At 38.4% G+C, this 111216-nt stretch overlaps 5 protein-coding genes across 7 annotated transcripts; 1 reads left to right on the top strand and 4 right to left on the bottom strand.

The window, feature by feature from the left end:
* Window positions 1–11456: 11456 nt before the first annotated feature.
* Window positions 11457–70097, bottom strand: LOC109423813 (protein wech). Of its 2 annotated transcripts, XM_029879549.2 has the most exons (6): window positions 69383–70097; window positions 57809–57838; window positions 20248–20451; window positions 18284–20183; window positions 14834–14986; window positions 11457–14769 (listed from the first exon to the last, which is right to left on the bottom strand). In XM_029879549.2, the coding sequence occupies exons 2-6, from the start codon at window positions 57829–57831 to the stop codon at window positions 14599–14601; spliced, it is 2451 nt and encodes an 816-aa protein (XP_029735409.2). In that variant the 5' UTR covers window positions 57832–57838; window positions 69383–70097; the 3' UTR covers window positions 11457–14598. The 2 variants fall into 2 exon arrangements, with proteins under 2 accessions (XP_029735409.2, XP_062708128.1); XM_062852144.1 differs by lacking the exon at window positions 57809–57838 and having other exon boundaries at window positions 69383–70096.
* A 4608-nt stretch (window positions 70098–74705) lies between these two features.
* LOC109430641 (zinc finger protein 37) lies at window positions 74706–76198 on the bottom strand. Its single transcript, XM_019706736.3, has 2 exons — window positions 76081–76198; window positions 74706–76017 (listed from the first exon to the last, which is right to left on the bottom strand). The coding sequence occupies exons 1-2, from the start codon at window positions 76101–76103 to the stop codon at window positions 74766–74768; spliced, it is 1275 nt and encodes a 424-aa protein (XP_019562281.3). The 5' UTR covers window positions 76104–76198; the 3' UTR covers window positions 74706–74765.
* An 11728-nt stretch (window positions 76199–87926) lies between these two features.
* Window positions 87927–89440, bottom strand: LOC109423810 (zinc finger protein ZFP2-like). Its single transcript, XM_019698844.3, has 2 exons — window positions 89280–89440; window positions 87927–89216 (listed from the first exon to the last, which is right to left on the bottom strand). The coding sequence occupies exons 1-2, from the start codon at window positions 89300–89302 to the stop codon at window positions 88010–88012; spliced, it is 1230 nt and encodes a 409-aa protein (XP_019554389.3). The 5' UTR covers window positions 89303–89440; the 3' UTR covers window positions 87927–88009.
* A 2465-nt stretch (window positions 89441–91905) lies between these two features.
* Window positions 91906–93782, top strand: LOC115269752 (zinc finger protein 551). 2 transcript variants are annotated; one of them, XM_029878562.2, is made up of 2 exons: window positions 91906–92232; window positions 92317–93782. In XM_029878562.2, the coding sequence occupies exon 2, from the start codon at window positions 92320–92322 to the stop codon at window positions 92872–92874; it is 555 nt and encodes a 184-aa protein (XP_029734422.1). In that variant the 5' UTR covers window positions 91906–92232; window positions 92317–92319; the 3' UTR covers window positions 92875–93782. The 2 variants fall into 2 exon arrangements, with proteins under 2 accessions (XP_029734422.1, XP_062704802.1); XM_062848818.1 differs by having other exon boundaries at window positions 91907–92232; window positions 92287–93782.
* Window positions 93783–100958: 7176 nt separating this feature from the next.
* On the bottom strand, window positions 100959–102065 carry LOC109423707 (zinc finger protein 878). Its single transcript, XM_029878563.2, has 2 exons — window positions 101446–102065; window positions 100959–101389 (listed from the first exon to the last, which is right to left on the bottom strand). Exons 1-2 carry the CDS (start codon window positions 101764–101766, stop codon window positions 101183–101185), a joined length of 528 nt encoding a protein of 175 aa, XP_029734423.2. The 5' UTR covers window positions 101767–102065; the 3' UTR covers window positions 100959–101182.
* Between the last annotated feature and the right edge of the window lie 9151 nt (window positions 102066–111216).

Genomic DNA, 111216 nt, shown 5'->3' with positions numbered 1-111216 from the left:
AATTGTTTCCTTTCTTTTTGTTATCATGTATGCTCACTTCTAACAAAAAATACAAAAAAAAAACAAAACAAATAACGCTTATTAGCTTCGTTTTTGATAGGATGAAAATAGGAGCACTTTGCTTAAGATGGGCTCCGTTCCCCTATGAATGATATAGAAAGCAGCAAGCCGAAGCAAGCATCACAAAGAATGACTGGCTCGAAGAGAAAGCAAATGGGTTTCAAGACAAATAATGCAGCACCTTCTGGAATGATAGAGCTTGGCTGGTCACAGACTGTAAAACGATACGAAAAGAAACATTCCCATATATTTTATCCATCGGAATAAGAACCATTTGGGGAAATAGGGTGGGTAATCATGAATTGAACCAAATTGCGGCTTTCTGAAGCAGCGGCACTTTTGATCGATTGTTTCATCCACATGGAAATAATTTGCTACGGTAAGGTCTCACGTATATGAAAGCCACGGGTATAAGCTTTCCGTAAAGTGGCAAAAAATTAACATTTACACCAAATTTCATTGAGCAATTCAATTATTTGTCAATAGTGATTTTAATCTTAATTTGAACCATCGTAATCATATTTTGAACCAATTTTAATCTAGATTTGAACTAGTGGCGGCAGCAGCTCGAGCGATTCCCGCAACAGCTATGTTCATGCTAAATAACTAAAAATCACATGGATCTGTTAATTCTCATAACTCTTTTTCATTAGGCAGTGGAATTTCAGCTCAGAATGTTCGGAATCCTTCAGGAATTCGAAAACTAAATTTGGAATTTTCCATCGCCCAAGAGTAAACAAAGCAACCACTAGCGCAGTCTGCAGGCCAACACTGGAAGCTCGCCCCCATTCACTAGTTCAAATCTAGATTTCAAATGGTTCAATTCAAGATAAGATTCTCCAAGTAAGAATTACTTAAATTTGATAATTTTATGACAAATAATGCGGAATATTATTTGGTTGGTCGATTCTACGATAAATAAGCTTTCATTTGACGTGTTCACTTATTGCGTGTGATACAATGCATGAGCTGTACGAGTGCACCGAAAATGTACTTTCTCTGGGGGGAAATGGGTGGAATCTCAGTGATTTTTCAATTGCCTGTTTTCCATGACAAAAACGCATTTTTAAATGCTTTTAAAGTCCATGTTATCAGGTTATATTACGGAAAGATGTTTACCATCTTTTTCGGGACAATATTTGCCTAAAAAATACGTCGTTTTAATGAATTTCGAAATGGTTCAAATTAAGATTACAATTTGACTAGTTCAAAGTTTGATTTCTTACCCTAAATCGGAGAGTAGAGCAATGAAACGTTCTCAATGTACAAAGAAGTTCTACCAGAATTGCATTGCTTCACAAAACAACAATAGATAATACCCAAACCGGATTTTTGTTTAGCTAAGACAAAAAGACATTTCTTTCTTTTTAAATTTATTTAATTTCCTTAAGAATACTTGTTGTGGTTTATTTATTTACTTTTTTCTTACAACGTATAACTGCCAGTACTGAAAATGTCATTTGGACATATCTAGTTTCAATCACTTACAGTTCATTTCGAAAGCTGAACCTGAAAGTATAGAATATGAAAAACTTATGCGGCTAGACCAGTTCTACAAGAAAGTCACCGATAAACTTCTCTAATCTTACTATTCAAGGTCAATGTCATCGACTATCTTCGAAAAATATCAATTGATATTCATGATGAATATCAATTGGCCTTTTTCTGAAGAAGTTGATGGCATAGACCTTAAATGAGCGATTCCAAGCAACAGCATCAAAATTAAGGAAAATTTTTAATTCATGATTTTCTATTGAACTGAAACTTTGCACAGTTTTTCAGTTCCATCTAAATCGCCATTTTTCGATATCAAATTTTTATTTAGAGCCACGACTAACTTTTCAAAAGGGTGTATGTGAAAATGGTTCAAAAATATTCAAAAATATGCACAGCAAAAACGGATTATTCGATTGTTATGAATTTTTCAACAAAGTTAGATAGCTAAATGATGATTTCTAAGAAAATATACACTGTGAAAAAAAATCTATTTTATCATTGAAAAACATCATTTTTGTCACAAAAACTCAAATATCTCAAAACCCTATCTTTTTACCAACTTGAATTTTTTAGGGAAAACGGTCCATTGTATTAGCAATCTACCATAAAAATTTGGTGATGGTAAACTAATAAACAAAAAAGTTATAACATTTCAAAAATTTCACAATTTTTACATTTAGTAAAAAAAATTTTTCTGTGTAAATTATTTCGGCCGGGAATCGCGATTTGATGCTGATTTTATTGTTCAGCAAAGTTAGATAACTAAATGGCGATTCCTAAGAAAATATACACTGTGAAAAAAATCTTTTTAACATTAAAAAATATCATTTTTGTCACAAAAACTCAAATATCTCAAAACCCTATCTTTTTACCAACGTCATTTTTTAGAGAAAACGGTCCATTGTATTAGCAATCTGCCATGAAAATAAACAAAAAAGTTATGACAATTCAAACATTTCACAATTTTCACATTTAGTAATAATTTTTTTAGTGTAAATTATTTCGGCCGGAAATTGAAGTTTGATGCTGATTTTATTGTTAATGGCCTTGCGTGAGTAAAACAAGTTGTTTTTATTATATATTATATATACATATAATATACTATGTACAGTAATGTTCCGATTTTATCACGCCCTCCGCGCATTAGTCGTTTATTCATTAATTTGCTGTTACATTTGAGGACAAGTGTTTTCCCTCTTCTTCAAGATGAATGTTGAAAGCGTGTTTTGCAACGTTAAAAATATTGAAATGGGTATAGATGTTGAAGAATATTACAGGGCATTTTTGAAAAGGGGCGTAATTAAATTGTTTAAACAGATGTCGCTGATGGCAATTTCTCAGTTGTTGTCGTTTTCGAACTTCCTGCGCCCTGCTTTACCGATGATATACAGATGGCTCGTTTGTCAAATTCTAGACGGCAGGACGTGCAATTGCGTAATTTTGTACACAATGTGGACATTTGGGCATAACCAGTCTCTTTCAGTTTATCTATGGTGCTTTCGGTGAGATTTCGTAACTCTTTTGAACATTTTTTTTCATCAAACGGTCTACAAGAGAGCGTTGAGTTGAAGACCTTTGAGAAAGCGACTGTTCATCTTGTTCGTTAGATTATAATAAACAAAATCACTTATTAATTTTAACTTACTTGTTTGGTGTTGGTGGCTGAAGAAAAAAAATTACTATACAATTTTTAATATTCATAGCGGTAGTATTTTTTTGTTTTTTTCGGGAGCATTGTCAGGTATGTATACAGACAAACAAACGTAACACTGGCGAAATTTTCATTGACCACGCCTTCAACGATCATTTTGAATCTTGGTTGTGGCTTTCATAACAAGAAGAGCGCCCATCGTTTTTCTTTGCGTTTGACGTTTCACACTAGCGCCTTCTGATGACGATATTGCACAACGCAGTGTTTCGTGAAACATTTCCACCAGCTGGTGATAGTGTGAACTGGGCGATGAATTTTCACTAAAATTGTTCTAGGCGTTTCGTCTGTTTGTCTGTGGTATGTACCTCTTATGCATTTGTTGTTGTTGAAGTTACTCGCATTCTTCCGATCATAAAGTCTGTTCTCTACACACTTAATTTTGATTACCGAGTTCGGTAATTTTTTGACGAGATTAAAACTGCTGAGCACCGAACTCGTTCAGCAAAAATGCATTGTTTACCTTTTCCATACGATTTTGACAGTTGTTTTACTGAGCCTCAAAAAAATCGATTACCGAAACTACCGAGATCGTACTGCTGTTATAATCTCGTCGAAAAAGTACCGAACAGGCAATTTAGAAATAAGTGTGTAAGAGGGATTTTTTTTGCGGATAAACTAGACGTATACGCGTATATAAAACTTTTATTATACAGCTTTTGTCTCAAAAATAAATTCAATTCCATTTTTCTTATAATCAACAGCTTTTCAACACTATCAAGGGATTTTTTCACCAGTCACGTACAATAAAAAGTATGACAATCTCAATATTTTTGATCACAACACTGGATCGCGTCTAAGTTTCAAATAGATACTATAGTAATTACGAATAATCAAACTAAAGTATCATGAAAACAACTTGTTTAATTCAGGCGGTAGCCTTTACAATAAAATCAGCATCAAAATATAATTCTCGAAATAATTTACACAGAAAAAAATTTTTTTTTGTTACTAAATGTAAAAATTGTGAAATGTTTGAAATGTCATAACTTTTTTGTTTATCAGTTTACCATCACCAAAATTTTATGGTAGATAGCTGATATAATGGGCCATTTCCCCTAAAAAATTGAAGTTGGTAAAAAGATAGGGTTTTGAGATATTTGAGTTTTTGTGACAAAGATCATATTTTTTCAAAGTAGAAAAAGAAATTTTTTACAGTGTATATTTTCTAAGGAATCATCATTTAGTTATCTAACTTTGCTGAAAAATTTATATCAATCGAACAATCCGTTTTTGCTGTACAGCTTTTAGAATATTTTAGAACTATTTTCGCATACACCCTTTTGAAAAGTTAGTCGTGAGTGAATATGAAGGTTTAATATCAAAAAATGGCGATTTATATGAAATTAAAAAACTGTGCAAAGTTTCAGATATTTTTGAAATGGTCGCTCAGGATCGACTGACATGACACCGTGGAATTCCTCAAATAGTAACCCTCTAACACCCAAACTTTTGAATTTGATCTAAATATCATTTTTCGTCATCTAAAATCGATTCAAACATGTTTTGAAAGATATTTTTTATATCTCGTATTTTATGAATTTCGGTTTTTATTTTTTCCAATTTTTGTTTTTGAACATCCCCATACTTTTATATTCTTCCTGGAAACCTTTTTGGAATACGGAATTTATGAGACGAAAACATTTTGAGATTTTATGATGATTGTTGAAATATTATTATTTTATTTTTTTCATGGACAATTTTAATTTCGTGTAATTTTAGGGAAAATAATTTTAGAATTTTTTTTTTTATATCTGTATTAACGAGATTTTTAGCCCTAGGCTAGTTCATCTCGGGACCCACGCTTTCCTTCCCTTCCGAAGGAAGAACTCGCATTTTGCGAGTATGTCGGGAGTGGGATTCGATCCCATGTCCTCGGTGCAATAGTCAAATGTTCTAACCATCACACCAGGTCCGCTCCACAATTTTAGAATGTGTTTGACTCCCTCAAAATATTTTATTATGATAGAATAATTTGGGAAAAATTTCAAATACGGTAATTGTAGCGAATCAATACAAAATAAACAATGAATTTTGAAAGGTGACTAAAACATCAATGTTTCAATGATTTAAAAAAAATGTTAAATGCTTTAAAAGACAACAAAAACAATTTTAAGATATACAGAACAGTCGTAAATGTCAGACAAAAATATAAAAATTTAGATTGTCCACGAAACAAAAATAACAAAAATGCTCAAACTATACCCCATCTAAAGGCGGGGTTGGGTATTAGAGGGTTGAGATTAGAACATTTTTTCCGTGACTTTCTTGTAGAATTAGCCGCATAAGTGTTTCATGTTCCATATTTTCAGGTTCAGCTTCTAAAATGAGGTGATTGAAACTATATATGTCGAAATAACATTTTCAGCACTGATCAGCACTGCTTCGTCAGTTTTGAAAGTGTACCGTTTTCATTTGGGACTTCCATCGAGACCATCTTGACGGACGATCGTGTGGTACTTGAAAGGTGGAAGAAGCAGTACGACTAACACCTCATACATCTGATACATGAAGTATTTTCAACTAGTTTGTTTTGTGAATGACAAAAGTATCAGAAGGCCGGCTCCAGAGACACGTTTTCCTCCATTTCGGACATTTGTGCCATTCAAAAAAATATCCAAAATAACCGAATAACCAACAAAAGATTAAATCACGGTCATTGTTTCATCAACAAAGAAGAGAAATCTATATGTTACATCATTTTATTGAAGTGCATGCATACGACATTGAAGCCAGTTCACAGGGTTAATTGCAGGAGTTCAGGCAATCTTCCTGCACTGTGACAATGACGGCTTCGCCGGTGGGCGACAAGATCTGTTACAGCTGATTGAGTAATGATCATCTTCTCCAGTTGATGTGATGTATGGCCGCGCAATTACATTTAGAGATGGTATGGTGGTGCATATTAACGTAGTGTCTTTAACTATGGGAATTTCAACACCCAAAGAAGTATACAAGATCTAATAGAACAATGACACTGTCTTATGGGTGCTTGATGGTTGATAATCATTCAAATGAACTACATACCATCAAATTAGAGACAGCGCATAATTATCAAGGTGTCCCACTACTAAGAGAAAGGGCCGATTTTAATTTAATGTTAAAAAAAACTCTTTAGTTTCACCCTATATGTGGCCTAATTATCAATTCATACGGTTAATAAATTTGGAAAAATGTGAATACTGGTAAGGTAAATGCATGGTGTATTTGTCAAATGTGGGCTTGGAACGGCAACATGCGAATGTTTTGCCAAACAAGTCACTTAAAATAAAGATTAAAATATTGCATTCTTCCAATGATGAAAGGCACTTCTAGTGTTCCAGTGCTAATCGAAAGAAACATGGCCTTTTAATTATCACCACTGTGTCTGTAACTGGCAGTTATTAATTAGAGTCCAGCAGATCCATTTTAAATCGATACGAGTTCATGAAATATACACAATGGAAGGATATCGCAGCGGAAATGTTTGCAAGGTCTGTCCGAGGATTCCTTTAATATGCTGACACCTGACATTGGCCCCGGAGTGATCAAATATTCAACGCAACGGGAACATCCACCTATAAACTCTTTGACATGTGGTTTTCACTTCAAAGAGGCAAAAACAAGTTTCTCACAGCTGGAACGCTTTGCACTGTTGCACGGGCTGGTCATTGCCCGAGCAGGAGAAAATAGCTGTAATAATCAAAACTCAGGTATGCAAAATCTAATACTTACAACCCAATTCAGACTATTGGAAAGCCCCACATAAGAGGTGATTTTTTTTTAAATATACCTTGCATGTATATCACCGGGTATTGCATTACCTTAATATTGACAAATCTTTTCATTTTGGGTACAAAAAGTAATTTATCAATATCAAATAATACCTCAATCAAACCCTTCTGTTAAACTGATAACTTGTTAAAAATTTGTTGAAGCAAAATCTTGTTTTGATATACATAAGTGACCCGATTTTGTCAGCCCTTTTCGGAACATATTTTTTGCTCTCTTCAAAAACTTAAACAGTTTTTCAAACTTTTTATCCCTCTATGTTCTGCATCTCAGCTGTAGTTTGATGATAAATATTTTTTAATAGATTAAAAACCGTAAGATAATGAGAGCAAAAAGTTTGTCGCAAAATGGGGCTGACAAAATCGGGTCCTTACTGTAATACCATGTAATAATGATGCGACAGTTATTCAAACCTGCTCGGGTAGGAGCCTCTAGGCGTGAAATGTCCTTTCAGATTGATACTGCGATTGATCTATGATGAGGGGGTTACGATGTGTGACGCAAGGTTTGAGGCTTGATACTACCAATGAACTAGATTCAATCGGAGGAGGACCTCTATGTATAGCAATGTTTCATTTAACGTTATGAATGACATATTCCTCTAAATATCGAAGCAGGTATCCTTGGATGGCAAAGGCGTTCCTTTGAGATCAGCTTTTGTGATACCGTCGTGCGGGGCTTCTTTATACACTTTTTCATGGTTTTTCAACTTTATGACATTATAACTCCCAGAGTAGTGAATGGATTTCCAAAATTTTTAGACATAATAATCGTGAGTATGTATGTAGGATGTATGCAAAATTTGAACTAAATCCATCAATAAACAAAAAAGTTGTTCATACACCAATCGGACACATGTCATATAGAACCGGATGGGGGCTACTTTGGACATTGTTATCTATTGCTATTGCGTTATATTGCTATATAGATAGCCTGAAAATAGGGATCATCAATCCTTTATTTAGGTGAAACGGTCATTTACAATGTATAACGATACAAATATTCGATTGTATATGCTACGTTGATACATTTTGAATGAATTTATCAACCCTTTGAAATTTATGAACTGTAGAAACAATGCTTACAGACCAAATGTTCTGATACGTTATGTATATTTTATTGGTTTATTCGATGTTTTTTTGCGTCCTGACAAGCAATAAACGGTCTGTTTGAAAAATAATATCAACCAAATGAAGCGAAAACTATTGCTTCACAATAGTCCCAAAGACATCAAACAGATTTGAACCATATTTTTAATTCAAAAAATCCATATTCAAAAGTGTCCAAAGTAGCCCCGCATTTCAAAAGTAGCCCCGCACGACGGTATACCTTTTGCCAATGAATTAGGTATTAGAGTCCAAGGTGATGTTTCCTCTTCATTCTCTATATAAATTCTCTTTAAAATTTTGTATAAAAGCATGCTGTAACCAATGAAAACTGAAGAGATATGATACAAAATGTGCTTAGTCTAAAGCTGAAACCTCAGTCATTTTTCTTCTTCTTCTTGCAGTAACGTCCAAGTAGAATACAAAGCATGCTTCCTAGCGTAGTGTTCTTTGAGCACTTCCACAGTTATTGACTAAGAGCTTCCTCTGCCATTGACCATTTTGTAACCATGTGTATATCGTGTGGCAGGCACGAAGTTACTTTATGTTCAAGGAAGTCAATGAAATTTTCATTACGAAAAGTTCCTGAGCCGACCGGAAATCGAACCCGTCACCCTTAGCATGGTCATGCTGAATACACATGCCTCTCCGAATAAAAAATACAGTAAGAAAACTGAACGTTGTATTGTAACAGTACTATTTAGAACCATATTTTTACAATGGACACCACTGTATATAAAAAATACAAAAACAATAAGATGTAATGTAGACACCATACCGTGAATTGTAAATAAGATTTTTACAATATATTATACAGATTGTTAAGTATCGTGAAAATATAAAAAAAATATTTTTCTCTATATATATATTTTTGCAAAACCATACATTTTATTGTTAATGAGTTGTTCTAAATACTGATACGTGGGTTTAAATATACCGTATATTGTATGGTACATGAATGGTTTCAAACAATAAAATGCACCGTAAATAAATTGTTTTTAATTGTATTTTCACTACTGATTATACATTTAATCAAATGGTTTTGGAATGGTTCTTTTTTGCTATGTCATCATATATAGGATCGCCCACGTCTAAGTCTGAGTAGTCTCTGATTGCATTAACAGTTGAAGCTTAGGCTCCCATGCCCCACCAGCCAGATAAACCGGGTTTTACAAACTAAGCATTATTTGTGGCAACACTTTGAGTGGCATGATGGAACTATGCCGAGTGCGCTAAGTGTTATTAGACCACTAATGTAGTTGCATGAAGTGGGTGACGAGGTACATAAGTATCATTACAGCGTGCTTAACCGTTATTGCAATATTAAGGCACCAGTTTGACTAAAGTTTGAAATACATAGCAACTCATGAGAAAACTGTCAAGTTCGGTTCAAATTATTAGTGGAGCCTCGTAGCCGTGCGGTTAGGGTCACCAAGCTTCTAATCGCACCATGCTAAGGGGTGAGGGTTCGATTCCCGCTCCGGACGATGAAACTTTTCGTGAGAATAGTTTCTTCTCCGTATCCACTGGTGCATGCTCCGTGTGTCCCTTGTCTAGTGTTTAAGAAGTTTCATTCAGTCTGTACAGCCTCTGGCTGAAGACGGTGTCCGCGTCTTTTTTTTTTTTTTTTTTTTTTTTTTAAAAAATATAAGTTAGGTAAAACAGCGAACCCGCAGACGAACCTATATTAGGGGCTGTCCATAAACCACGTGGTCATGGGGGGGGGGGGGGGGGTTCGGCCAATGACCATTTTGTATGGACAAATAAAAAATTTTGTATGAACAAATGACCACGCGGGGGGGGGGGGGGGGGTTTGAAAAGTCCCAAAAAATGACCACGTGGTTTATGGACAGCCCCTTAGAAGTCATTTCAGTGTTCAGTTCAGCCCATATATTAAAGATGGCTCTACGTCAAAGATAAAGTTTGTCAATCGCATTTGATTCGATTGTGGTCGAAGGCAAGTTCACATGAGAGAAGAAGAGACAACTCCCCTAAATGCAAATACAAAAAAAAAAAGCGTTGAACTCATCCACTGATTTACGGTAATCTGACGTGCGTCTTTTGGGGTTGACGTACAACATTCGTATTTCTCTCATCGCACTCTACATCTAGAACGCCATATCTCTTGCATCTGCAGTTCGTAGGACATCTGGTTTATCACTGATTTAAACCTTTTATTAACTTTAAATTAAAGTTTCAACTTATTCACTTTTTTCTCTTTCCTTTCCTTTGCATCACAAAAGTCACAAACATCAACAAAACAAAGCACGGAAAAAATCTAAAACTGAATAAATAATTAAAAATACACGGAAAAATGTTTCGGAAAAGTGAATGCTTTAAACGTAAGAAAAACAATATAATATATTGATACATAAAAATCAAATGTAAATGTATAGTAGCTACAATGTGCAAAGCTTTTAGCGAACCATTTCATTACAATACACTTTATTGTAGTTGGTACACTGTATGGTGCAGGAATGGTTTTCACCAAACACCCTTTGGTTAGTTTTTATCCGGGTCTACAGCTGTGGCTATAGGAGTGGGCCTTCAATCATATTTCCAATATTAGGAGACTACTTTTGTTTTTAAAGCACGTGGCTCCCTCCCATTTTCATCATACGAAAAATAAAGAAATGAAGCGCTGTTTGTTTTGTTTCTTTTTTTTTTGTATTTTTTGTTAGAAGTGAACACGCATGATAACCAAAAGAACGGAATCAATCGGTGCCGCAATCGCTTGTTTTCGAAAAGGATGAATATGGGAGCATGAGATAACTGATGACATTCATATCCTATTTTGATTTGTTTTGCCGTGAGGTGCCGGGTATTGACGCGGGTGCCCAAGTAGTTTGAAACCCTATTCCCACCACCATCGTATCGCGTACCCTATTTACGGTTTTAAGACATAAGCAACTTCAACTGTGTCCCCAAAATACATTCTAGTTAAACACAATATTCTTATGATTCAGTTTTTGAGTTGGTGTACCTACCTGCCTCCGACATACTTTGCTCTTTTGTGTCAACACGGTTTAAATTTTCCTTGTAAAAAGTGTGATTTCAAACACTAGGTGTTGTGACCAACAGCATTGAATATTTATCAATTTCTGTCTCCGGAGATGACATTCTCTTCTCTGGTTTGGATGAACATTTTAATATGAAATTGTATCAGTTGTCAATAGTTTCAATTTTTATTTCAAAATTCATCTTACAGGGTGCGATAACATTGAAAAGATTTTGAATCAATGATGATCAAAAACAAATTGCTTAAATAGGTGGAGAGAGATATCTGGATTTTCTTTAGCAATAAAAGAAGACTCTGCCGGCTATAGACTATTTATTATGATAAAGAATAATATTTGCGGGTGTTGTATATAGTGCGTTTCTGTGTTTTTCGCCAGAAATTGCTATTTTATTGGTTGTTGTACATTTTTAAAATAGAGTTTCATAGAATTCATTTCTTCTCCTATGGTAACTATTTGCAATTATTCAGAATAATTTTGCTTTCAATATTTTTCTATGTATATTTTGCGATAGCCTTTCTTGTATAGAGTCAGCGATATTAAAGAGAATGTTGTACTTTCGTGTCGTATTCATTATACATATAATTTAGCATCATACAATTTATAGTGTGTATATTTGATCTAAAATTTAGTCAGTGTTTATGTTTACTACATCTCTCGTCTCGAACACATTTTGGCGATTCTGAAGTGAAGCCGATCTTACACTCTATAAAATGAAAAAAGAAATTCTAAAAAGAAAAAATAAAATAAATCATTTTGCTATGTGCTTATTAGAAGTAGCACAATTTATACTCATGAGTTATAAGTTTCAATTACTTTTTATCCAAGCAGGAACTTGCATGTAGGTCAAACCAAATTTAGCAGTTGTTTCGAGTATAGTAATAGACTATGGTGGGGAATATGATGTCTTTTTCAATGCTTTCTTTGGGTGTGTTTGTTTCGTTGAGGATTCGGAATTTTCTATGCGGTTGATGAATGATCTTTCTGTTGATGTGATGATGTACAGAGTGTTGACTTTTGGATACAGTTGTAACCTATGCTTCAAAGTCTCATTAACCTTAGTATTGCTCCTTGCGCGCGGCTTATGTTGCATTATATCCAATAATCAAGTCTCACTCTTCAGCAAAATCCAATTACTTGTCAATATTGGGTCGAACGTGGTAAATTTTATGCTAGAAAATTTGGACAATTTACCATTATCTTTGTATCTTCCGTTTTCATCCTCAGTCGAACTTCTCAGTCTTACTGGTTTCGATCAGTCAGCTTAAAACTAGTGTTTCGTGTTGTTGTTTTGTTATTTCGTTTTGGTTAACTTTTGTATTTTCGCTTCAACTGCTTCCATCCGAACGGGGCCAGAATATATGCTATGTTAGCGTTACTACAAACTAAATTGCATTACTGTTGCATTTCGAGTTACTTTCAATGTCCAAATCCATTAATTAATTTTAAAAGCAAATTTCGTATCTAATTAATAGAAAACCATTCTTAGCACACACTATAATTACGAGTTTTAGTTTACTTTCCAAACTGGCTTCGAGTTATTTTAACTTATGCATACTCATTTGGAATTTGAATAAAGTACATCAAAGCACGGGAACACATACGATTAAGCTTCTTGAAGTGTGATTATTCAGTGATAGACATAGCAATTATAAATTATATTATAAAGGTTTTATATTATTTTAAAAATAATAATCAGGAAAGTGCAAATCGCAGATCATCTGGGCTTCCCAGATATTTTGTCGTTTGATTTAATTTGATTAAATATGATCATACATTTCTTAAACGCAACGTTACTTTTAGCTAGGATGTCCTCTCGTGTGTTTCTTCTGTTCTACGGTTACCTTTTCGCTTCTGCACTGCATAGCTGAACTGATCTTGGTTTTAATTGATACATTATCAAATCAGGTTTTAAATTGATTTTTCTTTGTCTTTGAGATTATTTATGGCAACATTTGCATGTTTGATTTATTTCTGTTTTTAAAGCGAATTGGATTCCTCTATATTTTCTTCGCATGCCCTGAAATCGATTAATAATCGAATCACTGTCCTTCCTTTAAAAGAAATGCGTTTTTTTTTCTTTTATTCCATTCTACTGGCACTAGCTCTATTGCCAACTTCGCTTTTCGTTACACGAGTGATTTGGGTTTTATCTGCTTGCTCACTTTGTTTCGCGTACAAAATCACAAGTCCAGTGGCTTTTTCAAAAACGCCGCAACTCACTCCTTGGAAAGAGTTTCTGTTTGGTTTTATTATCTTCTCAGTTTCTACTGGTAAAGGTAGTTAACATAAATTTCTTTGCTTTTCAAGTAGTATTTGTGATGCTTTCCGCAGATAAGAAGACATTTACATAAATGTATAATTGTTAGGTCAGGGTGGAGTTCATCTTGAAGTAGATGATTCAGACTAATAGTCTCTGAAAGTTTTAGATCAATCTTAGTCATTTTGAATGCTCTGGAAAGTAGCTTCCTTATTTTTTTTTTCAATTTTGACTGGGACATGTTCGTACATGCATGCTTCTATGCTTTTACTAAGTAAAACACTTTCTTAAACTAAACTAAATCACTAAACCGCTTGGCATAATACTCAAAATAATGACATTTAGCTCACTAGCTGCCAAAACCTATATCAAATGAACAGAGTTTTGTTCATAATCTATAATAAAATCTGCTTAACTATGTAAAATTAGAGTTAAATGCGCAAACTCATTATTTTCTCGGAAAACGTTCATCATTGTGATTAAAATAACATTATATTAACTGTATATAAATTGTGTCGCAGTCGTCAGGTAATTACTTCAAAAAAAAAAGGAAAATTTAGCACATAAACAATTAAACAAAACAAACTGGGTTACACCATAAAATAAAGTCTTCTACAGAATACAATAATTGCATTTGAGTAAAATAGTATCTGTAGTGAATTGGCTAGTAATCCTTTTCAGTCTTTTGTGCAAAGTCTTCTCCACTGAAAACTTTCTAGCACTCTGCGTATATTCCTTCATCTCAGCATTGCTGCTCACTCTCCAATCCCGAACTGCCAGTACGATCCAACTGGATGACTCTCGTCCGTTTGTCCAACCGGTCCTGTCTTCTCCCTTCGATTCAATTAACGCGTTATACACTAACTTGTACTACGATTTACTCAACCATGTTCGTGTCCTTGTACTATTGAGATTTCCTACGTAAATTGCTTCTTTGTCTAGTGATAAAATGTATATAAAAAGTGGATGCTTGCTCGATCGTATCACTACTACACATATAAAACGTTCAACGGAAATAATTTACGCTTTTATGCAAGAGGTAGCAACGTTAATCTTCCGTGTAAAATTTGTCTAGTAGATGAAAAAACAGTTAGCTATCGAAAACAACTTCGTTGAAAACGAACATCAGAAAAAAATTAAATAAAGAAAAAGAGGTAAATTAAACAACTATAACTTTTCCTAGTAAATTTGGATGAAGGTCTTCTGGGGACTGCACTGGTCGCGAGCGTCTGGCGAGGTTTCCACCATCACCACTAGGCGGCCGTCGGGCAACAAAGCAACATCACTGGGACGATCCTTCTCGTCCATGCCCATTGTGAGCAGATTGTTGGACGATGGACGTATCTCGACCTAGAATGGGAGAAAGTATATTACGATAAATTTTAAGCTTTCAGTTGAACAATTACACACTTACCGCCCAAAGAAACTCTAGCTGTGGTGAAAATATTAGCACTCTTTGATTCTTCGAGTCAGCCACAATAACGCGACCATCGTCATCGCAGCATATTCCAGACGGACGGCTGAACTCATGTACGGCTGTACCCTCGTGGCCTTTGGCGGCAAGTACCTGTTTGAAGTACAAGTAGCATAAAATAGGATAAAGATGTGTTGATGTCCTTCAAGAAACTATTCCAGCAATTCATCGCGAATCTCTGAGGGAGTCTGTTCAGGAGAGTAATTGAAAATCCAATTATGATGCCCTGAAGATTTTTTCTGAAAGTTTTCAAAGGAATTCAGGTAAAATACTACAGTTAACATGATGCTCAACGGCCTACGACTTATCGATTTCTCCAACTCCAAGAACATGGCCATTGTTTGGACCAATCGTAATACCTTCTTCCAAAACAGCCTCCCTTGCCGTTACACCTGGAGATCCCCACAGCAGACGGAGTCCCAAATCGACCAGATTCTGATCGATGTACGGCACTTCTTCGATAGTATCGACGTCAGGACCTATCGTGGCGCTATTATCGACTCTGACCTGACTAGTACATTGTATGATACCGATTGCCGCCGAGGCCTAGGGCACATGACACGCGGACTGCTGTGAAAGAAACCATCAAAGCTATAACCGAGAGCACCGTCGGGTAGGGGAACTGTGGCCATAACGCCCATAAGGGGCAAGTTGCGCCACCCTTGTTTTAGGCAAACCGCGTTATTTTCAGTACTTTTTTCAATTGCAATCACTAAAATAAGAATAAAAATGCTTCTTTACATTTGAGTTTACATATTTTTACTAAAAAAATGTACAAAAACTTCGAAAAATGATTTTGGTTACTTTTGATGTAATTTTAGCCTGTAAAATGTTTGCACTTTTTTACATCATTTAAAAGAATTTTTTTCTCGCTATCCCCACAAACTGTTTTGCACACTCCCATTATTTGTGTACCAAGCGGAAAAAGTATCGAATTTGACCCTTACAACTTTTTTACAAGGGTCCAAACTTCTGAGGCATGTGTGGGGTAAAATGCCCACCCCTAGTTATTTACATTAAAATAGTCAATTAGATCCAAGTTCTTGCACAAATTTTGTAGAACACAAGTTGAAACCAAGCAACAGCACATTTTTACTAAAAATAAATTCATCAATCACACAGCCATGCGTTATTTTGTAGTAATTTTTGATAAAACAGCTCACTATGACGTTTACATGGAATTGACCCATAATTACAGGTGATCCATAATTATGTAATGACTGTATACCATTCACGAACAATAACAGTTGACAATAAACCAGGCGCGCAAGTATATGTGCACAAATTGGCATCCCGGCGTTAGCTGTGGCTAGTGGCGCGTTTTACCCCGCAATAAAATTAAAATTCTGAAAATCAAACTTTTTTTCAAATTTGAATTTTTCAGTAGTAAAACATAAAATTGGTTCATGGTTTCTTCCATTTGGAAGGAAACATGTTGGTGCTTCATATTAGTGCCAAAAAATGTATATTATAAAGTGTTTCGTGGTTAAATTTGGACTCTTCCTTAACGTGGGCGTCTTACCCCCAGCTCCCCTACATGGCAACGGAGTCGAAGGAACGATTGGTTCGACGGGGAGTGTAGAGATTTTAAACGAAAAAAACGCAGCCCTGCGACAGCATGGGACCACGGAACGAAAGCGGAAGTAACAGATGCGCCTTATTCGGGAGAGAAACGCGACTTGGAAGAAGCGGAGTGCATGAAAAGGAATTGCTGTGCCATTCTTAAGAATCACGGACAACAGCACTTCGAAGAGCACCTGAATGCATGCAGTGAATGCATACACTGAGAATCAAGGCAGCGAATGAAGCGACTTACGACAGCATGGCAGCTGATGGGAACCAACAACTCCCTCGCTGAGTGAAGTCAAGGATGCCATAACATAACAGCTCACGGACAATAAAGCAGCTGGTAACGATGGTATAGCATCTGAGCTCATCAAGATGGGCCTGGAAAAGTTGTCCATTTCTCTGCAACGGCTGACTGTTAAGATCTAAGAAACGGAACAGCTACCAGAGGAGTGGAAGGAAGTGTTAGAGCTTGAAAAGTTTGGAGAGTTCACCTACAAATTGCTGCTACCGTCTACCCCCGTTTGTTTGACCTCATCTAATCTGAACACTTTTTAATTTGACCCCCTCTAATCTGCACATCGTTCAAACTAAAAATGGTTCAAGCGTCATTCTGCTCATGGAACGGGGTGAAACGGAACGCAGAATCAAAACAAAACCGAAAAAAAGGGTTACCTTCAGTGTGTTTTTCGATGCCCACAGGGTTACTAGAAGTTCACATTAAAAAATGACCCCCGTTGGTTTGCATGAGGTGTCGTTCAAACCAACGGTGGTAGACGGTACACGTCGTTTATCACCTATAACGAATGAGTTTGTGGGAAGTTATCAAACAGGTCTCCACGAAGACCACGGTCGACAACGAACTCGATCTTCATCGTACGGCAAATCCTTCAGAAATACCATGAATAGCAGATCCCCATACTCTTCACCGATTTCTGGCCGGTATATCACAGTATTGTCATATATGAGCTAGAACGGCTTTCCCGGGAAACTTAATATTATCTATTATAGTAATGAAGGACGGCGTGCAAAACTGCATGAAAATTTCTGACGGGCACTCTACTTCAGATGGGCTTTCGTGCCTGCTAGAGGATGTCATGAAGAGAGTCGGATATAGTAGCCCGAGTGTGACCTTCAACAGATCCGGCCAATTTTTTTGTTTCGCTCATGGTACACACTAAATTGTGAATACAGAGTATAGTAAATTTTTGACGAAGATACAACAGCTAAACACAGCAAAAATTGATTGTTGACCTTTTGCTCACGTTTTGACAGTTGGTATACTGAGCCTCAGTAAAATCAATTACTGAAGCTACCGAAATAGGTCTGCTGTGCTATTTTTGTCAAAAAACACCGAATTTAGGATTGAGTGTGTGTACGGATATAATCGGTAGAAAATTTGGAGCGGTGGCAGAGCTGTCAAGCTACATTTTTTTTGCTTTCAAGTGATTATTAGAGCCGTCATAAACCAAAATGATTTACTTTTGCTGTATTATGGTGTTTATAACCCCTCTGAATCTACTTGTCTCAAGAATGTAACTAGTGCCGAACATCTGCCTTGAAGACGAAGCAGTGAAAGTCGGACTGGTGATGAATGCGTCAAACAGACTGCATACTGGTATGTGAAGCTGAATTTTCAGATAAAGTAACGAGGATTCATGTCACGTTAACTTAATATTAGTCATAGAAGCTTCGAAGAGAATCAGCACCAAACCGAAATGGTAGCGTAGAATAACTGACTTATTCTTATTTGTGCGAAAATGTTGTGCTAGATAAATGAATTCTAGGAGAATTTGAATTTATAAAAATATGTTTCCGGGATACCTTAGATAGTGTAGAGTCAATCAGCAGCAAGCGATGGTTTTCAAAATCCGATATAATCACGTCTCCTTGTGGTGTAAAGCAAGCTCCACGAGGGGTCGTCAATCCTTTCAGGTACCGGCTATGGTTCGCTCCATCGAAGCTGAAGCGAGATATGAACTGACCCTCCGAGTTGAACAGCTGAATGCGATGATTGCGAGAATCCGTCACCAAAATCTCGCCTTTGATATTGACTGCCACATCCCAAGGATACTGGAACTGTCCGCAGTCTTTGCCATAACTTCCAAACTTCAGCAGAAACAGTCCGTTAGCGGAGAAGACCTGAACACGGTGGTTGTCCTTATCGACTACTATAATGCGATTTTGACCGTCAGTGCAGATTCCGGCCGGTAGATCGAACTGGCCGTTTGCCGTCCCCTTGGATCCAAATTTCAGCTTGAAAGTACCATCCGGATAGAATACCTGAACTCGGTTGTTGCGTCGATCAGCCACCAACACATGTCCGTCTTTATCGACAGCAATTCCCCATGGTCGGGATACTTGACCATCCTCGTGTCCATCGAAGCCGAAGGTTGTACTAGGTCCAACAGCTGGCTTTGCCGAAACATGCGAAGTACACCCGGGAATGCACTGTCCTAGTACTGGCATCCCCGGGATTGGGCCGATGCCGATCGATGAAGGGGAACTCCCCAGTACTACAGTTTTTGAAGAAGGAATTTGATCCCATGAGGACGATGACGAGGTACTTAGCCGCTGGCCAGGGGTTGAACTACGAACTATAGGACGGCGAGTCAGTATGTTGCCACTTGGTGGTTGGATGCACACATTTGAGCCATTCGAAAACGAGTTGCTCCGTTGGCCAACAAGAAGTACGTCACCCTGCATACGGATGTCTTGCAAGAGTTCAAAGTTAGGCGCTACAAACGTAATAAACTCCTCTTTGGGCTGTAGGTTTTTGTACATGGCAGCAAACTGCTCCATTTGGCTCTCCCCGGCTGTCAATGTTTTAGCAATGTCCATGTTGTTCATAGTTGCTACTGAGTCTTGAGCTTTCGTAAGCATATCCGAGGTTTGAGAGAGTCCAGCCAAAGCTGCTCGCAATCCTGCCATTTGATCGGAGAGCGACGTAAGTTTCTGCTGCCGAAATTTGTCAACACGTTCCAGCAGAGTACGTTCACGATCTTCAGCGGCAAGGATGAAGTGACGCATTGCCTTACGGATCCTTGCCGAAGCCTCCATGGCATCTCGTTCGACTGCTTGGGAATATGTCACAGCACGATCGATGCTTGCCTTAATGTATTTGGTTCCAAGTTTGCCGCTCTCTATGATAGATTGCATTTTCTCTGTTGCTCCATGCGCCATATTAGCTATCGGAATATAGGTGTGATCCTTGTGATCCCACAGGGTACATTCCTGACAAACGATTTTCTTGCACGACTCGCACATATAGCGTAGAACCTCTCCGTGAACATTACAATGAGGTTGATTGGCTTCCGGAATGCATTGTGCTCCTGCAGTCGTTCCAATAGGCGAGATCGTGTGTATTGCGATGACACAGTGGTCTTTTGTGAAACTATTCTTACGGTGCCCATGGGTACAGTCCTCGCACATGACGTCGTTGCAGTCTAAGCAACGACTGATGGCATGTATGTCGCAGTGACCGCAAACAGCTCCCAATGATGATACACAGTGCGAACTTCCATTCGAAGAGTTCGTCTGTGGCGAAGTACTCGGCGTTATATGAGTACCTATTGCACCTAGAATATCATTGTTGATCGGAGCACATCCACTGGTTGTTCCTATTGCACCTAGTACGTTGGAAAATAATACGTCATCGGTGAGGTTTACACTGTCTCTATCCAGAGGTGCTGGATTGTTGAAACTGGCTGCGCCACCACTGCCACTAAAAGTAAAGACAGTTGTTACTACTAATCACAGCTCGCGAACCTATCGTCCTAAATACTTACCTCTGTGGCACAGATACTGGTCCAGAGTTCACTTTTCCTGCTGCATCCCACCGAGGCAGCGCATTGAACAAATTCGAGAAGAAAATGTGATCATTTGAGTTGAAATCCACATTGCCATCTTTGTTGCTGTTCTGCTTGGAGTTTCCGGATTGTGGTGTTATTTGCATTGATGAAGCACCATTGGATAAAAGTGCCATAGCGGTTCTGGAATAAGAGAAAATGATTCTATTTATTCATAATGTTAAGTGTAATGTCATTCTCATGGCCGAACAGTCAAATGATTAATTGCCTTTTTTAACAATCTAAACTCCAGCGACCTGTTTTAACATTATTTCTCAGCGTCACTCTGTTTCCCAGGCCCTATTTAGTGATCGATATTGTTTTGGGCACAAAAATTGGTTTTAGAGGATTAGTGTCTTTGAAGAAGTTTTTGAGTATATCAGAGCCCAAGTCACTAATGTGACTAATCCACATACCTAGAAGTGAGATAAAAATATGTTTTTTTTTTTCATAATTGAAAATACAGGTACTCTTCGATATAACGTACCAAAAAGTTTTCTCTTTGTACGTTATATCGAAGTGTACGTTATATCGAAGCAGAGAAAAATTTAATATTTTTTATGCTAATATCGATGATTTCGACGTGAAATTAACCCGCTGTTGGGGGTGAGTATGGCAGCATAATCGATCGTGTTCGCTATTGTCTCGAGTGAAAATCGAAACAATAGATGCGCGGGTGTTTAGTGTTCAGTATTGTGTTGTTCTTTGCTGAGTATTGTGTTGTTCTTTGCTGTGCATGCATCGCTCCTGTTGGGGGTGAGTATGGCAGCATATTCGATCGTGTTCGCTATTGTCTCGAGTGAAAATTAAAACAATAGATGACACATTCCAGCGTAACGGGACACCGCGAGGAACTAACTTTCGTGAACAAATGACGTCTGCAATCAATTATAATGTTCATGATCATATGGTTTAACAGGTTTTATAACAAGCTTATTAGATGTACTTGCTGATGCAATACTTGTTCTATGGGGTTTTGGTTCCAATTTACTTTATATAACATGTTACATTTCGTAACGGGACACCATCGCAGAAATCTTCTTTTTAAAATTTTCATTCTGAAATGCGTATATTAGCTCTGTTATGAAGTTTTGAATAATAGAGTCTTCTAGACATTTCTTCTTTGGATTAATGTGAACAAGATTGCCGAAGTGAGTTTTACTGAGAAATGTATAGATTTGGAAATATTCTTGATTTAGTTTTGGGAGCGCAGCGTTACGCTCGCGTGAAAACAGTGTTTTGCAAATGGTGTCCCGTTACGGCTAAAGTCATCTAGTTGTAGATTGAACGCTTTGCTAAATAGAATATTGGTGTCTTCGGCAATATTTTTCAGACAGATAGTAGCTGTCCGGCAGGACACCAATAGTCCTTCAAACCCACTCTGGCCCTATGGTGGCCATCGGAATGGGCCCTGGGGAACCTGTTTCGAGTTTTATTTAACCTTCACGTATCCGACCCTCTACAACTCATTTTCAAAATGCTGGCATTTCACCAATTTTCATCCGTTTTTTTTTTTGAAGTCGCCCTCAATTGATCATAAATTGGAGCTAGTTCATTATACACAAGTGGCCATGCAATATTCGGAACCATTCCGGAGATATTCCGGATTGTGCTAGGGTCAGGGGGTTGTCAAAATGGCTCAAAGTGATTATTTCGTATGTTGTTGTGTTTGAACCATCGATTTTCAACGAAATTTTTGTTGCGAATAGTGAAACACAACTGCTATAACAAGATTTGAATCAGTTGGGCCAACCGGAATCCCGTAACAGGTTCCGCGGGGCCTCATTGGGGACACTTCTGGCTTTCAACCTAAACATGCCGTGCGACATATCAATCTTCATGATTTCAAATAACTGAGTCAGAAACGATAGACCACAGACAAACAGACGTAACACTGGCGAAATTTCTATCGACCATGCTTTTAACGATCATTTTATATCTTCATAGTTGTCGCTTTCACAACCAAAGGCGGGCACATTGTTTTTATTTGCTTTTGACGTTCAACACTAGCGCCTTCTGTTGACGATATTGCACAACGCAGTGTTTCGTGAAACATTTCCACCAGGTGATGGTAGTGTGAACTGGGCAATGATTTTCACGAAAATTGTTCTAGGTGTTACGTCTGTTTGTCTGTGGATAGACTTAAGTATGTATCAACTAAATGGCCACCTCGGAACATTTAGCACAGGTTCCACGGGGGTGTCATCGGGAACATTTCTGGTTTGTAACCAAAACATGCCGAGCGACGTATCAATCTTCATTTCGAAAGAATGGGATAGAAAAAATTGACTTAAGTATGTATCAACTGATATGGCCAATGATATCTATAGCACATTCTTCCAACACAGTCTTTTCAAGCATATGTCGCATGTTGCTTTAATCCTTTATTGGAAAGCTCATGCGCCTTGGGAATAAAAGAACCAATTTTCGTTGAAATAAATTTTACATTTTAAAGGGGATTTTTCTTTTATTCTATGTTAGTTTTGGGGAACTGTTGAACTTGTCGTTTGGTCGAGGTTAGAGAGAACACAGTTTTTTTTTGGAGGGGATGAGATTATGGGGGCTTTCCGTTGATATTTAGCTAAGGACAACCAGTAACGATACAAACAACGGATTTCGAGAAGAAAAAAAAGTTGTCAACCAAAACGACAAGAGGGAGGTCGCTAGACTTTCAATCAACGGTTACTAAATTATGTTATCACAAAAAGTATTTTCGTGATGCATTTTACACTTTTTTTTTAATAAGAACATAAGCTTCACAATATGTTTGTCGTCATAAAAGTAAATTATACGGTGATGAATGGGGTAAAGAAGGAATGCCAACCATCACTTCGGGATCTTCAAGTTTTGAACGCTTTGTGATTCTATAAACCATTTTATACATCATGGTGGTAATTCATAGGACACGTTAAAAAGTTTATAGCTTTTAAAGAGTATGCTATCATCACAAAACTTAATAAAACACCACTTTTTATACTGATCCACCAGAATACCTGCCCTTTGTTTACGTAGTTTCCGTGGAGAGCTGAGAAGTGGGCTTTGTTTCAGTAGGGGCGTTACACCAAGAAGGATAATGAAAATATATACACCCTATAATATCATTTCATCACGGTTACAGATTTTTGGTTAAATATTTGATCAAACCACACTTATTTATCCACTTATGAATGTCTTTAAAATTTTCGTAACGGGACACCAAATCTACGCACCCATAGTAACGCCTAAGATAACGCGTCGATCAAGGTAACCCAATATGTTGGAAGAAAGGTCTCCACGAGTACTAAGAGAATCCTGAAAATCATTTTTCTAAAGCTAGTGATAAATTCGCTATTACAACAAATATACTATTTTCGTAACGGGACACCATTAAATTGCGGCTATTGCAAAAAGTGCTTAAAACATATCAAAACCTATTTTTATGAAAAGTGTCCTTTGGGTGTATAAAATATACGTTATTATACTACATTAATAAAAAAATAGTTTAAATGTTTTCGAACATTACCGTGCCAGCAGGCATATTTGAAAATTATCAATGAAAAATTTCATTTTTATTACATAAAATGCTATTACTTCACCTAGCTATTTAAATACGTAACCAGTCAAATTTTAAGTGAAACAAATGGTTTTCCTAAGATTGAATCTACCCTTTTTCATATGCTGGAAAGCTTGGGGCGAAACAATCACTTTGATATTTCACACCCTTGGCGTAGAGGTGCGTGGAATGTGTCAGATGCGCGGGTCTTTAGTATTCAATATTGTGTTGTTCTTTGCTGTGCATGCATCGCTCCTGTTAGGGGTGAGTATGGCAGCATAATCGATCGTGTTCGCTATTGTCTCGAGTGAAAATCGAAACAATAGATGCGCGGGTGTTTAGTGTTCAGTATTGTGTTGTTCTTTGCTGTGCATGCATCGCTCCTGTTAGGGGTGAGTATGGCAGCATAATCGATCGTGTTCGCTATTGTCTCGAGTGAAAAATAAAACAATAGATGCGCGGGTGTTTAGTGTTCAGTATTGTGTTGTTCTTTGCTGTGCATGCATCGCTCCTGTTGGGGGTGAGTATGGCAGCATAATCGATCGCGTTCGCTATTGTCTCGAGTGAAAATCAAAACAATAGATGCGCGGGTGTTTAGTGTTCAGTATTGTGTTGTTCTTTGCTGAGTATTGTGTTGTTCTTTACAGAGAAGAACATTAATCAAAACAATTAGATGATCGGCATTGAACCACAAAACCCCCACAACAATTGGTGAGATCTTTCCAATATTATTTATTTATAAATAATTCTATTTCAGTATATTTAACTGCATATAAGTTGAAAATTCGCTATTTTCAACATCCTTTCATCTATTGGAAGATGCTTCAGTTCTGGGCTCTTTCTAAGTTGATGAAGGGATTTATAAATGCTTGCAAGGACTTGGCCAGGTGTGTGGAGCTGAGTGAATCTATGACATTGAAGATAGTAGCGACATCAGCAATGTCAATGGAAATATTCAACTTTGCAACTCCATCCAAGATTTGTGCAAGTATTCATGCTATGCTATGCTATGCTGCTATGCTATATCGATGATTTCGACGTGAAATTAACCCCAAATAATGATTTCGGTGAAATTTACATAACTAATATTGAAAAACAGGAGTTTTCACAAAAAAGTAATTTCATTTTTTGTGCTTCGATATAACGTACATTTTGCTTCGATATGACGTACACTAAATTTTTTCCCCAACTAGCGCTAATTCTAGGTAACAAGGTTAATACTGCAAGAAAACATTAATTTGAGTGGTTTCGCAGCTTATCTGAGAGTTATTCCTGGGAAAAATTAAAATTTGCAATGTTGTACGTTATATCGAAGCAAAATGTACACTGAGGATACTGTTCGTATGTTTTTCATAGTTTACATCTTATGAATCAGTTATTTTTATTGTTTTCATCATTTCATAGTTCTCGTATGCTTTTCATACATTAAAGAGCGAAATCCATAAGACTTGTCGTATGAAAAATCTAATAAGAAGCATCGTATGAAAATCATAAGATGTGTTATGAAACACCATTGCTAAAAAACAACAAAACCTTTTATTGGCTTCCAACCACTTCAACTTCCGAAGCGTCGATGGGCGAATGAGTAAAGCACGCACTCGCTAACCTTGATGTTCCTGGTTCGATTCCAGGTTGCGATTTTTTGAAATTTGTGCAAAATATTTCATAAACATATGTATGGTAGTCATAAGACAAAGTTTCAGTTTTTATACGTTATCGGTATGATTTTCATACGTGAGAGTTATGAAATTTATACAGTAACAGTATGACAATAATAGTTGGTGCTTTGAATCCAAAATCATAGTTCGTAACTATGATTTTCACAAGAAATTCTTGTGGCAAAAAATCATAGTTGATTCGTATGATTTTCGGAATTGCAGTATCCTCAGTGTAGATAACATCAAGTTAACCCGTTTGACCCCAGGTAAAAAATAAAAATTCAAAAAATCGCACCAATACTTGAACATCTGTGGGCTTTGTGGCCGTGCGGTTAGCGACGTCAGTCGTCTAAGCGTTTCGTAAGCCTCGGAGTGCGGGTTCGATTCCCGTTCCAGTCGGAGAAAACTTTTCGTCAAACGGAAAATTCTCCATTGGCCCCACTGGGTGTTAAGTGTGTTGTCCGTTGTCTCGTGTATGTAATGTTCAGTCTGTGCAGCCTCTAGCTGAAGACGGTGTAGTGTCTTTCTTTTAAAAATGTTTGTTATATCAACGAGCAGTAGAAATTTTAGACGATCTGATTGAAGTCATGCCTTGACTACAGATAACCTATTTGCATGCGGCAAACAATGATTTCCTCCAGAAACCAATACTACATCGGACAGGAGTAGGAGAAGTCAAGGCAAAAGTGAATTGAGTCATGAGCGAATGAGTTTATCAAATTTTCCTAGAAATAGTTTTGAGAGACCTACTCATGGACACATGGTGGAATATGAGTTTATGAAGTGCACAGAGATTTCACACAGGTAAAGCATTTCATCTACAGCTCATAGAACTCAAGGCCTGAGTTTTGCCAGGCCATCCCGTGTATTCAGAAATCTAGTCGAGGAATTTACTTATTCCTGTTCGATGTAGTATTGGTTTCTGGAGCTAACCATTGTTTTCCGCGTGCAAATAACTCTCATTGTTGTCCGTCTATGGTTCTCTGTAGTCAAGGTATGACTTAGCTTAGGCCATCAAATTTTTCTGGGAATAGTGGTGCGAGGATTGTATGTCATTCCCCAGAAACCCATTCCCCAGAACGATATTCCCCAGAATGAAATTCTCCAGAATGACCCAATCCCCAGAAATCCATTCCCCAGAATGGGACATTTCCCAGAAAATTATTCCCCAGAATGGGACATTCCCCAGAAAAATATGAGAATCAGTAGTTCCATGGGAATTCAGGTGAATTGTTAGTTTTTAGAGCTCTAGGTGATTTGACCGAACTCCAGCGGAAGATTAAAACACTTCAGCGTGGTTCAAATCACCCTTACGCCCTGCAAAATTTAAAATCGTTGAATGAGATAACTTTCAAATGTACATGGTTTTCATATAATGATGCCTTCTTCAGTGTATCTCAAATGAATATTGAGTTAAGAACAAAAATGCGGCAACCATACTTGAAGAAGGTTGTATTTCTATAAGAATGGTAACTAATGTCAGACATTTTATCATTCAACTTTAAATAAAATCCAATTAAAAGAAAATCTCAATTCCAAAAAAATCCCAAAAGAACAGCCTGTTAATTAAAAAAGGCAAATTTCAGATGAAAAAAGTAGCCATTCTATTGGACACACCTCGGAATGACTGTTTCAGCAGTACGTTAAGTTGTAGAGTTCCATATTTTTGCATGAAGTTGAATATGCAAATATCAGTGTTATGAAAAATGAAAAAAAAGATGGTGGCTCATTAGGACAAACATTCCATAAACTGAAAAATAATATGGCCGAAAGCACACTAGGCTGCAAAAATGTTGTTTGGGCCTCAGTTTAGGGTTTTACTTGTTACAGTTTGTGCTCATGTAAATTGGAATATACTACATAACAGCAAAGGTGGTTAGATGGAAATGATGAACGACATGTTCCATTGTTCGATAACACGAATAGGTTTGTAAAAATAGTTCTACTTCAAATAATATGAATGTGATTACTTTTGTGTAAATCAAGCTATCAAATACCTTAGTGAAGGTTTTCGGATGCCAGACACTGGATTTTATCCTTGTGTGTTCCCTTCAAAATTTCTTAGAAGGATGAAACCAAACATGTAACTATTCCAATGTGCATTCAAAAATATTTAATGGAAGTTTATATACTGTTCATTCTACTTATACATGCCATAAATCTGATACATTAGAATAACTTTGTCAGCATTAGAAAGGCATTTACAAAAAAAAGTTGTATTGGGTTTACTCGACGCAATTTCGTGTTACCAGCAAAATGGTACTCACTAGCCTGAACCCAGCAAAAAGAATGTTTTTTGCGCTTCTCGCTCAACACTGGCGGTAGTGTAGAATGCACAGTGTGTCACCGAGTACGAAAAAAAACTACACAGATAAAAATAATGAGATTTACACGTCATGTAAACTTCAGTTTAGTCATGTAAACTTACTATGATGATGGTTTACATGATATGTCATGTAAGCTTCTGTGATATCCCCCGCTCCAATCATGTGCATCATATGTCACATAATTTTACACTCTTTTTTCGATCTGTGTAGAGTCAGTCATTTTTTTCCTTCTAACCATGTTTGATAATAGTGCAACTAGAAAGAACTGTCTTTGACGATAAGAACGAACAATCTCTTATATGAAGGTAAGTAGTTTGGCCGCCAAAGAGCTCTCCAACAAACCAACTAGAAAGAACAGCCAATTTGAAAAAGGAGGGATAATCTCAGATGAAGTCAGCAGCTACTATTACAAGCCACCAATCAATTATGTAATGGTATATGTAGACAAACACTAGTGCAACTACAAGCATAGTGCTGCTCAACCTAACGTATCAGGGTTACTAAAATTTTATCCCGAAACCAATTTGAAAATGAAAATAGAAAAGATTCTAGGGAATGTCCTATTCTGGGGAATGGCTTTCTGGGGAATGGGTCATTCTGGGGAAAGGCTTTCTGGGAAATGTCCCATTCTGGGGAATGGGATTCTGGGGAATGGCATTCTGGGAAACGGCTTTCGGGGGAATGGAATTCTGGGAAATGACCTACAACCGGTGCGAGACCTTTTTTGACACATGATAGAATATGAGTTTATGTAGTGCACAGAGGTTCCACATAGGTAAAACATGTGATTACAGTTTATCTACAGCTCAATAAACTCAATGCCTGACTTCTGCCAGGCCATCCCGGGTACTCAGGAATCTGGTTGAGGCTTTTACTTACTCCTGTTCGATGTAGTTTTGGTTTCTGGAGCTCACCGTTGTTTCCCGCATGCAAATAGGTCTAATTGTAGTCCATCTACGGTTCTCTGTAGTCAAGGCATGACTTCAATCAGATCGTCCAAAATTTCTTCTGCTCGTTGATATAACAAACAACAGATGTTCAAGTATTGGTGCAAATAAAAGCGATAAAAATAATTTGAAAATAATCCTTGGAGATTATTTCGAGTGTTCATGTTTTGTAAGGACGGATTCGGACAATCCATCGAGATATTCAGGAAATATTATTAGTACTACAAGGGCAACACATGCTCAAAAGATGTCTCCGATGACCTATGGGTTCAATAAGAGAATAATGCCTAGTGTTTAATTTTATTTGAAAACAACAAACGCAAATGAAGACTTGGATGGTTTAGAAATGTTGAATATCTCAAGAACTCAAAGAAACCTATCGGAAAATTTCAAATTCGAACCTGTAGTAACATCAACTATCGTTGGGCAACGGAATGTGCAAACTCCCATTGAAAAACTTCGTTAAGAAGGAAGTTATGGGGGTGCAAATCGTACTTGGCCTTATTTATGCCCGACTTGACCCAGTGACCCACCGGCCTTACTCCGTCCAGAAGTCCAAGAAAATGTTGATCCCGTATATTTCCAAAACTATAGTGTTGTGCCAGTTTGTGTTCAAATTTTGGTTGAATTCTGTTGAGAAATGGGCTGTTGGCGGTTTTTTGAACTTTTTTTTTTATCTGGAATCAAACGGGTTAACCCGCTGTTACATCTTACCCCACCCGTTTCAACTTGCCCCGGTGTACCTTTTATGTTAAACTCAAAATCGACAAAATGATCACTTACATCCCTTTCCATCTGGCCCTCTCAATTATTACTAAATATTATTGTGGATTTACCGGCTATTCGTATTCCACCGGTCACTTAAATGGCTGTTCCAAAGTAGCCGTTGTCAAATTAAAGTCAACCTAATTGTCAAAAAATGAATGTCATTGATTAGTTGGTGGCAACGAGTAATCGCGTATTTACTAAAACTGTTTAAGTCCATGTTTATGTCCCTCTTTTTATAAAACGGCTACTTTGCAGGCCCACTGAAGTGACCACTGGAATACAAGTAGCCGGTAAATCCACATAACTAGCTGTTCCGGCAAACTTTATCTTGGTAATTTGTGGTAAGTTGACCTCTGTAGAGGTCATTCTAGCATCGCACTTTAGATTGGTTTTATATCCTGTTCATAAAAAATCATTACATCATAAACTTGATGTTGAATTATCATATCATTTCATATATGATCATATCATAAACATTACACATTTTATATGATTTTTGTAACTTTGAATTGTAACCGTGCAGACCTCAAGCTCATCGGTTCATCCGTTCGTGAGTTTTATTGCCTCAGAGCGAATTCAAACTCATTTTTATATTCTATAGAGTAAGTGTTCCAATTATGGGTGTATATAAGTGACCCGATTTTCTCAGCCCCTTTTCGGAACACATTTTTTGCTCTCTTAAAAAACTTAAACAGTTTTTCAAACTTTTTATTCCTATATGTTCTGCGTCTCAGCTGTAGTTTGATGATAAATTATAATAAATTGCTTAAAATGTGACCGTAAGATAATGAGAGCAAAAAATTTGTCGCAAAATGGGGCTGACAAAATCGGGTCCTTACTGTAGTACCAATTATTCGCCATAGTTGATTTTTACCCTTTAACGATGTAAATCAACAAGAAAAATTTTGTGAACAATAGATCACATCACATTCACAAAAGATGGTTTCACTCATTTAAACTCCACATTTTGCTCAAATTATGGTAGAAACAAAATTTCGGCTTCGTTGCGCCCTTTTCGCCATAGTGTAGCAGTTATGGCTAATCCCATAAGGAATGCATGCAAATAGTGCGAAAAGAAATCGAAGTTCAAAAATGTACCTAACCATAACTGGTACAGAGTTCTTATCATTGGCACACGCTGTAATAAATACTAAAAGTAGTTTTGGATCCAATTCTATATTTTTCCTATAAAGTATGGAAACTTGTCGAATTCGTTTTTGAACCTGGGTTGGAACTGGATTGGCGGAAAATGTGCAAACAAACAAACTCAAACAAACTTTAGTACAAGCGAAACCGAAGTCGGGTTGGGGTTGAAACTGTGATCTCATCCAGTTCCAACCCAGGTTGGAACTGAATCAAAAACGAATTCGACATAAGCTATCATTTAACATATTGAAGATATTCGTTGGTCTTCTCGTTATTTTTGTACAAATAGTTTTCCTTAGGTAGCCATAAGGTCTAGGGTACAGGCACCCTAGAGATTAGACAAAATTTCAATAGAAACTCCCAAAGTTTTCGAAACTTTGGTTCGAATGATTTTCAAACTTTTAAGTTATGTGGTTTCATGTGAAACTAGTAATTCCTCGTATAACTTCCTTTGGTTACAAGAAATGTTCAAAAACATCTAAAAATAACAAACAAAAGACGACCAAGTAGCAAGTAAACATGTTTCGAATACAAAACAGAGGAAACGCTTATTCATTGCAACGATTGCACACCGCACACATAGGGTCTTGTACCATTTGGGCAGGTGTACCTATTTTGGGCATTTGCCGTTATAACTAAGTCAATTTCAAAGCGATTGATTTGGGATTTTGTATAGAGTTAGATACTGTGCGTGCCTAACTGTATACAAAAATTCAAATCAATCCGTGTGAAATTGACTTAGTTATAGCGGCAAGTGCCCAAAATAGGTACACCTGCCCAAATGGTACAAGACCCTATATGCAGTAATCTTCTGCATGCCCCAGTCCCTCGGTTCTCGTCGCATACTTTGTATCCCTTTATTCGGTTATGCTTTTCACCAAGTTAATTCAATAAAAATAATAACAACACCAAAAACAGTGCTATATAATAGTGGTGTAGCAGCGTGTATCATGATAGTCCGCAGCATTGGGTGCCATGCCGTGCCCAGGCACATGCAACCCAAAACCGAGAGATGCGAGCTCTATAGGAGGGCATAGCACATTTACAGCAACAACGGAGCATAAGCGAACATACAAGCAATACCAAGAGATAGAAGAGGAACCAAAATAATGCAGGGACTGCCTCAACATTTTTATTTACGTTTTGGACTTTTCTTCTTCAGTACGCTTCTTCCACCCTCATTTTTTACGTTCTTTTCACGATCATGTCTCTGTGTTCGTACCATTCATCTGCACACGACGACTGCATGGGACGGTGGTATGTAGGTACATACAGCATACTCACTTGCACCGAAAGCATAGGCAGGAAAACACCACCGCCGCATCGTGATCTTCCCCGATACCCATGACGAGTGAGTGGGTAGTGTCGGCGAACCCATCCAACGATGAAACGACTTCCGCAAACCACACTCACTATACTAGAGCCAAGCGCTTATTGCTGTATGCAACTTTAACAATAGCGTAATGCAACCATTTTCAGCCGATCATCATGGAAGATAAAAATGTCGAATTTTGTTCAACCATGATTAGAGTCGCGATTCGTTATCATCACTTTCCTTAAGCAGCTACCTTACTTCGACTACTAACACCACCAGATGGAATTCAATGGAATCGAGATATCTTGAATCTCTACACTTATCATGTTGATTCACACGCCGGAGAAACGCGTGAGTGGTACATACAGGATGCACCGCAATATAATTGGAGGAATGGAGCTTGTTTGGTTTTCGTATGCTACTTATACGACATAAATACACAAATATTGGAAACTTATTTTTCATTACTTTTCAACAGTTGATGACAGTAGAACTTTGACGCAGAATTTGTTTTCAAATTACTAAAAAAAACACTAGCAATTCAATTCGCTGCTTCTAGAGCACGAACGAATAACTGCCATATAACTACAGCATACCAAAGTCAGGTATCATACAAAACCCAGGTATTAAAAGGATACCCTGATATTGAAAACAGCTTATTTTGGAATTGTGCAGGTATTAAATTACTGACAGGACATATCTTAACGAGTTACTTTAGGATTAAGCAGTTCTTGTTCAATTATTGAAAATCACTATTTGAATGGGGCTTCAAAACGGTGAGTCGAAAAGGAGAGCGTCCAACATAGTTCTGGTCCTCACGTCCTCACAAGTTCCTACCTCATGTTTCCACGAGTCAAGCGATGACAAAGACCGCCAGCTAAGAGTTGTGCGCTTAGCTGGTAGTTCAGCCTGGGCACTGTTCTGACTTCAGCTAGATTGAGGAGGTACGACCCGAGCGTCTGTTCACCAAGGAGGTGCGGCCCAAACGGCGTCTGTTCTGGCATCCAGCAGCTGAGTATAAAATGTTCTTCCACCGGAAGCTATACCGAAGGTGGCAGCCCCACCACGGTGGATAGAGGACCTTAGGCCAACAACCTACTGTCTCCGAAACCCAAAAAAAAAAACGTTACTGAAGATAACGAATTGATTCAACGGCAACGACTTTTAACGCGAAACAACGGACACGAATTGGAACTTGGAATGTATTAACGCTAGCCCAGCAGGATAAACTGGCACAACTAGCCAATGAGGCATGCCGTATGAAGCTTGAGATCCTAGGACTGAGCGAAGTCCGTTGGCTGAACTTTGGAGAACACAGATTGGCGTCGGGTCAAATTCTGCTACACTCTGGCTTACAAGGTGAACACGCTCCTCGCCACCGTGGAGTTGGTTTCCTGTTCAGCGCTCACGCCAACGCTGTGCTCATGAAGTGGGAATCTATTAATGAGAGGATAATATCGTAATATTGTTTCAGTTCTTCTACCTCTAATATCATTCAAATCAATTTCACATTTTGATCCTCAGTACTTGACCTCTACCTGGGAATTGATAAAACAATCTCATTTTTTTCATAAGAAAGTTCTTTAAAAATCTCGGAGTTCCTCCAAAAAAATGATGGGCTTCCTGGCAATAACCAATGATTTTTTTTCAATAAACTCTCAAAGAGATCCTGGGAATAATAGTTTAACGAATCTTTAGAGAAGCTGGAGTCCGTGGCGTGCACATTCGCTCCATAAGCGGATGGTCTGGTCAAGCCCCAGCATTTGGATGTATTCATTCAGTTGGTCGTTATTCCGAGAGCGGCTAATACCCCTACTGAGCTCATGGCTCTATCTGACGACGTATGCGTCGCATAAACGCGCGGGAATTCAACAAAACCATGCTGAGGGTGACAGATTTGATTCGTGGTCGATCCAGGAACTTTTCGCAATGATAATTTCTTTGACTTTCTTGGGCATAGAGTATCGTACCTGCCACACGATATACTCATGCAAAATGCTCATTTGCAGAGGAAGCTCTCAGTTATAAGGGGAAGCGCTCATAGAACCACTAAGCTGAGAAGCAGGCTTTGTTCCAATGAGGACGTTACGCCAAAAAAAAGAAGAAGTCATACACGATAAGCCCTTCCAACAGCATCGACAAAAATCATATAATCGGGCTTAAAAGCGCAGGATTAACTAACATACAGTTTGCATTCAGCATTAGTGTTTTATACCCATTTAGTTAATAAGGTTTACAAAATCTATGAACATTTGAAAAGTTTGTAGAGTACTTGTTGGTCGCAGGATGTATGGCCATTTTTGACAGGGGGAAAATTTGGACACTTTTAGCTAAAACTCAGTAAATTTACACAAATGGATTGACACGTACTAATTTGTGTACGGAAGAATAAATCAATTCATATGAAATTGATTGAATTTTAGTGGAACCCATAGTAGAATCCCTTTTCCAAACACTCTATCATAAATCCTGGAATTATTACAAGCCAATTTTGTTTACGCATCTCATAAGAAACAGTGCATACATAAACTTAGTGAATATTTGTGCTTAGTTTTATCATATCGTAGCAGCTTTCACCCGCTGGTTGAACAAATCAATTTACTGATCAGTCAGTGCCATTGCCACCATCGCACCCGCCCATCCATACCATCGCTCTCAACAAGAAGGAGGAATTTCGTGGCCCCCGAGAGATGACATGAAAGCGGCATCGGCACGGTGCGAAAAAAGTAGAAATCGATTCATACCTTTTTCGCTCAAAAATATACAGCTTCCTTTATAGCTCCAGCAACGCAATATCATCTTCGGCGCCGCCACAACAAGACTCAGGCACTGCGCGCTGATGCTGAGGTGGTTGTAGACTATGAACGAGCGTTCAAGATTGCCACGGTGCAACTTTCGATCACGTTTCGGAGCATGGGAAAGCCGTATGATATCAGTCACTCGAACCGAACCATTACTCGCGGCTGTTGATAATTGAACTTTGTTTGGGTATTTTCGACCGCTACTGAAGAAAACTAACCACCCTTTAACGTTTTATTTGTTTACCCATTTCGCAAAACGCAACGTGAGCTCATAGCCCATACCACAACGGGGTTAAAGCATCCTCAATATTCAAGAAATCACCCAAGCAAAACCTACGTTTGAGCGAGTACTTTCTTGAAAACGTATACAACTTTGTGTAAAAGAGTTACTGTGGACATCCCAAATTGGGAGGTATGTGAGTTCACATGAATAGGCATGTCAGCCAGACGAACATCACAGATGTGACAATGCACCTCAAGCAATTTAGAAAGAACGAGGTAACCAGATAAATCTGAAACTCATTCCATCTTTACACAACGCGCGCACCCTTTCGGGATAAAACTGTGGAGTAATTTCACGCCATGAAAATACCCCATAGAAAACTACAAGAGTTCAATACATGTTTGAAATACTCAAATCCCTCTGGAGAAAATAGGACAAAACCTCATTTCCTCCTGGAGATTTGAATTAAGCAGAGCTTTATAGGGCCCACTAAGTCGATTATCTAGGTATAATTCGCAAGCGGATGCCAGAGATTTGTAACTATACAAAATAATGGTTTATCCGAAGATATATTGAACTTGAACAGATCAGAGTTCCATTCAGGAATATCTCTGGAAGACTCGCACAGACCGCAGAGGACAAGCTTCTTTCAAAGCAATAGTTATGGTATACCACAATGTAGGGCGTTGTAGGAACAAAACCACAATGAAACTCTCTTGGAGTAGCAATGGAAGCGAGTTATCCACAAAATGTGGTCGCAACCAATTAGTACAAGTTCCCTAGTTTGTTGAGCAGGGACGCCTGAATACGCAAATTTTGCGAAGGAACACTCAAAAGTGCAAAGAAGGTCAAATGGAGACTCCTCATCTGACATATGCCAATCAGTCAACTCATGACAAATTCTGCTCATGCAGAGTTGGATTAGATGCAATTCTATGTAAAGTTATCCATGAACTACATTTCCTAAGTAATCCATCAAACTGAAGCATCTAAAATCAATGTTTGAGCTACTTCAGATGATGTAATCATCGTAGCAATACTGCCAAATATCAGCGAAAATATGCTGAACACAAGCACGGTCAGAAAATTCACTCATTTTCGAGCTAAAGTGGGACAACTCAAAATTGAGTAAATTTTTTTTCCAGCGATAGCGCTGGCCCAAGTGCGAAAATCTCATCAGTTTAAGCCGTATAATATTCTTGAGGATGCGAAGAATATTATACGGCTTAAACCAGTTGGATTTTTGCACTTGGGCCAGTGCTATCGCTGGAAATGCAATTTACTCATTTTTTGAGCTGTTCCAGTTTAGCTCAGTTTTGTGTGAATCTTACTCATTTTAGAGTAACATTTTCTTAGCGTGAGAGCTTGCTTGAAGGCATCCATAAGGAAAGGTTGAAAAATACTGTTAACGTTATTCTAATGTCGAATTCGTTTATTTGCACCGCCTGCACCGCTTTGCCACCGGGTGTAGCAAACTTGCACCGAAACCGTTCGTTTATTCGCAGGTACTGTTCTGTTTTGACACCCGATTGGCACCGGTGCAAGAAAATGCTACACCCAGTTTGAGCGCGGTGTAGCAGGTACAAAGCTAGTTTTACCAATACATGCATATCGCTGAACTTGTATCGTGGTTTTGTTTTGGTAGGAATGATGATTTTCTCTTCAGCATTAGGTAAACAGTTTTCTTGGATATTCGTATATTTTGAGATGTTTTAATTTCAAAATAGCAAACCTGTGCGTTTAAAAATTATTTGAACTAGATCGATGATTATCACGTCTTTCAACTTCTGAGGAATCTTCAAAATTTATCGGTAACATGAAATTTCAAAGAGTTTATTTAACGTATGTTTTTCCCATCACTATTTTTTTTTTTGATTATCGCAAATATGTGGATTACTTTTAATGATTTCAATCATTAGAATTTTCTGTCGCATGGTGATCTATGATATATGAAAAAATGCCGTAATAAAGTTTTGATAAGCCGAGAATAGAATAAAAATCTATTAATTCAAATTGTACTGAAATATTACTGAAGTAACATTTTGTAGGTACAGTTTCAAAAATTGTAAATTCTATTTTTTTTTCTTGCAACAAATATTGAACTTTTTAATTACATTGAAAGTCAAACAAGTGTCGCTAAAGGATGATTAAAGCGATTTTAATATGAGTTGCGTTTCAATAACGTTATGTTTTAAAAAGCATTTATTTACTTTCCTTTTTACGTTGTAGCTAAACGTTTTCTAATGAACTGCCTTTAACATTTTTTGTGTTAAATTTGTGCACGAAGATCGTTTACAATTGTATGTAAAATTCTAAAAAGTTGCTTTTAATTGAAAAAATATGATATTATCCGTTGCAAGAAAATAGAGAGCGAAAATGGTGCAAAATCGCTAATAGACTTCCGCTCGTACGTTTAATCGTTATGGTGTCTTTTACAATAAGTGCGCGAATGGGCCAAAGAATACTGCGCCGAAAACACCAACACGATTTACCGTACTGGCGGAGGTATACGAGCACTCGCGCTCAAAAATTTTTGCGCAACGCATAATATTACAAGAATTTGAAGAAGATATTATGTTTCCAGTTCAAAACCGAATTAGCGACATTTTTTCTTTGACTTCCGCTGCTTTTGCCTTGCGTTGGACACAATGTCGGAAGTGGGGCGCTGTATAGAACACCCGGTGTACAATACAGCGCCCTACTTCCGACATTGTGTTTAACGCAGGGCAAAGGCAACGGAAGTCAAAGAAAAAATGTCGCTAATTCGGTTTTGAACTGGAAACATAATAAATAATGTAGAAGTGGTAAAACATTGGATAACAATTTTCAAGTAACATTTATCATTACAAGTTTATCATGTACAAGTGGATTACTGAAAACTTTTAAAATTGTTAAATTGTATATAGAAAGTAAAAAATAAAAATAAATAAAAATAATTTTGTTCATCGCGGAAATCATGAAAACATTGATTATGTATGGTCCACTGCACGAATTTATGCTGGCCTGCTTACTCTCACGCGAAATTTGACGTTTGAGCGGTGTCGGCACCGCTCAAACGTCAAACTTCGCGTGAGAGTAAGCAGGCCAGCATAAATTCGTGCAGTGGACCATATCTTTGATATCCTTTATTGTTTTCATTGACGCTTTCACGCGCTCTTACTAATACCATCATAAGCTGTCAACAAATTGCACCGAAACCGTTCGTTTTTCCGGTGTCAATTGCTACACCGGTGCAGTGCACCGTCAGGAATAAACGAATTCGACATAAGATATAGCATGCTCGAGGCACGACACTTCATTTATAATAAAAGAAGCAAAACTGAGTTCACAAGGTGCAACCTATACAGAAATTACCCTACAAAAATGAACTTTTTGAAGTAGAGCCACTTGGGCGACACACGCTTTTTACGCTGAAAATTGATCTGAGGTTTCCTAGCCGTAGCCACTACCCAAACTAGGCAGGATTACACTCTTCACAATCACAGCACAAAAAGGAAACATCAACGACAAACCAAATCGGTGTCAACTGAAAAAACGCCAATGGCGAAAACGCATTAAGCGAACCAATCTAGGTAGTAATGTAAGCTTATTTACAACATTTGAATAATCCCGCCCTTATTTAACCTCAAATTTGAGACTTATGAAGGGCAACTGATTATCTCGGAAAAACGCAAGGTCCACTGCACTATTGCTCCGGTTAGCGCAGTAAGGGCGTAATACTGTGCAGGACGCCCTCATTCTCCACAGGCTCCGTTTGTGGTTAGGTTTTTATTATAGTCATTCTTTGGCACGGTAAGCATAAAGCCGCATAACACCATGAATTAGGGGTCACCTGTTTAGTGGACGCTTATACCTGGATCAGGCGATCCGTAGTGTTATTCTTAGCCAATTGACACAACCGCTACCGACACTACACAGCTATCTAGGCTGATTGGGAAAAGAAGTCAACTTCCAAACGAGCCCGAATAGCCGGAAAACTCTTTGTACATATAAACACAGCCACCATGAATACGAATTGAACCATGCAAGAGTCATGCCGATTGGTTCGTCCGTTCGTGAGTTTCGTTTGACATTAGTTATAGAACACCATACGATTACTCACATATTTTTCCTAGTAAAATTTTTGACCATACAAATGAATGTTTCAATGGTAGCGAAATAGAGAAAAAGCAATGCCGTTCAGTTTTTTAAGGCTAGTGTCCAGTTGACGCCGTGTTTTCATGAGTGGTAATTCTTATAGTATGCCTTTATATCCAACACACATTTTAAGCGAATTTGGATATTGAAAATTAATTTTTATACGTTTTGGGGATTTCTCAAAGTAGAAAGTGAAGATGAATTCCTTAACACCCCTTGGGTTCTTATCACCCCATTTTACGGTAATTCTATGGGACGGTAATTCTATAATAGAAATAATTATCTAAGAAATCGTAGATAATCATACGAATTGAAATAAAATTATGAAACCTGCCAATACGATTACTTCAAAAACCACACAGTCCTCTACATGTAACCTTATTTTGATAAATATTTCGCTCCCGGCAGCCGCCAGTGTCACCCTCCCAGAATTATCGAGTACAGTCAACTTTCGGTCGTTGGGCTACGTTTAGGTGGGCTACGTTTTAACTGGGCGCCCGTTAGGTGGGCTATAGCCCAGTTAAAACGAAGTCAAACGTCACTTTTTGACGTGAAACACGATTTGTCAATGTTGGTAGCCCTGAATCTCTATTGTTAAAGATTATTTGACAGCTCAAAACTCAGCCCACCTAGTGAAAGTCTTTCACTAACTGGGCTAAGAGCTTAGTGCAACGAGCGAAAGTTGACTGTAGTGGAAAATTTTTGGCCAAAATCGTAGCGGCCATTTGGGGGGGAATACCGCCGCGCCGCATCCTGAAGGAGTAAATTTTACGTTCTAGGTCGAAGATGGGTGGGCTGCGGCGTACGCTTCCGTACCGTCGTACATGCTTTCGGATACGAGCCAAGGCGCGAGAAGCGGGACACAAGGCTGGGAGAAGGTGCGACGCATGCGCTTATTACCAGTCCGGGGTTCTTGAACTCTCCGAAATAGCGACAGATTCAGGATTCATTGACCCCGATTCCTTGGTATGGCAGTTGTTTGAATTTTTGTGTAAGTTTCATCATTGCTGCTGCCGTTGTTTCGTGTTCCCCTCGGTTGGCTTGCAAGGTGATGAAATGTCCTTCTTTCCCCTTTCTGTGTGTGCCAGAAAGATATCGTTTCAGGTTTACTTTAACTGTTCGCCCGTTCCCATACCTGCCTTACTAGGCGATTTAAAGAAATATATGTTCAACGCACTTTGATGATAATTAGATTTTTTACGACCTTACTGCATGCATTACTTTAAATTGTAAAAAACGGTATGATTTCCAAAGTTAGCATTAACTCACGAAATTAATCTATTATTTAATCAAGTAATATTATTTGAAACAAGCTGTCCAATAAGATAATTTGTAGCATTAGTCTTCATAGAAATGTTAATAGAACTACAAATTGTATTTGCTTTTTCTAAGGGGTTTATTTATCTAGATCTCGTTTCCCGTTTTCAGAGTGTCCTCATTTCCCACTTAAAGCGAAGGATCTAGAAACGAAACAGTATTTTGGTTTGTTTATTTTCTGGTATTCTGTATTTGTATTTTGTTAAGTTTTGCAACGCATGAAAACAAAACAATATAAATAAATTGGTGCTGAAATCATATGTTTTCGAAGATGGGATAGATTAAGAGCAAACGTTTTGCGGAAGCGTCTCCAGGAACACACTAAAAAGGTGAGGGCCAACTCAGCCCCGGTTTGATGTGACACAATTAAAAACAAAAAATAACAAAAGTAAAAGAAGTGCCCCAAACTAACTCGTCCACCTCGGGCGAAACAACAGCGATGTAAGTAAACACAAAAAATGATAAAAAGTTGCGCGGCCAGTTTATCTCCAAAATGCAGCAGCAGATGGTGGTCCTACAGCTTTGTTGTAAGTTATAAGCAGACGCAGCAAAGAGAGGCCACTCTTTTCGTTTTCTTTTGGGACGACCCTTCGTTGCACGTTTAGAATGCAGACATGCATCCTATATCCTGTTTTTGTGCGTTTCAAACAATTGACGAACAGTTGAAACGGTTTTGGGTCCTTTCCTTAGAATGTAAAATTGCAGGGTAAATAAATAACTTTTATCTGCTTATTACGGATCCATATTTCTGAAATTTGTTAAATTTCATTAAAAAAGTTTACAAAAGCGAACTTAATGTCAAATACCGTGCAACATTTATGAATTCTAACAAATTATTTGTCGTACTTTCTAATTTCTTTGGCAGATTCTTTACAGTTCTGAATAAATTTACAGATATTTCCCAAGGATTTTTAATCAACTCCAACAACATTAATTTTTAATTTTAATTTATTGAGCAAAACAGGGAATTTATGGAGCAAAATTTGGTCAAAAATGATAATTTGTCGGTTGTTTTTTGTCAATCATAAACTCATTTTGTCAATACTCATAAACGAGTAGAGATATTGCAATTCCAAGCACATTGTTGGTCCTTTGGGATTCTAAAACCAATTGGTTTTAGTAAAATAGCGTATTTTTTCGTCGGAAAAAAAAATCATGTTATTTTTCAGTCCCATACAATTGTTGACAACTTTAGGCCCCTTGAGGGACCACTTAGCCTTGAGATACGCACTCCAAATTTTGACATGATCATTTTCCAACATCGAACTTACAACATTTCCAAATTTTGCAAAATAAGGGACGGTCTATTGGGGGGCGTCCATAAATGACGTAGCTTTTTAGGGGGGAGGGGGGTGTTTGTGATTTTGTGACGAAGTGTGACGATAGGGGGGGGAGGGGTTTATAATATGCTACGTAGCTTTCTATTAAGCCTATTGAAAAAGTATTTCGTACTTAATAATTTTTTTACTTGCATTAAATATCATTATCCAGTAATTCAATATATTGCATGAATTATGTTTTTTTCATTCACATCAATGTAAATAACCAATAATAAAGATTAAAGGCAACCTCATTTCATAAGACATGCAGCTATCGGACGCAACAACTGTATCTGAGAAAATGGTTTTGAAATCATGCGTAAATAATAATGTTTTGTGTTTGCAGACAAAAATCAATTTCTCTCATGCTTCTCACGACCAATAGTTTGTTGCTTGCTATACAGCACTGCATGCCGCTAAGGTTGCAAAGGATTTTTTTTTAAGTTTTTGGCATTATAGCATTATTCTAGGAGCTCTTTTCTACAGGACTTCCTCGAAGAATTCCTTCAACAAATTCTTAAGGAGCTCCTCTAGCAGCTTTGTAAGGAATTTCTCATGGTGTTCTTTATAGGTTTCCCCAACAGGAAAAGGATAACATGTCCACAGTAAATCCTACTGGGTATCCCAAAAAAAAAGACTTCTGAAAACATTCCAAAAGGATCTGGAGGAATCTCAGAAGAACCTTCCAGAAGAATTACAGAAGGAACTCCTGGAGGAATTTGGAAAGGAAATCATAGCGAAATTTCAAAAGAAACTCCGTGAGGAGTTCTTTGAGCAGTTCTAGATGGAACATTCGGAGAAATCTTGAATAAACTCCTGGAAGAGTCTCAGAAGGAAATATTTTTAATTGATTGATTGATTTGTCTTTATTAAAGAGGATTAGATTTCTCAGAAGGAACTCCTGGATCAACTTCTGAAGAATACACGGAAGAAATTTTTGAAAGAATCCCAGAAGGAATCTCTGAAGGAATCTCGAATGTAACTTTTAGGGAATCCCGGAAGATTATCTGGACATAACTCCTGTTGAAATCTGAGTAAGAAAATCCTGGAGGAATTCCAGAAGGAACAATGGGAGGAATCCGTGAAGGAATTCCTCGTGGAATTCTAAGAGAATGGAGGGATGGCGGAAAAAGTTCCTGGAGGAGTCCCGGGAAAAAATCCTGGATAAATCGTAGAAGGAAGTGCTCGAGGAATTCCAGAAGAATCCAGGAAGGAATACCTGATCCTTAATCTTAGAAAGAAGTTCTCGGGAAATTCCTGAAAGAATCCGAAAAAGAACTCCTGGAGGAATCCCAGAAGCAATTCCTGGGAAGGCTTTTAAAGACCGGTGGGGTTTCCTGCCGAGATTTCGGAATGAATATCATAATGAATTACTGAAGAATATCAAGAAGGAACTCCTGGAGGAATCCCGAAAGGAGCTTCTTTGGGAAACACAAAAAGAAGTTCTGATGGTATCTCAAAAAAAAAAAAATACGGTTAAAATCCATGAAGAGATGTCCGAAGAAACTGCTGGTGAAAGAGAGGAGAAGAAAACCTTGAAAGAACTCTTGAAGGAAACCATCGGTAAACTTTTAGAAAAACATTAGAAAATAAACTGCTGGTGCAATCTCAGAAGGAACGTTTGGAGGAATGTAAGAAGGAACTCCGGAAGAGAATATTGGAGGGATCTCTGAAAAAACCCCTGAAGGAATACAATAAGGAGGAATTTTCAAATATGGAATCCCAAAGGCAATTCTTGGAGAAATCCCAGAAGGAAATCCTGAAGGAATTAAAAAGGGAGAAATTCTCAAAACGGGATTCCCAAAAAAAGAACTCCTTGAGGAATTACAAAATGAACTGCTGTAAGAGTTTTAGAAGAAACTCCTGCAATGTCCTTCAAATGTCGTGGTGAATTTTATTCAAATGAAACCAATGTGATATTTTGAAGAGAATTATTAGTGAGCAAACTAATATCTTCGGAAGAGCTCAGGCTAATACGATATTGGGAGCATCAATTTCCTGTTCTTCGGCATCAAGCAGAACGATGGGTGGTTTATTGAGACATTCGCTTTGGTGATAATCTCCACTGGTTGCACCTATGGTCTTGATGTCGGCGATCTGATCCTGGCAGTCGGTAATGTTATTTTGCTATTGTTGTTTTTTCATAATATTCTATAAACACGAAATCAGAGCTAAATTTGATTTTTTTTTGTTTGTTTTTTGACATGAATTTTTTTAGGGGGGGGGGGATGTTCAAAAAGCTACGTCATTTATAGAGGGGGGTATCTGAATATGTGACGAAATGCTACGAGGGGGGAGGGGGGTATTAAAAATCGCTTTAAAAAAGCTACGTCATTTATGGACGACCCCTTGCTAAGTTTCCGGTGAAGTCCTTTTGAAGACATAATTCAACTTAAATTCCAAATACAACTACTGACAAAATGTTTATGTAGCAATACAGACAGAAGCGGAAGCGAAAAAACGCTAGAGTGTCGAGTGCAATGGAATGAAACCAATATGCCGTTCTCAACAAACGCGAAAGCTTCATCAGAATCTCAAAATAACCTGGAAAGACTTCTTTCCTAGAGATGAATTTGACAAGGACAAGCAGAACACTTCGAGAAGTACCTAACCACTGCGTTTTTCGTGGTAGTGGAAATCAAAGCAACAGAGCAGGTGACGACTACCTCGTGACATTCGTAAAGCATAAACATTGATCGGTGTCGCGTTTATTACTTTCCAAAAATAAAAGGTGATGCTTGCACAGCAGTGCCTTTACGATACATGCGAGCACAGTCCGAACCACACTTCATTTTCAAAATGACTGTTAAATAGTGCGATGATTGCGATTGTGTGGACCATATCGCCACGCTACGTATCATTCTGGAACAAATCAACGAATTCCAAAAGTATCTCTATCTGGTGATCATTGATTACGAAAAAGCTTTCGACTGTCTCAATCACGAAACCATGTGGGAAGCACACAGGCGCAAGGGTGTCCCTGAGAAAATCATCGGCATTTTCGTGCAGAGCACTGCACAATGGTGTTTTGTCCGATCCTATCCGGGTCTTTGCTGGAGTGAGGCAAGGATGTATACTCATCGTAATCGACGAGATCCTGGTTGGTGTGATTGACCGTGAACCAAATCGTGGATTGCTTTGGCAACCCATTACCATGGAGCACCTAAATGACTTCGAACTGGCTGATGACGTTGCTCTCCTAGCTCACGGTGTGTCTGGTGGAGAACATTAATTAAAAAAAATCGGTATCGCTAAGACACCCACTAAGCGAAAGCTAAGGGTCCCCCCTTTCATTTGAGACTTAAAGGAGAAAGTTCTATCGGCGGGTCTAGAACATTTTTTTTTTTTGAAAAAATATGATATTTTTTAATTTTTTTCGAAGAACACATTTATGACAAATCACGGATTTTCCATTGCATGCATGATTTCCTGACGATATATTTTTTATATTATGTTTATTATTCTAAGCACAATAGTCCCATGTGAATGGGAAATCCATCAGATGACAGTTTTGTGTTTATGGACAGTGTGGTGAAAGCAGTGTCGCGAAGCATCAGCGTACAAGTCACAAAAAAGCTGATAAACATCAAACTTGTATCACCCTGTCTCTGTGGTTTCTAATTCGCTCTCTCTACCAGTGCTGGGAAAAATCACGAAGTTCATTCGCGGAGTCAAAACTATTCAAATCACAGCTACCCTTGGTATCGAATGCAAAACCGTTCGCTACGGTAGCCTAGTTTGTTGAATTTCATTAGAAACCCTATGTTGCTACGGTAGTTCGCTACAGTAGATCGCTATGTCGCTAACGGGATTTTTGGGAATAAGGCTTTGGGATGATTTGGTTTCAGGTTAGATAAACCTTCACTGAATGAATCGGTCGGGCTCCTGGGGCGGTACGATTTTAGAACCGTTACCATGACCATGATGCCAAGGTTTTTCACTGGCCAAAGTCGGATGGGAAATCGGGCGGACCTCTTGAAAAACAGCACTGTACGTAGTTGTAACCAGCGTGCATCGGCTTGTGACTTCTCATATAATTACAAAGCTAAATGTTTCCTAATGATTCAATTAGATTAATGAGAACAACAGGATGATTAGTATAATGTGCTAATTCAGATTTTTTATTTCTCTTTTCTGAGAAGAGCGGTACGCCGATTGGCGTGGGGTTTTCACGCCGCCTACACACCGGTACTTTCTGGAACTGCGTCTTACATCATTACTAAAAACTGAGTCCACCACCAGATTCATCATGGATGCAATATACTTTCTTCTGGAGAACTTGGGGAGCCGCAAGCCGATTTGCGTCGATTTCACACTGAAATGAGAGATGGTTTAGATAATCTGCTCCTGCTGAATCACGGATGAGACCTACGAGGACTAATGCTGGTGTAACGGAAAGGTTTCTGCTGGCAGGCATAGACGAGCTTTTCGGGAACGCGTCCACGGGGAGTGCGGTGCGGTGATTCGGGTATGATGGACGATGATCCTAATGAAGTGCGCCAGTACGACAAATGAATTTCAATGAAACTCATTTGGAGCTCCCGCGTTGTTGCTGCTACTGTAGCAATTTTTTGGATCACCTACTATACTGATTCAACAAAATTGCTCCTGGATATGAAGAGCCAGCGATTCAATCATCAAATTCAAGCAAACTACTGTTACCATTCCCAGCACTGCTCTCTACAATCGCTAACACCAGAAAAGACAGAATCCCATCATAGTCACCCGGTCGCCCTTGTTTTGCTACAATCATCCTGACTTGGATACGGCTCATGTGAGTGTCATGACTCTCTCCGTCGCCTCAAGCAGATGTACGCGCAACAGCAAGCAAAACTATGCATGTGTATGGTCCACTGCACGAATTTCTGCTGGCCTGCTTACTCTCACAGAAAATTTGACGTTTGAGAAGTGTCGACACCGCTCAAACGTCAAATTTCATGTGGGAGTAAGCAGGCCAGAATAAATTCGTGCAGTGGACCATTATCACAAGCACGATACTACGTCATAAATCCTATTCGTTTTGCATAGCTCAGTTGAAACGCACACATTGAGCGCACCACGCAGTTCGCCCTGGCTACGGCAAACGCTCTCACTTCGCCCGTTATGCATCGTTGCTCAGAGAGATTGATTCTCTAGCAACCCGCCTGAAGCATACTCAGCAACTGCTATCGCTGCAAAGCTGCGAAGGGTGGAACCCACAACATGTTTGTCATTCCAGGCATGACATGCTGTATGGTTCGTATCACCTTGGGAAGGGTGACTCCAGGAAGCGGTTCAAGTGATTGTCTCGTGATGGTCGCGATTATTCGCAAGACTGGGTGAAAGTACTAGAACAGCGAGTATAAAATCGAGTCATATGCTGTTCCTTTGAATTCCAATCTAGATTCCAATAATGTGTTTGCATCCTATGACAGATGCGTATACGTCTTTAGGGTCTCGTATTAGACTGGCACCAGCAGGTCACCAATCGACCACCTTTACAGCATATACCGTCATTTGGTTCTTCAGATTTGTGCTCTTGATATTTCGGGATGTGACTTCGTCATATATTCTTCTCAAACAGCTTCTCAACTTCAATGCGCGTCTGGAACTCAAGACACATGTTTTCTTTCACCTTCTTCTTCTTCTTTTTCTTGGCGAAACGTCCCTACAGGGACAAAGCATGCTTCTTAGCTTGTTCTATGAGCACTGTAGGAGATGTAATAAGAATAAATGAAATTGTTTGAGTTGTTTGAAATTTTCTTATTTTATCTCCTACAAGCACTTTCACAGTTTTTAACTAAAAACTTATTTTGCCAATTACTATTTTGCATGTGTATAGCGTGTGACTTGCACGAAAATACTGCATGCTCATTTAAGTCGAGGAAATTTCCTTCACGAAAAGGTCCTGGACTGACCAGGAATCGAACCTGTCATCCTCAGCATGGTTGTGCTGGGTACTCACGCCTTTGCAGCTGTGGCTTTATGGGCACTTTTCGTTATCAAAAACAAATCATCGGTGAACAAAATCGGTTTACTGTTCTGGTCACTCGTTGATGCCGGTTTCCATCTGGATGGTAGTTCATGAATATTTGAGAGCTTCATCTGATCAGCCTGATCTCTGGGTTTTGCCCGCAAATATTCAGCAACCTCAGCAACTTTATGAGAAGTCTGAATGATGTTCAACAAGTTTCAATGTACTTCAGCTTTAGTGCAAACAAGCTGCTTGCCTTTGATCATATTCCTGTAGCATCTAGAACACAACTGCAACGAGCAATTTCTTTCTGCGTCATCGGTAGTAGCGCTAGATCTGCCACGTTTGCCCTTTATGAGAAGTTGTAGTTCTTGCAGAACTACAAATTTCACAAACAAGGGTCGCAACTCCATGTGGAAGGTTTCAAATAATATGTAAGCTCATAGAGAGTAAATCTAATGGGTATATGGTGGCGAATGAAATAAATGAAATGAGCAAGTCCGAACTTTTTTGTGGGGTAGTACTAACTGCTATCTCTGATATCTTTCAGAAAAAAGTCTTCATAATATCAATAACCTGCAAGTAGAAACAAGTACAAGTTAAGACATTTTCAATCCGTTCTGATTAATATGTATGTGCTCAGACATATGTACTTTAATGTAAAACATGTGTATATGTCAATAAAGCTGTAGAATTGACTGAAAAGTTGCTAACTCGTCTACAATGCCATGATGCTAGCAGAAGATGTTTCTCGACAAACTCGCAAAATGTGAGTTCTTCCTTCGGAAGGGAAATGAAGCTTGGGTCGCGAGATGAACTAGCCAAGGGCTAAAAATCTCGTTAATACAGATTAAAAAAAATAGCAAAAGATCAAACTATTGATAACCGACAGATTAGCACATTGTTCTTACTACATATACCGTTTGACATGTAGCATTAATTATTCTGTTTTTGTCAGTTGAGTAAGGCTACCTGTTCACAAAGATATACTGTTACTAATATTTTTTATGTCTAATTACCCGTTATCAGACAATTTTACTAAACAAATTTAAACAATGAATATTAAATGCTTTCGATGATAATTGTGGCGGAAAAACACTTCTTCAAGCACAAAACGTACTCTTTGGTTTGGTTTTCCTCGTCACTTAGGGGGTTCTTGTCGTATTTGTTTATTTAAAAGTAAGGAGCTATACCTAACTGCAATAGTCTAAATTAACTAAAAATGTTTAAGTCTTAGGTACCATAGAGGTGCACAAATTGAACAAATACTGGCATGTGATAATACTATCCGAGCCACGGCATACAAGGATATAAGACAGACCATCACATTGATAAAATTGGTGTGGAGTTCTAGATCGTGTTATTCATGATTTTGAACGATTTAATTTGCATCATCAAAAAACTTTCAGTTTTCCGAAATGGATTACCTTCCAAATGTTGTGCCCCGTTATCCGAGCTACTTTGATGTATGTTCTATTTTTGTTGACATTACTCGGCCTACTTTGATCGGAAAACTGTTGAATCATAAGACACTGTCAATAAAAAATAAGAAAATTGCAGCCGCAATAACTACTTCCACATAAAAGTCAAAGTTTATTTGTATATACGCCCAGATACTGCTGAAATTCTATTCAACTGCCTTAATTATTTTTTTTTGCATTTTATGTCTAAGCAATATTTTGTAAGGATTTTTTTTTTATTTTTGATTTGACCCGTTTACTCTTTTAAAAGCACACGTTACTAATGGGCGACCTCATACAAGCCCTACACTCAAGGTTGAAAAAAGAGAAAACACAAGTCTCAAAGATAGTAATATTTGAAAAAAAAATGTTCTAGACCCGCCGATAGAACTTTCTCCTTTTAGTCTCAAATGAAAGAGGGGACCTTCAGCTTTCGTTTGGTGGGTGTTTTAGCGATACCGATTTTTTTAAATTAATTTTGTTCTACCAGACACACCGTGAGCTCAACGGCGCTCTAATATGCAGAGCAAGGTCGATGATCTTGCCAATCGCTCCTCAGCGGTAGGTCTTACCATTAACGTCAACAAGACCAAGTCGTTAGATGTAAACACGGTCAACCGTTCCAGCATTGCGGTAGCTGGGCAATCAATGGAGAATGTTGAAAGCTTCCAATATCTTGGTGGCCAAATGGTGGCCGATGGCGGCACCAAGATCAACATAGGTGCACGGATCAAGAAGGCGAGGGCTGCTTTTGCGAGTTTAAGAAATGTATGGAAAAACAACCAGATCAGTCGACGCACCAAAAGCCGAATTTTTAACTCGAACGTGAAATCTGTGCTGCTATACGCCAGTGAAACCTGGTGTGTATCAGTGGAGAACACTGACGGCTGCAGGTCTTCATCAATAGATGCCTGCGGTATATAATTCGTGCATGGTGGCCTCACAATTGGATCTCCAACATGGAGCTCCATCGTCGATGTCATCAAAAGCCGATAGTTCGAGAGCGAAAGTGGAGGTGGGTCGGACACACTCTACGCAGGGGCGGAAACGAAGTCTGCAAGCAAGCGTTAGATTGGAACCCAGCAGAACATCACAGCAGAGGCAAACCCAGAGGCTCATGGCGGCGCAGCCTCAACAACGAAATCAAGCAAGTCGACAGAAATTTGACCTGGTCACAGGTCAAGGCGATGGCTGGCAATCGCCCAGGGTGGCAATCTTTCAACTCGGTCCTCTGCACCACCGTGGGTACCCAGGACTGAAAGTAAGTAAGTGTGCGGCTCTGTGGTCGTGCGGCTAGTGTCACCAAGCTCTTAGTCCCATCGTGCTGAGGAGCGCGGGTTCGATTACCGCCGCATCTGTCAGAAAAAGTTTTCAGCTGTACCACTGGTCGTTGCATGCTAGTCCGTTTTCTAGTGTCGTGCTTCCTTCAAAGAGCGAAAAAGCTCACTGGCAGCATTGAACGTATTCGTGTCTTTAAAAAAGTAAGTCTAAGTTAATTAACTGTGAAAAGGCTCATAGAACACTGAGCTGTGGAGCAGGATCTGTCCCAGTTGGAGCGTTACACCAAGATGGAAGGAGGGATCTGTTTTTTTCAAACTGCAGTTGTTATGATTGTGTCAAAATGCATAACAAATATTCTGGTCAGGAGTCCAGCCCAAGTAACACAGAAAACATCTTTGAAAATGATATTTGAAAAAGATGTTGTAGTACAGTACTATAATCGTATCCGTACACATCTTATGTTGCAATCAGGTTTTAAATATGTTAGATAAAAACAAATTACTGAAAAATCTTTTCAACCAGACCACAAGTTAAAGTAACGTAAATTTAACTTTGATTACACAAGTAATTTATATCATTGTCTTCTTTCCATGAAAGACGGTATGAAAAAACATCAGCAGTACATAGTTATAACATATGACTCAAGCATGTTGGAAATACGTTATTTTTACGTATTAAATATGTTGGTGTATAAGTTTATCAGTCATTCACTTGAATATTATTTATGAAACATTCTACTTAAAAGTTTCCAGCTAATTGAACACCATCCATTACTCATATTGTATGCTTAACGATTGACGATGAACTTGACAATTGGTTGTCGTTGTCCAGATTATAGGTGAATTAATCAAATATACCCTAATATGCTTGACGACTGTGGAAGTCATTTCAGGCTTAATATGCCGATAGAAGAAAACCTCCATTGAACTCTACTTAATCGTCAGGCCTCCTGTCTACGCAATATCACTTTGGGTACTTACGTGCCGGCTTAATCTCACAGAGAAACACTATTTTTGATTCAATTTGTTTCAGAATTTGATTTTAATGATCAGAAATCCTTTTTCTGATTGGTACCAGTGGAACTGCAGTGGAACTTTGTTATTGTTTTACTTATGTTCAAAACAGGTATCAAAAACAAACAACCACATCGTTTTATGCTATTTGAAAAAGGATGTTGCAAATAAGTTATTGCGACGTTATTTCAATGTATTTAAACCGATTCAAGTAGAAGTCGACAAACATGTCATTGCGATGTATAACCAATGTTATTTAAACGTAATACTTGTATTCTGAATTCCTTCCCATCAGGTCAGATAAATTACAGTGCCTGCTAAAAAGTTTCAAACTATCACTTGTATATGTAGCCGTTTGTTCATCTGCACATTGCTTTCCCAATAGTTATTTACTTGGGGCAGTGCAAATATTTAATAAAAGAGTATAATTTGCTTATTGAAAACGAATACGCATTCTACATTCGAAAAGCATATCGTTAGCATGTACAACATAATTGAAAATAGCATGCCAAAACTTCCTGACTGTGCTGTCTTAAGAAGCTACCATGTAGAATGCCTGAAAATTTATTGAAAATTCTCACAAAAACTAGAGAGATGACAAACTTTTCCTTCTTGTTTTCAACTTGATGGAAAGCGAATGAATTAATGAAGGGTGAATGTGTTTATTTCACCATAAATTTTGAATGGCACATGAAATTAAGTAATAGTGACCAAATATCGAGATCGTAAATTACAAATGGAATGAAAGGCTTGAGCATTATTTTTAGCCATTACCAAAAAGCACATAATAATAGTCACATTTATTTGCACAGCGTTCCTTTGATAAATCATGTTTTTTTTTCTGTTGTTCTGACGATGTTACAGAAAACATAATCGACACTTAATATTATGTTACAATAATGTATTGAAAAACATCTTTAGTAATATGGAAGATGTTTTATAAGCCGCCATTTTTTGCGCTTTTTCGGTGATATAAGTGTATGAAAATAAGTTTTTCATGTGTCAAACAAAACATCGACTTTTGTTTGAACTATGTATTATATACACTATTGTAACAAATTGTGTTACTTGGGAGTGACTGCCACCAAAAGAGGAGGCTCAGTGCAATACAATTTTGTTTGTGTTGCAGCTCAGTAATGAATCCGAAATTTGACCCAGAAGTTCGATAGGGGCCGTTCATAAACCACGTAGACTTTTTGGGGGGAGGGGTGTCTGGCTAAAGTCTACGCTCCATACAAATTTTAAAATTTTTGTATGGATAAAAGTCTACGAGGGGGGAGGGGAGTCTTAGATGACTAAATTTTGGTCTACGTGGTTTATGAACAGCCCCATACCAGAATGCCTGGCTTAGGGCCAATGAAATCAGCCATTTCATTTCCAGCGAAGGTGAATAGCGTTTACTGAATCAATCTACTCGATTTGATTTCGACAAGTGATACCTAACTTCGACCTAGAGTTGACCGAAGCAAGTGCTTTAACCCTCCTTGTGCATTAGGGTAATTTTTTACCCAAACCTTTCTCACGCCAGTGAGCTGTTCCCAACCCAATGCGATGCATTAGGAAGGTTAATATCAACCTGCCCATTGAGTGCTGCTGAGAGCTGAAGTGCTGATTACACTCCGCACATAACATCAAAAATTTCGGCCAGGAAAAAATGCAGTGACTACCAAGTGAGTTAGACTGTTGTACCCTTAGCTCACGAGAGTAGACACCAGCACCAGTTCGACCTTCGAGAAAGGAGCCTTCAACGTAACATACGAAGCCGTCTGTGATACTTATTCTCAGATAATCAAATATCCAGTCCTCTCTTCCGGAGAAAAGAAATTCGTAAAAAAAAATCCCATATGGAAAATTACGTCTAAAAGAAAATTACATCCAAGTACAGTGTAGGGGTTGGTTTACTTCGAATCGTTACTAACATAACGGCTTATCGAATACCGTTTGAGAACATTTTTTTTTTTGCTCATGGCTTTTGTAGTTCCAAGAAGCCCCCACATTTTCTCAGGTCCGCAACCCCACAATTCTTGATTCTGTCCTGCATATGATATACACCCGATTCTTTTTTTTTTGCGCGGGACGATTTTTTGCTATTACTCCATCAATTTTGGACCAATTTACGTAAATATTTGAATACAGAGAGACACGGTTAGGACTATCCGTGTACAAAAAAATAAGTCAATAGATTCAAAATTAACTAAGTTATAGCAAAAAAACAAGCCGTGCAAAAACTACATCATTGGTAAATAATGATGACGCTATGTCAAATAATGAATAGCACTGCTAGCTGGGACGTTACTAAAATATTTTCAAGGCATATGTTTATTCAAAAACATTGTCCTTGCAAAGCATCCAAGTTTTGTTTATCTCTGACATGCATGTCGCTGCCACAGCTACACCCATACATACCATGTGCGTTTCATATGCGGCAATTGCGATCACTACTGATATGCATCGCATCAATTATGCTTGCACTGGATGCCGAAGGGAAGTTGATGCTGCTGCAGCCGCCTAGTATAGGGCAAGATTGTGGCCACGGCGCGGCGGCAGGCCAAACGGCCGACGGTTTTCTGAGGAAAAATGCAATAATGGAACGGGTGGGAATGAGAGAACGCAAAAGTGTTGTAGAAGAAAGAAAACGACTTGACTGGCGGATGAATGTTACACACCATCTGTTATTTACGCTATTTTCCTTTCCTTAGCCGTGTTTTCTCCCGCTTCCATCCAACATTGAAACAATAACAAAAATTCGCCTTCATATCGTTCATTGGAGCAACGGCCGACCCAAGCGGAGGCCCGGCCTGGAGCTCCCTGCGGGTATCTGGAGGGCGTTGATTCGCATGACGGTATACACGATTGGCAGTTACCCGACAATATGCAGTCCTTCCGACCGCCGATGATGGCATTTAGACACCGACTGTATTTATTGGAGGGCAACTGTGTTGCTTCCAACACAGTTCTACGAACCCGCTGACTGGGGTAACTGATTCGTGAAGAAGTGTGGAAATTTCCACTTCGCGATCATACTTTTCTAAACATTTCATCGTCCTGGTCATCGATGGAAGGGAAATAGCGCGAAAAAAATGTGGAGCCTCTTGGTAAAGCGAATATCGAAAAGAAGTGAAGTTCTTGATTTTTTGTGTTTGAGTGCAGAGTTATCAAAATATCTGATTTATTTTAGGCAATAAAAATTACAAGAGGTCAGTTTGTCCCGAAACGTGGATTACGGTCTAAGATCTAGGGTAACCAATATAATTTGGACCCCCATATATTTTGGACCCCCTGGGTCGTATTATCACAACTTACACGGGTTTAATGATGAGATGACGGAAAATTTTAGAATCATTCGCTAAGTAAAATTGCTCTGCACGGGCTGCAATCATTTCCTCACTGGAAATATCCTTATTTGCCTTGAAATTAAATTTTGCCAATCTCGTCATCCGTGCAAGTGTCGCATCATGTTTACAAAAAGAGATTGCGGTGCTGAGAAAAATTTGCAGATGTAAACAAAAACGTTTATCATTCTAGCGCATTAAATTCGCAAAGTTCGTCTAATCATCCTTTGTCAATCAAGTAATTAGGATGTGATCCAGCATATTCAAGCGGCATAATCTTCCAAAATAGTTTCTAACGAGTTTAAACACCGGGTGTCCAAAATATATACTGAAGAGGGTCCAAAATATATTGGGGTGTCCAAAACAGTGAAAACTGATGCTTCAAAAATCAGTTATTTTCATCAAATTTTCAGCCAGAAATGACCTTTTTAGTATTTTCAACGCACAGTGGAGGCTTTTACGAATATATTAACATCATCATTATGTGTAAATACCCTCTGAATCTGTTTGATTTTGACTTAAATTCAAACTAATGTCCTCTAGGGGTCCAAAATTCAACCGTTACCCTACCACATCAAATTCAGATCTTTTGAGGGTTCCGCATAAAATAAACTGGCAGAAATTAAGAAACATTGTTTAATATTCTCTTTCAATGCTTATTGGACGCAGTGGTTTAATTTCCCCAACAGCTGGGAGAAAATAAACTCTTTCAATGTTTGTGTTTTATTTTTTTATTTTATTTCTACTACTAATTAACATTTTGCCCCAAAAGATCTCAGGTATGTGTTACAGGTTACAGGGAATATTGCAAAAAATACATAATTTTTTTTACGAATATATCACTTACATGTATCTTATTCAACGGGTGATGTTGATTTAATTTTATATTTCAGAATCTCAGCTGCAATCTAGCTGACGACAGGTCGGGGCCAGCATCCCAGACAAATTAAGCAGACAACGGAATCGATACAGCCTAATAAAAGTTCGTGTGTCTGAACGTTGACCAACCGTATCCTTTGGAATTTTCCTACTAACCATATTTTCTTATCCTTCAGCAGTCGTGAGGACGTGGCCAGAACAGCTCTCGACCGTTGAAGGATTGTGTCAACCTTGTTTAGAAGTCAGAGATAAGTCCCAAATCTTTGTGCTTTGGTTCGGACGGGAAGGAGGCAATCCTCATAACAGCGGTCTAGCACTGTCTACGAATTTGTGCGATTCTCTAAATCCTAATGCTATTATGTGTTGCGCGAAAATTTTTGAGCGCAAGTGCTTGTATACCTCCGCCAGTACGGTAAATCGTGTTGGTGTTTTCGGCGCAGTATTCTTTAAGATTTTCACAGAGCAAATAGCAAAACAACCCAACATTGACAGTAACTGGCATAGCATCGAAAATTGAGAGATTTAAACCGACCGTTGAGTAAAAGAAACAAACTTCATGAAATTTCTAACGGAAACGAAGTTTAACTTGGGGTGGTCCATCTGGAATCTAGAAAAAGGATATGGTCTATGACTTTGTCCCGGGGAGATATTTCGGAAACAGTTTGCTTGTGGTTTAACATTTTTTAGTTGAGGCGTTTACTACGCCCTGCCACCCAGATTTGTTTCACCGCAACTCAATCCAAAAGTAGTCAAATATGGTTTCCTTAGGTTGTTTCAAGGAGTTTGATGTTATTGCTGGTATTTTTTCGCCCACCCCGCTGTTGGGAAAATTAAGCCACTGCGTCCAATTTACTGAACTGTTGTGGCAATATTGCTGGTACACTTCCAAACCAAAAATTTTGGCCAAAATTCGTGCTCTCCGAAAGCCTTCACCAAAATCTTTGAAGAGAAGAAAGTTTTCTTGCTGATGAGCAACGGAAGAAAATTTCTTCTCTTCGAAGAAACTGTGCGCTAGAATTCACCTACAGGCCAGAAAACAGTCATAAAAAAATTTAAATACGATTTCCGAGCTCAATTTCAAATTAACTTGGAAAGCTACTCACCGGACAACTGTCCAACAAAAATATTAGTTTGAGCGATTTGAACAACACGTTCTAGTTTAGTCGTCCTACCAACTATCAGCTTCTCGACATGATCCGCCAAAGGTGCGGCACATCACCCGCTTCAATTCCAAAGTCCCATCACTGCAGAAAATTGGAACAGCCATCCGAAACATTAAGTCCAACAAATGTGGACTTTTCCATCCAACTGAATGCAAGACTTTTTAGTCAATCAAGTTACCGTTACCGTTCGATTTGGCTGATGATGTTACAGTACTACCTCACCGGCGCTCTGATATGCACAGTAAACTCAAAGACCTGTTCAAATGAGTGTAATCAGTTTTGTACCTTTTAACTCCGCCCTATTTTGCTTATCCTTTGACAGATACGCGTATTTCGACTTCCTCAGTGTCAGTTATCCAGTGGATCTGTCAAAGGATAAGCAAAATAGGGCGGAATTAAAAGCTACAAAACTGATTACACTCATTCGAACAGGGTATTCTGCTTAGAGGGTTCGAAAAGTCGGTACAAGATCAAAGACCTGGCCGAAAGCTCCTATAGGATATATATAGCGGTGGGACATGCGCTGGACGTGCTTCTCAAAGATAGCATGTCTAAATCGTTGGATATCAACACGGAAATAGACTCTTCAACTTAACAGTAGCTTCGCAGACTGTAGTCGAACCAGAAGAAAAACTACCATGCGTCTCCATGAACATGGTCCCAGAAGGTTCCAGGAGATTTAGTACACAAACATGGGAACGCAAACCGGAAAATATACGGAAAATTTGTGAAACGAAACGAGATAAATCTTTGTGTAGACTGCATTGATTGTCGTAGTGGCATTTAAGCATCCCCTGTTTAGATTGGGCACCAAAACTAATAAGAAAAAATCCAGATTGATGTGATGTGAACGAATATCGAGCTGTGGTGATAACGATGGCTACTTATGCATGTATGATTTTGTACTTCAAAGTATAAGGAGTATTGTACCTTCTTGCTTCCATCAAGGTCATTGGAACTCTGAAAAGAAACAATTGAGTATTGATTGTTTGAATATATTGCTTTTCACTTATACACAAACTCACAATTTTCATATGATAAATTATGCTACAAAAAATCATGACGATAAAGTAACATTTTATGCATATCAATGTAAAATCCAATTACTTACATAACCAAGAAATTATATAAAACTATTTTAATCAATTTTGAGCACCGTTGACTTTTTTTTCCAATTTACAGTCAGGTTTTTTTTACGCGGTTTTCATTTTCGCGGCCGCGTAAATGAAAACTCCATACAAAAAAAAAGTTCATCGTCTTATTTTTGCATGATTTTTTACGCGGTTTTTTGAATTTTGAACTGAGTTTTTTTTTACGCGGTACGTATCCCCCGCGTAAAAAAAAAAACCTGACTGTATATTGGCACGGAAAAGGCTGGGTACTGCGTAATTCAGTTCCCATTGAGATTAGTTGTCTCTGCCCAGCAACACATATCCCTACCTCCTTAGCAGCAGCCGGAAACTTTGAACAACCTCAGCGAAAATTATGTAATCAACCAGCGTCTGTTTTCTATGGTAGGGGCGTATGATCGACGTCCGAGTGCAACGGAAGAACTCCGAGACCAACCGTGCACTATGTTCCTCCGTCCCCCGTAAAGTAGGGTGGTGATGTCCAGTTATAAAAAATAGTGCAATCAGCAACAGAATAATACGAACCGAGACCAATGGCAAGGACCCCAGCGACATAAAAAAAAACTTGCGGTACGTAAGCAAAACTGCTGATCTCACAACTTCATCAAGAGCACTCGCACTCGCCAATCTACTGAAGAACATCGGCTCGGAATCGTAGCGCTGCAGGAGGTGTGTTGGACAGGATCAATTGTACGAGATAATCGTATCATCTAACAGAGCTGTGGCAACACACGCAAGCAGGGATCAGCTTTAATCGTGATGGGCGAAAGGTGGCGAAAGGAAGTGCATGATCGGTTGGTGGCCGATCGACAAAAGAATATGTAGGATCCTCATCCCTATCAAGGGTCAGTTCTTCAACATCAGCTTAATCAACGTGCATAGCACCCAGTCCGGATGCACTGAAGATGACAATGCGTCTTTGTCCAGCTCGCGCAGCTCGAACGTGAGTACGATCGCTGCCTAAGCCACGACGCCAAGATCATCATCAGGAGGAGTGATTCAGACCGACGACTACTGGAAAGCTCAACAGCCACCAGTTGACGAACGAAACCAGCCCACTGTTAATCGATTTCACCGCGACCAAGAACATGTAGCAGCTTTTTCAACACATCTTCCACAAGTACAGCAGCCGGAATCCCTGGAGTACAGTGCAAGCAGCCATTAACGTCGCACCAGAGAGCACCATCGGGTACGTAGAAAGGAGTCGTGTCCCAGCGGAATAAATGGTTTGGCGCGAAATGCACAGCGACTAAGGATGCTATCGCAGCTGAAATCATCAAGATGGGCCTAGAAAAGTTGGTTATCTGCCTGCACCGGTTGATAGTCAAGATCTGTGAAACGAAACAGCTAGCGGAGGAGTGTATGGAAGGGGTAATCTGCTCCACTCTCAAGAAAGGTAACCATTTAAAATATGAGAACTTCATAGCGATCATCATTTTGAATCAGCTGTTCATCGACTTCAAGGTATTGCTTCAGAGAGGGGCTAGTGCACATCGCACCCTCCAGGTCAGCTGCGATATCTGCAGCTACGAACATCGATGACTCGCTTTGAGGAGTCCAGCAAATAAGCATACTGGTGGTAAGCCAGTTCCCGAGTGGTCCTTACCACTCCCTTTGTCCTCGGAAAGCAGGCAGGGTCGACACCACGCCTATTTGCAATTGCACAGTATCAAGAACTAATACCGCGTCCTGAGCACTACACCTCAGTGAGGTATTAAGAAGCTATGCATAAGAGGTAAAACACCTAAAATAATAACTTGTGTATATCTCATGAAACCATATGAATAATGACATCAAGTATTGTAATACCTAAATAATAATCGGTCATTTTTCCATACAAAGGTTTTGATTTTTTTTCTGTGACTCAATACCAACAAAATACTAAAATAAGTTATTTTGATAACCTATGCCTAATTGATAAATACCTTGTCTTGGTATGATAACTGACTTAGTTATGCTGCAGTTATGTATCAGTTCTTCGTTCTCGCTCGGGGTATATACCGCGTGTGTCATCCCGAGCAGGGACAAAAAATAATTATGACGACGATTTTTCTTAAGGGCCTAACTGACTTGATCGATTTCTCTTCGTCGACTTTCTCTTTCGCTAATAACTTGATCAAACCCAACACAATCATTTTTCTTTTCGTTTGTAGAGCAAGATGTAGTTTTCGTCTTCGCATTTCAACCAAAAAATCTTTGGAAAACTTAATACACTTTCCGTAACAACACAAAGAGAGGATCGATGAAGATCGATCGAAATCGAAAATTCCAATTAGGCCCTAATGAAGAATCAGTGACGAATTGACACATAACTGTAGCATACTAAAGTCAGGTATCATACCAAGACAAGATATTGGTCGGTTACCCAGGTATTGAAAATATCTCATAGTGGTATTTTGTAGGTATTGATAAAATACCTCAATAAGTTATTGGTTTGGTGTTGAGGACTGTTACAAGTATTTTTTTTTATTTGTGAATTTTAACTTAATGCTAATTCTTCACAAGTATTATGCAATTATGGAAAAATCACTATTTGTATGAAAAAATCGTCAATTATTAGTGAGGTATTGCAATACCTGATGTCATTATTTACGTGTTATGCACAGAATACACACCAGCTATTATTTTAGGTATTTTACCTCTTATGCAGGGCTTCTTAATACCTTATTCAGGTTGTAGGTATTCGGTTATCCATTCCTGAGTTTGGTATTCTTCAGTCATTTTCTCCTGCTCGGGATGTGGCAGGCACGAAATACACTATGTCCAAGGAAGTTAAGGAAATTTCCATTACGAAAAGTTCCTTCATCGACCGGGAAGCGAACCCGTCACCCTCAGCATGGTCCTGCTGAATACCCACGCCTTTACAAGGGCAATGGTTATCTACGAATTGAAATGTTTTATTCAATTGCAAATTAAATAATCAAACATTGCCATGGTGATCACGATATTTACGCAGCGGTTCCAGCTGTTTAGTAAATCCCCTAAATGTTTCCCTTATTGAGCAAATTTTACACTTGTATTCAATTTTCTATGAAAAACTTTAACTGCATAATACGGTAAATATCTTTTACTAATTAAAACACAAACTTTATTACTTGTTCAAAATTCAACGATATTACAAAAACATTATGTTTTTAGCATGCACTTCTAAATTTCCTACTAAGAGTAATAACCTACTAACCTACCGTAAGCTCGCTATTCACCGCTCATGCACCTTTTTCCACTTATTTTAACTTATTATGGCTCTGGTTTACGGAAATCATGTTAAACATGACTAGATGCAAAAATGACTGAAGGGATTTGTTGGTTACTGTTCAAATAAATGAGATAATTTTTTGCAACACCGATTTCAGAGACGTTTCCAGATTGTTCCAGGCGACCTCAAAGTGTGTCAGAAAGGTCAAGAACGTCCCAAAGGGACTCAAGCGCTTTCAGAAGAGTTGCTGGGGGTGTTCTACGGGGTTTCAGGGAGTTGAAAGACGTTCCAGTGGATTCCAGGAAATTGTATGGCATTCCTTATCTACATGGGACAGTTATGCGTATAATAACAATACGGGTCTCAGGGGTTTGTAGGGGCGTTTAGGGGGTTTCATGGGATTTTAGGGGATTTCCTTCTATCCAACGGAAATCCCTTCGGAATCCTCCTTATAAACCCTCAAAAGCCTTATGCTTCTGAAACATACCTGAAATCCCTATCGGAAGCTTCCTGGGGGAAATCCCTCCGAAACCTGTCTGAACCGAACAAGAAACTTAAGAATGAGAAACAAAAAATAATAATAATATACTAAAAGTATAGCAAGTTTGAAACATATAAGGTAATAAAGAAATATGATGATTTTTTTTTTACTACGATTAAAATGACCATTTCAGGTACTATTTGGACTCGAAATAGATATTTGATTTTCACATTGAAGAACATCTAACACAGCTACTTTGTATAACACATAATTGTGTAAAATTCAATCCGTTTTAAAATCTTCATTCACACCCTACATCATTCATTAGATAAGACAACGATCAATTATGGACCGGCAGTATGCTGCAAATGGTAACGATCATTCCACCAGTCACCCACCCTTTAAATGCATCCCACCATTTTCTTCGCCGTTTTACGAAAAAAAAAGTCGAGTCTCCTCTATGCCGCGTTACTCTTCTCCAGCGGAGCAGTTCAGTGTGTGTTAACCGATAGTTTTTCTCCCCCTGCTGCTTCTCTTCCACCATCTTCATGCATTTCGTGTGCAATGTGTTGTCTGTGTGTTTACACTACAATGAGTGCGAGCGAAGCGAAGAAGATAGGTAAAAAATATTTGAAAAGTGCCATGGACGGAGAAAAATTGTATATTGCTGCATTAACATGTCTAAAGGGTCTAACTCGTTTTGTAAACAAACATTGTTTCTGTCGCTGTAGGGTCTATCTCGATCCACCCACGCATTTGGGGGCCGTTATCAGAAAGATCTATCTTCGCTCTTTCTGATAACGGCCCCCAGATGCGTGGGTGGATCGAGATAAGCCCTACAGCGACAGAAACAATGTTTGTTTACAAAACGAGTTAGACCCTTTAGACATGTTAATGCAGATTGTATTGTTGTGTATATCTATACCAGTGGAAAGTGAATCGTGAAAGCACGGGCCCAACTTATAGAAGAATTGATCATAGAAGACAAGCACCAGTGCTGTCAGATAAGTGGGATAGTAGTTTGTTGCGAATGGCGATTCATTTCAATCTAACATATACCAAAGAGTTACTAAAATCTGGCATTCTTCTTATTGGCTCAACGCCCCAACCGAGACAAAATTCTGCTTCTCAGTTTAGTATTCTATGAGCACTTTGACAGTTATAATCTGGGAGTTTCCTGGGAGTTTCATGTGTGTATCAGGCACGAAAATACTCTATGCTCAAGAATGTCAATTACGAAAAGTTCCTGAACTAACCCAATTCGTCACTCTCAGCATGGTCATGCTGAATACCCGTGTTTTGACCCATATAGACCCTATTTGAGGTCATTAGCGTTTTTTCAGAAAATCCTATCCGTAACCCCTCTGGAAACCGGCCGGAAACTGCAAAACAATCTTAGGGAAGATCGGATAACCCACGCAGTTGGGAACTTTGGTCATAGGGTGCTGTCTATAAACTACGTAGACTCATTTTTGGTCATCTCAGACCCCCATCCCCCCTCGTAGACTTTTGTCGAAACGAAAATTGTCAAAATTTGAATGGAGCGTAGACTTTGGCCACCCCCCCTTCCTCCTAAGAGTATACGTAGTTTATGAACAGGCCCAGCATAAAGCGGAGTGCGAAAATATGAAATTGATGTGCCGTTCGCAAGAAACACGGAAATTCTACCAGACCCTCAATGTATCCCAACACGTTATATTTTTATCAGTTAACTTCAAGGTGACATACGACATTCTCGACCACACGAAGATATTAAGGAAGATATATACAATCACAGACAAGACCAATTTTCCTGGGAAGCTGACCAGACTATCAATGCCACGATAAACGGTGCTCAAAACTGTATAAAGGTTTCAGCAAAACTATCCAAAACTCTCTAAGACTACGAAACTTTTCCATAAACCGGAAATTTCTTGCTCAACTTTTCAAAGGGAGCATCCAAAAATTACATTTTTTGGACGATTGAGGACACCCCTCCTCCCTCGTATCATATTTTCCAATACCTATAGGTTATATTATACCGTGACCGCGCCTAATTCCAATCAGCTCCTAATTCCGTTCACTTGAATCAAAACGACGAGTATTAGTCGAAATTGTCGCAAATCTCTTGCAAATTGTTTTTAAAATTTTCAATAATTATTTTCACGCCAGACTATAATTAAAATTTGAATGATTGTTTATATATTAATGTGAAAATACATTAAAAGTTATTTATCATCCAATTGGCCGCCATACTACTTTTTTTTCTTTTCGGGACCTAGGGATTGCATCAATTTATATATTAATTATATTTCATTGAAATACTAACAAAATCAATCAAACAAGTACCAAAGCAAAACAGTAGAGGACATATTTTTATAAATTTGACATAAAAAAAAATTTCATCGACGACTCATGATGCTCGAAATGAAAAAGGCACATGACCGGAATTAGGATACTAAAGGTTGTGCTTGCTCCTAATTCCAATCAACATATGGATGCGAAGGAATTATGAAAAAATGCAGTACAATCGGAACAACCAACTCCAGCATCAGTCAAGGCACAATGATGATAGATGACCGGTACATATCATTCATTGCTAACCCCAGCTAGCAAGCATAAATTGTTTAAATATTTATTCGCATAGGTTCAAAGATTGATTCGTCATAGATGACGTCATACCCGACATGAACCTATCATTGACTTGTTTTTATTTTGGCCTCCAAACCCAACATAGACGCAACAGTTATGCGATGTGGGCCCAACAATGGTCCAACATTCGGTAAAAATTGACCCGACTTTGACGCGACATTCGATTTTTTACAGTCTGGCGGAATTTTGCAGTGTATTTCGTGTTTCGTGCTGAGCTATTCATTTGAGTGACAATTCATCCAAATGAAAAGAAATTGATTTTCAATGGGTGGTGCTCCGATTTAAATCATCTCACTACATGATTGAAATCGGAGCAAAAATGATGGAGAAGATTTTTTGAATGAATGGGATCATTGAAAATTGATAAAACTCTAAGAATCCGGAAAAGTTCTAAAAAATGCAACAACATTGAAAAAAATCCAATATTATTACTTTAAATTATTATAAAACTAACACATTTTAATGCGGAAATAAATGTATTTTAAACAAAAAAATATAACTCTCACTATAACAAACAAAAATAATATGATTATTTTGTCAACATGATAATTACTTGGAGTGACCGGAATTAGGAACACAAGTGAACGGAGTTAGGAGCATACTGATTGGAATTACGAACAACAACTTGTTTAAATTGGCGGCCATTTTCAAAGTAAGTGGAGTACTTGCAACCTTGATTATATTTTTCTAGCAATATAGAGACATCATGAAACAGCATTGCACAATTACAGCCATTAAATGCAGAAGATGTGTTTTCTACAGCTGTTAGACTTAATGCATCGCCTTAAGTGAACGGAATTAGGCACGGTCACGGTAATACATGATGGAGAAAAGTCAGAAACTCCCCCTTTCCCCTAAAACGCTATAGACTGTTTCAGAATTTATAAATACAATTTGTTTATTAAGTAAAATCAACTGCTCTGGTGATTTCTACCTACTTCTTTTAGAATACAGCATATTGTGATTCACATTTATGTACTTCCTTTCAATTGTCGTGATATTTTGAAGAACCGTCGAGTTCTCTAACAATTAACTTCATTCTCTAAATTTGCATTTAAACAAAGGTGTTTTTAATGATTTCTGCATAATTTATCTAACTTTTTATCATATTCGCTTTCTCAACAAGTTGTCCGGATTTTCAATTCGGACGGCTAAATCAGTCATCGGCTGATGGTGCTAGGTTTACGGCAAATATAGGAAAGTGTTTTTTTTTTTTTCGGAAATCGTTGTGCTTGAGATTGTTTTACCCGCAATTGTAATTAGAAGTTAATTGGAAAGTATGAAGCGGAAGAGAAAAGTGCGAGCGAGTTCTAGTGTTCGACGTCCTCAAAGTGCATGGTTTGCAATCGATTTTTGTTCCGCTGTTGAGATGTTTTACACTGCGCCACATACTTCGCTTGGAAGGCGTCGCATAATTTGTATAAATTGTTGGGCTGTCAGTTACGTGTTTCGCGAAATTTTGAAATCCGGATAGAGTAATTGTGAGAGGAAGAGTGAAATTCCACCGAGAAACTTTCGATTTTGAATGCAGATATACTGAGCACAAGTGTTACGTGGATTAAAAATAGTGAGTCGGGTCGGTAATGTAACGTGACTATTTTTATATTATAATATAAATGAAACAAGTGATAAATAGTTAGCCACTGGAAGTTACTGAGTGAATATTTCTTCACCCTTGCTTGACGGTAAACCAGGCTTACGAGTTGTTCGGACGCGATAGCCCTGGGTCTGAAGCAGATGAAATCACTCCTCAATAGAATACAACAATGGATCATTTAAATTTGGTGAGAATGTTTCATGCTACATATTTATTTCATATTCATTATATACTTGATTATATACAAAAATACACTTTCATATATCGGAGCGTTTGGTACGGTATGTCCACGCATCCTTCCACCCCTGTAGATTCGAGAAATGTTTTGATGTTAAACGAATGTTCATTCAACTCGAAACATTTCAAAGAATCATCTTTGCGGTAAATGCTGCGCAGTAGGCCTGGCCGCTTTGACGCTTGTATCATATCGTCGATATGTTGCAAGCATCAATATTGACAAGAAAAATAATCGGGCGTAATCTAACCCGATTATTTTCCACGATGCTTTCTTGTACTGGCTGCGTATGTGTTAGATTAGATTAGATTAGATTAGTCGCTTTCTCAACAAGTTGTCCAAGAAATGCCTTTATCAAAACATAGGAAAATTCAAAAAGGCATTTGCGCAACATTTTTTCTGACATAAGGTTTTTTTTTAAGTTTTTCTACAAAACATAAGAACTATCACACCGATTCTTAGCTTTTGTGAACACACTTAATTTAAACTAATTTGTAACTTCAGTTCATTCTATCCTTCAGATGGCATAGGTTGTTGAACGCAGTAAGCAGTGAGTAAGACCCAGCGTTTCTCAAACTATGGGTCGCGACCCACTGGTGGGTCGCGGGATGATTTCCGGTGGGTCGCAAAAAATTGGGCAATATAGTAATAAATATCTTAATTAACTTGCCATTATCTAATTTACAAAAAAAAATCCTTGGATAATCGATAGAGTTATTTCTAGAATTTCGGTTTCTCCTTAATTCTTTTCAAATTTTTGTACTATAAGTCTTAGTCTGGAGTGTATTGAATATAGTAACTACTAACTGTGTTCTGAAATAGACCAGGTACACTCACACAAGGAGCCAATGAGATTATCCGTCGGAACTAGCAGGCATCTTTAGTGTGTGAGCGTTAGTGATCTACTATTTTTAGGCGACAAATGGCGTCTGCCACGCCAGGATGCAGATCTATGTGGTAAAGGGGAAGGAAGTGAAGATTGCAATCGTTTGTATCCACATCAGACCGAATATACCTCTGCGCCTGCACTCATGCGGATTTCGAAGTTTTGGTGGGATATGATTGGCAGGGGGTTCGCACATTGGTGCGTGGATGTAAGGTGGGCCAGACAGAGATTGAACCCAAGACCTTCTGCATATGAATCAGAAGGGGTAGCCACTAGACCACCAAGCCCGTCACACTTCAATCGGAGAGTCTAAGGTTAGGGTAAAATTTTAGATTTTGCTTGTGTTCCGGAAAAAATGAGTTCAAGTTGTTGCTTTCAGTTTGCATTTTCAGTTAGATTTGCACGTCAAGTTGAGAATTTAAAATTTAAAAAAATGAAAAATTAAATATAAGAAAAACATTATCAAACTTCAACAAGAAACCTTATCTTTATCGAACTTCTATAAAGCCTAATTTCGGTAAAAATCTTCTGAATGGCAATCATCTGAACTTTCACAGAATTCAGAGCATATGAAAAGTAAGTATATCAAAATCTTTGAATGTGATAAAATATATTCATTTAAGTCCAAATGTGCAAACAATAAGGTATTTTATGAAAATGCGTGCTGATGGGTCGCCAAATTCTATAGAAATCTTAAGTGGGTTGCAAGTGGGAAAAGTTTGAGAACCCCTGGTTTAACCATTTGTTGTTACCTGTGTTGTTGAGAAGTTTGAAACATTTTTTTGCATTATGAAGGCTCGTAATGATTGTTCTTGATCAAATATTCCAGCGAAAATTACTTTAACTAATCGAGAAACATCTTTTCTTATCGAAACAGTAACTTTCATTGTGTTTGGAAATTTATTATTTTATTTATGAGATTTTTTTTTTCTTTTCTGTTATGCTACATTTTTTGACCACCTTGGGCAACTTCAAACTTTATTCATGTAGTGTACAGAGCCTTATTTTTCACTTTTAATAGTAACGTCAACAAAGTTGGTATTATTTGCTTCGTTAGATTATTAGCTATAAAAGCTAGAAGAAACTTTTTTGTATGTTGTGCTCAAATTGATATGGCAGTCAACCGTTAGTGTAAATATAATTTCTGAACAGTCTATACGTCATTAATGGACGCTTTTAAATGGGCCTATCTAACAATTAGAGACTACTTTTATTCATAAAAGCTAAGCTTCGATAACATTTTGCGTAGTAATTTTCGCACGAATCTCTAGTCACTAGTTAATCACAATATCGTTTGATCCACATTAAAAATGTAGTTAAAAAACTCCTGAATGGTTGGTAGGTGGGTCGTTTAGAAAAGTTCCGCGAGAATTGTTGATTGTTTTTCAGGTTTGCTGAACTAGTTCATATTAGTTGGACTGTAATAACTATCACTTCGTTAGTTGCGTTTCAAATATGGATTCAAAAACTAGCATCGACAACATTTGACTATCAGAGTCACACGGCCCTCTCTTACTTTTTTATCTAGGCTGTCTAATCTCGGAGCTTCTCTTTTACTACATGTACAACAAAAGAGAACTGTACATTCAAGAACAAAATAAGGCATAATAAAACAGTTAGGATAAGCATGCTTTTGATTCCTTGCATAGAACTAGAACGTGAAATAAATATTTGCAAAGACTAAAAAAATAGTGTTCTTTAGCCCGATATTCCTCTCCCTATTATCATTTTTTTTATTTGCTCTAAAGAGGAAGGATTACTGGGCGTAATTTCTTCAGTATTATTGCTTTAACATTAATAGCTATTATTGTGTTATTGTTAATTAAATTAAAACATTTTTTTAAAGATAATATTAGTTTTTTTTAATATATATAATAATATCTGCCTCAAAAAAAATATCAATAAGTGACTCGCGTACTGTTTTCAAAACAAAATTTTGTCGTAGGAACTAAAACTGATGGAAAATATCAATTATATATCGATTCACGTTAATTTCTAATATCTGTAAAAACTTGGATTCCTCCATGCTTTGCATAAGAATCGCTAATATATAAATTTCAATATTCCAGAACTTCTTTCTGCCCCCGCTTATTCATCCTCCGCAAATATACTTGCAAAACAATGCAACATTCAACCAAGTTCAACGACTGGCATCACTGGCGAGAGCATGTTTTACACCAGCAAGAAAGAGAAATGTTGAATCCACAAGAGAAAGGTAAAGAAGAACTAAATGTGAGCAGTGCGTTTTTTACGCTAGTACTTTTCCACTAGATTAGATACACACCCTGCAGCAATGTTACGTTAGTGCCTAAACTAGAAAGACAAACATCACTCCAAACGCAACTTACCTTATCGTCCAGTTTCAAGCTACGATAGGTCTTACACCTTATCTTCGGAAGATTTTTTTTATCCGACACTGTCTACAGCTACTTTCACCTTAAGCTTGTTTCTTTGTTGTACGGTCAAGGCAGAAGATCTTTGTTGGCAATTTTTCTTTTCCCGTGTTTCTGAGACTACACACTGCACTTTATCATACTTGAGAAGTTCACTGTCCCCCGGTTTCAGTCACTAGTAAAGTCGGTTAGTCCCACACGGCAGCACGACACACTCGTCTTCAGTCGATAAAAATATACACTCAACATTTAGTTTCAGCTAAAATAAATACTTTCAGTACACATTGCAACACAAAAAATACACAAAACAACCCATCCGAAGTACGCGGTGCACCCAGTGCGATCAGAGTCTTCACTTTAACTTTCTGTTCGTTGCTTTCTAAAACAGTGCAACTGATGTACCATTCAATGTAGCCTGAAAATGCATTCGGGACCCAAAAAGTGACCGATCCCTTTTATTTTCCTTCGCCCTAATATGTTCCTATTCCCAGTCAAAACTCCTTCTTTATCTTATTTCTGGTCATAATCCTTCTTTTCTCCACCAATACACTCAGCCACATAACAAACAAGAACCACAAATTCCCCAGCAAAATAACATGCAAACAGTGTGGTCTCCAACGCGCGAAAAAAATCAAAGTGTTCAGGTCGAAACGAAAATAAATACTGAGTCGGTGATGGCCTCTGTCCCGATCCCGTACCTCAGTCGAGCCAAGCGAGAACCGTTTTTCACAATTTCGCCTATCTATTTGGTTTACTTTCTCCCGGCACATCGGTGTTGGTCCCGCACGATATCAACGATATGGCATACACATCGAGCAAAACTCACACGACTCGGCTTTGTTTTGGTTCAGTCCTCTGTAGGGTTTCTCCCATACCACATTGAACTTACCCCAAACCCATTCAAACTTATGCGGAACGAAGCATGAAACGCCGCAAGCCTCTGCCCACTACCTGCGAACCTGCAGCCAAATCCGGCGCGTGTAGTGGTGACAAGAGTATCCTTTTTATGAGCTATGCTTCGTAACATAAGCATTATCACGACTTTCTTATGCTACTCTTCTCTTACAAGCAGCATAACCGAGTAACTGCACAGAAATGTTGAATGAAAAAGCATATACAAACCCGTAACGTTCACTAACGGTGCAAAACATGTTTCACAATTTCGAAATGTTGGCAAGAGTTCAATTCAGTCTACTAGTGCTTTGAATGGAGAAGCATGGTGTTTTACAACCAAAGGAATCGAAAAGAACATGCACATCTCGCATGATTCGTGATTCCATTGCTAATCAGGCGCGTGATTTGCTATTTCTGAGTACATAAAGTGGTACAACGTGCGCGGTTTCCTGAGAAATAACGTACTATTGGCACTGCTTTCAATTTTCCGACATAGAAAAGAGGATCCCTAAAATCCAAAATGGAAGAACAAAAGTATTGATATTTTCCATGCATCAAAACTCTAGGTCTAACCATGTCTTACTTTTGATTTAGTTCACTAACTTACTTACTTACTTACTTACTTACTTACTTACTTACTTACTTACTTACTTACTTACTTACTTACTTACTTACTTACTTACTTACTTACTTACTTACTTACTTACTTACTTACTTACTTACTTACTTTATTACTTACTTACTTACTTACTTACTTACTTACTTACTTACTTACTTACTTACTTACTTACTTACTTACTTACTTACTTACTTACTTACTTACTTACTTACTTACTTACTTACTTACTTACTTACTTACTTACTTACTTACTTACTTACTTACTTACTTACTTACTTACTTACTTACTTACTTACTTACTTACTTACTTACTTACTTACTTACTTACTTACTTACTTACTTACTTACTTACTTACTTACTTACTTACTTACTTACTTACTTACTTACTTACTTACTTACTTACTTACTTACTTACTTACTTACTTACTTACTTACTTACTTACTTACTTACTTACTTACTTACTTACTTACTTACTTACTTACTTACTTACTTACTTACTTACTTACTTACTTACTTACTTACTTACTTACTTACTTACTTACTTACTTACTTACTTACTTACTTACTTACTTACTTACTTACTTACTTACTTACTTACTTACTTACTTACTTACTTACTTACTTACTTACTTACTTACTTACTTACTTACTTACTTACTTACTTACTTACTTACTTACTTACTTACTTACTTACTTACTTACTTACTTACTTACTTACTTACTTACTTACTTACTTACTTACTTACTTACTTACTTACTTACTTACTTACTTACTTACTTACTTACTTACTTACTTACTTACTTACTTACTTACTTACTTACTTACTTACTTACTTACTTACTTACTTACTTACTTACTTACTTACTTACTTACTTACTTACTTACTTACTTACTTACTTACTTACTTACTTACTTACTTACTTACTTACTTACTTACTTACTTACTTACTTACTTACTTACTTACTTACTTACTTACTTACTTACTTTCATCACTCACATATCGCCAGAAGTTTCTTCAGATATTCTTCCTAAAGCATTCAGTTATGCGTCCAGTAGATCCATCAGGGATTCCTCCAGAAAATTCTGCCTTCTTGAAGGCATAATCCAGGAGTTTCTTCGGAGATTCCTATTGGAGTTTCTTCGAAGATTCCACTTTAAATTTCATCAATGGTTCTTGTTAAATTCCAATTTCCAATTTCTTGGAGATCTTTTGAGGAATTCCATCGGAGGTGCCTCCAGTAGTTCCTACAGAGATTCTTTCAGGAGGATTCAGGGATGCCTACAGGACATTCGTTAGGGATTCGCCCAAAAGTTCCTTTTGTAGTTCCTACAGGAGTTCCTTCAGAGATTGCTCCAGAAGTTCCTTCAGGAATTCCCCTAGAATTCCAATCAGAGATTTCTCCGGGCATTCCTTGAGGAAGCTCTATAGGAGTTCTAGGAGAATCAAAGTATGCCTTAGGGATTCCTTCATGGATTAGCTCGGAAGTTTCTTCAATAATTTTTACAGAAGGCCCTTCAAGGATATCTCAAGGAATTCTTTCAAAAATTTCTCCTGTATTTCTTTCTAGGATTCCTCCTGCAATTCCTTCGAAATGCTTCATGGAGACTTGTCACAGATTTTTTCCAGGAGTTCTTTCAGAAGTTTGTCAAGAAGTTCCTGCAGGTATTCATACAAAGGATCTGCAAGGTATTAATCCAGAAGTTCCTTTAAGGGGTGATACACAAATTATGTCACGCGAAAATCGACCATTTTCAACCCCCTCCCCCCTCCCTCCTATGTCACGCTTTTTGTATGGGTCCTCAATATTTTTTGTAAGGGTCGTCACGTTCTGCAAAACCCTCCCTCTCCCTAGAAGCGTGACGTAATTTGTGTACGGCCCCTAAGGATTCTTGCAGTTCTTTCAAGGGTTGCTCCAGACGTTCCTTCTAGAATCTTCCGAGAAGTTCCAGGAGGACTCAGAGATATCTCCAGAAGTTTCATTAGAGATTCCTCCAGAAGTTCCCTTTGATATTCCAACAGGTGTTCCGTTAGAGATTCTTTCAGGAGGATTAAGGGGTACTTCCATATCATCGGAGATGGATTAAGAAGGTCCTTTGGAGATTAGTCTAAGAATTCCTCCCGAGATTCCTTCTGAAGTTTTTTCCGGAGTTTCTGCCGGAGTTCCTTCTGGGATTAGTACAGGAAGTTCCTTCAGAGATTCCTCCAGAAGTTGCAGGAACTCGTGCAGATATTCCTTCAGATATTCCACCTGGGATTTCATCCCTCCAGGAATTTATAGCAGGATACCTCCAGGAGAATTCAGAGATATCCCCAGAAGTGTTTTCTGGTATTCCTTAAGAAGTTCGTTCTGGGATTCCTTGAGATTTTTTCAGATGGATTCAGGGATGCCTCCAGCAGTTTTATCAGAAGTAACTTCGGGAATTCCCGCAGGATTTCATTATGGCTATAATCAGGCACATCTCTAGGCTTTCCTTAAAGGTTCTCTCATGGAGTTCTTACGAGAGGAGTCCGCGAGGATTTCTTTCAGGGCATCCTCCAGGATGTCGTTCTGGAATTCCTCCAAGAATTCTTTCAGAGATTCCTCCAGAAAATCCTGCAAGGATTCCTCCTAGAAATGCTTCAGAAATTCCTCTTGAAAATCCTTCTGGGATTCCTCCCGAAATTCCTTCGGGTGTTCCTCTTGCAAATCCTTGATTCTTCCTGGAAATCCTCGGAGATTCTTTCAAACTGATTTTTAAATAGGTTCCCGGGCACCAAAATTCAAGGAAATTTCGATTTCGGCTCAGTTTTGCATGCAGATTCTGAATACGTAATTATCTCAACACCGCTAAAAAAGCCAATTCAGGTACAGTCAACTTTCGGTCGTTGGGCTACGTTTAGGTGGGCTACGTTTTAACTGGGCGCCCGTTAGGTGGGCTATAGCCCAGTTAAAACGAAGTCAAACGTCACTTTTTGACGTGAAACACGATTTGTCAATGTTGGTAGCCCTGAATCTCTATTGTTAAAGATTATTTGACAGCTCAAAACTCAGCCCACCTAGTGAAAGTCTTTCACTAACTGGGCTAAGAGCTTAGTGCAACGAGCGAAAGTTGACTGTACTGCACAATTTTACAATTAAGAGATCTCTTTATCTTTCAATGACACATTCTACCGTGACGTTACAACGTTTTGACGCCTTTTTGCTCGGATTTTTCACTATAACTCGTGAATTCAACCGTACACCCTCAAATATGTTTGCATATTCGGATTCCTTGTAAAATTTACAATAAGTATGATCTGTTGAACAGTTAGGTTTCATTGGGAAAGAATGTTTAAATGGGAATTAGTAGCGTGATCTTACAATGTTGTTACATAACGCTACTCATTCCCATTTTTAACATACTTTTCCGATAAAAACTAACTGTTCAACAAATCATACCTATTGAAAGTTTTACAAGGAATCTGAATATGCAATAATATTTGAGGGTTTACGGTCGAATTTACGAGTAATTGTGGAAAATCTGACCGAAAAGGCGTCAAAACGTTGTAACGTCACGGTAGAATGTGTCCAATACAGTCTAAGAATGCATGGATTGAATTAAAGATGATTGAGATATGATTAAAAAACATTGAAGGGGCGACCCCAAACTTTTGCACGGCAATGTAAAACTTAAAATCAAACATAAAAATCAATGGTTCTGATGATAGGTTTTTAAAATATTCAAAAACACAGCGACCGTTGTTGAAACCGAGTTTCGTTCGTAAACAGTAATTGACAATGTTCAATTTTATTTTGTTTTTATTTATATTTTTGTTTCATAAATATTCGTCTCAGACATATTTACAACATTTCAGATACATTTTCATTATAAGAATCATCACAAATTGGATCGTTCTCCTCTACTTCAACCTTTATGGCCACATCTGCCTCCTCAACATTAACTTCATGCTGTCCTTCAGTGTCCCCTTGTGTCTCTTGTCTAGCTTCCTCTGATTCTTCCTTCTCATTCATATCAACAAACTCGTTTGGGTGCATAAATTTCAGGTGCTGCGTCAAATAATTCCGCTGATCGAAAGAACGATCACAAAACGAGCACTGGAGACTTTTCTTGGGCTCTAGAGACGATGGCGTAATTGGCTTGAAGGCATCCATCGGGGTTGGATGATACTTGCCTCTATGAACTAACATTCCTTTCTTAGTGGCAAATCGAGTATCGCACAGAATACACACGAAGGGCAACACTTCGTTATGGGTCTTGATGTGGAAGTTCAGCGAAGGCCTGTGTTTGAACGTTTTTGGGCAGTAGTTGCATTTGTACTGTCCATCTGTAGAAAGCGGCTGCCGGTTTGCTGGTTTTGTATTCGATGGACGTTCCATATGACACGCTCTACGATGACGGCTAAGCGACTTTGCTTTCGAATATTTTGTGCCACAGTCTTCACAAGCATAGCTTACCTCCCCGGTGTGAGACGACACATGATCCGTTAGATGGCTTTTTCTTTTGAAAGTCGCTTCGCACAAATGGCACTTGTGAGGTCGACCGCGTTCTGAATGCTGCTCCTTGAAATGGGCATATAGCGATTGTCGTGAGACGAAGTCATGTTTGCATAATTGACATGTAGTGGACTTTGTCGATTGCGATTCACCTTTATTCAGCTCATCCATCTTTTTACTGCTAAACTTGCCACGATTAGTTTTCGATCTTGTTTTCCTTTTGGTCATTGGTTCAACCAGTGGCTCATCCATGCTTTCCTCGTCGTTCAAATCTGAAGGAAGCTCCGAAGCAGGTATTGATATGAGCCACTCATCTGTACCATGCTTAACTGTTGTGGTTGAACTGGGGTACTTGCTTCGAATGATGACATCGTTTGCTAAGCACCGTTTCCGGAACAACTGATAATCTTCCACAGCCACAGCACATTTCCAGCAAATTGAACAGGGTTGACTTTCAACTGCTTCGAACTTGATACCAGTGCAATTTGTTATTTCATCTAAGAAATACTGACGACGTTCTTCGTCATAGCTCAGTAGAGCAACCAAATTGCGACCAGAAAAACAAAGCCGGCAGTAAGCGTTTGGGTCATCGCTAGGGCTGAAATATAAAACAACCGAAATTAAGCTGGTTAGTTAATAGGAATTTCATATGAAATCCTACACAGACTCTGCTTTAGCACTCATTATTGTGAAATATATTTTTTGTGAATTAAATTCACGGCTTAAACAACACCAATATTTAATATAAAATGTTGTGTTATGACAGCTAGCCGGCGTGCAACGCGTTATACAGCGTTATCCCAAAGGCAGTTACTCTAACGATCATCACTAACACCATTACCGTGTTTGCGTTTTTCAGTATGAATATCTATCTGATGTAGGGGAAATAGGGCACAATGTTCCGCTAAAGGCTGATGGAACACATAGCGTCCGTTCCGTCGAGGTTTGCGTTTTTTTTTTGACAGTTTTCCCATAGGAAATGTGTCAAACTACTGTCACGCACACGCAAACGTACCCAGTCAACCAGTGATCGTATAGGATGTTGAATAAGATGCTTAAGTGGAGGCGTACATTTTTCATGCGCCTAAATGGAGGCATGCACGCATTGGCCTCCACTTTATCATCCTATGTAACATCTTATGCGATTGCTGGTTGCCTGGGTATGCATTGTGTGGGGCACTTAAGAAAACATGGTCAAATATATCAGAAAAATATGACTTCTTCTTCTTCTTCTTTGTGGCTCTAGGTCCCCACTGGCCTGCCTCGCTTCAACTTAGTGTTCTTTGAGCACTTCCACAGTTATTAATTGAAGGGCTTCCTTTGCCTGCCATTGCATGAATTTGTATATTTTGAGGCAAGCACAATGCTATGCCAAAGGGAGTCGAGATTTTTTTTCTGACCGGAACGGGAATCGGATCCGCTGTCTCCGGATAGGCGATCTATAGCCCTAACCACTAGGCTAACTGGAGACCCTAATGAGTATGTTTTGCATTTTTATGCACATAACTAAAGCATGGGATTTCACAGAGGTTTACAAGATATTTCATGTAATTTGCATGATTTTTATCGAGGAACTTACTTGATCCTGTTCGATGTAATATTGGTTTTTAGAGCCAACCGTTTTTTGTTTTTTATTTTTTTCGTGTGCAAAGAACTCTCATTGGTGTTAATCTATGGTTCTCTGAAGTCAAGGCATAACTTCGCTGAGGTGTTCAATTTCCCAAGTAAAAGTTTTAAGAGATCTTCTTATTGACACATGATAGAGGGATATAAGAGTGATAGGGAGAGGGTAAAATACTACCGGAAATGAAGTGAGTAGGTTATTGACTGTCAATCAAAATAATTTTATTTTTTTCGGACGCGTTCGATCTTCACACTGAGAAAAATATTATAGTAAAATTAATAATTCAACCATGTTTAATTTTGCCATGCCTAAAAATAGTTATGGCGACCATATTATCAGTGATGACTACTATGTTTGCCCTGTAATTACTATGCCTTGACGATCAAGCGCATGGTAATCAATACCATCAAACGTGGTTATCTTAATAATGATGTTCGTGATTCTCAGAACCATGTTCATGTTCCCTACTAATATTCACATGTTTAGTTTTACGTTTTACCACCACCGAAAGTATTTCTTTTTATCAGCAATTTCCGCAGACATTTTTTTTTTTTCAATGAGTTGTTTGCGACGTAGTTTGTTTCAGTAAATTATTTCATAATTACGTTAAAGCCGAAGCTCTTCTGGTGAGTATACTAATCGATTAATATTTTTGCAAGGATTTTTTAACGCTCTCAAAGTCCATCTACATCTATCAGGAATCACAGTAACGCGGGCAACGAAGTTCCCACCCAACAGGTTACAGAGTTCAAAGCTTTCAGGAATTCCGGAAGAAAATTCAAAAGCTTCGTGGCCACTACTGCCGTTTCGTAGAGATTGTCTGGAAGTAGGCTAACAAAAATCTGATTCCAAGGAGAAAAATTATGGGAACTATAAGAACGGGAAGAAGCGAAAGGTTGGTCACGATGTTTACCTGGAAATTGGCTTCTTTAGCGGTGTTGAGATAATTCCATATTCTAAATATGCATACCAAACTGAGCCGATATCCAAATTTTCTTGAATTTTGGTGCCCGGGAACCTACTTAAAAATCAATTTAAAGTTTGTATGGGAGCGATTTGATGAATCACCCCTCGTCGGATTTGGTACTGGGCGGAGCTGTCAAGCAGTTGCCCAGCTGTCAAAAGGTGATTTGAAAAAATCTCTTTAAAATAGATTTTAAATATTAAATAATGTTCTAAAAATCTGAAAAAATCACAGTGACTCAGAAAAAGGTGCTCTTTTGCAAAAAAATTGATTTGATCATTGATTTTTTCTAAATTTAAAAACCCAATTCCGTCACATCCTCCAAAACATGTTCTACCATTTACAGGTTTCATAAAACCGCTCGACCCAAAAGGACCCACCTCCGGAATCCGCTTAGTATGCATGTTGATTTCCCCTTCAGTTGGATTCGTCGCAAGACACCAGTCTCCTGGAACTCCCAAACGGCATGAAACTGACCACTTCCTTTATCACCGCGCATCGCCCAGTTCAGCATCTAAAATTCCCGAACGACGTCGTCATATCGCAGATGGACATTCTCCAGAAACTTCGGCAGAACCACCATTTTCACCAACACATTCCAGCAGAACGAAACCAAACGACTTGAAAAAGGTTATTTCAGACGCTCCCGGAAGATATTCATTTAATTCAAGATTTAATTGGGGAATAATTGTATATACATTTAATTTATTTAGCAATAAATATAATTTATTTATTTATTTTTGCTCTTTTCTTAAATGTAAACTACAAAGACGACAGGACAAGTACCATATGACATAGTCAAATGTACTATGCTGTTTCTCACGCACATAGTAAAATGAACTATGTAGAGAGGTTCAATGCTACCATGAAATGTAAATAAAAAACAACATGGTAAATTGAACCCTGCACATGGTAGTTTCAAGAATGAATTATTGTCTACCAAAATCAAGTGGTAAAAGTTTTTAATTTCACCCTCGATTTTGTCAGCGTTACTATGCCAGTTTTTTCAGTGCAAGATCAATTCTATACCTAGAGGAGCCCCTAAAATTCGACGAGGAAAGATCAGCGACATTGCTAGCTGCAATTTTGCAACTTATCGCAGATAATGAGAAGAAGTTCTGGAAAGACCCTCTGACAGCTAAAAGCAGATTGAAACAGTTTACACGTTTTAAACGTTATACACGTTTGCTGCTTTGTAATCAGTATTATTTTGAATAACTCCACACATCAAATGAAATAAATACATATATCCATCGTCTAAATTTGGCGTTTTTTTTTCGGCTTTCAGTCACAGAAAAAGCGTTGATTGTTTCAAATCATTGCGTACGTTTCGATCCTGTGGTTTTGATCTTCATCAGGGTTCCCCAACCACAGGATCGAAACGTAGGCAATGATTTGAAATAATCAACGCTTTTTCTGTGACTGAAAGCCGAAAAAACACCAAGTTTCCGTAAAACCCAGTCAGTCCACATCGTCTAAATGTTCTAAAGATCAACTTTTATCATGGTTAACTAGATGGGACTGATATGCGATTCCTTTTCATATGGGACAAACTGACTTGAAATTTTTATTTCATACTAGCTGTCCCGGCAAACTTTGTCTTGCCAAGCTGTGGTGGTTTGACAGCTGTTGAGGACATCGCTGCAACGCACTCTAGATTGATTTCATTTCTATCACGCCAAATTTCTTCCCGCCTTTACATTTTTACATTCTTTATTTTTCTTAAATGATTTCCATAACTTTTTATGTATATAAACACAGCCACCACGAATACGAACCGAACCATGCAAGAGTCATCCTGATCGGTTCACCCGTTCGTGAGTTTTGTTGCCTCAAAGGGACTTCAAACTCATTTATATATATACTAGCTATACCCGGCAAACTTTGTCTTGCCTACTGCGGTTTTTGACGTTTCAAGTACCTAACCAAGCCCAAGTCCCCGTTCAAAATGTATAAAAACCCGATTTTCAAAAACTCTCAATTTTCCCATGTTTTTTGCCTCATAAACCTTCCTTGGGTGAAAACTAACAGAACAAAACTTAGACGACCCAAATCGGACCATCCGTTCGCAAGTGATGCGCGGATAGATATATATATATATATATATATATATATATATATATATATATATATATATATATATATATATATATATATATATATATATATATATATATATATATATATATATATATATAGATAATTTCTGAACAAACTAGTTGCTTTTATTTTGCCTATATGAAAAGCAGTAGAAATAAGAACCATTGGTGAAGAAATCTCGTGGAAAATGCAAATGGTACTGATATGCGGTTCAGGGCAGTGAACTCCCTAGAAGAACTACTGGAGAAATACTTCCCCCGAGTAGGTGGAAACATCTAATGAATGGCATATTCAGTTATTACTGAGTGAATTACTGAAGAACAAAAACTGTTATTGGTTTGATTTATATAAGAGGTAAAAGATCAGAAATAATAGCAAAATCTAGTATGGTGAATTGCTCAATAATAGCTCGTTAAGATATTACAAGATCAAAACAATAGCAGACAAGATGTGTCGAACTTTTTCTTGAAAAAAAATAAAAAGAAAATGCCAACATCCAGCATTGAACTTACGACCTTAGGATTCAACGGCGGCGATGCTTACCACTCATGAGAACAAGAGCATGAGGTTCTTCGTTTCCACAGCTCAGAAAGGGGCGCATGGCATTTCAATAACATTGAGCCATCTCTATGGGTGTATGTGTTCCTTTCCGGGCAGAAAAGCTAAATTTGTTTTATGTAGAAATTTTCAGATATTTCGACAAGAACAAAAACTGATATCATATCACTTTGAGTTATTCGTGAGATATTCTTTAAATTTTTGAATAACACTTCAAAATCACATCGAGCTATGACAGCAAAATTTGTTCGATTTGAGATATGATTTAGATATTCTCGTATGCCCGGGTTATATAATAAAATTAATAAAAAGAAAACCTCCAAGACATGTACAAAATCCTGTATTTAAAATGCAAGCGCCACGTAGCGGTTTAATTACATAACACATTTTCCACAACTTGAGAACCACTTGACAACTTCGCTGAACTTTCTAGGACGTCAGAACAATGAGATCTAACATATCAAAAAGCCCTATACATAATGCATACTAGCACAACGCAGTAGTGGAATTTTCTGAACTAAATGTTACAACATTTAAGAACTTCAAGTATTCTGAACAACTTTGATGATCTTTTAGGTGATCAGGATCATGAGAAGAAACATCTAAACAAATACACACTCCCACTATGTGTGAAATTGCGTAATGCGTTCCACGCTTTTCACCATTTGAGAGTCATTAGCTTTCTAAGCTGAAACTATTTATTATTTATACATTGCATGTTCAAAACTATAACTAAGTTTGTGATAATGTTGATATAAATATGATCAACTTGCATGTTAATTTATTTTTAACTGATTTTGTTATTATGGTATAATAAAAACTTGTCTTCGTACCGATTTCATCATATAAATCTAAATATAACGAATTTAGCTGTATCTATCAAACGTTGATATAGAATGTTATGTTTTTGTTATGCCTTCTTGATCAGGAAGGGTTTGAATGAAGTACGAAGGCAATGGTTTCATCATTCTCTTCGAAGCAAAAATGGAAGGAGATGGAGGCGCATGGTATGTAATAAATCCATGCCACGGTATGATCACCTTTCTTCAGCTTATTCCTATTCCTAAACAGACGAGTTAAGCTCTAATTGTTTTCGTTATTTTTGTTATCATGTATGCTCTGCTCATGCCAACGAAAAATACTAAAATTAGAAACAAAACAAATTAGCGCTTATTAATTTTGTTTTCGATAGGATGAAAATGGGAACACTATGCTGAAGATGGGTTCCGTTCTACCCACCCAAATGTTAAAAAATCTCTGGATATCTTATTAAAAATGGAATGTTGGTGTTCCTCGTTATTTCTTGTGCATTAAATGTGAGTAGTGAAAGTTGTTCGTCGTTACCTTGTACCCGAGGAGTAGAAACGAAATTGGGATGTATGCTTGGTGTCGAGCATTTCTACATTAGTAGGGGTAGGCGGGGCAATATGGACACCCTAAGGTTTTTGCCAACTTTACCTGGCAAGATGTCAAAAAAGTTTAGTTTTTTTTATACAAGTATCCTTTTAAAGTCTATTTAGCATCTATTGCATAAGAATGCTCACGAAGAAAAATGATTTATCCACTTCAAAAAATGTTTTGAAAAATGTTAGTTTTTCATGACCGTCTTCAAGCATACGGGGCAGAATGGACACCCCCATGGGGCAATATGGACACCATGAGACTTTTCCGAATTTCGTACATTTTTTACACCTATAAAGCCATTTCATTACAAAACAACTGTTATGGATGAATAATACGCCGAAGTAGTTCATTTTTGTTCAGTTAATTTAAATTCAGGCTGTTTTGGATAAAGCTTCGTTTTTGTCGACATGTACAGCTGTGCCTAGAACAACTATTTTCCACTGCTGTCGTTTTTTGACCAATTTGTTTCACCCTATGTCTACTATAGTGAACATTTAACTGAAAATATACTGAAATCAAAGAATTTGGTTGATTTGTGATTTAGGTTATATTTTTCCCCTGCCGCTTCTTTCAAAAAGTTAAGCGTCGCATTCAGTTCATTTCTGTGTGGAATAGACTAAAGGTTTCTGCTCCCTAGTGGGGTGGAGACGCGGAACCGGCACAATTTTTTTTTTCAATCAATTTATTTATGTTTATTTGCTCTTTTGGTTTAACAATAATTTTATACATACAGTGTAAGTGATACCGCTGTAGAAGCTATTCAGACTTGAGTCCTTTCATCTTAGTTATTGCTAACTTGTTTGTTTCGATTTTTTTTTTGAATAAATGTTTGTGCTGTGTAAACAATATTATGTTTTAATTTGTTGCCTTAACCTAATCTATCCTAAACCTAATCAAACTATATACATTATTTACAAAGGAACCCCATCTTACTGGTAGATGTTCCTAATGATTTGCCATTCTGAATGAATAGACCTGACTTGATGTTTTGATGCTATGTTTTCTAGCCTACTAGCCTTCACAGTACCAGGTGCCAACATCAAAAGTTTAAAAATCTGTAACTTTGTCAAATTTCATCCGATTTTGATGAAAATTTTACAGAAAATCACAAATGAGTTGAATTTTAGACATATGCTATGGAACCATAAAAGTTCACCGTTGTTCCAGATTTAGGCCGAAAAAACCTGGGGTACCCTAGGTACCAAAACAGGGACTTTTTGAGAAAAACACTCGAAAACGTGTTGAAATTCGCAACAAATCAATTAATTTTAAATCTTTATTCAAGCACACCTGTACATGCACAGTTCTGCGACAGTAGAACATGTTCCGGCCGCGTAGCAAGTCGGAACCGGTTCCGTTAGGGACCCAAAGGGGACACTTTCTGAATTTCACAGAACCACATCGTTCGACGGCTTAAATTTCATGATGTTTTATCTAGAAGCCAATAGCCATAGTGCCAATGATCAAAAAAAGTTTTGACCACTTCCGGATATTCCGGAACCGGTTCCGGTAAGAACCAAAAGAGGACACTTTCTGAATTTCAAAGAACAACATCGTTCGACGGTTCAAAATTCATGATTTTTCATCTGGATGTCAATAGACATGGTGCCGATGACCAATAATTGATCTGGCCACTTCCTGGATATTCCGGAACCGGTTCCGGTAGGGACCCAAAGGGGACACTTTCTGAGTTTCACAGAACCACATCGTTCGACGGCTCAAAATTCATGATTTTTCATCTGGATGTCAATAGGCATAGTGCCGATGTTCGACAATGGTTCTGGCCACTTCCGGATATTCCGGAATCAAATTTCATGATTTATTTTATCTAGAAGCCAATAGTCTTGCTTCTGGTCACTTCCAGATATCCCGGAATCGGTGCCGGTAGGGACCCAAGAGCTACACTTTCTGTATTTCACAGAACCACATCGTTCGACTCAAAGTTCATGATTTTTCATCTGGATATCAATATACATAGTGCCGACTGCGGACAATGGATCTGGCCACTTCCGGATATTCCAGGAACGGTTTCGGTAGGAACCTAAAGAGGACACTATCAGAATTCCACGTAAGCCTCTCGTTCGATGTTGTCAAAATTCATGATTTTTTATCTAGTAGCTAACAGTCGTAGAGCCAATGATCAAACATGGTTTTGGCCACTACCGGATGTTCCAGAACCGGTGCCAGTAGGGATCCAAAAGGAACACTTTCAGATTTTTACGTAACCTCATCATTCAACGGTTCAAAATTCATGATTTATCATCTGAGTATCAATAGGCATAGCATAGCACGATGGCCAATAATTGATTTGACCCCTTCCGAATATTGCAGAAACTAAGCCAAACTCAAACGAATCTGAAGGGGATTTCCAGCAAGAATACAAAGAGATATTCATAGAAGGAGCTTTAGAGAAATTCTAACGGAATCCCTATAAAAAATCTCAGCCTGAATTTCTATTGGGATTCATAGTTACAGTAGAGACTGCTGCATGAATCCCATATAATATATAACATGAATTCCAGCCAGAATTTTAAGAGATTAACTCTAAGAGGAATTCCTGGAGGAATTCTTGGGAAAATCTCTGCAGGTATCACATGAGGATTTTTAGGAGAAGAAGGCAGACATTCTTGCGATTTTCCAAGCGGAATTGGTGTTGAATTTTTTTGGAAAATGTCTGTAAAAATCACAGAAATAATTTCCCTTGAAGAAATACTGAAGGCATTCTTATAGAAATACGTGAAGAAATGTCAAGGAGATCTCTTGAAGGAATCCATGGAAAAATTTAAAAAAAATCCACTTGACGTGTCTCCATAAATGCCTGATGGGAGATTCTTTATGAGAGTGCTCCTCCAGAGGCTTCTCCAAATATTCCTATACAAATTCGTACTGTGATTGTAAAATTGTTCCTGTGATTGTTCCCAAAGAATTCTATCAGGTCATCTAAGTGCATTTCACCAGAAAATCCTGAATAAATACCAGCAGCATTCCTGCAGAAATTTGCCATGATGATTTCCGCAAGAATACTTAATTATCAAGTGGTTCACTAATCAAGCTAGAATCTAAAATTAAAAAAAATCTGGATGATACTTATTACAATTTTTTTTAAATATCTGCAAAAATCATAAGATGCTTTATTTTGTAGGAATCTCATCTATAATTACATGGGGAATTACAGCAACAATATCTGGAGGAGTTCTAGTATCGCTCAAGGAATTTGTCCAATATTTCTCATGTGTTTGCAGGGATTTATCAAAGGACTCCGCCAGGAAATCTTTTTGGGATTTCTCCATATTGAGATGCAGGCTCCGTTTCACTTAAAGCGATATTCCAATAAGAAAAAAAACAACATAAGGAGGTAAATTTCATCACAAAGAATAACTTAGTAGAACGCATGAAAATTCCTAAAAAAAATCCCTAGGAAATGTTATAACAAAAAACTAATAATTTCAAGGCATCATCCACAAAAAACGACACAATTCTGGAAATTAGGCACTCGGTGGCCATATCCAATAACTCCTAAACGGTCTAAAACTGTTGATAACACCGTTCAACACTAAATTTTTTTATGGGATGAGAAAAAAATAACAGGGGTTTGGGACCCTAGAAGTGTCATAATGAAAGAATTTTTAAAAAATATTGGACCGGGCCTTCACAGTTCAAAACCGAAGTTTGTATGGAGAACTTGGGGTGTTCAATTGATATGTGCATTAGAACGCGCTGTGCATATATTTATGCGTTAGACAATAACTAAACTAACTCAAACACCGAAAACGCCTAAAAATATGCACGGCACGTTCTAATGCACATATCAATTGAACACCCCAAGTTCTTCATACAAACTTCGGTTTTGAACTGTGAGGCCTTCAAAAAATCTTTCACTATGACACTTCTAGGGTCCCAAACCCCTGTTATTTTTTTTCTCATCCCATAACACCAATTTTTGTAAAATTTTGTCGAGCAGTGTTATCAGTACCTGGTGCAGTTTCAGCATAATCCATACAGTAGAACTTCCGAATTATTGAACGATTTGTCATATTTATTGTAAACAAAATACATTCGCATTATAGGGTTTAAGATTCTTCAAATAAAGGATCTTATTTTGGGCACTTTCTGCAATAACTAAGTCAATTTCAAAAACTGCGCTGCGTGGCTCTTGTGTGACACATGTGCTGCTTAGGATGACTAATGAATGGAAGAAAAGTCATACATTTTGAGCTGTTGCACGATGGGGTTACGTAAAATTCTTAAAGTGTCCTCTTGGATCCCTAGCGGAACTGATTCCGCAACATCCGGAAGTGGCCAGAACCATTTTTGATCATTGGCTCTACGACTACGACGAAAATCATGAATTTTGATTAAACGAACGAGGGGGTTACGCGAATTTTTGATAGTGTTCTATTTGGGCTCTTTTTGGAACCCCAGAATATTCTGAAGTGCCCAGATCCATTGTCCGCCATTGGCACTATATTTATTACCATCAAGATGAATAATCAAGTATTTTGAGCCGTCGAACGATGTGGTTTTGTGAAATACAGAAAATGCCCCTTTTGGGTCCCTACCGAAACCGGTTGCGGAATATGCGGAAGTGGTCCGAACCATATTTGATCATTGGCGCTATGACTATTGGTTTCTAGATAAAACATCACGAAATTTGAGCCGTCGAACGATGTGGCTCTGTGAAACTCAGAAAGTGTCCCCTTTGGGTCCCTACCGGAACCGGTTCCGGAATATCCAGGAAGTGGCCAGATCAATTATTGGCCATCGGCACCATGTCTATTGACATCCAGATGAAAAATCATGAATTTTGAACCATCGAACGATGTTGTTCTTTGAAATTCAGAAAGTGTCCTCTTTTGGTTCTTACCGGAACCGGTTCCGGAATATCCGGAAGTGGTCAAAACTTTTTTTGATCATTGGCACTATGGCTATTGGCTTCTAGAAAAAAAATCATGAAATTTAAGCCGTCGAACGATGTGGATCTGTGAAATTCAGAAAGTGTCCGCTTTGGGTCCCTACCGGAACCGGTTCCGGCCTGCTACGCAGCCGGAACATGTTCTACTGTCGCAGAACCGTGCATGTACAGGTGTGCTTGAATAAAGATTTAAAATTAATTGATTTGTTGCGAATTTCAACACGTTTTCGAGTGTTTTTCTCAAAAAGTCCCTGTTTTGGTACCTAGGGTACCCCAGGTTTTTTCGGCCTAAATCCGGAACAACGTTGAACTTTTATGGTTCCATAGCATATGTCTAAAATTCAACTCATTTGTGATTTTCTGTAAAATTTTCATCAAAATCGGATGAAATTTGACCAAGTTACAGATTTTTAAACTTTTGATGTTGGCACCTGGTACTGTGAAGGCTAGTAATTGGATCGAGACCAGCCAGCCGATGGACCTCAGTTGTTCTTGTGTGTGTTGGGAGCCTGAGTATCATTTTTAGGTACTTATTTTGTACCACCTGTAGCTTTTTGATGTGTGTTCTGGCACAGCCCATCCACACCGGTGAACCATACATCAGCATCGGGAATACCACCTGTTTGTATACGGCGAGCTTGTTTATTACGGAGACCGGAACCGGCACCGTTATTGACCCTAATATAGTTGAGAGTTCTCAAACTATGTACATTAAGAATGCTGTGCTATGGTCCCAAGCACCATTCATTGGTTCTCTGTGCAATTTCGATTGCACCGGTCAATCACGGAGTAGCAACTACGAATTGTGCGGGCATCTATGCTCATGCTCATGCCTTATCACCGAGCTGTAGAAACACAACGTATGGCCATAATCTACCATATTCAATTTTATATCAACACTTTCAGTTTCTCATGTTTCTTACCAAAGGAAATCAAAAATAAAAGTCAGTTCATTTTAGCCTTTATTATCACGTTATTCGTTTTCTAAAAGATTCTTACACGTTTGTTTTATTTCAACCACATCATTATTAGGAATAGCCCACTTCGTCATCGTTGTCCTCAACTTCAAACTTTATCGTCACAGCTTCCGGTTCAGTATTCACATCAGTCTGCTTTTCAATTGGATCCTCAACCGCCATCCCGCTCTCTGCTTCCTGGTTATTCTGCCCTTCAGATTCTTTGGGATGCATGAACCTCATGTGCTGTAGCAAATAACGTTGCTCTCCAAAGTTCCGAGTACACAGCGTACACTTGACTCTCTTTATCGGCTCCAGTGATGCTGGTGACACTGTCCTGAAAGCATTTACTGTATCTGGATGGTGCTTACCTCGGTGTATTAGTAGCCCATTATTGCTGACGAAACGAGCATCGCATTGCTCGCAGACAAAAGGTAGCAAATCATAATGCGATTTGACGTGGAAATTCAGTGATGGCCTGTGCTTGAATGATTTTGGACAGTAGTTGCATTTAAACTGACCTTCTGACTGAGCTGGCTGACTTTTGGATGGTTTGATTTTCAAAGGGAACTCTTTATGGCAATTCTTGCGATGACGCATCAGTGGTTTAGCCCTGAGAAATTTTTCCCCACAAAATTTACAGGCATATCGGACCTCACCAGTATGTGAAGACACATGATCGTCTAAATGGCTCTTCCGCTTAAAGGTTGCTTGGCACAAATCACACTTAAAAGGTCGACCATGCTCGGAATGTTGCTCTTTAAAATGAACATACAATGATTGCCGTGTGCCAAATTCATTTCTACACAAGTGGCATGAGACAGACCTGGCGATTTGTGAGTCATCCGCATTCAAGCCATTTATCTTTTCGGAAGTAAGTTCCTCATGATTACTTTCTGAGCTTGATTGCGGTTTGATCATGGGTTCCAACAAGGAATCGTTCTCATCAGAGATCAAATCTGCTGTATGCTCAGATACTGGTATTGAGATGAGCCACTCAACATTTCCATGTTTGACGACGGTGTTGGAATATTTGCTTTGGATAATGGCGTCGTTCGCCAAGCACCGTTTCCGGAATAATTGAAAGTCCTCCACGGCCACAGCACACCTCCAGCAAATGGAACTGGGTCGATTTTCATTTGCTTCAATTTTGACTCCCGTGCAGTTTGAAATTTCATCCAACCATTGCTGACGGTGTTGGGCATCGTACCCAAAAAGAGAAACCAAGTTACGATCGGAAAAACAGAGCCGACAGTAGCCGTTTGGATCATCACTAGGGCTGAAATAAGACAAAATTATTAAATATGCGGCAACATGAATCAGGTAATCCCATTGAACATACATCGATTTGCCTTCTGTATCCATGATTAAGGTAAAACAATTTTGATAATTTCGATTCAAAACTTATAAACACTAACTGGGTGCTGCTTTATTCCGTACTTGTTAGGAAGTTAGGAAACTACCTCCAGTGACAGCTGCATGTTATTACCTGCACAAAACATAACAGAATTAAGATGCATTATTTGCGTTACACGTGTTTAGATTTTTGAACGCAGAGCTTAAATTACGTAACGGAAAGTAACGAAATTCGTATTTCCTCCCTCAGTTCAGACCAATAATATTGTCTATCTGGTTGGAATCGAGACCGACATTCAATAAAAAATTGCCATTTTCTTGGTCCACAAGTGCAACTGTTTCGCATCTAGTGCGCTGTGTTGCTGACAACAACGGGAAGGATGTGCACTAATTTTGACATGATTAAAAAACGTCGCGAGTGGGGTCGCGTCGCGACTTGATTGTGCGAAGTCCGGTTTGGTGGCGGCCCGACAATAAATAATGCATCAGAAGAATAAAATGATATCAGGCCAAACATTTCCATAGGTCCTATCTGCATTTGAGAGGCTCTCTTTGTTCACTTTCTCTTTCAATTATTACAAAGTAATGGCACACTTTTCAACTATTTTTCCAGTACAAATAAAAAAAAAACGATTGTTTTGACCATCGTTCCATGCAAGGAGACAATCATAATACAAATAAACAGCTGAGATATTAACGAAAGAGAGGGAAACCAAAGAGAGCCTCTCTTCTGCAGATAGGACCTTTAGACATGTTTGGCCTGATATAAGCAATTTTGGTTTATGTTTATCAACATTAGAGCGTTATTTTTCAATCATGATTGTAAACATGAATTATGACCAGTGATTAATCAAAACTGCTAATATCGAATTCTACTGCATGGATTGGGCTGGAACATTGAACGTTTGTATGCTTGCATGTGATGAACAATTTAGAAAAAAAAATATATTTTTTACCGAAAGACCACCTTTTTCAGAGCCACTATGATTTTTTTCCAGATTTTTAGAACTTTATTTTGATATTTAAAATCAATTTCAAAGCTTGTTTCAAAGAGATTTTTTCAAATCACTTTTTGACAGCTGGGCAACTATTTGACAGCTGCGCCCAGTACAAAATCCGACGAGGGGTGATTCATCAAATTTCTCCCATACAAACTTCAAATCAATTTTAAAATATGTTCCCGGGAACCAAAATTTATGAAAATTTGAATTTCGGTTCAGTTTGGCATGCAGATTCAGCATATGGGTTTATCTCTACACCACTATAGAAGCCAATTGACTAAGTATTTAGTTAGATCAGTCCACTGGAACTGGAACTAGAGATTTGCATCGTCAAAGTTTCTAGGGTAATGATGATGAAAGAGACCGAATATAGCAAAACATGGTGTTGCGTTTCATTTTAATTACTGGGCTTTCTCAATTAGTGATCAAAGAATCATGCCAATCGGTTCATCCGTTCGTGAGTTTTGTTGCCTCAAAAGAACTTCAAACTCATTTATATATATATAGACTAGCTGTCCCGGCAAACTTTGTCTTGCCAAAAGGTTGTGGTTTGACAACTGATAAGGTCATTTTTCCAGCGCACTCTAGATTGGTTGCATAGGCCCCGCGGAACCTGTCACGGGGTTTTAGATGGGTCAGCTTATGAAAATCTGGCTATCGCAGTTGTGTTTCACTGTTCGCAACAAAAAAATCGCTGAAAATCTATGGTTCAAACACAATAACACACGAAATAATCACTTTAAACTATTTTGGCATCCCCCTGACCCCAGTACAATCCGGAATATCCCCGGAATGGTTCTGGATATTGCATGGCCACTTGAGTATAATAAACATGCACCATTTTGAAAAAGAGTTGTCGAGGATAGGGTACGTGAAGGTTAATGGTGAAACTAGAAAGAAGAGCCTATGAAAGAAGGAAACATTCTGAATTTCTGAAATATTGGAATAACTTTCTAATACAGATAGTTCGGCCAAATGACCCTTTCGGCTAAACAGCGTTCGGCCAAACGGCATTACAAATGGCATTCATGTGCAATCTGGAAAAAGTGAAAGTGCTTTGTTTTCTCGTATACCTACCTGGTACAAGCAGAGAAGTTCAGTGGGATCAGTAGTACTCCACAAAAACAAATGAAATTCGACGATGATTCTGAAATTTTTGTATGGACGAAAGCCTACAGTGAGGGAGGGGGGGGGTGGTTCTGAGATGACCAAAATTGAGTCTACGTAGTTTATGGACAGCGCCTGAGGTAGGAACTTGTGAAGATCAGAGCTATGTTGGACGCTCTCCTTATCGACTCACCGTTTTGCAGTCCAAGTTCAAGGACCACCAATTGAACCATTAGAAAAAACAATTTGACTAACAGCAACATTTTTATTCATTGGTGCAGAAAAATTGCATAACCTTTTGTTCACCTTTTTTTAGGAATGCTTTGAGTTGTTCCAATTCGTGGGAAGAAAAGGGTTAAAATTATCATATCGCAAAAAGCAACATGAAAATAAAAGTGAAAAATAGAGATGATCAACAATGTGAATTAAATATGTAGAATTGTTAAAAACGAAATTAATGTGTTATTTTTCAATATTCTTAGGTTGACTATACAAATTTTAAAAAATACATCGAAAATTCAAAATCATTTAAATCAACTCTAATTTACATTCGTTTCAATTTGTCTGCTTAATATTTCTGACTGGGCAAATTAAATTTTACATTTTTTATAACATTTTCTTGTTTTCGAATCATGAATCATAATAAGGCTTAAACTGAGCATTTCTATTGGATTCTCATTATGTTAGCTGCGTTACGCTCCAGCAGCAACCGGTTTTGAGCATCATCGCCGTTTCTTCTTTGAACAGGTAGATTTATTCTAATTATGTGTGGCACGTACAGGTGTTTGGCTACTGTTCAGTCGGGCTCTATAGAATAGAAAATCGAAGCAGGTAGTTCGTTGTGTTGAATTAAAACGCAGTGTTTCGATTTTAAATAATCTACAGAACAATTTTGAAAATTATTTGCCATTTTAGAACATGGATCCCATAGAATACACCGTGATTGAAAGTATACCAATAACCCCACTGGTGTTCCCCAACAATACCAGCGAGCAAGGGAAGCTCCCATATGAAGTGGACATCAAAGAAGTCATACGAAACAACATAGTTTTCAAAGTTCATTCACTGGTTTACACATGTAGTGATTGCGATCGTAAATTTAACAACACCGGTAATTTTGAGCGCCACGTGCAAACTCACCGAAACCGCCAACAATCGTTTCCTTGCGATGGATGCCACAAACATTTTTCCTCATACGAGAAGTATCTACAACACCGGGAGAGTCACAACAACATGACATGTGCCAAATGCCAGGAGACGTTCAAAACTGCATCTCATCTTGCGCTGCATAGGCGAAAACATCACACACAGGACCGTCCTTTTAGGTGTAGTAAGTGTGACAAAAGCTTCCAAACCGTTTGGAATCTCAAGCAACATGATCGATCACACCAGGCCGCAGCTCACTGTTGCGAATTTTGCCCTAAGGCTTACAAACGAAAAGAGGACCTACTGAAGCATTATGAAACTCATTAAATTATGAGAGAGGGTGATCGTAATCTGCTAAGTATACATTTAGAAACTTCAACAACTGTGGAAACATAGGGGCTTTCGGATGACATCTACGTTTTAGCATAGCAATTCATCTTGTACCGACTTTTCGAACCCTCTAAGCAGAATACCCTCTTTGAATGAGTGTAAACAGTTTCGTACTTTTTAATTCCACCCTATTTTGCTTATCCTTTGACAGATACGCGTAATTCGACTACCACTTGTAATCTTCTCAGTGTCAGTTATCCAGTGGATAACGCGTATCTGTCAAAGGTTAAGCAAAATAGGGCGGAATTAAAAGGTACGAAACTGATTACACGCATTCGAATAGCAATTCAAATTTGTAGGAAAATTTGTATGGGAACCTAATTTGTTAAGGCGAATGAGGAAATTAGAACAAAAATATTACTGTTAATGACCAAAAACGTAGTGAATTATCATGTACTTACCGTTTCAATCCAAGAAATAACAAATAATAAATTAACCATTACAACTCAATTAGTCAGTCATACTAACTTTTTTTCGTTTTCATTCCCCGAGCAGAGGTCAAGTACTGCCGATCAAAATGTGATATTGGTTTGTTTGAGGTAAGAGGTAAAAGTACTGGAAATAATAGCAAAAATTTACTCTTGAACCATCTAACCAATAGCAAAGTTTGATATTTAAAGATCAATCAAATAGCTCACTGCTATTGGTTAGATCTTACCAAGAGCTAAATGTGCTATGATGATGATGTTCCAAGAGTAAAATTGAGATATTATTTTCAGTACTTTTACCTATTATCTCAAACAAACAAATATCACTTTTTGATCTCCGTATCAAAATATGCTATTATTGAGCTATTTTACTCTGCTCGGGTCATTTCCGTCTATAAACTGTTCCAGAGCTAAAAGTTTCACACCTTCACATAGCGAGAATGTAAATATTTTCTCTACAAATTACTATGTTTATCTTTTTGTATTGTTTTGTATAGTTAAGTTTGGTTGGGAAAGATGTGAGGCCACCTTTGAGTTCGATAGGTTTAAAAAAAAACCCCCCATGACGAAGAGAACAATACAACCGATAATACGTAAGTTCTCCTATATATTAATGAGGAGTGCGATTTAAATGCGTTCTTTGATGATGTTGTAGCTACTAGAGTAGCCTAGGAGTACCCAGGATCAACTAACCATCTAGGACACTTGGGTAAATGCTACGGTCAAATAAAGGAAAAACATCGTTTTTCCATAGTAAATAGATTGAGAACCACTGAGCTTTTTACATTTCATCCAATCTCTTCCAGTTCTGGAGATTTTTTTGTAGAATGTTCCCACAGATTAAAAACCACTAAATTTCGCAATTCGTGCAAGTGGAGTGCCCCATATAAATTAATCTGCGACTTCGGCTCCCAAAGGTTCCCGAATAGCTACTCCGGTGTAGGCGGACGGATAGTCTTCCGCTCTCGGGACCATGTCTCCACGTGGACATTTGTGCTGCCACGACGCCATAGACATTCTACGGCAACCCCGTAGAATCGGTTGAGAATCACTGATCAGTTTTGCGTCTCTCGCCGCTGTGCTTGCTCACCGATAGTACATATTTCAATATGCGATCGGTCATTCCGTATACGTGTCGTGAAATACTCATGTAATATTCAATGTATGTAGAATAAAGTTATTTTTTAATTTGTTTCGTTTACACCTGGAGTTATTCACCCTCATTCTTGTTTTCAATCGAATCCACTTTCGAACTTTCCCGTTTACACCAGCAAAATCAAATGGGCTACGGATTCGAACGAACCAAATACGTTCGAAAGCGGATACGCCCGTAAACAAGAATGAGGCTGATTATAACATTACCATAATTCTCGGCCAACCCGACCTCAAAAACAGCTTCCAATCGCCCATTCCCGTAATTTTGGATCCAGCGCGGCTGACCAGTGGCCACGGACTGTCGATCGCGGCAAAACTCTTTGCTCTCGTCAGGTCTCCACGCTACCGTCTACCTTCTACGGCAACGACGGCAACCGCTGCTTGCGGCTTCTCACCATCGGTCTCTCTAGCCCAGTGGTTTTCAACCAGGGGGAAATTCCCCCCTAGGGGGGAATTTCGTCCTCTTAGGGGGGGGGGTGTTTTTATTTTCAACCATTTTAACACTGATTTCTCTTCATTGTATGATGGATCATGGTCAAGCACTTGTTTCCAAGACGCTACCGACATCTTTGAGCCTCGTTTTTAATCAAATGGTTAAGATTGTTATTTTGGTTAAATCCAGCGCTTCCAGTGCTCAAGCCATGCTCCTTGAATTAGCTTATTTTGCTGACATTTTCAAAGAAACTCAATTTAAAGCTTCAAGGAAAACAAACCATCATCACATCATTTATGAATTCCTTCAATGCCTTTTCAAGTAAACTGTAAAAGGGAATCGCGCCACTTGGGCGGTGGCTTCTATTTTCGTCGGTTTTCCATTATAACTCAGTCAAATTTGAACCAATTGACACAATTTTTGGAATGCAGTGAGATAGGTATAGTATCTACCCGTGTACAACATTTCAAGTCAATTTATTCAAAATTGACTGAGTTGCCGGGGCCCGTGGCGCAGTCACAGACAAACAGACGTAACACCTTGAACGATTTTCATGGAAATCCATCGCCCAGTTCACACTACCATCACCTGGTGGAAAAGCTGCACGAATCACTGTGTTGTGCCATATCGTCAACAGAAGGCGCTAGTGTGAAACGTTAAACCCTTAGAAAAATGATGCGCGCGCCTCTGGTTGTGAAAGCCACAACTATGAAAATTTAAAATGATCGTTAAAAGCGTGGTCGATGGAAATTTCGCAAGTGTTACGTCTGTTTGTCTGTGGCGCAGTGGTCTACACGTTCGCTTCATAAGCGGATGGTCATGGGTTCGAACCCAGCTCCGGCACTTGCAATTTTTCGACAGTTGCTCTTCCCCCCGAGAGCAGCTGGCACCTGACTCTCTTCGGAGCATATAGCTCTAACGGACCCGGAATTTGGATATCGGCGAACCGCAACTCATAAAGGACCCCCAATCGAACTGGAAAAGGAACAGCAGCCACACATCTGCATCACCGTGCTCATCATTCTACCATGGGCAGGGTAGAAGAGTGAAAGAAGCACAAAGGCAACCAGTTCAATAAAGTAGAATAGAATAGAATACATTTAGGCGCGCTGTACAAAGTGCAAGTGCAGCGTCCAATTGGAATTGCTCACGTAGTACCCAAGTGGACAAAAGAGCTGTAAATTAGGTTAAGTGATTAAGAATTAAAAAAAATGACTGAGTTATAGTGGAGAACAGACGAATATAGAAGCCACCGCCCAAGTAGCGCGATACCCAATTTGACGCGAGGCCACTATCAATCATTGACGAAAACTGCAGAGAATAAACATTTCCGAGAAGCATAAAGGATAAAATTCTTCAACATTTGACAGCACTTAAAATAAATTCAAATGGTGTTTTCTTGACGTCTAGGAAAGAGATCTTGACTTGGAACGCAACTCTTTCCGCGTAGCAAAGGCCTAAGATCCAGATCAATTCCAGAATTAGCTCATCGAACTACAGAACGATTCAAAGAAGAACCTTGATCATTACCTAATAAAATGTTTCATCAACTGTAACATAACTTATTGTTTTGAATTTTTTTGATGAAGGGGGGAATGAGGTTCGGGAAATTTCCAAAAGGGGTGCACAGACTGAAAAAGGTTGAAATCCACTGCTCTAGCCGACTCCCTTCGGCGGCCGCCCTCGCTGGCCTACACGTTTTGGTCTCCGGCGTCGATCTCCTTGACTGACAACAATCTTCGTCGACACTTCCTATCATCCTTGGGCACCACCATCCGTATGTGCTTGCGCTATCCTTTACCGTCGGTTTCTATCGTTGGCCCTTCTTGTCGCTAAGAAGCTGTTCATAAACCACGTAGACTTTTTGGAGGAGGAGGGGTCTGACCAAAGTCAACGCTTCATACAAATTTCAAAATTGTTGTTCGGTCAAAAGTCTACGGGGTGGTGGGGTGGGGGGGTGGGGGGGGTGGTGTTTAGGATGGTTCTGAGATGGCCAAATGTTGGTCTATTAATAGCCCCTAACAATTCCCGCCCACCCTCAGATCAGCAGCCTGGGGGTTTGACCAGTGCCCCCTCTGGGCTCTGGTGTCCATCCTCAAGGGCTAAGAGATCCGAACCAGAAATGGTATCATGCTGAATATATTCAATTTGTCCAGTATTCAGGCTAGAAGCCAAATAAATGTTTTAAAACTGAATGATTTTGCTTGACTTTGATAACGATTGTTTTTCCTGATTTGTTTTCCGTTGACAAGAGAAAAATGTGTTTATCATGGATGACACAAGTCGTTGCTTTAATTGGGGCACAGATACTGTCAAATTGTTTTATAGCATCCGCCATTATGGCGAGCGTGGAAAGCTGGATATCGATGCGTAGAAAATTCAGGCAATGACTCGCTCAAGAAATGAGCATGCATTGCATTTTCTTGATCCCAGTACGGAGCTGAGAATAAACGTCAAATCAAATGGAGCTTGCTGTGTTAAATTTCTTGACCATTTAGGTCAAGGAAAAAGGATGCACTGAACGGAATTTACTTTAACCTAGCGTGCTTCGTGAGACCCACTATCTGAAACATATTTGCACTTTTTCTTAGACCTGATTCTGAAGTAAATTGCGTGCCAATCATGGGCACCCACGGTGGTGAAGAGGACCGAATTGAAAGATCTCCATCCTGGGCGATTGTCAGCCATCGCTTTGACCTGTGGCCAGGTCAAATTTCTGTCGACTTGCTTGATTTCGTTGTTGAAGCTGCGCCGCCATGAGCCTTTGGTTCTGTCTCTGCTACGACGTCCTGCTGGGTTCACCGTTGAATCAGTTTGTAATCGTTCATTTTTGGTTTCTGTAACAGTTTTTGGGATTCCAGAACAGTAGATTGTGGGCCTAAGGTGCCCTATCCACCGTGGTGGGGCTGCTACTTTAGGTATAGCTGCCGGTGGAAGAACATTTCATATTCAGCCGTTGAATGCCAGAACAGACGCTAATTGAGCCGCACCTCCTTGGTGAACAGACGCTCGGGACGTACCTCTTCAATCTAGCTGAAGTCAGAAGGATAACAGTGCCCAGGCTGCACTACCAGCAAAGCACACAACTCTTAGCTGGCGGTCTTTGTCATCGCTTGACCCGTGAAAGCATGAGGTAGGAACTTGTGAGGACCAGAGCTATATTGGACGCTCTCCTTATCGACTCACCGTTTTGCAGCCCCTCGACATTGCGTCTAGCAGGAATTAGGAAATTGAGTGTTTGTGGATGCCCCAAGGGGGAGTCTTATCACCGCTTTTGTGGAATCTCGTAGCAGATACGCTATTGAGGCAACTCAATAAACGCGGTTTTCCTACTTATGGTTTTGCCGACGACTACCTAGCATTGGTAGTTGGTATGTGTATCACCACCATTTTCGACCTGATGCAAAGCGCCCTTCAGGTAGTTGAGGGTTGGTGTCACCAATATGGCCTTTCGGTTAATCCGAGTAAAACATCTATTGTTTGGAGGCAGCTTTCGACTGAGGTATCTGAACACCTGGGAGGATTTTCGGCGTGGCAGTCGCAATTGCAATCAAACGATCAGATATTCTCCTTCATCCGACGTTTCGATGTGTATTACATCTTCTTCAGGGAATTAGGGGTGTTAATCGCTTTCGTTTTGAAAGGCTTTGTGGAAGCATAATCCGTCCGAGAAACTATTTAAAAAAACGTTGGAATCGACTTCTTGAACACTAGTTATGTTTTTGCCGAATTCGGTTCGCACTTCTAACAACATCTATTGTTCTTTTCACGGAAAGGCGTAACCGTAATGGCGTTCGACCTTTGCGTCTCTTTGATTCTGAAATCGATGTGACTGAACAGATAAAGTACGTTGGAGTCATTCTTGATTCCAAGCTTTCCTGGACACCTCACATTGAGTTCAGAATCAAGAAAGCTTGTATAGCCTTCGGGCAATGCCGGCGAACCTTTGGTACAACTTGGGGTCTAAACTTTCTAGGTTTAATCACCGCATGACTTTATCATAATTGAATTTTATTGGCTTTTCTCGGTGAACTTAATACTACTCAAAGAAGGAGGGAGTAACGAAAGTAATGAAAGAAACGGTGGATAGAATCGCAAGTGTGCGACGAGAGAAATTGAATAGAAGTTGAAAATTAACAGAGGGCCATAATTGAACAACACAATCACAACGACGACCCCTTTGCTTAACGTTCTCGTGTTGAACGGCTAGGTACTAGTAGTTTGATGATGACTACTAGCCCTAGATAGGCAAAGGAGATCGTGGTTGTGATCTGTTAAATGTTGTTCGGCTTTGCTTTCGGTTCTATCGATCTGTGACACTTGTTCAGAGATTCATATCGAGCGAACGTTACTTATTTGATTTTCGCGCTTTCATCTCGTATGCTCCTATTGTGTCCAAATGATCTTATTCGAACCGAGTTTCAACTTCTATTCAATTTCTCTCGTCGCACACTTGCGATTCTATCCACCGTTTCATTCATTACTTTCGTTACTCCCTCCTTCTTTGAGTAATATTAAGTTCACTAAGACACTCGGATCGTACCTGTTCAATCTAGCTGAAGTCAGAAGGACAACAGTGCCCAGGCTGCACTACCAGCAAAGCACACAACTCTTAGCTGGCGGTCTTTGTCATCGCTTGACCCGTGGAAGCATGAGGTAGGGACTTGTGAGGACCAGAGCTATGTTGGACGCTCTCCTTATCGACTCACCATTTTGCAGCCTATTTTTATATGTAGGTATGTCTAATTGTGTTCTAAGCTCGCATTACGCCACACCACATATTTCGCAAGCAAAACCTAATGCTATATGCTTCTATAAGCTATGAGCACGACTTCCATTGATAGATGCGTACTTGCATTACAATTACAAGTGTGGTTCCACGTAACTCAGCCTCAAGCTTCGTATAGAATTAACTGTTTTCAATAACGTTATGGGTTACAAAATAGGTACCGTAACCTGGGGGGAAGTTGATTACATTTCTTTCATTCTTTACGATAAGTTCAGGTGCAATGCATATGATTCCATACAAATATTTTCAAAACATGTACGTCAAGCTCCGCAAACGAAATTCTTACAAGAAACTGCTACATTTTGTAAAACATGTTGTGGGCTTCGTGGCCGAGCGGTTAGCGGCGTCAGTCGTTTAGGTGTCTCGTAAGCCTCGGAGTGTGGGTTCGATTCCCGTTCCAGTCGGGAAAAACCATTCGTCGGACAAAAAATTCTCCACTGGGCCACTGGGTGTTATATGTGTTGTCCGTTGTCAAATGACGGTGTAATCAAGGTGTAATTGTCTTTCAAATCGCCAAATTTGAAAACATTCAATCCGGGATGAAGTAGATCAGCCAATGACATAACATTATAATATTGAACAATTATTTAGCAAACAAAATTTAATGATGTTGAACCTGAATAAGTTTTTAAAATTCTTACAATTGGTGTATTTTGTATGATAAAAATAAAATAATGTTAAGTAAGTTACAGAATGGCCCACATTGAACGCCTAAAGCTAGGCAGTTTCGTAAAAAATCGTCTTACTTTAACAAAAATATTTTTTCCTAATTAAACTTATACTCCCCCACTCGCATAACAGTCCCATTTTTGCTGGGTTTCCTATTAATATGGAACTGTTATGCGAGTGAGGGCAGTATATGTTAATATCAATTTCAAATCAAAACTATGATTAATAAGCCTACCATGAATTAATAAAACTGTTTTAAGAGTCATCTGTCATACATACAAGGCCTTGATGGGAGGCGATTCGTTGAAAGAATATTTTACCGAGTTTTAAGGTGAAGTTTTGACGAAGCTACATCTTAAATTTTCAAGAGCACAAATCTGAAGAACCGATTGTTGGTTTGCACCGAAAAGTTGATCGATTTGTCGCCACCAGCGAGTAACCAATCGATCAACTTTTCAGCTCATACCGTTATTTAGTTCTTCAGATTTGTGGTCTTGAAAGTTTGAACTGTGGCTTTGTCATATCCAAAAACGTCGATATTTCTATGTAAAATCTGATACAATTGGCATGATAACCTTCAAAAAGTCTTCAAATATATTCACACAATAGATTTACGTCCAACATTATGCCATTGAAACAGAATTGAAGCGTCTTCAGCTGTTGAAGGCCGTGGATCAACTACCCCCAGATTACGGAACCTATAAATATGACATAATATATCTATATTGAAATAAAATTGTTAATATACAAAAAATATTTATTAGTCAAAAATCAATGAACTTCATAGTGCCGCTGAAGGTCTTCCATTCGTTTGTAAGACTTGGCACAGAATTCACATTTATGGCTTCCTATTTTTTGGTGTGTCTGCATATGCTGCCGCAGTATAATCGATCGGGTGAATGTCTTTTCGCACATGTTACACTCGTATGGCCTTTCGCCGGAATGGGTCCGCATGTGGATTCTCATGTACTTTACATCCTGGAAAGTGAAAAATTAAATACTACTCTCAAACGGTGATACCACATTTCACATACCTTGAATATTTTGCCACAACGCGGACAAATGTATCCCTCTTTGGTATGGCGCACTTTCCTATGCTTTTCGTAGGTTGTCAGGCTTCGGAACACTTTTTCGCATATATCGCACGTGTATATTCGCACGTGCACTTTAAAAGTTCGACTATTTCGCTCCATGTCGTATACTCGATAGTCCGAAGAGTGGGTCATTTTATGCTTGAAAAACGACTTATCACAGGAGAACGATTCCGAACAAATTGGGCAATGAACCGGGTTATCACTTCCTTGAGATATTATCGGGATGTCCTCTATAGGATCGGCGGTATCATTTGAATCCATTTTATACGGTTTTGCTGGTTCAGATAATATAACGTTAAAACTGTAATGTTGTGTTCGATTATATTAAACTAGCTGTCCCCGGCAAACTTTGTCTTGCCTACTGCGTTTTTTGACGTTTCAAGTTTCTAGCCAAGACCAAGTCCCCGTTCCAAATGTATGAAAACCCGATTTTCAAAGACTCACAATTTTCCCATGTTTTAGGCCTCATAAACCTTCCTTGGGTGAAAACAAACAGAACAAAACTTAGACTACCCAAATCGGACCATCCGTTCGCAAGTTATGCGCGGTCCCACGTATGCCACTGCATTTTTATATATATAGATATATCAACTGGCAAAAATAATAATAGAGATGACAGCTTTTATAAGGTATCCTAACAGAGTGACAAATGAATTACATTTGAAAAGGGACTAATTCACTTGCTAATGCTGTTGATTCCTGTAAGTTTATTTATAAATAAATATATATTAGGATTCATCGATAATTTATACAACATTCATTGTACAATATGCTTTATAGGCATACATTTGAAAAGTAAATATAATAACCAATAAAATTAAAAATATCACCTAAGTTAATCAGTAATATAAATCGAGCTTTAAATTTTCTTGTATTAAAGATTGTATGAAATATTGAAAGCAAGTTTTTTCAACCTTAATCAGTAACGCTTTAACCGTGAACCAGAGTAAACCTGGAAAGCCTGCATTGCTACACACCACTAGAGCAGCACTAAGTATATTTTCCCCGCTCTGAAGATTTAGAGCATACACTCCCGATCAAAAGTTTGGGGTCACCCCCTCAAAAACATGTCATTCTTTAAGCCCATACCTTCGCCAATTTGCGTCCGATTTCAAAATCCTAGGTCTCATTCGAAAGATAACATATCAAAGTAACTTTGTACATGATTTAGGTTGAACTTTTACAAAAATATTTGTATGTAAACTTAACCCAAAGTTGCCAAATTTTCAAAAAAAAAATGAATATAAACTTACGGCAGTATCGCTGGAAATTAGGTCGACAAAATTTTAAGATGAGAGCGGTAATATAATCTATTTTCTATTAGCTTTCAACTACTTTTTTTTTATTTTTCTTTCACTTAACCTAAAGTCCGAACACGATGAAATTGCCACACAGAAAATATTGTATGACTTTTGATTGCGTTCGCCAAAATAGCTATTTTTTACCATGAATAGTATATTATGTGTAGCTAATACCAAAAAATTTTCATTAAAATCAGTTGAGTATTGACAGAGATATCGTTGAAACAAGGAAATTGCCACTGGAGAATCTTGTGCAAACAAACATTTTGGAAAATATCACTTTTTTGCCGTTTCAACGCTGGCGCCAAAAATACTGAACCGATTTTAATAAAAAAAAATTATATACGTAAAGTATGTATGTAGAAGTAATTTGTCAAAATTTCATTCATTTTGATCATACCGTTAAAAAGTTATAGCCATATATGTCGCACTATGGCACAATAAGCAGATGTGGTTTTGGTATAGTGAAATTCAAACTGCTCTTACTGTGAAAATACTCAACAAAAATGGCTGAAATTTTCACTGTAAACAGTTTAACACAACAATTTTACACTGACAAAGTTTTATAAAAATCGGGATAGTGTTACCAGTTCTACAGTCAAATTAGTGCACACTGAACTAAAAATTGTCAAAAAGTACCTAAAATTTACCTTGAAGCGATTTGAGCTTTGGATATTTACTAAAAAAAGTACTGAACCGATTTCGATCAAATTTTTAGCACTTAATTGATACTAAGTTAGAAATATCAAGTGAAATTTTCAAACGTTTTGATGAGGTAACAAAAAAGTTATAGACTAAGTAATTTTTTGAAATGGGTGCACAAATTTTCTAAAATCTCATTTTATGATATCGACAATATATGCGCCAATACTCAGCCGATTTTAATGAAAATTTTATGGTATTAGCTACACACAATATACTATTCATGGTCAAAAAATTAGCTATTTTGACGAACGCAATCAAAAGTTATACACGAAAAGAAAAATCCTTATTATATGTATAAGAAAATGTTATAAATTTTTGCCATTTCGTTTACCCAATGAAAAGTATGCAGAATGTTTTTAAATCTTATTAGAAAAACGTTATGAAGAGTATAAGCTTGTCTTATATTTTTCATGTTCTTTTTCTAATAGTAATTAATACACGTCTAGTATAAGTTATAGGATAAAACTTATAGAATATATTGCGGAGATTCCACCTGTTTAGACTCCTGCGCGAAAATTAGTTGCGTGGATTTTTCTTGCGTGGGCTCACAGATATAAAACCAGACCGCGTCCTGGTGAATATTTTACGCTGTGTTGTTAGGTACACATTTGGTGCTAGTTTTACATTGTAAACAAACATTTCTAACGCATCTACGCTGAAAATGCGCCTAATCATTTATTTGCGTCTGAATCTATAAATCTTCATAACGGGCAATACTATGTTTTGTTTTGATTGCTTGACCGTTCTTTTCACTTAGATTTAAATCCAAAATTGATTATAAAATAAAACATTATTTTGATGTTTATTTTTAAATGGTTTATTCTATTGCTTAAAATGAAACACATACTCCGTCGGAGTAAGAAATTTTAGAACACCATCCAAACGAGCACTCTGGACCGATCTCCACAGCTGGCATAATTAATTTGTTCCGACGACGGTAGCTCAGCGACGACGGGTTGTTGGCCTGAATGCCAATGTTGTTGGAGTCCAACTGCTTCATCATCTCCTTTATCTCCAGATTGACCTTGATAATCTCCTGCTCAGAGCGGACCCTTCTGGTTCATTAACCCTCTCCTGCTGCTTGTCGCACACTAACTTTTTTCTGCCGAACTCAGCAATATATTTGACGAGATTATAACAGCTGAGCGCTCGGCGATCATTTCGGTAATTTAAACAATTACTGAGCTCTCAGTAGTCGCGGCGCTTCAACGAACTGTCAAAAATAACTGAAGCGATTGCTATAGTTTGAAGACAGCCCAGCTATTTTTTTGAAAACCGTTCGGTTAAACCATATATGCATTTGTCAGGTAGATAGCTGACCAGCCCAGTACTTTTTTGACGAAGTTCGGTTACAATGGGATTGTTTTTATTCCACAAATAACTGAGAAGCTCAGTATTTTTCGACGAGTTTCAAGCAATCAGAGCATGTTTTAGATAATTATTATGCTGAAACCAGCCCTTTATTAAAATACAATAAAATTACACTGTTTGTTTATAGAAACTCTTTCTTGGTGGTGCATTTGAGTTCGAATGGTGACGTCGCCAGAAGAAAAAGTACACGATATTTTCGTTTACCGATGCGCATTTCTATAAGGAAAAAGAAACATGAAAATCAAAGTACTTACACTGATGTTCTTTGTGCTTACATCACATTGTTATATGCACTCGATAATTCCTTCCAATTTTGTTTTTCACAGCCTTAAAATTATACTTTATCCGCTTAAAACTTCGTAATTTTACTTTCACTGCACACAGAATAGAATAAGATGGCGTGCGTTGTAACAGTTTGACAGCTCTGCCATGATTAACAATCGTACGGTAATAAAATAACGACCATTCAGTGAAAAGTTCAAGATAGCTGACTGATCAGTAACAATGTTTACCGAACTTTTTGACTACAGGGGAGAACTTAGATGTGCTGAGCATATCAGCAATTATTTTCACCGTACACAGCATATGATCTTGAAAAATAGCAGTCGCCAGTAGTTTCTGATGCAATGTTCAGTACAGGCTCGAGAAAAGCACCGAGTGTTCAGCAATTTTGTAGTTTTGACGAACTTATCCGCTAAACAAAGTACCAAACATCGAGTTTGGGATTGAGTGTCCCGCGGGATAGCACGGACCTGCGAGTGGCGCAGACACCGAGGCAGACGCTCCATTTAAGGGTTCACGGAAGTTGTTTTGCAGGAGCTTCACCAGAATCACGGCTCAGAATGGCCATTTCCGTACTTGCGAACCTCCATGAAGCTTCAATGAATCGCAACCCAAGCCGCAACCACGCAGCCGACCGCTGAAAATTGGTTGTAAAAACATTTTTCGTATGCATGCATGTAAATTCCGAGTCAATTCCAACGATGATACCTGGAAGCACAAATAGATTATCGAATGATGCATTTAATTAAATAATTCAATTGTCTTACCAAAATTCCTCTGAGAGGTGCGAGGCGCAACAAGCTTTCCTTTGTTTTCTGCGTCGACTCCCGAGTAGAGGAAAAGAGCTCAATAATAGCATATTTTGATATGGAGATCAAAAAGTGATATGGGTTTGATTGACATAAGAGATAAAAGATCAAAAAATAAAATCAAAAATTTACTCCTGGAACATCATCATAATATCATATTTAGATTTTGTAAGATCTAACCAATAGCAGCGAGCTATTCGTTTGATCTTGAAATATCAATTTTTGATATCGTTCAGATGTTCCAGGAACATTTCGGCACCAACATTTCAAAAGGGCGTAACTGCTTTTGCAACCAATGCCTTCTCACAGAGCTGTGGGTCGTATTTCATTCATCTCACGCAATTCACATCCATTAATCGAAAGAGGAGGATTTTATCTTTCTATTTGTGCTAGTGGATTGCTCGAGAGGGATGGTATACGCTCCACAGCTTTGTGAGAAGGCATTGGTTGTAAATGTAGTTACGCCCTTTTGAAATGTTGGTGCCGATTTTTAAGATATTATTTTCAGATCTTTTATCTCTTATATCAATCAAACCAATATCACGTTTTGATCGTCAGTATTTCACCTCTACCCGGGCTACCATGTTGGAAATTTTCAATCCAAAACATTATTAAATGTATAAGTTTTGCCTAATATATTTTTGCCATTAGGCAAAACTTATACTCTTCACTAGGACGTGTTATACATTGCATTAAGTTTTGTTTTAAAACAAATAAAGTGGTGTAATGAAGATTATAAGCAAGAGTGGCATGAACTTTATAACATAAATCTAATAATTAAAATCATTAATTTTCTTTTCGTGTACAATATTTTCTGTGTGGCAATTTCATCGTGTTCGCCCTTTATTTTATTGCTCTTTTTGTCCACTTGGGCACTGCGTGAGCGATTCCAATTGGAAGCTGTACTTTAGTATGGGACAAACATCATATTCTCGCTCCAGTCGACTTTTTCGATTCCATTTAGGTCCCATATGAACTGTGCAAAATTTCAGCGCAATCGGTGAAACTATAATTTAGCGCAAGCGGTTCAAAGTTTTCATAGGATTTACTATGGGAAAAGTTACACTTTCAGATAAAAAATCCCAGAGGTCGCCCTTTGTCCCCTTAATTCAAATCGATCAATGCTTCTTGTAGAAAAATCCTTTATGAAACTTTCCTTCGAAGACCGCAAAACGATTGGATGCTTGTGGAAAAAGTTATTGATTTATTACCGATTAGTGAGCCAACGAACGGCTTATTGTTTTGTTTTATTAGCAGCACTGTAGCTGCTGCCTTGGCTGCTGCTGTTTCTGGGGGTGGTGATGCCTCCCGCCACCCCATGCAACAACGGCAGCAGCAGTGCTGCTGATAAAACAAAACAAAAAGCCGTTCGTTGGATCACTAATCGGTAATAAATCAATAACTTTTTCCACAAGCACCCAATCGTTTTGCGGTCTTCGAAGGAAAGTTTCATCAATGTTATTTCTACAGGAAGCGTTGATCGATTTGAATTAAGGAGACAAAGGGTGACCTCTGGGATTTTTTGTTTGAAAGTGTAGCTTTTCCCATAGTAAATCCTATGAAAACTTTGAACCGCTTGCGCTAAATTATAGTTTTACCGATTGCGCTGAAATTTTGCACAGTTCATATGGGACCTAAATGGAATCGAAAAAGTCGACTGGAGCGAGGATTTATTTTTTCCATACAAGCGTGTCCCATACTACTGTACTTACTATTTGTACAGCGCCTTAATGTATTCTATTCTAATTATACTATATCCAACTGGTCGCCGTTGCGCTGCTTTCACTTTCTACCCTATCATGGTAGAATGATGAGCACGAGGAAGCTGATGTGTTGCCGTTCACCGATGTCCAAGTATCCGGGTCCATTTGAGCCATTGGCTCAGAAGAGGGTCAGTGTCAGCTGCGCTCAGGGTGAAAGAGCAACAGACGAAAGTGCCGGAACTGGGATCAAACCCATGACCATCTATTGTCGTAGCGGTTGAAACCCGAAGTTTCCCCACACCCGACAATCGTATTTTCTCAAAATCCATACGTGAAACCTAACGTCCGACGTAGTGCGCTGGACAGCGGACCTGGTCCTCTATCCAGCGCACTGTGCCCGACGTATGTCCGACACACGGTTTAGGAGAAAAATCGATTTTCGCGTGTCAAAAATTCCGATTTTCAACTGCACGAACAATACTTATGAAGCAAACGTGTAGCCACTACGCCACGGGCCCCGGCATAACTACTGTTGCGGCGCGCTTGAAGTCAATTTGGTGAAACTGGCAACACATTCATAAGTAGTATTTCGCACAATGATTATATGTATATTGTGATAAGAAGCTTTCGATATGAGTTTGGCCGAACTGGAGATGACTACCCCCAACAACTACTTTTTGCCGAATTCGGCTAAAAAATCTAGTAAAAAGTTATTAAGTAAATTAGCTCTTGATGTAATCGACCAAAAGTTTGGGGTCACCCCTTAAAATGAAGTATCGGCCAAAAGTTTGGGGTCACTTTCGTAAGACATGGAAAAGTGATTTGGTGATATCTTCGTCATCTATAGTTCTATTTTCATTGTTTTTGGCTCATTTCAAAGATAATTAACTAAATTTACGTTTGATGTATTTAACTTAACGTATTCAACGATTTTTATATTTAAAAATGTTATGTAAAGTTTGCACATTTCATCAATTTTAAGTCTTAGTATGTAAATTTTAACAAATATGTGTGGTTCAATGTCTATGCAGTAAGTACCATTCATTTTGTTTCAAATAAGCCAAGAATAATAAAAATTGAATGAAAGATGACAAAGATATCAACAAATCACTTATCCATGTTTTACGATAGTGACCCCAAACTTTTGGCCGATCCATCATTTTGAGAGGTGACCCCAAACTTTTGGTCGATGACATCAAGAGACTCTTGGCGGATTGTACTGAGATGTAAGTTGCCTGGCCGACGCTACGAAAGGTTTTCAAAGTGCTCGTACCAAGGTCCATCTGCGAAGACATCATAAATGAGAAAAATACCGCTAATATTTGCTGCTTTCTCGTCTTTTTCGGCTAAGGAGCCCACCCACGCTCGTTTGTCCTGCCTACATGAACGTTTCACTTCCTTCTCCAGAGCCGAATAGCGCTGACGGACTACGGCTTTGGCTCCTCGTGTTTCAGCTAACTCTTTCACGGCTCTCTTTCGCTCCTTTATCTTACTTCAGGTGTCATCTATGAAGCACCGCCGCTTTCGCTTTCGGTGGAAGGATACGGTGGGCATGGTGTTTTGCAAGAATGCTGAATATAGCGATCCTTGCAAAGATTGTGTTCGCTAGAAATCCGGATGGTACACGACGACGTGGAGCACAGCGGACAAGGTGAGCCGAACCAGGCAGCGAGTAATTTGGCAAGGGTAGAATGTTCCCGTAGGCGGAGTGGAGCAGCAGCGAATTGAAATGGGTGGTGTAGTATTGTGGACTCAGTCTTATCCAGTGCTGAAAAAGTCATTTCGACATATCTAGAATCAATCACCTACAGCTCATTTTTGAAGCTGTACCTGAAAATATGGTATATGGGTAATTCTCGCTGAGACCGGCCCACTATTTACACCTTGTCTTCAAAAACGTGTAAGGTGCCGATTTTCTGAAAGCCCTCGCCTAAAAAGTAAGAAAAATGCATTTGGTTACTCAAATTGATGGACCCCCCGTTAGTTAGAGCCACAACAATTTTTGCAGACCCCTCGATTTTGGTCAAATGGTGACTCACTTAAACCGTTACAACTCGAAAGTTTCTTCAACAACCACCTCAAAACGAATTGTTGTTGAAAAGAGGAAAGATAGAGCTACTATTTACAATAATAAAAAATTGGGTCGGCCATATTGATTTTGGCCGCCATCTTGGATTTTTATACCAAAACATTTTTTTCACCATGAGGGCAACCATCGATTTTCAAAATTTTTACATCAATTGAAAGCTGGGACATTTATACAAAACATATCAAAAAAATAGAGATGTCTTTTTCTTCTTTCAAAAGTTATCTGCCGTTTTGTAAACCATACCACTGGGCCCGGTGCCGACCGTTTACATAAATGCAGCGTTATTTCGCAGTGTTTACGAACACGAATTAAAATTCTGAACCCACTAATGGAAAGTTGAAGGTTTAAGCTTTTCAAAACACTAAAAAAGTAATAAAAACAATGCCCGCATCATTGAGAAACAGTCAAAAACGGAAACGCACCTCCGATTTGGCCAAATTTTGCGGCACGCGCCTTTGTGTATACATGCAGGCGTAAACTCGGATGCTGTTGTATGTCTCTGCCGGTGCGCATGGAAATGTATGGAGAAAACGTGGCTTAATTTACAAAACTGTAGATAACTTTTGAAAGAAGAAAAAGACATCTCTAATTTTTTGATATGTTATGTATAAATGTCCCAACTTTTAATTGATGTAAAAATTTTGAAAATCGGTGGTTGCCCTCATGGTGAAAAAAATGTTTTGGTATAAAAATCCAAGATGGCGGCCAAAATCAATATGGCCGACCCAACTTTTTATTATTGTAAATAGTAGCTCTATCTCTCCTCTTTTTAACAACATTTCGTTTTGAGGTGGTTTTCGGTGAAACTTTTGAGTTATAACGGTTTTAGTGAGCCACCATTTGACCAAAATCGAGGGGTCTGCAAAAATTGTTGTGGCTCTAACTAACGGGGGGTCCATCAATTTGAGTAACCAAATGCATTTTTCTTACTTTTAAGGCGAGGGCTTTCAGAAAATCGGCACCTTAAACATTTTTGAAGACAAGGTGTAAATAGTGGGCCGGTCTCAGCGAGAATTACCCATATGAAAAACTTGTGCAGCTGGATCAGTTCTACAAAAAAGTCACGGAAAAACCACTCAATCTCCAATATTTAAGGTAAATGTCGTTGATTAGCTTTGAAAAACGTCAATAATTGATATTAATCATGTATAATCATATGTCGAAATAACATTTTCAGCACTGGTCTTATCTAAGTTAAGATGTTGTATTAAATAAAAAGACACGGACACCGTCTTCAGCCAGAGGCTGTACAGACTGTACGAAACTTTACACTAGACAACGGACACGACATACATTACGAGCACCAGTGGATACGAGGAAGAAACATTTCTTGCGAAAAGTTTCATCACACGGAGCGGGAATCGAACCCTCACCCCATGGCATGGTACGATTATGCGCTTGGTGACGCTAACCGCACGACCACGAAGCTCCACAGATAAATGAATAATAGG

The sequence above is a fragment of the Aedes albopictus genome, chromosome 2, assembly GCF_035046485.1.
Source record: "Aedes albopictus strain Foshan chromosome 2, AalbF5, whole genome shotgun sequence".
NCBI lineage: Eukaryota > Metazoa > Arthropoda > Insecta > Diptera > Culicidae > Aedes > Aedes albopictus.
This window is presented reverse-complemented; position numbering and strand designations above follow the sequence as displayed.

Excerpts from the sequence above, each read along its gene's own strand:
- LOC115269752 (XM_029878562.2), top strand. The coding sequence starts at position 92,320 with ATGGATCCCATAGAATACACCGTGATTGAAAGTATACCAATAACCCCA.
- LOC109423813 (XM_029879549.2), bottom strand. The coding sequence starts at position 57,831 with ATGACCTTGATGGAAGCAAGAAG. Across the intron at positions 20,184-20,247 it reads CCAGTATCTGTGCCACAGAG|TGGCAGTGGTGGCGCAGCCA; the intron begins GTAAGTATTTAG and ends CTTTACTTTTAG. Across the intron at positions 14,770-14,833 it reads AGCTAGAGTTTCTTTGGGCG|GTCGAGATACGTCCATCGTC; the intron begins GTAAGTGTGTAA and ends CTCCCATTCTAG.
- LOC109423810 (XM_019698844.3), bottom strand. The coding sequence starts at position 89,302 with ATGGATACAGAAGGCAAATCGAT. Across the intron at positions 89,217-89,279 it reads GATACAGAAGGCAAATCGAT|CCCTAGTGATGATCCAAACG; the intron begins GTATGTTCAATG and ends GTCTTATTTCAG.
- LOC109423707 (XM_029878563.2), bottom strand. The coding sequence starts at position 101,766 with ATGGATTCAAATGATACCGCCGATCCTATAGAGGACATCCCGATAATA. Across the intron at positions 101,390-101,445 it reads GTTGTGGCAAAATATTCAAG|GATGTAAAGTACATGAGAAT; the intron begins GTATGTGAAATG and ends TTCACTTTCCAG.
- LOC109430641 (XM_019706736.3), bottom strand. The coding sequence starts at position 76,103 with ATGAGTGCTAAAGCAGAGTCTGT. Across the intron at positions 76,018-76,080 it reads AGTGCTAAAGCAGAGTCTGT|CCCTAGCGATGACCCAAACG; the intron begins GTAGGATTTCAT and ends TTTATATTTCAG.